The sequence below is a fragment of the Pteropus medius genome, unplaced genomic scaffold (genome assembly GCF_902729225.1).
Source record: "Pteropus medius unplaced genomic scaffold, Ma_sr-lr_union100, whole genome shotgun sequence".
In the NCBI taxonomy this organism is placed as follows: domain Eukaryota; kingdom Metazoa; phylum Chordata; class Mammalia; order Chiroptera; family Pteropodidae; genus Pteropus; species Pteropus medius.
In genome coordinates this window covers 7,564,846-7,709,024 of record NW_024352784.1, presented here as the reverse complement: position 1 = coordinate 7,709,024, position 144,179 = coordinate 7,564,846, and the positions used below count along the sequence as shown (strand labels likewise).

The following is a 144,179-nucleotide window of genomic DNA, read 5'->3' as shown; positions in this document are numbered from 1 at the left end:
ATACAGGCTAATTGCAGAGCTGGGATGTAGCAAGAGAGGCTTTCATAAAATTCCTTCTGTGAAGTTCTTCTAAAACAGCTTCCCCTCTGAAGGACCCCAACCAGGGTTTTAAAGAGAGATTATGAACAAAGAAAGAAAAGTAAAGAAGAGAAAGAAAGAAAGAAAGAAAGAAAGAAAGAAAGAAAGAAAGAAAGAAAGAAAGAAAGAAAGAAAGAAAGAAAGAAAGCCAGCTAATTTGATGTGGCCTGGTGGTATCATGCAACCTCACCAGGTTCGGGGGAGGTTCCTGAGCCTGGTGACATGGACCCTGGAGGCCAGGCTATGGTTGTCCCTGTGGAGACCTATGCCTGAGGTCACTGGGAAGAGGCTTAAGCCCTCTCAGGAGCAGGGCCAACCCACACCTGGAGGGCATGCCCAGGGAGAGGCAGCAGCCAACCAAGCCCGGGGAAGCATGGAAGGGAGGGGAGAGTGGCAGCAAGAGCCAGGAGTTCCTTGCTCCTGGTTCATCTTCCTAATTACCATCGTCATTACCACTCAGGAGGCTCTGGGAGACCAGGAGGGAGAGCCAAATGCTTCCTTTTGAGCTGGGCTTCATAGAAAATGGGACTTTTATGGGTTACATTTACATTAAGTGTGGAAAATGAATTCTAAGTCTGAGCTATTCCCCGTGGCAACCTTGTTGGACTGATAAGCTCATGGCACCTTTATAGCCTTACTCACAGAGTCTTCAGAATATTACACAACTTAATGAAACCAAGGTCTCTCACTGCATGAGAAGCAGAGCGGCGTGCAGCCTGGGTTCTGCCTGGCAGAGGGAGGCATCCACAGCTTCTCTGGAGAAGAGGTTTCGCCTTACGTCATCCCACTGGGATTAGAGGATGTGTTTCGCTAAGTGCTCTTCCTGTTTCCAAAAACGTCACACTGCTGCAACAGTGTGCCTTTAGCCTGTCTGTCCACCGGTTGCCCGGTGCCTCTGGGCCCAGAGTTTTGCTGAGTTCGATGCAGTGTTCCTTGGGTCTGTCACGTGTGGTGGGAGCTGGTGCTAGGCTCCCATCCAGCAGGATCTTTCTTAGAGGGTATGGAAAACAGTTTAGCTTGAAGATCACAATTTTTTATCCAAAATAGACTTATGCCTCTCAAAATGTACTCTTGACAAAAGGGACCCTTGGGCAAAGCTCCGCCCATTGACCAAGTTGACCAGTTCCATCCAGGCTGCCTGTCATCAGTCAAGACCTGCTGGGGACATCTCCCTGAAGGACAGAGACAGCATGAAGGCCAACAAGTCATCTCCCTGCACCTTTTCAATCCTCTGACCCTACACCACCACCCTACCAAACTAATAGTGTGGACTTTTGAAGATGAAAAACAAAGAGAATTATTGAGTGTTCCTTTTCTTTAAATGAATAATGTTATATTTTTCCTGGGCTGCATACTACCAATGAAGCCTACCTTCTGTGCAGGGAGAAGTTGAAGCATCCTCAAGCTTTAGAGAAAGGATCTCAGATGTGGGGTAGGCAGCATATGCGCCTCAGTTTTACATTGGTGCTGTTGCTATTGGAGATGGTGCTTCCGGCATTGCTTTGTTTAGCTGGTTTGGAGTTGGTTTCCATTTGGGCTGACAGGTGACTCATGCCTCCCCTCTCAGTCTGTCCTCCTGCTGAAACCAGCAGTCCTATCCTTGCAACAAGAATGAATCTGAAGGCATAAGCCAGAGTTTTCTGTGCCTATTTAGTGGCCTCCAGGTATCAAATCCCATCCCTGATGGCACCTGCCCTTTTGGCACTAACCAACCAAAATGTGTTGGAGCAACCAGCCCTCCCTCACTAACCCAGGTTCATGATGCTGCAGGATGTCAGATTCTGACACTAGAAAAAGGTTTATTTTGGAAGAGTTCTTGCCTTCTCCCCTAATCTCCACAGATGCCATCGGCCCCTCATCCTCAGTCCCTCTGCCGTCACCTTAAATAGGACTTCCATGATTCCTCAACTTTTTTATAGGATGAGATTTCCTTTTTACCCACTCTCCAGACAGACATCATTGGAGGGTTAGAGCTATGACAAAGGGAAGAAGAGGAAGAAACTCCATGGTAAATTACTCCTTTGTGGGCCTCTGATGCTTGTCTCAGAAATGTTGGCCGAGGATTAAGCCAAGGATCAGACCAGTGCCTGATTTCTACCTAGGGATGGAGGACTTGAAACAGCCTCTAAGAAACTGACCAGAGGTTGAGAATGGCCAGGAGATGTGTTTTTAAATAATCAGGAGGAGGCGGGGCAGGGAGCAGAAGGTTATGCTGAGGCACAGAAGGTAAGTAAACTGGGCAGTGTTTTTATAGACACGTAACGAGGAATCAGATTTGTTTAAAAAAAATAAAGGACCTTTTCAGCTGTGACTTTTAGAACCACCATTTATAGATGGCAGAGGTTTCCATTATGCAAAGACAAGGCTTTCAGTGCGAAACCTTATAACGCAGTCTCACATCTGCAGCTTTGTTTCTGCAGTTGCCACGTGGTGAGGGCAGTGATGCTGAGCTTGGTGCCCAGGAGGAAGGAGCTTGCCAGGCCTCATCATGGTCCCTGGCTTGGGGTTTGATCTCCCGGTGCTCAAAGTCAAATCTGTTCTCCGTTTCTCACAGCAGCCACCATGCCTAGGCCATAGCTTCTGGTCCTGAGCTGGGGCCCGCCCCCTGAGGGGTCCCAGAAAGAACCCATCTCTTCTTTCCCTTCGGATCCTCATTAAGACTAAAAGCCCTCCATCTAAGGCTCATAATTTCCAGCTAGGTTTATACACTTGTCTATATTTTATTGGAAGGGAGGGGATTAAAAGAAAGAACTCTGTAGTTCATTTTATCTTCAAAAAACAGCAAACTTATTTTAAAGACTCATTGCTCAGGTGATAGAAACTTTATCCTCTCCAACCTTTACATTCTCAAAAACCAGCCTCGCGTACTTGACCACCCCGGCAGTGGTGAGCTCTTAGGTTTCATTATGAATGCAGACGATCAGAGTGGGGGAGGCCTAGGTGGGGCCAATGTTGGGTTTCTTACCCCCTCTGGAATGCCAAAGGCATGATTCCGGGCCACCTCTGGGTCCCCAAGAAAATGTGATTGATTCTGAGGGCAAACTGCCAGTGGAGAACCAACGCTCAGGCAGCTCAGCTGTCCCGGCGGAAGTCGGGTCACAGATGTCTGGCACTACCCAGCAGCCCAGGATTCACCCAACACCAGAATCCCACTTTTCTAAACCCGCCTGTTGTTCTTGAAGACTTCTGAACCCGCAGCTTCGGCAAAAGGACTCTCCCAAGCTGCCGCTGGATGACCAACACTGGAGACTCTGGCCTTACCATGTGGAAATAGTTTTCCTGAAGTCTGGAACTAATTTTGAGAAGTTTTTTTTCTCAACACTTTTGTGTTTCTAACACTGTATCCTTGACTGTGTAAATACCGACAAGGCTGTAAATAAATGCAGATGTAGATCTTCTAAAGAAAGAAAAACAAAACCAGAAGTGATCCCGTGTAGCCTTCATTGACAAATAAAAGAATATTTTGTGTTTAAAGGTGTTTGGTGGCCTTTGTATAAGAGTAGTGGCTGCCTGAGCCAGTCCTCTGAGTTTACACTTCTACGTGCTGCTGTTCTCAGGATGCCCTGCAAGACTCTGGTCCTCAGCCCCAAAGTCCCTCTTAGTCCCTCCACGTGACGACTGACATGGAGAGTCATCTCCACAGGACACAAAGACCCTGAGGCTTAAACTCACAAATGTCAAAGCACCTCTGACATCAGCTATGCCCCACCGCTCCCCCAGGTCACATCCCAGCTGCACCCTTAACTGGCCTCAGGGACAGACTCCAAGGGATAGGACAGCACCACACCACCCTGAAGAGGGATTCTGTGCCCTGCCATTGGTCACAGAGTTGTTCACTCTGCCACGGCGATTCACACGGGGTGTCACCAGTTGCCCTTTTAAAAATAAATGAATGCCTATTCATCATGAGTTGTTATAACCACATAACAACTTGGAAAAAAAGAAGAAAATCCCTTTAGCATTGTTTTATTTTTTTCCTCCATGTATTCTTAATGTATCTTTTTTTCTAAAATAAAAATCTAAGATAGTTGTAGTCACTGTATACAGGTCATTTGTCACCCTGCTTTTCTCACTTAACCTCACATTTAACCTCTCAGTTCTAGAAGTCCCAGATGACAGCTGGTCACTTAGGAAAGTACATGTGCTAAGCCCAGCTCCCCGGTGTGAACGGCAAACCTTGTGAAAATTCACATAATTGAAGACAGAAATAAGAGCAGAAGTCCCATTGCTCTCCCATTTGCCTCAGGGCTGGCCCACCCCCAGGTCCTCTGGGAAGGAACTTCAAGCTACTGGTCCCTTCCTTCCCCGCAGGCAACTGTGGGCTCTCCAGGCACTGCTTCCAGACTGTCACTCTCCTGTGGTGCCAGAAGGCACCTGCAGTGGTACAAAAAACCCATTTTGAGAGTCAAGCCAACTTGGGTGCAGAACTTGGCTCTAGCACTGACTGCGTTATCTTAGGCAAGTCACTTAACCCCTCTGGGCTTCGATCTTCCATCTATAATGAGGATATGATGGGTACACATCCCTCCGGGTTACCGCTCAGATCACCTTAAAGGAGAGGGTAAGTAATGTCGCACATTGCTAAGAGTATAACAGGCCATCACTCATGTAAGTTTTCCACCTCACACCTCCCACCCCGGCCCAACCCACTCTCCTTCCTTCCAAAATCTGGTACTCCATCCACTGCACTCATTATTTTCAAACTCGGGCCTGCATCCAATTCACCTGAAGGGCTTACCAAAAAGATGCTGGCCCCCAGCCCCAGAGTTTCTGAATCAGTGGGTCTGGGATAGGGGCCCATAACTTGCATTTCTAACATGTTTCCAAGTGACTTTGATGCCCCTTCATGCTCAGAACCACTGCTAAGTACACTATCCTTTATTCTAGATACAGAATAATCTACTTGGCACAGCACTTCAGATGCCCTTAGTCAATGGAACCCACCTCTTCCAGTCGGTAGAGCAGGTGCATTGGGTCCTCCTCTGCCAGTCCCCTCCCCGTCTCGCCCACTACACTACAGTCAGCTGCACGGGAGTGTCCTACCCCCAGCGAACCCACGGACTTCCACACCTGTGCACCATTGCACACACCCACAGACTTTCACACCTATGCACATTGCACACACTGCATCTTCAAGCCCAGCTGAAGCCCTCTTGCTGCTCAGTTCTCTCAGAAGTTCTGGCACTGAGCACCTGCAATGCGCCAGACCCTTTTCAAGATGATTATTTTGAGTGTGAGCTCATCAAGCCTGGCAGAGGCTATGTCTGTCTAATCTGCGTGTCCTCGGTGCCCAAAGCAGGTGCTCAGCTGTGGGTCACCCTAAGTTCAGCTTTTCCTTTGCTTTAGGGGTCCACCCTCTCTGGTGCATTTGAGAAAGAGGGGGCTGTTTCCTGTCCCCTTCTAAATGGGGCCACCTCTCCTCTGAACTGGGTGTTGTTCCTCCCTCCCCTGTGTTCCTGGCAAACCTGGTGTAGCTGCCACTGGCCTCAAGAAAGGAAGAGAGGGTGGAGAACAGAGGAGTCTCCTCCCAAGCGTACTCGGCCCTTGCTGCCCTCTGTGACCTGCCCTCAAGTTTGCACAGCTGATTCGAGCTTTCCTGATCCTTTGGAGGCCATGGAGAAAACTACAACATATAAGGAAAACAACTTTCAAAGTGAGTAGTAATATGCCTTTTCCATATCCAGGAGAAGACTGTTTAAGAGCTAAACCTTACAGGGTTTTCCACTTGGATTCATCTCACCCTGACCTCTTCCTAATCCTCACGCTGGCATCTCTATGGGTGTCTCCCCTTCCATCCCTACACTGGCAATCTCTCTTCATACCCCGGGCGACTCCATCCCTGCCAGAGGGTGGACGCTGATGCGGGCAGGCAATCCAGCTTTTATTTCTCAAGTCTGAATTCATCAATCTGGAATAGCCCCTGGGTGTATGGGGTGGGGAGGTTGAGGGGGGGTTGTTCCAGCCACCACCTTCAGACCAGTCCCCTTTCAAGGACTCAGGGGCAGTAGGATTCACAAATACATTCTTTATCCTTTAAGAATCCAAAGCGTATTTGTAAAGATACACATTTTGCAAGGTAAATAACAATTCTTAGGAGCAGTAGAGTCTTCAGCCCACTGAGAAACACTTTCCTGCCTCTCCTGTAATCTGCAAGCCCACACCTGCCCACTGGGAGATCAGTACCTGACACTGTATGCAGAGCATGTGGACTTTTACTTTGTCATGCTCTCCCCAACCTTCAAAACATGCCCACTCCACTCTCCCAGGACTAAGTTCTTAGGGTAAAAATCTCTTCCCCAGACTGTGAGATGGGAATAGAGGACATGGAGTCATTATTTCAGATACAGATATTTATTAGATGTCTGAGTGAGTAGATGGATGAACGAAGAGAGAATGGATGGTTAAATGAATGAATGCCATCGCCAGGCCCTAGAGGAAACCCAGAAGAGGAATTACAGTTAATCAACAAACATTTAGTGAGCACTTCACATATGTAACCCAAGTAGCTTTAGAGGACCTAAAGATGTAAAACAGGATTCTTTGCTTATACACATCACTACCTAATCAGGGGATCTAGAATGATTCAGAAAACAGATTCTGTGATACCTAGGAGCATGTACTCTATGTCACTACCCAGAAGCCTTAGTGTATAAGCTTGCTAGAGCTCAGAAGTCTGGTGAAGGAGCAGAAACCTTCCAGGTTTTACCCTAGGACAGGTGACCAGAGGTCCAGTGTCTGGAATCAAAGAGCACCAGAAGTTTGAGCTCAAATCTAGGGGACAGGAAGTTACCGGTTTTCTAGCAGAAGGACAGCAAAGCAGCCAGGAGCTCCAGGCATTACAATACGTAGGGCTATTGGAAGCAGAACCCCATCAGTGTCCAAGGATCAGGTCCAGACGCTGAGGCAAGGTGTCTGGGTTCAGGCGGGTGAGCTGGGCAGATGCCCTGGTATCCATACCTTACTGACATAGGTTTGGTTGTAGGAAAAACCACGCCCAGGAGGACTGAAGCTCATCCTTTGCCCACAGCCACGATTATGACAACAGACCAGCACCAGCTCCTACCTCCTGTCATGGCTAGGTCTCCTTGCTTTATCAGCCTATGATTTCAGATAGAAATTCAGAGACTCCTGGTTGCTTGAGGAGAGGGAAGGAGTGGGCCATGAGCTAGATAACTGGTCCAACAAAAACCACTTTCCACAGTGCCAAAGAAAGGGAGCTCAGGGTTGCTGGGTGAGGAGAGGAAGGAATGTGAGAAAATTTCCTGGAGGAGGTAGATATGTCAAGAAAGGATTAGATGAGAGTGAAAGACATTCCTGGTGGGAGGAAGGTGTGCTGTTTACATGTGTCTCGGGGAGCCTGGGCCCCCAAACCCTACTCCTGTGAACCCAGTCTATATAGGCATAAAGCCAAAAAGTCCCAGGGATCCGATTTAGCATGTCTCAACATTTTTAACACAGCAAAACACACAATGGTTGATGTTTACATGCAGGAGCCACTCCCATGGGTACATCTAGGTTTGGTATAATAAAGAGGTAGGTTGTGTGCAAACCCCTGCTACTGGGAATGCCCCCTCTTTTTCCCTACTCAAAAAGCGTATCAGCATGCAAGTGTGGGAGAGTGAACGTATGACAGGGATAATTTTGAATGCACTCTAATGTACGACAAAAGGAATTATTTTGCAAAGCTGTACTTTATTATTCATAATGGCTTACTTCTGACACATTGCACCACTGTTTACAGTAACATGAATCCTGGGAACAATCGCCACCTTCTTTCTTCCTTTTCTATCTTGAGTGGGGGAGTTCTCCATAAGTAGATCTTGAACAAGGATTTGTCTGAAAGTAAGTTATCAGAAAGTGGTCCTGGGAATATCAGGCAGACATAGGAAGGTGAGGGACAAAAAAGGAAAGAGGGTCATCAAGGCCTCATGCCAATAGGGGAGCTGTGGAAACAATCTAAGTCACTCGAGAGTGGTCCCCAGTGGGGCTGGAGTATTTAGTATTTACACCTTTGCACCTGTCAACCATCGGTTAAGGGCTGCCCCTGGGGATGTCGTTTCCCAGTCACTTCTGGCTCTCTGCACTCAGCAAAAGGAGCTCCAACAGCCTGAGGACAGCGCACCTACAAAGAGTCATAGGTGTTGGCTGCTGGGACCAAAAGTACACAGCTTTCATTTATTTCTATCCAAGGAGGGTGGTGGAGTCTCACAGCACCTATTGTGGTCTCATTTCCTGCCTCGTGGTGGGCACTTAGTAAACGCTGGCTGACTGTTGGCTAGGGACAGATGCAGCCAAGAGAACAGGACACAATAATCGCGTGCATTAAGTGAATAGAAGGCAGGACCCCACCTGTTTTGCTTACCACTGTATCCCTAGCATTGACACAGGAAGCATTCATACACATTTGTTGGCTAAAGAATGAATCTTAAAATTCTGCATAATTTAGAATAAATCTTAAAATTCTGCATAATTTTTGAACAAAGTCTTCTCATGGTGACTCTGTGATCTAAGAATTTCTCCAGGGCCTCCCTAGTTCTCTCTCTCATTACTTGCCTGACTCAGGTGCTGCTGTCAGAGACCATGGAGCACTCAAGAGGAGGTCCCTGGGGCCTTGCCACACTGTGACCCTCCTCACTTAGCAAGCACTGCCCAACCATCAGGCCCAACGTCTGCCTGTTCTCTCCTGATCAGATGTTCCTGAGGATAAGCAGTATTGCTCAGTGGGGAGAGCTCAGTGGGACACGGTAGGCATGGGCTCTAGACCCAGTGCTTTCTACATTAAATTTCATTGGAACCTACAGCAATATTCATGGTAGGTGTTATTACCTCCTATTTTACAGACGAGGGCTGGAGACATTCATCATTGATGCTGTTAAGTAATGGAATCAGAATTCAAATCTAGGTTTGTCTCACTCCAAATTCTAGGCTTTTTATCCTGTGTCTTAAAACTGGGGAGTAAGGAAATTTCTGATGTGAAAGGCTTCATGTGCTGAAAAGTTTGACGATGGCCAGTCACCTTGCAAGCAGCCAGTGGTTCACCTGATGACTGTTAAACAGACACAAGGCTCACCCGAGACTTTGCTAAACTCCAAACTCAGGGCTACCTTTGTGGGTATACAGCCTGTCCTGTCACACAGGACCCTGGAGTCAGGAGGGCCCCACTCTTGGTTTAATGTTCTGCTGAATCTTAAAATTCTGCATAGTTTTTGAGCAAAATGTCCTGTATTTTCATTTTGCACTGAACCATGCAAGTTATACAGCCAGTACTCCCCATACTGCTTACCCAATATGGACAAACTTTCAGCATTCTAGTTCATTCTTGGGACTCTGAGGCAGAGGGTGAGCCCTGGAACCCCAAAGGGGTGCTATGGGTACATATCTTTGGGGGCCAGTGGTAGTAAATAGAACCAGCCTGACATCTTCCCACACCAAGTCAGAGAATCCCCACTCAGTGGTAAACATCTATGTCCACTAAAGTGGCAACAACTTGGGAAAGAAGGAGGTGTAGGCACAAAGACGCTAGTAGACATTTCCATCTGGATGAGGAGAGGCTTCCAGGGTAAGGGTGACATCTTGACTTAAGAGAAGGGAATGAAGTAGGGTATAGCAGGCAGACAGTATGGTGAGGTAAAGACACTGAGGCCTCCTGTGGGTAACTTGGCAGGTCTCCTGGGCGAGCAGGTGTGGGGAGAGGGGTGGACTGAACCTGTGGGCAGGGGCCAGACAACCAGGTAAGCTTGACTTTTCCTCCTTACCCCCAAGTTTTCGTGCTCCTGCACCATGTACATTCTCCTGGGTCAGTCTCCATTTCCACCCCAAATCTTACCAGATAGCTGGAATTTATTGAGATGATGAGTTTGATTTTCTCCAGATTGATGTTTATCTACTGGCTCTTCCAATCTATTGTACAGGGCAGGTGAAGAGCTTGCACTCAAATGATTTTCTCCACATTGATAGCGCCACCTAATGGTCATCTGTCATACTTTTCCATCACCTAGTGGTCATCTGTCATACTTTCCCATCTCTCCAGATTTACATGCAGTAAAACATAGTGAGGTCACGTATGACTGGTAATAATCCCCAGCCCCTGTACCCACACTTTGTGTGGTTCAGATGACCTTCATACAGAAATTCTTTTGACCTGTAAAGCAGCCCCAAATTTAAGCCATGACTCTTAGAAGATGTTCCCAAAAGCACCACACACACACACGCACACACACACACACACACACACACACACACACACATGCACGCACGCACGAGAAAGGGGACAGAGGATGAAAATCAGCTCTGGAGGCCTCTTCCTTCCCTGCCTCAGTGCCATCTGAGCCTTGAGCCATTGTGAGGAAGATCCATCAATCTCAAATGCATGTCCCCAGCACTATGTGGATGACTATAGAAGCCACCGTTGAGCTTAGGGTTGGAAGAGGGTGGACAAAACAGTGCTCAGGACTCATAGGCTCAGAGACTTACCTTAGGCCTCTTCAAAAATGATAACCTCAATAACAAGAAGAAGGAGGAGAAGGAGAAGGATCTGGAAGGGAAGTTACTATTTCTTGAGCCAACCCCTGTGCCAGACAGCCAAACTAGGTGCTCTATGTATCTTCTCTGAATGCATTTTTACAAGTGCATTAAATCTGCCTCAGAGCAAGGCAAAGTTCTGATGACAATTAATAGGCATTGGATGCCTACTATGCACTTTTCTAAGCACTTTAAATACTTTTGTTCATTTAGTCCTCACCATAGTTGAACAAGAGAGGTACCATCATTATCCCCATAAAGCGGGTGGAGAAACCGAGGCACTTGTCCAAAGGCATTCAGCTAGTAAGTAGAGAAACCGAGATTTGAACCTAAGCAATCCAGGTCCAGAGTATGAACCATTAATCATCACCCAGGCTACCTTTTTGAAAGACAAAAAGTAAATGCACATACCTGGTCCTAGAATCTGGTGGGGAAGAAGGATATGCGATTGAATATCCAGAATGCATTTGTTTATTTACTCATTCAACAAACTTTTCCTGAAGAGTGGGTGGGTGCATAGGTGTAAATGACCCCAGCTGATGGAGAAGAAAAGCTGAACCAGGCTATACACAGGTGATTCGGGCTGGAGCAGGAGGCTCTGGGACAAGAAGCAAGGTCTAGGCACAACTAGCCGTTGTGCTCAAACCCTGGTCTAACCGTGTCTAAGAAGTACCCAGCAATCAATGAATCCTCAGCAAACTGCTACTAGAACTCTGATTATATCTAAGAAGCGCCATTGATTCTCTCCCTTCAGCTTTATGCCTCCTCCCTAGGAAGAAGAGGGCAACACTGGTGATGAGGAAGGACCAAGCTTTAAACAGCAAAAGCTTAGCTTCCTCTTAGTTCCAGAGTTCCAGATAGACTGGCCTAAGCTGCCATCTACTGGCCAACTGTTCACACTGCATGGGATAGTGCCAGGGCCCTGCCTTTCTGCACAGGTGCAGGGAGAAAGGGGCCTAACATAGATGAATCCTTTGATCCTTGAGCAGTCTTGAGAGGCTGTCATCTCTTGTGTTTTACAAATGAAGAGGAGACTGAGACAAAGAGGTACGTTAATAGCTTCCATTTACCATTTACCATTTGCCAGGCTCTGTGCATTCATTATCTCCTTGAAGCTTTTCAAGAATCCCATGATAGTTATCCTCCTTTTACTTGTTATGTCTCTGATGTCCCTTAATCTGTAATAGTTTCCCCTTCTTCTTAATGCCATTTATTTGTTGGTGATGACAAGTCATTTGTACTACAGAAGGTCTCACAACCTGGATTGGGGCGATGGCTCTGCAGTGTGTCATTCCACAGTTAGGCCTCCATATGTCCTATAAGCTGGTATGTAGCTCTAAAGGCTTAGCAAAATTTGGTTCAATTGTTTCAAACAAGACTAATTCATGTGTACTTTCCATTGCATCTTCTCAGGAGGTATATAATGTGTAGTAGTCCTACTGCTGATGATGTTAAGATTTAGCGATGTTAAAACAGTGCAAAACTTCTGACTCTCAAAGTCTATTATGCCTTTATTCAGTGGAATTCTTCTTTAAAGAACAACTTTCAGGTTCTGGCTCCAGATAAGATGGAGCAGCTACTGAACCTGCGCAGAGTAGCTACAGGAAGACTCTGAACAGTAAACAGCAGCAGGCAAGCTGGGGGGTAAGACCAGAATTTTGAGTGCCTCTGAATTGGCGATGAGTTTACCTTTTTTATTCTCCTCTGGATTCCTCCAGCCAAAAACCCATAAGTGGACATCGGCACAGACAGAACTCTAGGAGAAACCCTCTCTTTCAGGCTTGAGGAGTGAAACAGGGGTCTCCAGGGAGTGGCAGCAGAGGCCCCAGACACTCAAAACTCTAAGGGAGGGGCGACATACTCTCTGATCAGAGAATTAATGGTCTGAAGAGTGTGGGTGAATGAATTCCCTGCTACTTTTTTCTCTGTCCTCCTACCAGATAGTTCCAGATACAGGTGCAGTTGTTGTATGAAGTGCATGTCAGAGGAGGGTAAATAAGGCCCCAGATTTCTAGCTGGAAAACCAAAAGGGGAAACAGAAAACATCAGGAAGACTATGGAGCAGGAGACACTCAGGACAATAGAACCGTAAGTTGTCTATAAACCCCTGGACCACCTCCCAGCTGCAAACACACAGATCTGGCCCTGAGCAGTCTACCAAAAACTTCGAGAACAAAACTCAGAAGCAGACCATGCCTAGGCCCTAGACTGGCCGTTGGGTGACCACATGCAAACCTTTAAGATAGATTGATTAAAAGTATGCAATTGGAACAATGTGGGGAAAAAATCGAGGAAAAAAAAAATGAATAGAGACTCAGGAATCTATGATGCCACAAGAAAAGGTCTAACATTTGTGTCACTGGAGTCAGAGGAAACAATGTAGTGCAAAAAAACATACTTAAAGAAATAAAAGCCGAAAACACCCAATTTGGAGAAAAACATAAGCGTACATATTCATAAGGCTCTGCAAATCCCCCCAAAAATAAATGTCTGCCTACCAAGGTCTCTTGGCATTGGAGGGACTGCTCGTGAATCTGTGGGGGCCATAGCTGATAAGTCATTACCAGCACTGAGGTATTTCTAAGCAAGAAAAGGTAGGAACACAAGCCAAATGGGAGTGAAGAACTGCAAACTCTTGTAAATTCAGGTTCCAGCTATTACTGATGATAAGTGACTGAATTATGCAGTTGTCAGTCTAAGCTGATCGTTTTCACAAGACGATGCTCTAATAATTAAGAAATTGTTTGGACATTTCCTTGAACTATCTGGGTAACATTTTTGTTGTTCACAGCTTCAAACCATTCTATCAATGAAGAATTTTAGTAAATGGAAGTTCATTATATTGTTAAATGAATAAACTAACGAGAGGGCCTGGAAAGCATCATCGTAAAACAGATGGATAATGTAAGCAGAGAAATGGGAACTTAATGAGTCAAAAAGAAGTCAAAAACAATAGAACAGAAACGAAGACGTCTTTGAAGGGCTCACCAGCAGACTGGACATAGCTGAGGAAAGAAATCAAGTTCAAAGATGTGTCAGCAGAAACTTCCTAAACTGAAATGTGAAGAGAAAAAAATATGGGGAAAGTGGGATAAAATATCCAAAAACTGTGGGACAATTACAACAGCCATAACATGTGTGTGATGGAATATCAGGAGAAGACAGAAAGAAAGCAACAGAAGAAATAATTGAAGTATCTAATGGCTGACAATTGTCCAGAAGTAATGACAGACAACATATCACAGATTGAGGAAGCTCAGAGAACATCAAACATGATAAATTCCAAAAATTTAACACAAGCATATTATGTTGAAACTACGGAAAATCAAAGACAAAGAAAATCTTGAAATAAGCCAGAAAAGGGGGCCGTACTTACCTATAGAGGAATAAGGATAAGAATTATATCAGACTTCTTTTCAAAAATCATGCAAGCAAAAAGAGAGTAAAGTTTTAACATATTGAAAGAAAAAAAATTGAGAATTCTATATCCAGTAAACACTTATCCTTCAAAAGAAGAGAAATAAATGCGTCCTCAGACAAATGAAAATTGAGGGAATTTGTCAATGCTAGATCCTCCTTGCAAGAAATGTTAAAAATTCTTCAGAGAGAAGGAAATGGTATAGGTTAAAAACCCAGATCTATATAAAGAAAGGAAGAACATTATAGAAGGAATAAATGAAGGTAAAATAACATTTTTTTTTATTTTTTACGCTTAATTGGTCTAACATAATTTGTTCTAAATAATAGCGATAATGTATTCAGAGAGTATAGCTTAATTGAAATGATAGCAATGTCGTAAGAGTGAAAGATAAAGAACAGGGAAACGTAGAAGATAATTATAAATATGATAGATATTAAACCGACTATATCAATAATCACTTTAAATCGGAATGTCCAAATGCATCAAATAAAAGACGGACTGTCAGAATGTATAAAAAGCAAGACCCAAGTATGTGTTGTCTGCAAGAAACTCACAGAGTAAAAATAAAGGGATGGGTAAAGACATACCATGCTTACATTCATCAAAAGAAAGCTGAAGTAGCTATGTTACTTTCAGACAAAACAAAGTTCAAAGCAAGGACAATTATCAGGGATAAAGCAGGGTGTTACATAATGACAAAGAGATCAATTCTCAGACAATCTTAGCTTTTCGAATCAGTAGCTATCTGGTTTTGAACAGGACAATGGTGGTGGTGATGAAAAAGGATACAAAAGAGAAACTGATTATAAAAAGTCACAAGGAAACGTTCAGGGATGATGAACATGTTCACTATCTTGACTGTGGTGGTAAATGTTTAACGGGTGTATAGATATGTCAAAACTTGTCAAATTATACACTTTAAATATATGCAGTACGTCAATAAAGCTGTTTAAATTGGTTTGAAAATGTATGCTGTCATTATCCTACTCTGACTGAAAGCCATTATTCCTTCTTCACAGTTAAAAGAATTTGAAGCACAGAGAGGTTACGTTACTTGCCCAAGATCACACACCTAGTAAGTAGCAGTGTCAGGATTTGAAATTAATTCGACTCCAAAATCCACGCTCTCAAACACTTTGCCTGAGTGAATTAACCACAGCCTGTCTCCATTGCAGTTTTAGAGCTGGCCCAGAGTGGGTGCTCAGTGAAGTTTGCTGTTGTTGAAGTAACACTGGAGAGTAGATAACACCCTCAAACAATTCAGATAGAGAAATTCTAGAAAAGCCCTGCCTTATCTCAGTGTCACAGAATCCAGCTTACAGCTCTGCAGGTGTAATGGGCATGTGATGGGGAACAGCGTGTGTGTATCACATGAGAGTCTTGGGGATCTGAAATGGAACTCTTCCCTTAAAACCTCCCTGCTTCCTAGGCCACGCCCACCCATACCACCCAACACATGGCATCCCCTTCAGAGCTCCTATTCACACGCTCTTAATATTATAATCAGAAAGTACATTGGGGGGATGAGTTGAGTACATCTGCCACAGACAAGGTGGAAACATGCATTCTGGAGTCAAATACCCTGGGATTGAATGCCGATTCCACAACCTACCAGATATGTGACCTTGGGCAAGCCACCTACCTTCCTGATCCTCAGTTTTTCCAAATATAAACTGGGAACAATGTACTTACCTCATGGAAATTTTGTGAGATTTGGTGGGGAGAACATTGTATTTAAAATTTTTTTTTACTCTCAACCCCTCACTTCCCTTTGTTCTGTATATGCATGGGTCTATTTCTGTTTTGTTTATTCATTACCCTCTAGGCGAGTCCATGTTGTCACAAGTGGCAAAATGTCATTTTTTTTTACTGCTGAATAATATTCCATTGTATACATATACCACATCTTCCATTCATCTACTGATGGACATCTCAGTTGCTTCCATATCTTAGCTATTACTAGTAATGCTGCAGTGAACATAAGGTCACATATAACTTTTCAAATTAGCGTTTTAGATTTCTTCCAATAAGTACCCAGAAGGGAAATTACCGGATCATGTGGCAGCACTATTTTTTAATTTTTTGAGGAACCTCCATACTGTTTTCCATAGTTGCTACACTAATTTTCAATCCCACCAACAGTGCACAAGGGTTCCCTTTTCTCCACATCCTTGCCACCACTTTATTGATTTATTGATGATAGCCATTCTGACAGGTGTGAGGTGATATCTCATTGTAGTTTTAATTTGTGTTTCCCTGATGATCAGTGATGTTGAGCATCTTTTCATATGTCAGTTGGCCATCTGTATATCTTCTTAGGAGAAATGTCTGTTTAGGTCCTCTTTAATTGGATGGATTGTTTGTTTTCTCGGTGTTGAGATATATGATTCTTTATATTTTAGATATTAACTCTTTATAGAATGTATCATTTGCAAATATCTTCTCCCATTCAGTAGGTTGTCTTTTCCTTTTGTTGATGGTTTCCTTTGCAATGTAAAATTTTTTAGTCTGATATAGTCTCATTTGTTTACCTTTTCTTTTGCTCCCCTTGCTTGAGGAGATCTATTCCAAAAAAAATATTCTTAAGACTTTACTGCCTGTGTTTTCTTCTAGGAGCTTTATGGTTTAAGGTCTAGATTAATTGTCATAGATCAATCATTTAAGTGAGGATTTATTTCTGGACTCCATTTTATTCCATTGATTTATATATCTGTTTTTATGCTAGTCCCATACTGTTATTGTAGCTTAGTAATATAGTTTGATATCAGGGAACATGACACCTCCCGCTTTGTTCTTCCTCAAGATTTCTTTGGTTATATGGGGACTTTTGTCGTTCTATATACATTTTAGAATTAGTTCTAATTCTGAGAAGAATGCCAGGGGTATTTTAATAGGGCTTGTATTGAACCTACGGATTAGGTAGTAAGTATGTTTTAATTATTAATCCTTCTAATCCATGAGCAAGATATCTCTTTCCATTTATTTGTATCTTGTTCAATTTCTTTTTTCAATGTCTTATAGTTTTCAGAGTACAGGTTTTTCACCTCTTTGGTTAAATTTATTCCTGGGTATTTTATACTTTTTGATGCAATTGTAAATGAGATTGCTTTCTTAATTTTCTGATCATTCATTATCGGTATATAGAAGGGCAAAGATTTCTATACATTGATTCTGTATCCTGCAACTTTACTGAAGTAATTTATTAGTTCTAACAGTTTTTTGGTGGAGTCTAATATTTTCTGTATATAGAATCATGTCACCTGCAAATAATGAGAATTTTACTTCTTCCTTTCCAATTTGGATACCTTTTATTTATTTGTCTTGTCTGATTGCTGTGGCTAGGACTCCCAATATTATGCTGAATAGAAGCTGTGATAGTGAGCATCCTTGCCTTGTTCTAGAGTGAGTGTTAAATGAGATAAACTATGTGGACTGCTGTGTACAGGAATTGGCACATACCACTTGCACAATATATAGTGGTTGCAGTTGTAATTGCATTAACATCATTATTCTGTGGAAGGAATTTCACACAGCTCATTGTCAGAAACCAGACTAGATCATCTCACAGCAAATCCATTGTTACTTTAGGAGAGTTTTTAAAAAGAGGATATGCCCCATCATTTGGATTAAATTTGGAGTGGTCCTGCCACAATCAGAGAGATGGAGAAAATGATCTCAGTGGTTCATTCTGATGCTGATATTCTGTGGTTTCAGATTTTGAAACATCTTTGATGAACTGAGAGAATAGGGAATGGCAAAATAGATAACCAGCAGTCATAATTGTGGACTCCCTTGTCAATAAACTCCCTTAAGGTAGAGGCAAAGTCACCCTTGTTTGAGTCCTTGGTACCTAAAACAAGGTCTGGTCTACAACATCTGTTCAGCAGACATTTATTCAATCACTCAACCCTTGTACCAGGACTTTAGATTGCTGATGGCAGGTCACCAGTCATCCTAATTTAGGATAGCTTAGGCTGAAAGAAGTGAGAATGCATCCCTTGAACATCCAATAACAAATCTTTCTGTGTAGTCTTATTATCCAGTTTCAGCTTTTCAATTGAACACTGCTTGAGCACTGACGTGCAAGTTTCTTATGTACAACTGAACATGAGAATTAAGTATTAAAAGAAAACCTATCTACTAAATACAAATTAAATACTCTGATCAATAATAGATATTATCAATGCATGCTTATCTAGTTCTTCCTCTCCTTTACTGACTACCTAGGTCCTTCTGGGGATTCCCAGCAAATGCTCAGTCTCCTGACAGACCACAAGGGTTCATTGATTTGCTAACACCTTCCTGTTACTCAGCATGTCATCCGAACTCCTGACCTTTGCATATTTTCTCTTCGTCACCAAGTTCTAAACTGAAGCCACAAAGTGGGAGACGCTATTTGCTCTGACTTTGTAGCTCTGGTTTCCCTCCTGCCGGATGCTTACTTTTCATTTGACTTTTTACAAAAAAAAAAAAAGGGAAAGGGCTCTAGATTTTCTTGAAGAGATCAGACCCTTCTACCTTTGGAACTCTTTTTATAATGTCAATATTTAAAAACTATCCAACTAAACAAGGCAAATTTTAAACAAGCTTACAGATTAGGATCTTTGCAATATGTTACAGCTAAATGTCAGAGCTGGATAATGTCAACATTAATCAAAATAGCCAGCTAAGAATTGAAGTGATATAGGACCTACTTCAGTCTGTAACATTCAAGAGGTAAGATTGCACTAACAGATGTCAAGGTTAACAATGTTAGCCAACTAAACATAGAACTTCCCGAGCATATGTTGGAGGTGAGCTGATCAGCATTGATATTAATCATGTTTTGGACTCTAGACAGACAATCTATAAACACCCAGATGGCATCAAGGAAGAAAACTGATTTTATTCTATTGCTCCTGAAGCTTTGACCATATTTCTTGTCATACTCGAAGTAAGTTCATTGACCGTGTCCATCTACGCCTTGCATATACTTCTGTGGTGGGATTTACTGCCATCTATTGTAGTTATCTCTCTCTCACACTAGCCTGTCAGGTTCTCGAATTTAGAGATTGTGGTTTACTAATATCTGCTGGGCCTGCAATGGAATAAGCAGGGGCTTTGGAGTAAAAAAATAAATATTTGGATTTAAATCCTGGCCCTAGAACTTGCTGTATCATCATGGGCAAGTTTCTTAACTTCTCTGAACCTCATAATACTCATCTGTAAAACAGGAATTTTAATACCTAGAAAAGTTGATTAGAATAAAATGATGTAACTTACTATATCATAAAGTTTCTTTGGTTATAAACAACAGAAAGACACTGTATCATTAAGATTCTTTGGTTATAAGCAACAGAGATAAACCCTGGCTAACTCGAGAAAAAAGAACATGACAACTAAATGCAATGTGTAATCTGGGATTGGATTGAGGGTCAGAGGGGAAAATTTATGTAAATGACATTATTGGGAAAATTCATATAATCTGAAAAATGGACTGTATATTGTAAATAGTATTAGTTAATCTAAAATTTTCTGAATTTGATCATTATATTGTGGTTTATAAGAGAATATCCTGTTCTTAGGAGATATATAATGTAGGATTTACAGGTAAAGGAGTATGATGTCTAAAATTCTGAAATGGTTCAGGAAATATTATACATATATAATTGTGTATGTATGTGTAATGTATAAAATATGTATAACACACAGAGAGAGCAACAAATTAAATATGGCAAAATATTAACAGTTAATGGGAATTTTCTGGAGTATTGTTACTCTATACTACTTTGAAATAATTTCAAAATAAAAATTTTAAAGGAAAAAAGGGAATTTCCTGCATCGATTTTTCCTCTCTTCTAGAACTTTCTCTTTTTTTTGATCCAGCATGTGAGGAGCTTGGAAGTCATCATTTCTGTCCTCACATCAAGAAAAAAGCTGAATAAACTGAAAATCAAGTCTTCTTAGATCCTTCAGAGAATTGAAGTCACAAGTGTGAGTCCCAGGTCTGGCTGTGATCCAGGCTTACAGCTAGGGATAGGACTCTAGATTTAGAATGTTGCATTAATGTAGTAGGGTGCCTGAGCCTAACTTATGTAAATATGATTCAGCTTATTGTATCACACATGTGTGGCAGAATGCCACTATTGTTCTCTGACATATATAAAGTCCATGCATTCTCCTAGCACAGAAGCGCGCTCCCCGCAATAAAGTTGGTGCCTCCTGGTTCATTCTCGTATTGGCTCCTCATGCATTCTTTCAACTGGGCATCTCACCACCAACACCTTCCCTTCTTGATCAGCTCGGAGCTGACAACAAAGCAAACTGCTGCCCCCAAAATTAGAGACAGATAAATTTCTTTAAAAATACGGCTTATAAAAACTGACACAAAAAGAAATATATAATCTGCACATATCATATTTATTAAGCATACAAATTTATAATTTAAAAAACCTCATGAAGAAAGCTCCAGGTCCACGTGGCTACACTAGTAAATTCTATGAAATATATAAGGAAGAAAACCAATCTTATACAAACTCTTTCAAAATATAATACCCTGTGCCTGTTGAAAGTTCTCTCTTTNTCTCTTTCTTTCCCCTCCCTCCCTCTCTCCCTCCCTCTCTCTCCAATTGACATTTTTTAAAATCAGAATCCAAACAAGGATTTACACATCACATTTGGGTGATGTGTCTCTTAATTTTCCTTTCGTCTATAATGTATTCTCTCCTTTTTTAATACCTTTAATTATTGAAGAAATTCATTTCTAAATTTTCTAAATTCTGGATTAGGCTTATTTCTTCCTCATGGTATTATTTAGTTTGTTCCTCTAACCCCATATTTCCTGTAACCAAACTGGCATTTGGTTTTTTTATTTGTTTTTAAGACCTTTTATTTAAATTTATTAGGGTGACATTGGTTAATAAAATTATATAGGTTTCAAATGTACAATTCAATAGTACATCATCTATATATTGCATTGTGTGTTCACCAAAGTTAAATTTCCTTCCGTCACCATATATTTGACCCCCTTTACCCTGATCCACCTCTCCCCTTCCCACTTTCCCTCTGGTAACCATTAAGCTATTGTCTGTGTCTATGAGTCTCTGTTTGTTTGTCTTGTTTGTCTGTTGCTTTCAGTTTTATATCCCACATATGAGTGACAGCATATGGTCCTCAATTTTTTCTGTCTGACCTTTTTTGCTTAGCGTGATAATCTCGAGATCCATCCACATTGTCGCGAATGGTAGTATTCTTCTTTATCCAATCATCTGTAGAAGGGCATTTTGGTTATTTCCATGTCTTCATCACTATGAATAATGCTGCAATGAACATCAGGGTGCATATACTTTACCAATAAATGTTTTCAAATTTTAGGGGTAGATACCCAGAAGAGGGATTGCTGGGTCATATGGAAATTCTATTCCTAATTTTTTAAAGAATGTCCTTACTGTTTTCTATAGTGGTGTACCAATTTACATTTCTACCAGCAGTACATGAGGATTCCTTTTTCCCCACAACCTCTCCGACACTTATTACTTGTCCTGTCGATGATAGCCATTCTTACAGGTATGAGGTGATATCTCATTACAGTTTTGATTGCATTTCCCTAATAGCTAGTGAAAATGAGCATCTTTTCATATGTCTGTTGGCCATTTGTATGTCTTCTTAGGAGAAGTGTCTGTTCAGGTCCTCTGCTCATTTTTTAATTGAATTGTTTGGTTTTTATTTATTGTTAAGTTGTATGAGTTCTTTGTATATTTTGTATATTAGCCCCTTATCAGAGGCATTGTTTGCAAATATCTTCTGCCATTCAGCTGGTTACCTCTTTGTTTTGTTGATGGTTTCTTTTGCTGTGCAGGAGCTTTTTACTTTAATATAGTCCCATTCATTTATATTTGCTTTTACTTCCCTTGTCATTAAGGTCAAATTCATAAAATCCTTTCTAAATCATAAACTGGCATTTGATCTAGTGCTAGGGTTGGCAAACTATGGCTAGCAGGCTAAATCTAGCTCATGGCCTGTTTCTATGATTCCTAAAACTGAGAATGGTCATTTATATTTTTAAAAGTTTGTAAAAACAAATGAGAAAAAAGAGAATATATGATAGAGATTATATGTGGCCCACAACCCTAAAATATTTCTCTCTGGCTTTTTACAGAAACCCCTGATCTAGAGACATTCAAATTTAAGTTTTATTTGTTTGTTTGTTTATATTTGCAATAATGCTTTACATACTATTCTCAGTATGCTCAGTATTTCCTACTGCATCACATTAGGAGGTATATAATGTCTCATTGTCACACTTTTAATGATATTAGGATTAATCAGTAATTTCAGAGGTGTCAGCCTGATCCATCCCTTGTAAAGTTTCCTATGAATATCCTCCTAATTGTTTTAGTGTCCGTTGATGATTGTTGCCTATATATGCCAATAGAGATTATAAAATGATGATTTTTCTAATTCCATAAGTCCCTTTGAATTGCTTAGTTGGAATTATTCAATACAAAATAACTTTTCTCTTATTAATGGCTTGGTTACTCTGACACAGTTCAGGAAAGCCAAGACAAGTGTTTGTTTCTTTCTTATTATTCACCAATTTTCAGAATAATGAGTTGGTGTTCTAATAACCTCCAGTAGTGGCCAGTGGAGTTTCTTGTTTTTGTTGTTATTGTTGTTGCTGTTTTAATTTGTTTTTTTAGTATACAGTATTTATGGTTTCTGGGAGGTTTATAAATTTGATGTGTTTCCCAAAATTGCAGATGTTATTTTCAATGCACAGTGTGTCCCAACTTAAATTTGTTTTCTGTGCTCTTTGGTATTTGATAGCTTCCTCACTTTTTGGCACAATCAGCTGTCCTATTTTGTACATTTCCTTCCTCAGACCTGGAAGTAACCATTTCTCCAAGGAGCCCTAGTTCCATTGGTCACTCCAATCCAGCTTTGCTACTTCCACTCCACTAAAATAGCCTGTCAATGTCACCAAAGACTTCATATTTCTAAATCCAGTGGTCATTTACCACTTGTCATCTGGCTTGACCTATCTGTGGCTTTCAATGTGGCTAATCACTCTCTCCTTCTGCAAATGCCTTCTTTATTAGACTTCCAAGAGCACTACACTCTCCTGACTTTTCTCCTCCTTCATGGGTCTCTCCTCAGTCTCCTTTGCTCGTTCTTCCTCTCAATATTGGCTGCTCCATTGCTCAGTCTTTGAACCTTTCTTCTTTTGTCTTGTTTTTAGCAACACTGATTTTCTTTGAAATCTCATCAGTTTTATGACTTTATATATCACTTATACGCCAAATACTCCTAAATACACCAATGATTCCTAAAGTTATCTCCAACCTGAAGTGATTCCTAGAATTCCCAGACTTATATATCCAATTGCCTACTAAACTTCTCCACTTGAATAACTTAAGATATCTCAGACTTAATACGTCTAAAAGAAAGCTCCTAACCTTGCCAACCGCACCCCCAACAAAAAACTACTTCTCTCATAGTCTTCATCTTGGTAACTGACAACTTTATCATTCCTTGGCTCAGTTCAAAATCATGGTGTCATCCTTAACATCTTTCTCATACCCTACATCCAAATACTTCAGGAAATCCTTCCGGCTTTACTTCAAAACACACCTAGAATCTGAGGACTTTTCAAGAATTCCTATGCTACAATCCTGTGCAAACCACTGTCATTTCTCTTCTGAGTTATTGCAGTAACCTCCTAACTGCTCTCTCTTCCTCTGTCCTTGCTCCCTCCCCCTTAATCTAGTCTCAATAGAGTAGCCATGATGTTTTTATTGAAATATAAGTCAAATCCTGTTATTCTTCCTGCTGAAACTCTTCAAGTAGCTTCCCACCTTACTTAAAAGCCAGTCCATCCTCCAACTTACAAGTCCCTATGTTTTAGGGCTCCTGATTACCCTTCTGACCTCCTCTCTCTCTCTCACCCGCTTCACTACAGCCATAGACCTCTTTGTTGTAATTCAACATCTATACTGCCGTGGCATATGTCAATATAAGGATATTAATAGACTATTTCAGAAAACATTGGTTTTTCTATAGAAGGCTATCCGGAAAATAATTTTTAAAAACTCTTTAACTGTCATTACAAAGTCTTTTTTTCCCTAAATTCTCAATAAATAAAAAAATTGAGAATAAGACTTTTCTCAGACTCGGATTATATTGCTATCAGCTTCCACCCTCTGAGGGGGTCAAAAGTTCATTTACTGCAATTCTTTTTCTACTACAGAGGGGAGGAATACAGAAGAAGCAGTCCTTTCAGGTTCTGCTGGTTTCCCAAGGAAGAAAAGACTGTTTTTACTTGGATTTATTTTTTGCTTTGTTTTGTTTTTAAGAATATTCTTTATTAGCAGTGTGTGATATTTTGGCTACATTATGGGTTAAATTGTTTTTTATTGAGATATAATTGGCATATAATATTGTATTAGTTTTAGGTATACAACATAATGATTTGATATATGTAGATATTGTGAAATTATTAGCATAGTAAGTTTAGTTAACATCCGTCACCACTCATAGTTACAATTTTCTTGTGATGAGAACTTCAAAGAACTTTGTATCTACTCTTAGTGACTTTCAAATACACAATACAAAATTGTTAACTATAGTCCTCGTGTCGTACATTACATCTCCAGGACTTATTTATCGTCTAACAGAATGGATTAGCGTTTGAATTGGTGGACTGAGAAAAGCAGATGGCCATCATCAATGTGGGTGGACATCATTCAATCCATTCAAGGCCTGAATAGAACAAAAAAGCTGAGGAAGGTTGAATTCTCTCTTGGTCCAACTGCATAGGCTCAGACATCAGACTTCTCTTGCCTGCTGTGCTCCTGGTTCTCAGGCCTTCAGACTTGGACTGGAATCAACAACATGGGCTCTCTGGCTCTTAGGGTTTCAAACTATACCACTGATTTTCCTGAGTCTCCAGCTCGCAGAGGACAGATCATGGGACTTCTCAGCCTCCATAATCATGTGAACTAATACCTTTAAATACATACATGAATAAATAAATAATAAATAACTCACTAACTTGCTCAGAGGTCTCCAGAGAAATAGAACAAATTGAATACACATATCCTATACAAGATTCAGTGGTGCTAACTACTAATACATTGGTGCTGACTAATGATAGGATGCCTAAGTTTTTTGCCATGTGGGCCTTTTCATAGAGCTAGTTGAGGATCATTTTGAAATGGTACTGGGTGGGCAGCCTCCAGAGAAATTGATCCAAGAAAGGAAGTAGAAGAAGCGATGTCTTTACTGACTTATCTTCAGAAGTCACACACCAACACATCTGCTATATTCTTTTAGTTTTATGAATTAATCATGTATGATGAATGTGGAAGGACTATACAAAGCTGTGGATATGAGGAAGTAAGGATCACTGGGCCATCTTGGAGGCTGGCCACCACGACCAGTCACTAGGAGGTGTAAACCAAACTATACAATTTTGCTGGGCTCTATCCAAAATGATAAATATGAAAATATTTTTAAAAGAGAAATTCAGACAACTTTTTAGTATAATTTATGGTTAGTGTATATATACACAATGCACACATATTTATGTGAAAATATACACACACACACACATATATATATACATATCACATTGTTTTATGATATATATCATGTTCTAGTTAGGAAGGTTAAATTGTTTAATCCAACTTACTGAAAATTATAATTTTATATTTTTATATCTGTCTATGTACATTATTCTGAAAATGAAGCCTAAAAAGAGGAAGATAAATAAGTTTTCAGGGAAAGTTAGATTATCAGTCAGTCTTCTTTACTGCTGTTTATAGAAACTGGTGGAACTCAAAGAATCTATGCTAGAAATTTACTAAAGGAAATATCCAGCTTCCTGAATTGTTGGGCATTACTCTTCTTGTGGTAGAATTTATTTGTCATTTTTCTTCTAATATACCTTTCACAAGCTTCTTCTATAGGAAGTTCAAAAATCTTTACAGAATCATCAATAGTTTTTTTCCTGTTTGAAAAAATGAGGACATAAGCTCATCTCCTTTTTGTGTCTTTCAGTGCTTCCATAACTGTCTATTAGTTTTAGAACAATGGTGAGCGTCAATGGTCATATAGATTCCAGGAAAACCTCTCTTCCAGATTCTTTGTCATAAAGACAAAGTTTCCTTCAGTTAGAATTTGTATATTTTTAATCAGAGGCTATTCTTTTCCAAAAATATCTTATTAATTATGACATTATGTACTCATGTCTGACCATATACTTGAGGGAGTAGTAATCCTTTGGAGTAGCAGGGAACTTCCTTAAGTGAATAGTATTTGCCACAAGTCTACAGAAAATATCATGCTTAAAAGAAGTGGCATACCAAGGACACGGCAGTGGGAGTGGTCTGCCCAAGCTGCAGGCAACAAGGGGTGCACAACTGTAGAAAATATAAAAACAGTCATAAAACTGACCAAAAGACAATCTGCTTTTTATTTGCTGTTGTAAATGAAAACTCTGACCATGATAAAGTACTCCACCCTAAAAAATATATCCGAACATTTATGGAGTTGTACTATTTTGAAAATGTTTCTTCTTTATGCACAACATTTTTGGAAACTTTGAGGGGGAAAAAAAATTGTCCATTCTTTTCAGTCTCACTTCATCAATGGAAAATGCTGCAAAATGTTTGTATAGGCTGTAAAAAGACTTTCCAAGATGAGATGGGGTGCTCATTATGAAGCTGTGTATATTAAAGAAATTTTGAAAAGGTAATCTCAGTCTTTGAAGTTCTATGTGATCCAAAAGAAAATATGACTAAAAGAGGATCAGCTCAGATTTTATTGCCTGCTATACATGATTTTTCTTTTCGAAGTTATCTTGTTTTCTGGAGTGAAATTTTAGAAGTTAATTATTCATAAAAATGTTTGTAATAAGTCAGAATCAGCCTCAAACAATGTGCGATGAAACTCCAAGCTCTAAGGTTGTTCCCTGAAGATCGGCACATAGAAATTGTACAAAAGGCCGTTAACCGTGCAACTCAAAAAAGCACAAAAATAAACATTTAACTAGAAAAAAAAGAATCTATTTTTAAAAAAGAATAATAGGGAAAATGACAAAAAATGCTAGTCTTAGATCACCAAATAAAAAAAGGGGAGGGGTAATTTTGAGTGTCTTAATTTTCTTCAAGAATTGAACACTATATCTAAAGCAAAGGATCAAATAATGTCATGGTTTGCTATCATTCAGCTACCCTCTCACCGTACACTATTGTGAAGGCGACCCACAGAGTGGGTGAAGATGTTTTCAATGCATATAACTGAGAAGAGCTCATATCTAAAATATGTACACATGAACTTGTATAGAGCAATAAGAAAATCAATTAGAAAAAAACACTACTCAGTAGAAAAACAAGCCAAAGACTTAATTAGTTCACCTAAAATGAAAACAAACATTGAAAGATTCTCAAGAATAATAATCAGGGAAATGTGAATTAAAGTTGCAATGAGATACAACAACACCTCCACCAATATGGCTAAATTTAACTCTGATGAGACTGTTGACGAGAATGTGAAACAGGAACTTTTATACATGGCTGGTGACACTTGGGGAAAAGTTTGTCCTATTTACTAAAGGTGCCATTTGTATATCCTATGATACAGCAATTTTATTCCTAGCTATTATTCCCAGCTTAAATACATACACATACAATAAATTATGTACAAAAATATTCATAGCAGTGTTACTCATAACCCCAAACTAGAAACAACCAAAAACTCCAACAGAGTGTATAAATAAATTGGATTGTAGTCATAAAATGGGGTATCATAGGGCAAAAAAATGAGCAAACTGTAGCTACAGGCAATGACATAGTTGATTCTCACAAAAATAATATTGGACAAAAGAAATCATACATAACATACTGTATGATTCTATTTGCATAAAGTTCAAAAGCAGGTGAAACTAAATTATAGTGTCTGGACTACATACTAAGTTGGTAAATCAATAAAGAAGAACAAGGAAAGGTTTACCAAGAAGGTTGGGAGAATAGGGAAGTTATGATGGTGAAGAGGAGGGGGCCAGGGCTAAGGGAGTACTGTTCTTTTTCTTGATCTGAATGGTGGTTACACAAGTATCCATTTTATAAATATTCGTTAACTACACATTTATATTTTATGCATTTTTCTTTTTTTATCATAGCAAAAGCATTTTTTTCATCTCCCTTATATCCGTAGCAGTGAAAACCCAGGCAATTACTTATGTCAAATTACCCCAAATAATACGGCATAAAAATGGGTATGCCTTACACATTAACTTATTTGCAGTAGATATTACACTTTATTTTCAACCCCATTTTAGGAAATGCAAACATTTACCAATGAGCCAGCCAATTAACAAGTGTCAAACTCCAGAAGTTATTGTATGAAATCAAAATTTGTAACAATGCCACTAGTGGCACTTCGTGTCCAATCTCTGCTAAATTTAAATTTTAAAGGGTGATTTAAAAGAAAAACCCTTAGGCACTACTGGGAGTAAGTATGTTTTCTTTAACCTACAATGTGGTCACAGAACATTATAGAAATATATTTTCTAAATTTCCAGGTCTTTGCCAAACATAGAAATTACCTTGGTTAGTAAAACTACAGTGGGCGGCAGGATCAATATCTTAACATGTAGGTGAGGAGAGTGACTGGACACACAAAACGACATTAAAGATGGTTTAAAATTTTGGGGGGTCTTATTTCTAGAAATGGATCCTGCAGATATACAACTTCTGTGTGTACAGTGCATGAACAACATATTCAATGCAGACTACACTGATGCCCCCGCAGAGCCAGCTGAGGAAGGGGCTCCTGCTACCCTCTGAGGTCATACTCCACCCACCGCCCACAGATGCCTCCCTCACTCTAAACCAAGAAGGTGGCTTGGACAGTAGGTTGTTTTGTTACAGTTTCTTTGAAAATACATTGGAAACATATATATTGGAAATTTAATAATAATAATAATAATAATACAATATAAAAAAAGATGTTCAAGTCTCAAAGTAAGGACCTCCTGAAATCAAAAGGAAGAAACTAAGGAAAGGATGAGATCCAATTACAGAGCAAGGAGCGTTTCTCAAAGCAAGTTAGAATATTAGGAGACTCAGGAATTTGCAATTTTTAATGAGCTCTGCTGGTGGTTCTTCGGCACACTGAAGAGATGTACACAAAATAGATGGTTAATTTTAAGCCTTCTGCTTTGCGATTTATAGTGCTTTGGGTGAAATTTAGGAGACTCTAACTCTAAAACAAAACTCATAAATGGTGAAGAGCATTCAGTCAGACATAATACACATTTCTCTTGCAAAACTCACAAAATGCTTCAGCTAATAATAATGTCAACAGCTCTGTGATGGAAGTCTAGAGTTTAAGTGACTTCTCAAAGATTGCACAGCTAATGAGTCATACAGATGAGATTTGAACCAGGACTTCTGATATCCAGGCTAGTGTTCTTTTTCACTATGCTATCGAAAATGACGGGAGTTATAGGCGAAATGGAATATTGAGGAAAAATGAGAATCAAAAACACAGAATCTCTAAAAACACTGAGATACTCTTGCTTAACTAACTGGTAAAAATTAGAAAGTCTGACTCTATCAGTTGTCACTAAAGGTGTGGAGCTCTGGGAACTCTTATAAGCCTGCTGGAGGATGTATAAATCGGAACCACCAATTTGGAGAGCAATTCGGCAGTACCTAGTAAAGCCGGAGATGCATATGCCCTCCACTTATGATCCAGACACACTCTTTCACATGTGTCTAGCATATTTATTGCAGCATTCTTGTAATGAAAGGTACATCCAGTTCTGTGAGTCTTGAAGCTTTACATAATTTGGGAGGGTCTCTTTAAGGAAAATAATATAAAATTACAAATATTAAGTATTTAGAGTGAGGAAAGTAGTTACAAGAAAATTCTAGAGCCTTGGAAATCCATTTCTCTTTCTTCTGAGTTCTTTATAAATGCTTTCTGATTGCTTCTCCCCTCACTCTACAACTCCCTGCACTGTGCGGGAGAGGAATGTTAAAGAAAGGTGAGGAAAGACATACATGCAAATAAGGGGCTCTGAGCTTAAATTTCAGTAGCTTCATGGCAAATCCACCTCTGCTTGTAATAGAAAAACATTGAAAACAGCCCAAATAACTGTCAGAATGAGAATAAGTTGTGGTACATTCTGTTATAATACAGAATATTAAAAAAGAATAAACTAGAGTTACACAGATAGATCTAAAAAACTAAATTTATTTAAAGTTTTAAAATATGCAAAACAATAAGAGACTGTTTACAGATATATATTGTATATATACATATATGTACACATATTTGTGTACATATATGTATGTGTGTGTATTTATATAATTATGAGAACGTGGAAGGAAATAATAAACTAAATTCTAGATAGTGGTTACCTCTATCCAGGAGGAATGGAGAGAGGTACAAGGGATTTATTGTGTCTGGTTTTTATTTTTCCTTGAAATAAAAGAAAATGGGAAGGAGGTGTGAACAACAAAATATCAAAATATGATGTGACAAACCTAGGTGGTAGTTATCAGGTTTTATTGCATTATCCTCTAAATTCTTCTAAATGCAGGAAAGAGTTTACAAGTTTTAAAAGAAAGAGCATCATTTGCACTAACCAGGGAAAGAGGATGCTTCAATTTTAGCAACAAACCTGATTCCTCTATTTTTAACATTTAATTTATATTTTTATTGAGGTATATGTAAGTAAAATGCACAGCTCAAGGAATGTTTGCATATGTGATCCCGGTAAACTCACCCAGATCACAAAATAGAATGTTTGTAACTCCCTTCACCACACACAATTCCCCTTTTGCTGCCTAATGTTCACTCCCTAGTCTCAGCTTAGATGTCATTTCCTCTAGGAAAACTGCCATTCTCCTCCAAGATTTAGTTACTACTGCTCTTCTGTGCTTATTCCTTTAATTGACTACTTGTCAACTTCTCTTTCTAGGTTATGAGCTGCTTTTCTGAAAGTTCTAAACTACATATGTGACTTCTTTTTCTGCTCTTTGCATATACTTTTCCATTTTTCAAGTTAAATTACATTCACCATTGTTAGCTGCTTCAGAGAAACCCAATATCCTTTCCAATATTCATTCATTCCTTTTCCACATCTAGTGTTTCCATAATTTCCTCATCCAGTACTATGTTCCTCTATACTCTGAGGTCATGACCTTGAAATCAAGTTTTGGGTGTTGACCATTTCATGCATAGATTCAAGCATAATGAAAACCCTGAACATTGAGTTGTACTCCATGACCACATAAGGTATCAGAGTAATGCCTGCCTTTTAGAAGCCCTGAGCTTTACAATTTAAGCTGAAACCTACATTGCTGAACCTACTTAAAACCTGCCCCAAAGCTGACTAGTAATGCCAGCAGTGTTCATTGCACAGACTTGCCATATCAAAAGTTAACTCTAAGGAGATTTCACCCAAGACACCTAATGGAACTTCCTGGATCATAGAGAGCCTATGTGTGCTAAAGAAGGGAAATCCTCTTTGTGTTGTAGGGAGAGCAACTGGAGCGTTGTTTAATCACTGGAGTAACAAGTGGGTAGGAAAAATGACTCTGGTGTCAGACTGCCAGTGTAACAGTACAAGCTTCAAATCTCTCTGAGCTTCAGTTTTTCTTTTGGAAACGGGATGATGACACTAACCCTACTTCAGAGGGCTATTGTGAGGATTAAATGAGTGAATATGTGAAGGTGTACTGCCACATACACATTCTATTGCACCAGCCACTATTACTGACATGGCAATATATTAATTTTGAAAAGATCACTCTGGCTACTGTCTGAAAGGTGATGAATCTAAAAGAGGAAGTGCGATACCCATTTTGAAAACAAAAATAAGATGATGATATTCTTTGATATAGACAAAATGCCGTGGGTAGAAAATGAACCAACTGGTCACTACTTTTGGTCACTTGGACATGGTAGGCGTATTTAAAGAGATTTGAACTAGGAAATGAGTCATTGCTGTTTACTCCAGGTTGTCTCATTCCCCAAATTTTGTAACCAATACACCGAAGGCATACTTATTTCTTTTAATGGCCCAAAGCTACAAAATTCTGAAGGCATTTGGCTGGAAGTTTCCATATTTCTTTTCTGAAGGTTCAAGAAGTACCCAAGAACTATGATATTTCCACAAGAAATATTTTCTCATCTGTATTGAGAACAATTTTACAATTCTTCCAGGCTGTTCACTCTTCTGCAACTTTTCCTGTACACCACATGGCAGAAAATGCTCTTTTTTACATCCCAAATTGGCAAAATTGTAATCTTTCTCAAAAACTCAGTTTATTTCCTTCTCTAGAGTATTACTTCACTTGTGTCCAATTATGTGTATTTATCAATTTATGTTGCAATGATCTGTTTCCTTGCCAGTTTCTATCTTTAGACCATGAGCTCCTTGATGGAAGGGACCATGTTTTTATTTCCCACCTTGAGACACAGTATATTATTATAGTTCAGCGCATGAAGCCAGGATTCGGGGATTTAAATCTCACATATATAGAATGTATATCCTTGAGCAAGCCATTTAACTTTCCTGTGCCTATTTAACTTTCCTGTGCCTAAGATCCCTTATCTGTAAAGTGGTCATAATAATTTAAATAACTAGCCCTTCTTCTCGCTCTTAATTAGAAACCTTTTCATGATTGTCACTGATTTACAGGGAAAAAAATGTATTGTTGGATAAATATAAAAGGTAGCCTAAAAAATAAAGTCAATGTTTCTGGTCTCCCCCTCCAAAAAATGCAGATAACTGTGTTGGGAAAAAAGAGAGACTTTAAGATTCTGACAAGCAATAACCGACATTCCTCGGTCTCTCTCCAACATCTTCACACTGTGGAGTCTTCTCTGACTTCCACATTCAGGATCTCTTCAGTTCTTCTTACTTGTGAGAGGGCTCCATTCTCCAGCCATCTCTGGCAGCCCACGTTTAGGCTCTGCCAGGGAACTGATCACTCTTTTATGCTATTGTCTGTTTAGAGTCTGATGCCACACAACTGTCAATTGAGCAAAGGGCATGTCTTGCCTTTCTCTGTACTAAGAACTCAGGAACGACTGATACCTTCAGGCTAACCCTCTCAACAACTGGGTCTCCTTCTCGACGCCTTCCTTCTTCAACAGTCACTCCTTGCCTGTCAGTGTTCCTCAGCATCAGCTGGATGCTTTAGCAATTAGGACTCTACGGAGCCCGCTCCAAGCGGGCTCCTCCAGTTATAACCTCTACAACCTTAACGCCTTAGCTCTGCCCAGTCTTAGCTCCTGACCCCGCCCCCTTCCCCCGCTTCACCTCCTCTTTAAACTGGAGTCACAAGTACGCATGCTCTTCCTTAGCCAACTGGTAGCGTGATGACGTTAGCGTTGGCGTGATGACGTAGTGGCGTCGATACCTGCCTCTCTGCTGGGGGTTAGGGCGTACATTTAGAAACCACGCGGGAGTGTGTGGCGTCCCGGCTGCTAGTGGCTCGTGCTTTCCTCTCGGGCTGCGTCGCTGAATGTGTTGTCTCCGTTCCGCCCCTTCCGGGAGAGGGAAGAGGAGCAATTCTCAGGGGATAGAGTTGGAGCCCCTGAAGGAGAGGGAGCAACCGAGGGGCTTTAGAGCGCTTGAGGACAGGGTTGTGACCCGGAATTGGGGGAGTGGCTGAGAGAGGAGGGTCCCTGCAGGCAGGGTCGGAATCCGCTGGGATCAGGGCTGGTTCCGAGAAGGGCCTGGGGTAGCCGCGCGATGTTCCGGGCCCAGTGCCTCCTCAGATCCCTGCGCTTCTGTTCCTCCGCTCCCTGCCCGAGACACAAGCCTTCGGCCAAACTGAGCGTGCGGGACGCTCTCGGGTCCCGGAACACGAATGGGGAGCGCATTAAGGTTCAGGTTGGTGTATGGGAAGGAAACGGGTTTTTTCTTTTTAGTGACTTATATGGCATCCACATCTAGGCTCGCTTTGTACTGTCGAGTCAGGACGACTGGCAGGGAAAAGTTAGAAGATGTTGGCAATCGTGTGCGTTTACACTTTTCTCCTTTTATTGGCTATCATTACTTTTGGCAAAACCGTTTTTGATGCCTATAAAACGCTTTCATGGTACCTTGTTAACCATACAGCAAAATTAAAGAACGATCCCTTTTTCCTTTAGCCTCATAATGAATATCCGCAGTTATATGGTGGTTGTCTTGAGCAGGCTCCTTGAGAGCAGAAACTATGTCTTACTTGCCTTGGTATTCACACATGGCTAACAGTAAATATTTGTTTAACTAAACCGTTCATTCAACTTGTAGCTACTTCAATGCCTAAAATCAGGCTTTGCATATAATTTACGTTTAATGCATTAGAAAGAGTGGAGTTTGGTAACTTGAAAGAGCTTTGTAGTTAAGCTGCCTAGGAGTAAATCTGCATCTTAGTAGCTTGTTAATTCTGAGCATGTCACTTATGTGCTCTAAACCTCAGTTTCCTCTTATAAAATGACGGTAATAATAGTCCTTTGAAGATTAAATGAGGTAATAGGTATAAGGCATTCAGAACAGTGGTACACAGTCTAAATGTTAGCTGCTGTTATTTCTCTGGCTAATATTTATTTGCAGCAGCTCCACGTAGAAGATTTTCTCTAAAAGAAGGCTAATCAAAGTGGTTTGACTTTCTTAGTAGGTTGCTGAAACATACTGATGCAGTTATTTTTGTTATCCTCAAATATTACTGATTTTTAGCAATACGACCAATCTACCTCTCTGTATGTTTTTAGGTTTCATATTCTTTCCATGATCTAAATCAAAATTTTTCTTGATTTCATCTATTAATTTGGCATTCACTAATGATACCTTCTAGTCTAGAGAGAGTTCAAAGATGAAAAGAACAGACCCTAGGGCCTAGGTTAGAGGCTTTTATTTTAGTGCTGTGCAGTCTAATACAGGAGCTACCTGCTACTTGTGGCACTGAGCACTTGAAATGTGGCTAGTTCAATTTGAGAGGTGCTCTAAATAAAATACACATTGATTTTGAAAAACAAAAAAGTATAAAATATCTCATTTTTATATTACATGTTGAAAATATGGGCATAATGGGTTAAATTAAAAAACTAATTTCACCTGTTTCTTTCTACTTTAATTTGACCACTAAAAAATAAAATATTACGTGGCTCACATGTTTTTGTTGGACAGCCCTGGTTTAATGGCTAACATAAGAAATTACAACAATATGTTAGTATTAGTGATATCATTAAAGAACTTAGAGAAAACAAAGAGGGAAGTCTTTAACTGTGTGAGGAGGTCAAGGAAGACTTCTTGTATATAGGGTATGGTGGAGACATGAGGAAAGTAAGGGTCAGTATAGTCAATATAGTCATAACGACATTTGGATCAATGACAGACTGCATAAAAAATGTGGTCCCATAACATTATGATGGAGCTGAAAAATTCCTATTGGCTAGTGACATTGGAGCTATCGTAAGGTCATAGTGCAACACATTACGTGTTTGGTGATGTTACTGTAAACAAACCTATGCTGCCAGTTATTTAAAAGTAAGCATTTATAATTATGTACAGTACATAATACTTGATAAGGATGATAAATGACTATGTTACAGGTTTATGTATTTGCTATACTATTATTATGTTAAGTCTACTCTTTTTACTTATTAAAAAGAAAAGTTTGTTGTAGAACTATATGCCATGTTACACCAGCAGCAGCCTCATACATCTTGTTTACATGTCTCTTGATGGCATCCTTTCTCTTGCTTGATTTAATCTCATATTGTTTTATGCAGTAACATGCTGTACAGCTGTGTAACCTAAGAGCAGTAGGCTATACCACATAGCCTAGATGTGTAGTAGGCTATGCCATCAAGTTTGTGTAAGTGCACTCTATGATGTTCAAACAACGACATCACCTAATGACGCATTTCTCAGAATATATTCCTATCATTAAGTGGCACATGACTGTATAGTTTTTCTAAGTAGGATCATCTTTACCCAGGTTTGGTGGTTAATCAAACACCATCAGTTTTTTCACAATTGTTCAGTGTCTGCTAGAGGAATTTTCTCTTTGAATTTCTGTGCTAATTAAATTTAAGTTAGATGTAAGTTTAATGTCACTGGTCTACTTGAAGACATCTCATTTTTACTCACACCTCCCTGTCATTTAAATTCAGAGTATCTGAAAGTTTATGTACTATTTAATATGCAGTCATGATGAGAAGTTTCTTGAGCACTCTTTATTTATGATACTTCGTAAAATGAAAAAAAATCCCATATTTCTAGTCAATACATAATCTCTGAAATTTGACATAAAAGGAGAAAGAGCCTCAAGTATGTGCCCTGTTATTTGTAATGGTTGAGGTTAGAGGAGGTGCAGGGGCAGGAGAAGATACCTGGAATGGCCCATATTGGAGGGTTTGGTTATATGAAGTAGGTTCATCAACCTAATGGAATGTCAGGCATCTATTCAGGATGATGAGCTTTATTAACAAACAAAACAAAAGGTGGAATGCCAAAGCTGTATCTCACTGTGATAAGATCCATATAAAATTATATATGCACATGGGTGAACTAAAAGCAATTGATTTGTTAAGGCAGGGTTACGAAGACATTTCTCTGGTTTCATTCATCATCCATGTGTATGTGTAATGAAAATGTAAAATGTTTGTGTTTTAAACTCATATTTAGAAATATTTCTGTTCATTAGGGATGGATTCGTTCAATTCGATCCCAGAAGGAAGTCTTGTTCCTGCATGTAAATGACGGGTCATCTTTGGAAAGCCTTCAGGTTGTAGCAGATTCAAGCTTCGACAGTAGGTGAATTAAAAAAGAGAGAGTCCTTTCATTTTTTTTCCATCTCCACTGCTCCCCATTTTCCTAATCCACTGTTCACTTTGCCCCCTGAGCGATTTTTCTAAATAAATCTGCTTTTCATAGTTTGAGGCTTAAGTCCAAATATTAGTAATCAAGATCCTGGAGCCTTTCTTCCTCTAACATCTTCCTGAAACAGTATCCCCACCTGTCCTTTGCTTCAGTCTCTTCTTAACTACCTGCAACTTTTAACCCAATAAAGCGTAAAAATTTTTATCATTAAATATTGTAATGTTCTAATAGCAAAGTTCATATTTAAATGAGGGTTACATATAATGATATCTTGTTTATGCTGTTTTTTTGTTACTATAGAGAACTGGCTTTTGGGAGTTCTGTGGAAATTCAAGGGCAGCTAGTAAAAAGTCCATCCAAAAGGCAAAATGTGGAACTGAAGGCCGAGAAAATTGAAGTCGTTGGACATTGTGATGCCAAGGTATGTTTTCTGACATTCTTATGGAGGTTGTTTAGACTTAATTAAAAACATTAGCAATCAGTTTTAAGTGCGATTATTGGGAAGATGGCATTTAGAACATGTTTTGCTTATGATTTCCCAGAACATTGAAATGGACTATAGAGTCTGAGGAATGTAGAGAGAGTAGCAAAAAGTATTTATGTAGGTGGCTGAGAGTTATGAGTGAGAGTTAAATATTAGTGTGTGCATCTCTATGGTGCCTGTCACAGTTGAAACTTAACCACTTTTACAAGCATGCCCAGTCGGCCTCAGTGACAGAGACATACCAAGGCAGACTACATTCTTAGGAAAGGTCTGTCTAGCAGTGACTTTTCATGATCTAGAACTGTATTGTTCAATACAGTAGCCACTAGCCACCTGTGGTTGTTTAATATTAAATCAATTAAAATTAAATAAAAAATTCCATTCCTCATGAGCATTAGTTACATTTCACTTGCTCAGTGGTCACACGTAACTAGTGGCTACCATACTAAATAGCACAGATACAGAACATTTCTGGTTATAGAAAATTCAATTAGACAGTGCTAGAGTGTTATAATGCTTAGCCTGAACAAAGAAATTCTGCATTAAGACATGTTTATACCTTTTTTTTGTAAGACTCTTCTGTATAGCTTTTATTTTTAGCCTGATAAAGAGGCTGGAGGGAGTAAAATCATAGATAATTTAATTTCTTAAATTGAAGAGAATGAGGGCCAGCCATGTGAAATGACTTACCCAAGGATATAGTGCTGACTAATGTCACAGCCGAAATTGATATACTAGCCATTTGACTCCCCTGTTGTTTTTCAATACTTGTCTTCAAATATTTAATGAACAAAAAATGGAGAAATATAGAGAAATTACATCATTTTAATTAATTTTTAGTTCTTTTGGATAACTGGAATAAATTAAATATAAGAAATAAGAAAGAAAATAGGAAATATTTTAGAAGTGTCATTATGAATAGTTTTGTAAGAAATTCTAATTGACATGTAAAATCAAGAGTCAGGCTCCAAAAATAGACTGAATATAATTTGGAACCCAGAGAGGAATGGAGATGATAACTATTTTTGTTTTTGCTCTTTTAGAGGATATATGATTATTAAAAATTTGCCATGTGTTTTACTCTTCTTAAATTGTCCTCTCTTGGCTTCTGTTGATGCCTCCACCATCTCTTTCCCTTCATTTCAGTGTCATTTTGACATTAGGGAATTCTGAACTCCTAGGAGTCCCCAGATTCCTCTTAATGTTATATTTTCACTTTAGTAAGTGTAGTGTTTATTTTGATACAATTTAAATTACAAGACCTAAAAGAAATTGACAAGATTAAAAGAAACAGGCTACCAGGGTAATTCTTTTACTTAGCTTCTTTGTTATCTTTTTTATTTAAACATTGGTTTTTGTCTGAAAGTTTGTTTCTGTCCTCGTAATCTTAGGAGTGTGGGTAAGATGGAAATACTTCTAGATAGAGTCATAATTTCCTTCAGAATTTTCATAAATGTACACTACTCTGCCAGATGACAGAAAGCTGTTGACCCTCCCTCATGTTCTTAGATAGCAGTGCATGTTGATAAACAGTGTCAATTGATAATGAATAATTATGGACTTTCAAGACATTTGAATGATTTTAAAATTAAACACTAGCTCTGTGTATATAGCTGTAGAAAACAACCTTTAATATCTATAATATTCTGAACTCCTATGTGCCAAACCATGAACTATTTTGTATTATTATATCCTAATCTCTCTATTTGTAAGTAGTGATTGATAGCTAACAGATAGAAATATGATAAATAACAGGTTAGCCTTGGTGATATTGTGTATTTGCCCATGGTTCCACAGCTAATGAGTAGTAGAGCAGAATTCAAATCCAGATCTCTATGCTTCCATCCCACCACCATTCTGCTAACTTGTTGGAATCAATGTGGACTATATTTAGTTATATTAAGAAATAAAGAAGGAAAGCATCTCAGTTTCGTCCTAAAGCACTACTATTTTTTGAATGCCCTGGAAACTATTTTTTTAGCTTCTAATTTTTTTTTTCCATTTATTGGCAGGCTTTCCCTTTTAAATATAAAGAGAGGCATCCTCTGGAGTATCTGAGACAATATCCTCACCTTAGGTGTAGGACCAATGTTCTGAGTTCTATACTGAGGGTTCGCAGTGAAGCCACAGCTGCTATTCATTCTTTCTTTAAGGTAAGGTGCTTTGCTTCTTGTTCTGTCTTCTGAAAAAGTTGAATAATTGTAACACTGGAGTATTATCCTGAAAGTCTGGTCATTTCTTTACTCTAAGCACCCTTTACTTGAGTGGTACTTTTTTCTTTGGTTGATTTAAACTTTTCTCTTTATCACTGGTTTCGAGCTATTAGATTATGGTGTGCCTTGACACAGTTTTCTTTATGTTTCTCGTGTTTGGAGTCTATTGAGTTTCTTGGATCTTTTCTTTTTAACTTTCATGAACTTTTTCAGTCATTATTTCTTCAACTACTCTTATATTAGACCATCTGATGATATCTCCATAGCTGACTGATGTTATTTTTTTATTTTTATTTTTTTTGGTTTTTTTTCTCTGTGTGTTTCTTTTGGATAGTTTCTATTGCTGTGTCTTCAAGCTTATCTTTTCTTTTACAACGTCTAATTTGTTATTTCTATCCAGTGCATTTTTCATCTCACACATTGTAGGTTCACATCTAGATGTTTTATTTTGCCCCCCTTTAAAAAATATCTTCCATTTTTCTACTTTATGAACACATACAATGCAGTAAAAATACTGTTTTTTATGTACTTTTTTTCCTAATTCTTAACATATTTATCAGTTATGAGTCAGTTTTTATTGATTAATTAATCTCATTATGGGTTATGTTTTCCTGCCACTTTGCATACCTGCTAATCTTTGATGAGATACCAGATATTGTGAATTTTACCTTATCTGGGGCTGGATAGTTATAAAGTTTCTTAAGCTTTGTGCTGTTATGCAGTTAAGTTGCTTGAAAATTGTTTAATCCTTTGGGTCCTGCTTTTAAGTAGGTCTGGAGAAGTGCTCAGTCTAGGACTAATTTTTTCCCACTGTTGAGGCAAAGCCTTCCTGAGTACTCTACCTAGTGCCTTATGAATGATGATTTTTCCAAACTAGCTTGTGAGAACAAGCACTGTTTCCAGCCACATGTGAACACCAGGCACTGTTTCCTCAAATCTTTTTGCGTGGTTCTTTCATTGGCCTTGAATGGTTTCCTCACACACATGTGCTGATCACTCCTCTACCTAATATTCCAGGTGATCCTCTACACATCTCTGGAATTCTCTGCACAGCTCTCTCCTCTCTGGTACTCTGTCTAATGAACTCTAGCCACTTTGGTCTCCTCACACTCTCACCTCTGTCTCCTCAACTCAGGGATTCTGCTGGACTCTATATCTCCCTCTCCCTGCTATGGCCTGGAAAACCTCAAGGTAGTAAGCTAGGCTGCTGGTAGGGTTCACAGTGTTTGTTTCCCATCTCTCAGGGATCGCTGTCCTTTGTCGTCTGATATTCAGCATCTTGAAAACCATTATTTCATGTGGCTTGTTTGTGGGGTTTTTTGCCCTTTTTTTTTTTTTTATTGTTTCATGTAGGGTTAATCTGGTCTCTATTTCTCCATCTTGGTCATAGACATTTTATGTATAAAGAGTTACTGGTGTTGATCAAATAGATTGAACTGAGACTAAAGGCATTTTGTCTTATTTAGTTTTGCTTTTCAGTCATTTGTCCCCTCCTGGGAAAGCCACAGTGGAATGTAGTTGGTAAGTTGATGAGGGGAAGGGACTCTCCCCTCATGTGGATAGTAGGGTTCCAAAGGCAAGGAGTGACCCAGCAGATAAAGTTCAGTGTTACCCCATGTGGTTTTGGAACTCTTCCTATGCCGCTTCCCCAGATCCAGCTAATTTGTGGAGATTGTTCAACAGCGTACCCTCCCCTGTAAAAAATGCATGCAGGCCCAGGCCTGTTGCAGCTTACCAAGAAAGTTCTTGCTCTTTGAGATGCACCTTCAGAGTTGATTTCTAGTGAAACAGCTAAAGAACATCATGGCTTTAAAGCACATACTGTACTTTTGAACAAACAAAGGAAAATAAATCACACTATACAATGTCATTCCATTATAGTTTGAAAGGGTGCATTTACATATGTGCTCATAAACTTTCTTATGCAACGTCCATATGATTTTTCAGTTGTGCTTGAATCACACAAACAAAAAATTTGCTCAGCCCTGAAGATGTTTTCCCCCCCATATAGCTTTAACAGCTGACAAAGTGGACCTGCTTTAATCCTGAAAGTTTTGTAGATATATGGCCACTAGATGGTGGTATTGGCAATCCACTGACCAGTGGACTTTACCTATTTTCTGCATTTCTTTATTACTTGATGCTTTGGCAAATATGCAAAAATTAAAAAATAAGAGAATAATCTAGAAAATTTTGAAATAAAAAATAAGCAAAATTAAGTAAGATTAAAAACATTTTAAGCGGTTGAAAATAACAAATTTTAGCACTATTGGTGATAGTTATAAAGTAGGTAATTTTGAGTACTATAAATTCACTTTTTAATTGTAAAGCCCTGGAAAATATATTCCTGATACCAAGTTCTATAATTAATGTTACCCTCTCATAGGTGTGACAATTAAGATTACGTTATTTAAAGAAATCACAGGAGTGCTATAGGACATTAAATAATCATTATATATTATCTAATATTTGATACTGTTTTTTTGAGTTGTTACTTTAGGCTCCCTAAAAGATGTTAACAATTAAAATGTAAAATTTTCATAAATTTCAATCTAGAAATGCAGGAAACAAATTTGGGCAATATCTTTTAGTTAGGATACTTTAAACATCTAGTTTTTTTGTTTGTTTTTGGTTTGAGTTTTAAAGTGTTTTGCGTGTAACTTGGTTTGCTCATAATATTGATTCATTTGCTGTGTCCTAAAAATTGGCTCTCTAGAATCCTCAAGGAATGAGTTGTTTAGAAGAACTGAGTTTCTTAAATAACAGGATTATCTCTCCAGGTACCAATTTTTCTAATTTCCAGTGGAAGCTATCCCCAAATGTGTTACACACATCCTGGCTTTCTAAATTGAGCCAATAAAAGAGTTTGCCTTTTCTTGATGAGTCAGGGTTCTTCTTTTGAATATCAGATTTTTCCCTCTTCTGTGTGGCAGTTCCTTCAGAGTCTGTCACAGTGTGGAGCATTCTTTGTTCCTGTGTTAAATGACCCTAGAGTGCTGTGTATTTGAGTTTCAGTGACTGCTTTCTGTGGGTTTTGTCTCCTCTTGCTGTCACTTTTTGTTGCCAGTAGTGTGCCTGTAACTAGCAAGTGCTGTCATGTTTCTTTTTCATTAATTTTGATTAAATAATGATACTTATTTTGAGTGTGCATGAAAGAAAAATATAGTCCATGAATCGTTGAGTGATGTGTATGGGCCGTAGTATGTGATTTTTGTAATTTTCAGATACTCGGTACCTTGTGAAATATCTAGTTCTTGAATGTGTAGCTATCAAAATATTTAGATTTTTAGAGATAGTGGATGGAATCTGAAAAATTGGATGAAAGTGTTTACTTTTATTTTTTGGTCACTTTTCTGGCCTTCATATCTCTAATTAGGAACCTCTTTGCTGTGGGCTGGAATAATATTTAGATTTTTAGAGATAGTGGATGGAATCTGAAAAATTGGATGAAAGTGTTTACTTTTATTTTTTGGTCGCTTTTCTGGCCTTCATATCTCTAATTAGAAACCTCTTTGCTGTGGGACTGGTGTCCCACTGGAGGCAGCTACTAACAGTGTGCCTTGCTGTTTATTTCCCTTTTTATCTTTCTACTTCCCTCTCTACTTTCTCTTTTTTGAACTTTGTTCTCTATGCTTTATTATTCTTCCTTTGTATTCTCCTCTATAGCTTTCGGTGGTAATATTATATAGACTTTGATATGATAAGCCTTACTAGCAGCATTAAGGCTTAAACAGTGACACCTTTTGAAAGGTTTAGCATTAGTTGAGTATTAAGAATAATTCCCACCACTTGAGTAATTTTTTTTAAAAAACCTCATGCAGTTATTTTCATATGATTTACAGTGTTGTTTCTTGTGGCAGTTGACCAGTTGTAACTTTGGCAATTATATTTAGCCGTTAAATTTTCTCCTCCCTCTCCCCCTCCCTCTAGCCACCCTCATTTCCTTTGGATTTTTCACTTCCTTTCTTTGTTTACTGCACTCATGATCACAGTTGCCTGCATTCACATGGAATAAATGATTCACGTTCATAATTCTTGGCTCCTAAGAGATAAAAATTTTATGCAGTAATGTTATTATTGATTATATTTCATTCGTTCTCTATAATGTCCTCTGTGTAGCACCTCTAAGCATGTTGCTCCCAGATTAAGTACATATTTGAATACTTTCTGAGACTCCTAATTTAGACCTTGAATATTTAATCAGTCTACACCATAAGCAGGTTGTTAACTGGATATTTTGTATCTTAGCCAGAATATTTGAATTCAACCTTTTTAGGAAGAAGCAAATTTCCGAGGGCCCTGGTAACACATTGAGACGTTTTATATTCCACCAGTGACAGAATTTAACAGAAATTAGATGTGTATATATAAATTTATTATATTGATTTCAAGACCAAAATTCTTGTATTAAACACATACTATTCTGCTTTTGCAGCATAAGTCCCCTTTAGCTACCTCCACCTCCAGCCTGCATCTTTATGCTGAATGTAACCTTTTGCCTACATACATAGTCAAAATGAAAGAAGCATAACCTTGAAGTTGCTGGGTTATTTCAATCCTACTAGCAACAGCTTTTGTGGTTCACTAATGGAAATAGTCTCAGACTTTGGAGCGGAAGAATTGCAGTTGGACGCCTCAGTAATGGATGAATTTGCTGCTCAGAATCTTCCCTGAGGGAAAGGAAGTGCGCTGCCTGTGCCATGTGCAGTGCACTGTGCAATCCATTTAATGACAGACTTCCTAAAATTCATTTCTACTTTTTTTGCTGTTTATTTCTCCAGTCCCTATTTATCAACCTTAATTTTTCTCCTTTTTTGGTGGTTTGTTACAATCGTGGGTCTCATTCCAAAATAATTGAACTTTACATTGATCACTTTGTATTCCCTGAGCAATGTGGGCAACATCATTATACATTATCCTTGAGCAAGTATGTGTGTGTGTGTGTGTGAAGTTATTACCAGTATTTTAGAAAAGTGGGAAGAAGAAATAGCACCAGAGAAAGAAAAGATCCTGAAAAACCTAGGTTCCAGTCCTGGTTCTGACACTGACAAGTTGTGTGACTTTGGGCAATTCATTAAATCTGTCTAGGCCTTAATCTCCATTATCTTTGAAGTGAGGAGATTGGACTAGATAATGTCTAACTCAGTTCCTGATTTAAAATTCTTTGTACTTCTGTGAATAGTAAAATACTCAGCTTGGTATTTCAATAATTTTCTTTTGAGGAGTTAGGGAGGGATTCGATATGGCATTCTCAGTGCCATTTTAATAGTATAATAAGGTGTATGTTCTTGGAATTGTTTCATCTACAAGTATACTGGAAAAAGTGGCTTTCCTTTTTTCTTCTAGGACAGTGGCTTTGTGCATATTCACACTCCAATAATCACATCCAATGACTGTGAGGGGGCTGGAGAACTTTTTCAAGTTGAGGTAAGTTGTGCTTCCTATTTGGGGGGATATAGTGCTCTGATATTTTTCCTGTGAGGATTTGCTTTAATAAGAATTATGTGGAAACACCATTACCGGAACCTGAAATTTTGTTAATAGTAATCGTTAAAAAAAATACGTAGAAAATTCAAACTTCTCTGATTTCCTGTCCTACCAGCTATAGTATACATTGTGACTAAAAGGAGTAGATTTTTTTTTTGTACTTTGTAATCTCTTCCTCTTTTTCACCTATCTCCTCCACCCTCTCCCATTCAGCAACCATCAAAATGTTCTCTGTATCTATGAGTTTATTTTGTTTTTTTAGATCCCATGTATAAGTGAAATCATACAGTATTTATCTTTCTCTGTCTGACTTATTTCACTTAGCGTAATACTCTCAACGCCATCCATATTGTTACTGATGGCAAAATTTCATTCATTTTCATGGCTGAGTGATATTCCATTGTGTATATATACCACTTCTTTATCCATTCATCTATTGATAGACACTTAGGTTACTTCCATATCTTAGCTATTGTAAATAATGCTGCAGTGAATATATGGGTGCATATGTCTTTTTGAATTAGTGTTTTGGTTTCTTTGGATAAATACCTGGAAGTGGAATTACTGGGTCCTTCTTTGTCTCTTAGAGCCTTTGTTTTAAAGTCTATTTTGTCTGGTATAAGTATTGATATCTCAGCTTTCTTTTTTTTTTAATTTCCATTTTCACGAAATATCTTTTTCCATTCCTTTACTTTCACTCTATGTGTGTCTTTTGATCTGAAGTGAGTCTCTTTCAGGTGCATGTGGAAAGGACTTCTTATCCATGCAGCCACCCTGTATCTTTTGATTAGAACATTTAATTCATTTACATTACATTGAAAGTAATCGTTGATGGATATGTAGTTTTTACCATTTCATTCATATTTTTTATCTTATTTTTTTCTTCTTAAAGAAGCCCCTCCAGCATTTTCTGTAATACTGGTTTGGTGGTGATGAACTCCCTTAGCTTTTTCTTGTTTGGGAAGATCTTTATCTGTCCGATTTTAAATGATAGCTTTGTTGAGTAAAATAATCTTGGTTGTAGGTGTTTGCTTTTTATCACTTTGAATATTTCATGCCATTCTGTTCTGGACTGCAAAGTTTCATTGAGAAATCAGCTGACAGTCTTATGAAAACTCTCTCTGTAGATAACTAGATGCTTTTCTCTTGCTGCTTTTAAGATTCTCTCTTTGTCTTTAACCTTTGGCATTTTAATTACGCGTGTCTTGGTGTGGGCCTCTTTGGGTTCACGTTGTTTAGGACTCTTTGTGCTTCCTGGGCTTGTATGTCTATTTCTTTCACCAGGTTAGGGAAGTTTTCAGTTGTTATTTTTTCAAATAGGTTCTCAGTTCTTTGCTCTCTCTCTTCTCTTTCTAGTACCCCTATGATGCAATTGTTGTTATGCTTGATGTTTTCTCAGAGGCCCCTTAAACTATCTTCATATTAAAAAAATGTTTTTTCCTTTTCACTGTTCCGGTTGGTTGTTTTCCATTACCTTATCTTCCAAATCCTTTGATCCTTTGCTTCATGTCATCTGCTCTTTATTCCCTCGAATATATTCTTCATTGCAGTCACCGTATTCTTCATTTCTGAATGGTTCTTGTTTATGGTTTCTGTTTCTTTGTTGAAGTTCTCACTGAGTTTATTTATTCCTCCCCTAAGTTCCTTGAGCATCCTATAACCAATGTTTTGAATTCTGTATCTGATAGATTGCTCGTCTCCATTTCACTTAATTCTTTTTCTGGTGTTTTACCCCATATTTTCATTTGGGACATATTTCTTTGTCTCATTTTTGCTGACTCCCTATGTTGGTTTCTATATATTAGGTAGATATACTATGTCTCCCAGTCTTAACAGAGTGGCCTTATGTATAGGTGTCCTTTTAGGACCAGTAGCACAATCTCTATGTTCACCTGAACTGGGTGCTCCGAAGGTGTTCCCTGTGTGGGTCTGTGTGCCTTCCTATCGTAGTTGGGCCTCAATTGCTAGTGAGTAGGATTGATCCTCAGGCTGACTGGCTCTGCAGGCTAGCCATGACTGTAGAAGACAAGCTGCTGTGTAGGGGCTAACCCCACATAATGGGAGTCGCTTTCCTGGGCTCTGGTGCCATCCAGGTCTGCCTTTGGGGTGTGTTGTTTATGGAGCTGATTGGATGGTTCGCTGGTGTGGCTGAACTCGGGCACTGGGTGTATTGGTTCCAAAGCCTCTTGGGAGAAGCTTCTGGGCTTGAAGGCACTTGGGAGAGGCTGTGCTGTGAACCAAGTCTAGCTGTTACTATCACCAGCCTTGGGACCTTTTCCTGGACACCATGATGTGACTGAGTACAGCTGGCACATGTGCCATTCTTATGACTGCTTAGTTGAAGCTATGTTCCAAGCCCACACGGACCACAGCTTATGCCAGGCTTGGAGTCAGCTAATGGGATTTACAATGCAAGTTAAGAGCAGTCACCCCTTGTGCTGTGCTTGGGGCCACTTAGCAAGAGGTACAGGACATGCTGAGGCCAGCCACTGCTTGTTTGGGGTTGTGAACCTATGAGAGATTCTAGAAAATTCTGCAGCATGAACCAAAGCAGGCCGCTTCTGTTGAAAAGCCACTAGAAATTGCTCAGTCAGGGCACACGAGTTGGGTGGAGTAGGGTCTTGGAATCACCAGGGCAGAAGAATGGTGTTAGCTAGGTTAATGAAGAGCTTAGATTTGGCATCCGCTTATGCCTTACAGCTGGGTGAGGGGAGAATGCAACAAAAGAGCAATGGCATCTCCCCAGAGAGAGCTGCCCTGACCCCTGCCCTTCCAGCCCTCACTCTGAAAATAATAAATTCACTTCCTTCCCATATGTCCCTGGTGCTTTTTGAGCTGCCGCCCCTGCATCGGAGCCCAGAGTGAGTGAGTTTGTGAGTCAGCAAGTTCAAGTGAGGCTCCTCAAGAGTTATGCCTGGGACTCTAGTAGCCCTCTGTCTCACTTGGATACAATCTCCACTGAGGATTTTTTATAATTTAGTTGTAATTTTGATGTAGTCATGGGAGGAAGCAGGCACAGCATTTACATACTCCACCATCTTGACCAGAAGTCCCCTTCACATTTTGATTCTTGATGATGTTTTCTCTTTATGTTATTGAACAAAGTATTCATTGGAAGAAATTGTCCTCACATGTTGAAGTCATTGTTAAAAACAATCAAATGCTGTCTTTCTTCATACATAGTTTGAAGAAATCTTGATGATAGCCTTCTGCAAAAAGTGAAATAAAAATGCTTTGTTAAACATTTAAAATGGAGTGTTAGCATATGCATATATGAGTTCAAAGAAGGCAGCAAATGATAAAATTACAATACAGTCATCCCTTTGTATCTGCGGATTCTACATCCACAGATTCAACCAACTACAGATCAAAAATATTCAGAAAAAAAGTTACAATGTGGCTGATGTGTACTGTGTAGTTAGGTCTACGATGATTGCATCTGAACTGAATATGTACAGACTTATCTCTCATCATTATTCCCTAAAAGATGTAGTATGACAACTATTTACATAGTATTTACATTGTATTAGGTACTATATGTAATCTAGAGATGATTTAAAGTATGAGAGAATGCATATAGAGTATATGCAAATACTACACCATTTTATACAAGGGACTTAAACATCTGCAGATTTTAATAACTGGGGGTCCTGGAACCTGTGGATACTGAGAGACAACTGTGTATAAATTGTAAAACTACATTCTTTTCTAGGCAATTATGTTGTTTACTTTCTATTTGCACCTAAGAACCTTCTGAATATTGAAGTGAAGAAGAATCACCTACCTTACATACATTTTATAATCACTATACTAAACCACTGAATATTAAAAAGTAAATGACAGGGAAGAGAAGACATAAATTAAAGACATTTTTACAAATAAGGGAATTATTAAAGAGACCCAAATTAAACAAATAAAAAACAGTAACAAACTTAAAAAATAATAAATTAAGAGATAACTGCTTTGCTACCAAGAAAGTCCCATAAATAAGACTGAATGATTACAGTATGTGCACTGTGGCCTCTAAACAACACAGGGCAAGTTACCAGATAAATATAAATATTTAGGACGGGAAAAAATATATTTCTGAAGCTAAACAAATGAGAACTATTCTATGTTCACAGTATTTCAAGGCCAGGTTGAGGAATTTTATAGTGAATTAGAGGTGCCTATAAAGAGTACCAGAAAGAGATGCTCTCAAATTCATTGATCCTAAGCTCCTGCAGCCATGGTCTATATCAGGTTTCAGCAGAGTGTGGCTTTTGCGCTATGACCCACTGTCTTTGTTGCTTTCAGAGATTCAGCTCCTAAGACTTGCCTTTTGCACCTGCCAACCCTCTATTTTTTAAAAGCAGTGCTCCTGCTTATTTCCACCTCACACACCTCTGTACTTCCAAGCTTCATTGTGTTAATTTCCTCCTGACTACATGAAGCGGCATAGGGGTTTGAATTTCAGCACCCCATTGTTAGGGGGAAGTAGAATTTCATATTTAAATTCTTGTTTCTCTTAATAGTGCTCTTTTTTGCTCTTACAACAATGAAGTTTCAGTAACTATTTAAAGATAAAGATGCTTAGTATACACTCCAGTTTGAGGACAGCAGTTAAGAGGCCACCTTGAAATTCACAGTAAGAACATGCACTTCTAAAACACTGTTGAGAAGTGAATGCATGTCCCCATTATTTTAGGTTTTTCCCCTCATTTCCATTTCCTATTTTAAGACTGGATATTTATTTGTTCTGGTATAATGACTACTGAATATATATGTAGAAAATTGCATTTAAGACATTCATTCGCTATTCAGCAGACATTTGGTATCCTCTGTATTCAAGATGCTATGCTAAATGTTATGAGAGAGATGAAGATATAGCTGAGGTTCTGGCCCGTAAAGCTGGTGAGCTGGCAGGGGTTGATAGGAGCATGCTTTTTATTCACTCTTGATGTTACTTATCCTGCAATATTCCTTGATTTTACGTACACAGTTTCTGTTTTAAGGCCCTAGCTGAGTCCCCACAATTGTTTGGTTTTTACGATTCTGGAGTAACTAGTTTGTCTCTCAGGAAATAAAAAGGATTGAAGGAAGAATTAGAGATTGTGGTAAAATCCAGACAATGATGGGAAATAAAGTGAAACTGCTTTATGTATATATTTGAGGTTATAGTGTTACCAATTGTAAGTGGTATGGAATCTAGAAGAAAATTAGTGAGGTCAGTGAGGATTGACTTTGTTAGAAAACTCTTCAAAATGAATGTGACTTGACTGTACCCTAGTGAGAGTATTCTAGGTAGGAAACAATGTGAATATAGTCAAGCAATTAAAATGAGGGATTTTCACTGGATTTTGGATGGAGAGATTAGAAGGCTCATATAAAGTGAATCATAGAAGATAAAATTGGACAGCTATAGAAATGAGGAGATAGAGCAGGTTTTTAAAAATCTTTATGAAGATATATTTGACATACCATAAAATTCACTCAAGTGTATATTCCCATGGTTTTTAGTATATTCATAGGGTTGTGCGGCCATCACCACAGTCTAATTTTAGAGCATTTTCATCCCCCTAAATGAAACCTGGTCCCCATTAGCAGTCCCTTCCCATTCCCTCCCCTAGCTGTAGGTAACCTAAAACTACTTTCTATAGATTTACCTCTTATGGAGCATTTTATATAAATGGAATCATACAACATATGGTCTTTTGTGTCTGGTTTCTGTCACTTAGCACTAAATTTTTGAGGTTCATCCATGTTGTAACATATATCAGTACTTCATTACTTTTTATATCCAACTAGTATTCTATTGTATAGATATACAACATTTGTTTATCCATTTAGCAGTTGATAGATATTTGGATTATTTCCACCTTTTGACTTTTATGAATAATGCTACTATGAACATTTGTGAAAACATTTGGATGAGCATATGATTTCATTTCTCTTGAGTGGAATTGCTGGATCATATGGTAACTCTGTTTTGAGAAACTGCCAAACCATTTTCCAAAGTGGCTGCACTGTTTTACATTCTCATCAGCCATGTATGAAGCTTTTAATTTCTCCACGTCACTGCCAACACTTATCATTGCCTTTTTTTATTATAGCCATACCAGAATGTGTGAAGTGGTATCTAATTGTGGGTTTTCTTTTTGACTTTTGCTTTCAAATATTTATAATTTATATGTAAATGTATAATTCACAATTAAGATTTTAATTATAATTTTGCCATGCCAAAGTGTGATAAATGGTTATACATTATGAAATTAGATTAAGAAAATCTAAGAGTTATACTTCATGTAATAGGAGCACTAGAATCTATTCTAGTACTAGAATTCATTCACTTAAAGTGAAGAAAGAACTGAAAGTGTAAGCCTATTAAATGGAACTCAGAAAGACATGTATATTTTATATCTGAATCTCATACTGTGGAGAATATCATTCTAAGATTTTCTTACTGAATCTCATCCTACGTTCTGAAGTTTGGCATTAGATTGGTTTGCTTTTTTCATTATTTTGATTTTATATATATATATAACTTACTATTTTAAGCATTTTTAAATGTACAGTTGAATACTATTACTTATATTCACAATGTTCTGTAAGCATTATCACTATTTCTATAACTTTTTCATCACTCCAGCAGAAACTCTATCGCAGCAACTCTCCATTCCCCTTACCCCACAGCCCATAGTAACCTTAAATCTACTCTTTGTTTCTATGGGTTTTTCTATATAGATATTTCATATAAATGCATTTCTACAGTATGTGGCTTTTCATGTCTGGCTTCTGTTGTAGCCTGTAGCAGAATCACATTTCTTTTTATTACTGAATAATAGTTCATTGTATGGATATACCACATTTTGTCTAACCATTCTTTTATTGATGGACATTGGACTATTTCCACCTTTGGCTCTTGTGAATAATGTTATGAACATTTGTGTACAAGTTTTTGTTTGAACACCTGTTTTCAGTTCTTTCGAGTATATATTTCGAAGTGGAATTGCTGGGCCATGTGGTCATTCTATGTTTAATTTATTGAGGAACTGCCAAATTATTTTCCACAGTGATTGAACCAATATTACATTCCCACCAGCAATGTGTGAAGGTTCTACTTGTACCACGTCCTCTCCCCTGCATGTTTTGTTCAGTTTCTTTGATTATAGCCTTCCTAATGGAGGTGAAGTGGTATCTCATTGTAGTTTTGATTTGCACTTCCCCAATGACAAAGGATGTTGAGCATCTTTCTGTATGCCTGTTGCCATGTCTATTTAAGTCCTTTGCCCATTTTTAATTGAGTTATTTGTCTTTTTATTGTTGAGTTATAGGAGTTCTTTATTCTAGATAGGAGCCTATCCTTCTTCCTCCCTCCCAGCAGTGTGAAGCCTCTGATGTTGCCCCTCAGGGAGCACAGCCTTGGGTATGCCCACAATCACCCAGAGATGGCATTGTTTCTGGCACAGCTCTCCTTCCTTGGCTGTCTCTTTCCCAGACCACACTCATCTCTTAAACTTCACTGATTGCAGGCTAATTGCTCTATTGTTTTCAACAGTGTTTAGGGGCATAAATTGCTTCACAGATTGATCTGATCAAATTCAGTCTCCTTTAAAGGTATACTTCCCAAGGTCAGTGTTTAAAATTTATTCTGTTCCAGAAAATCTCTTCCCAGCTGTCTTTTCCATTTTTTCTCCCGCAAACCAGCAGGTCTGTAGTTTAGCCCTTATCTCCAATGAATTTGCCAGTCTCCTCCAAATTGCCTTACATCACGAACAGTTTAGGAGAGCACCCTTACTTTTGAACAACTCCACTCTGTTGCAAATGATTTCAGTTCCTTTGGGGAGAGATTGGAAAGTCTGTTTTATGGCCTGTTTCTTCCCTGAGGTAGAATCTCTGAAAGAAGGCTCTAGTGCTGAAGGCAGGGACAATGAATGCTTCTCTTTAAGTGACATCCTGATTTAGGAGCTGAGTGCTCTCTCAATTGAGCAAGTGCTGCAGCCTCAGGTCACCTGGCTTGCCTCTCCCACCATGGAACCCCATCCCATGAACCAGGGCACTAGGGTCAGGGCCTGTTATTTTCAGCAATGCTTCACCCAAGGCAGAGCCTCCATTCCTCTAGCAGGGACTGGGCGGAAGAAGGGAGCCCCTATCTTAGCTGCACATGCCCAGAACTTAGCTGCAGCAACAAGTACCTGTGGGTAACATGAAAAATGCTGGCATTCTGCACCTCCTGCTAAGATAGTTTCGGGGGTGGGGGGCAGGTGGGAAGGGTGGTCAAGAGAGCCCTGTGTCCTTGGCTATATCAGTCTGGAGTGGAGTTTCTGTTATGCTGAGGTGTTAAGGGGTGAGGGAGGGAATGGGTTGTCATTCAGATACCACCACCGTTCCTTGTCCTTACCAATTTTAGTATATTTTCTTAAATAGATGTTTCTTCATCTATTTAAGACCATTTCCAGAGACTTTATATGGCTGGAGTGGGGGTAGGGGTTGGTTGGTTGGTTTTTTATTTTATTACTTTCGCCAGTTTCTCTGAGGAGCGTGTCTGCAAAACTCCCAAAATTGTCATGCCAAAAGTGAGGGTAAAAAAAAAAGGCTAGTTACTTTGGACTACTTTTTACCACCATGATCCTCAATTTCCTCACTTGCAAGATGTGAATAAACACTATACTTATAGGTTGTAAGGATTTAAGTGAAATAACATATGTGAAAACCTAAAATTACTATTCAAAAATAAGGAAAACTTAATATGCACGAGGAGGCTGATGTAAACACCAAAAGTCTTTTCCAAACTGTTATGCATTCTAGAAATGGTAACAAGAAGTTATTGGACCTCTGGAATTTTGATGCTTGTAAATTTTTATGGTTAAGTTATTTATGGCATACATAATTTTGGTTCTGCTTAATGTTTTCACTTTTTAATACTCTCACCTGTTTTGTTTTTTTTTTTTAAGTTTTTTAGATGGTTTGAGGGCTATTCCAAGTTAGATCTCTTCTCCAAACAACTCTTTTTCAGCTGACGTTAACCTTTTCTTTCTTCCAGCTCCTGTTATACTTGTGTTCCATTTCTGTACCCTGTTTTAACATTTGGTTATTCTTTAATGGTTTTTTAACATCAATTTTGTTTCCTCTTCTAGATTGTAAGCTACTCACAGGGAAGAACTGTAAGCTCCTAGATTGTAAACTCCTCCACACTCTCTGACAGAGGTGGAATGTTTGGATACCTGTTGATTATTATTTTCCGGGGGCACTTTTAGTTTTGCAGAACTTACAGCCTTAAGACTAGTCATTTTCTTTTCTGTGAGGATTTCTATTAAGGAGGTCTAGTTTCTGCATGTCAAAAATGCCTAGGACATATCTCGGAAAATAGATAAGAGATTCACAATAATGTTTGCCCCTGAGCATGGGGCTTGCTGTTCTATATTCTTTTAATTTTTGATCATATGCATGTATTACAGAAAAAATAAAAAAGGTAATATATATATAAATGGTACGTAATTCAAAAGTTACAAAAGAGCGTAAAGTAAAAAGTCAGTTTCCACTTTCCACTCCTTACTCCTCGCTACCCCGTTCTCCTTCTCAGTCATTGTTACCTATTTCTCTCTAGAGTTTATACCAACATCAGTTTTTGTCAGCAATACCTGCGGGTGTTATTAATTAGCTGTCAGAGTGTTACCAAATTTTTAAACTTTTTAAACATTTTTAATTCAATGAATTTTTTCAATTAAAAAAGAAAATACCACACTAGATTAAGATAAACAAACTGTTTTCAAAGACACTGAGAAGAGAACTGACCTGGGAAGCTCGTGTACTTCCACCCATATTGTGATTTCGCCACTTCCCCTGAGAAGTGAGGGTCTTTTGAATTAACATCATGGTAAAAAAAATTCTCTCAGACTGTGAACTGATACAGCCTGCTGCTGCTTCCCATTCAGAAGACTGAGCTATTTCTTCCCTCATCTGGTATCCACCAAGTAGAGAGCATTCTTAAAATGATCTAATCCCATCAGCCACATACTGGACTAAAAGTGCACTATTTGATTCATCCTGTAAATATTTAAGCCTCCTTTTTTGTGAAAAATATGTGCTAGCGCTATTTGACTTAGAAAGTTATTTCCGTTTTGCCTCTCAGCAACATGAATTTGCAAGATATTTTTAAATGGGAAAGACAAAATCCTACAATAATAAATGCCATTAAAATAATGTGAATTTGGAAGCTAGCCATATTAAAAGCAAATTGCAAATACATTTTAAGCCAAACCATTTAGAATATGAATCCAATTATGTTTGGATTCATAATTTTAAAATGGTTTTGATTCGGATGCTAGCATTTTAACCTGAGGATAGATCAGACTAATAACAACATATAACATTTGCAAAGTATGGTTAAATCCACTAATATTTATATAGTACTTTACTGTCATTTTATTTCACTGATTTTTTTTTATGTGTTAGATCACTAGGCAGGTTTTTCTAAAAGGAATAGCCTATCTTATTAACTTTGAGTTATCCAAGCAGAAAAGAAAGAGAATAGCATTTGTTGAATATCAAGTACATTTCTAGCACCATGTCAAGTTCATTTATACATTATATAAAATTTTCAGCAACACTTTGAAGTACGAACTAGTTTGCCTTCAAGAGAGCAGAAGCCATATGTTTCTTGTACATTGTTGTATTAAACCTGGCACATTCCCTGACACATGGGTAGGAGCCATAATATTGAATAAAATATCGTCTTTTTTACTCGAGGAAACCAGGCTCAGATAGAAAAACTTACTAAGAGCTACACAGAAAGAGACAGAGTTGTTGTTTAAATGAGGTCCGTTTGGCTGTAAAGTAAATGCTGTTTGTACACACCACAGACTCCTGAAGTTGGCTTTTGAGAAAAGATACCAAAACTTAGAAGTTCTCAGGTTAAAGAAGACTCTTTTTATTACATCACAGACAGCTGTTAAGAATGAACACACTAAAGTAAAGCATCCATGTTCTTTTTAGCCACTCTTCCAAGACAATCTTTTTTTCTTGGGGTAAGGGGAATAAGAACATTTACTGATAGCCTGCTGTTGGCAAAAACTATGAGTACTTTCTTTTTCGTATAAATAACCTAATAGTTAGTGACACTTAACTTTTATTAAATATGTATATATCAAATAAGCTCTGTAGACAATGTAAGGCATACACCTGTACCTACCACTAAACTTAAGAAAATGAACATTGTTAGTACCTTCAACTCCCCATTTTGTGCCTTCCCCCATTCCATCTCCCACCCTTCTCCCACATGCTGATTTTGCATTTACTATTCTCATGTTTAAAAAAAATACTTTTACCACATAAATGTACCCTTAGGCAAAATAATGTTTTGTTTGTATGGTTTTCAACTTATACAGATGGAATTATACTTCCGTGATGAGTTTGTTTGTTTTGCTCAGTATTCCAATTAAATCAATTAAATCAGAATCTCTGGGAAGTAGAGCTCAAGCATTAGTATTTTTTAAGGCTTTCCAGGTGATTCAAATATGCCTTTGGGTATATACATTATAGTGAAAGTGTATGTTCATAGCTTCAGCTTTGCTAGATAAATCCAAATTTTTACTGGAAGGGAAGAATAAATTTAAACTCCCACCAACAGGATTTGCTGTTCCACATCCTTGCCAACACCTGATATTTTCAGTCTTGAATTTTTGGCAGTCTCGTGGATATAAAATGGGATCTTGATATGATGATTTTAATTTGCTTTTCTCTGATAACTACTGAGAATCAGTATTTGCTTGTTTTTTTTTTACTGGTATTCATCCTTTTGCTTTCAACCTTTCTTTGTCTTATGTTTTAAGTGTGTTCATTGGAAATAGCAGCGCTCCGATTTTATAAAAATTTAATCACTTAGTCTTTGCTCTTTTTTTAGTTCACTAATGTTTATTGTGATTGCTTATGCAGTTTTATTTTTAACCATTTTATGTGTCTTTTGTCCTTTTTTTGAAAAAATCCTTCCCTTTTTTGCCTTCTTTTGAATAAATTAATTATTTTTTTCTCATTTCATCTTCCCCCGCCCCACCACCACACACACACACTATTTAGAAAAGACTGATGGGGTAAAGGAGAAGGGAGAGTTTAAGGCAGTGATTCTCCGTCTCAACTGCATATTGAATTCACCCAGGAATGTTAAAAAGTATTAATGTCTGGGCTCTGCCCCCCAAAATTCAGATTAATTGATCTGGGATGCAGTATGGCATGGGGAATTTTTTAAGCTTACCAGATCCTTCTAATATACAGTCAATATTGAAAGCTACCACCCCTGGTGAAACTTGTAAAGGTATGACATCAAATGTAGACACAGGCTTTAAAAGCTAGGTGATTGTGACTAACACACTTTTCTCCCCATACTCACAGCTGCTTTGCCTCTACCAATTAGGAGAATTCATTAGCTAGTTCATTTTTCTGTTATGTACTAGTATGCACAGATTTATATATGTTGAGAATTTTGAAAATTGTTTTTAAATTTAAATAAGCTGGTTTTCAAGAAATCTTTTCTTATCCAGAAGATAAAGCTGACATGAAATTGTAGACACCATAACTGAATATTTAATTGGATTTCATAAGGGTAATCATACAGAATAATTTATATAGAATTATTAAATGTCAGATGTGGTTCATATTTTATGCGTGCTAGAAAAGTTTTCTGACAAGGAGAAATTAGGTGCTAGAGTATTCAGAGATGTCTGCAGGGCAAAGTAGGCAGTCTGGGAGCCTTTTTGATATTTTCATCTTTGATATTTGCCCCCCAACTTTGTCTTTTACTTTCTGCTTCCAGAATAATCCAGATGCATCCTAGGTCTCTTTCCAGAAAGTTAAATTGGTAGGAGTTTGGGTAAGGGAGAGTCCCATGGTGAGAAGCAAGCATATAGGGTGAATTATTGATGTACATCACTTACCTAATGCAATAATTAATTCTTTTTTTCCAATTAATATTGAGTACTGCTGGGAACACAGTAATGAAAAAATACACAGAAGTCTTTTTTCCTCAAGAATGTATATCCTTGTAGAAAGAGAGGCACAATAAGTAAAATATAAAAGTAAAATCTATAGTATGTTAGGTATTGTGGTAACAGCCTCTGAAGATAGCTCCCTAGTGTATTCTGCTTCCCAGTATTCATACCGTTCTGTTTTCCCCTCCCACACTTCATTTGGACTGGTTTTGCATAACCAGTAGAGCAAGGTAAAAATGAAACTTCCTTAGCCAGGTCATAAACCTTATAGTTTCTGACTTTGGGCTTTCGAAATGTGAGTTCTAGGGGAAGGCGGCATCTATATAAGAAGTCTGACTACCATGAGAACACCATGCTTTCAGCTAGCCCAAACTAGTCATGTGGGGAGGCTAAGTGGCAAAACAAAGATTCCTGGCCAGAACCCAGCTGTTTGAGCCATCCCACCTAAGGCACCAGATTTATGGTTAAAGAAGTCATCTTGGACATCTAGCTCAGTTGAGCCTTCAGATGACTTCAGTCTCAACAGCCATTTGGTTATAATCACATGAGATACCTCAAGCAAGAACTACCTAGCTGAACCCAGGCAGCCACAGAATCATGAAGGATAGCAATAGATCGTTTTAAGCCACTAAGTTCTAGAGTGATATGTTACTCAGCAACAGGTAATTAGAACAGATGGTGATTAGTTCTATGGAGAAAAGTAAAGTGGGAAGAAGAGGTTAGAGAGTACCAAAGAAAGATTGACGTTTAAACTGGTTGGTCAGAGAAAGCCTCACTGAGAAGATATTCAAACAAAAACACGATGGATGTGAGGGTGTGAGTAATGTTGATACCTGGGGGAAGAATATTCCACTCAGAAGGAAGAGCAAATACAAAGGCCCTGTGGCTAGAGCTGCCTAAAGTTTTCAAGAAATAACCATGAAGGTCAGTGCAGATGGAGCATAGTGAATGAGGGGAAGGATAGTGGGAGTTGAGGGGAGACAGATATAAGGGACTGGGAGTAGATGTAGATTATATGGGGCCGTGATTTTCAACTTTTTAAGGCACAACACTTTTTTATAACAAATATATTGTAATAATGTCTTTTCTCTCCTAAAATGTAGATAATATAAGATTTTATGCACTTAATTTTAAAAAGAAAATGAAACAATGTTCCTAATTTAATATAAAGAAGACAAAATGAAAGTAATATAATGAGTGTATTTCATTATGTAAATGCTGTGATATGACAAGTTTAGAATACAAGTAGCCTTTATATGAGTTGCTGACTTTGAGAGCTATAAATTAAGACTTATACAGGTCTCTTATATTAGTAATTCAAATACCATGAACAGTGTTGCTAATGGTGATGATATTTTGTGAAATGGTGAATAATTCTTGATAGAGTTCTACACCAAACGAAGTGTGGCCTTCCCTTAATTTACATGAAAGATGCTTCTGGAAAATTCAGAGTACATTGAAAGGACAAAAGTCACATAATTACTAATATGAATGTTCCATGGGATATTTGAAACTCTGGTACTACCCACTAAACTCCAGTACCTCTCTAATCATTGTGATATCAGAAACATTCCCACTAAGAACCTCAGATATGTGACACTGCAAGCCATTGTAAGAACTTTGAGTGAGATGAGAAGTCAGAACGTTCTAACAAAGGAGTAACAAAATCACTTCCCTCTTCAAAAGATCATTCTGGCTGCTGTATGGAGAAATAAATGATAGGTGGGTAAGTGCAGAAGAAAGATCAGTTAAGAGTCCAATACTGTAATCCAAAAGGGCACATGATAGTGATTTATACCAGAGTTGAAATGGTAGATCCTGAAAAGTGGTTGTATTCTGGATATGTTTCGAAAGTAGTTTATGCATATTAATACTGGGGCACATTTTTAAAAATTGTCTCCACTCCTGGCCTATATTTTCCCAGAAGTAGTAATGTTGGCTACTTCACCTCTGACACAGAGCTTTGAACTTTTAATATGGTGGGGATTTTTTTTTTTTTTAACATATGGCTGTTTCCATTGCTAATTAAAACAGAAAGTAGATTTTCCTTTTTTAATTTTACATAAACTTTCATGTTATTAATTCAGACATTAGAATTCAGTTAAGTACTCATAAATGAAAAAAAAAATGTCAGCTTCATGAACACTAGAGAGTCAGTCTTTTGAGCTTATACTCTTTAGAGCCAATGCCATTTATATGGGGGAATGGTTTTGGAAATTTGACATTTATTTTATGAGTACCATCCTTGAAGGAAGCTTTGCATGGCATTGTTGACTTTAGGAGACACTTCAATCCCCCAAATGATATGACTCTTTCTTAGATAATTTTTGAATAGCATCAAAATGATTAAATGTATATAATATGCCTTATAATAGCTTATCCTTAAGTACCACAGCCAGAGGTGAAGGACAACCAAGCCCTTCTGTTCCAAGTATCAGTAACTTGCTTTGCTCTACATTGCAACTGCTAGAAAATATCTTGTCTTAGTAATTGTTGGTTGGATTCAATTTTTGTATTGGAAGGAGGTATGGGAGATAAGGGACTAGCTTTCACAGAAGGACATTTAATAAGAATTTAAGATGCTTAGTGCAAATTTGTTTTATAAATATTTATTGAGTGCTTACTGTGTTTAGTGGTAGCCAAGTCCTTTAGAAGGGATGAAAGAAATATAAAATAGTTCCTCTCAAGAAAAAAATTATATTGCAATTGAGCAAGAAAAAATTATATTCCTGTTGAGGAGGTGGGTGCATACAAAGTTAAATAATGTTATAAAGCAGTATATGTGCTTTAAGTGGTAAAAGATCAGTAAAATATTTTCTTCTCGGGGAGGGGGGCAGGTGTATTCCACAAGGAGAGATATAGCATAAGCAAACAGGGTAAAAATGATTAAGGCATAGGAGGAAAACAAGATCAGTTGAGTTTGAAGAGTATTGTCAATATGTGTTTTCATTTTTGAGTGTTTTAAGGGAAAGAAGCCCTGAAAGGTAAAGTAGGTTAGGACAGAGTAGAGGACACACTGCAGAACTAATGAGAATTTGTAAGCATAGGAAAGACTTGGTGAAAGCAGCAAAAATAGGTTAGAAGAGGAAGAAATAGGAGAGGTGAGGTAGTAGGCCACTGGCATAAAATCTAGATGTGAGTGATATGCACCAGGTCTTAGTAGCAGTGGTAAAAATAGAAAGGAGCAAACAAAATAAAAAAATTTTTAGGTGTTAAAGTTGAAAAGGTTTGGAATCAATGCTTCATGATCAGAAAGGGCTAAAGGGGGAATTTTTCAGATAACCAATATTCTAAATTTGCCTTAACTACTTAAATATTTCCCTGTCACCTCCTCCTCCCAAGTTTTTCACTTTTTCCCTTATCTCACCAAGTGGGAGAAAATATTCATTTAGTTGATATGAACAAGTAATGTAGGGACTGTCAAAATTAAACAGCAAAGGTTATTGAGCAGCAAATAAGTTTATTTGGGAACAGGAGAAGCATTGCAATTTGAGACATGCAAATTATGGCAAACCATAGGCAAGTCCAAAGAGACAAGAGAAGTCAGCTTTTATTGAGTTCCAGGAGGAAATTGGGGAGAGTTGTTTTCAACAGGAGTTCATTGGTGGGGAAGGAAAGTTCAAGGCTGTGGCAGTTTCTTTTTGGCTGTGAGCTGAGGGTAGTTGCTATTGCTGAGGCGAGCAGGGAAGAAATCTTCCTTCTTCCTGCTGGTTATGCAAGCTGCAACAAATGGCAGTGCATGAGAAACTCCCTTCATGGCTTCCCAATTTCATTTTAAATGGGGTTTCCTTTATTCATTTTGTAAGACTTAAATTAACTCGACAGATTTCCCTTCTCACGGAAGGGGCTAGAAAATGGGGTGAGAGGACAGTTAATGGTCTGGGACCATATCATATCCACCTTTATAACCCCAGTCTGACAGCTAATGAGCCAAAATAAATATTTTGTGAATAATACTGAAGAAAATGTTCAATAGCTTTTCCCCAACCTCTTCACATTTGGCAGCAAATCTGACTTTGGGCATTTTTCATTGTTTCTCTCCTGAAAAAAAGTAATAATAAGGCAGCATTGTTTATTCACCTTTTGTTTTGCCCCAGCCTCACTCCGTGATCTTACAGACTCCAAATCTCTCTTCTTGATTCTTCCCTTGTTCATTCTTTCTCAGACTGCTCAGCAGAAAAGCAGACTGTTTACAAACAGTCTGAGCTAACAGCTTCCTTTCTTGCTGATCAAATAGTTGCCCAAATGAAACCCTTCTCAGGGCTGAGAGTGGATGTTCTAGTTAGTGGGTGTTCTGGAATGTAAATGGATTCTTATTTTAAGAAAGATTATTTTTATACTAGAAGTTCAATGTACATACACCAAGATACACATACATTTGTAGCAATTGGAAAGCATGGAAAAATAAACTGGACTTAATTAGAAATTATTAGATCAGTTAAAGGCCTACTTATTTGGCTTTTTAATAATAGGAGAATCTCAAAACTAACATAACCAGCAAAGTAGACTGCAGATTATTGAGCCTGTTTCTCTTGGCTTTAGTTTTATGTATGAGATACAGTCTGATGGCATGCCAGGGCAATTTCTATGGCATGATAGCAGCCACCTCTGAGACACAGCTTGATGGGGAACATAGATCTACCAAACCACAAATCTTTGGGGACTGTGTGACAGATTTAGTTCCTATGTTTTGCTTTATATGATCAGAATTCCATACTTAGGAGAGACTAAAATATTTTCTAAAAAAAAACAAAACAAAAGCATTGAATCCTATAGCATTATTTCTACTGCAAAGGGAAAAAACAAAAAACAAAAAAAAAACAGGAGAGCAACCTGGTATATCAGGAAGATGATTGTTCTAGAAGCTGAAAAATCTGAATTCTATAATTCATCTCGCCAAAGACTGGTTTTATATGACATTTGGCTTAATGTTTAACATAACATGTTTAAGCTTTAGGGTTTTTGTTTTTTTTTTAAGGGAAGTTGTATTAAGGTTCCATCTAACCCAAAAGTCCTTTAATTCTTTATCATCTGTATCACCAATGGCATTGCTTCTCTATAAACTCTTAATTGAAGTAAAGAAAATAGTATATCCATTGGTTATGTGGAGCTTACAGATGATGAATACGCTGTCTTTCCTTCCTGCTCTTTAAAGAAAATTACAGATTAGGGTAAATAGGGCAATGGTATGCTGTTTTGATCTTAGACCTTTTAGGTTTCTTCGTCTTTATTCATTCTGTTCTCAACTTTTCCTCTAGAAGTATGAGTAAATAGAATAGGGAAAAATGTGGGGGTGGAAGGACATAGTAGAAGATGGAAAAAGGGTAAAAGGAGATGAAATAGGATGTGGGTGCTTCAGTAACTATGGAAGTCAATGAATTTTTCATTGTTGATTATATTCCTTTCTACTCTTCAATTAACTGCTATTTTCTGTCTTCCTCAATATATGTTTTACATGGAGGCAGAGTCAGACTTAATGTGAGTTTTTCTGTCTCATTCCCTTGAGATTTGAAACTACTCAGCTATATTTGTTCTGCTATGACAACAGATAACTGGAGGACACTTCAAAATATTTATTTAATATTTCCTTGGAAATCCTCAAAGAAACAGGGGGGATTTTTGACCTCCACAGTAATGAAACTATCTGAGATTCAAACATTTAAAACTTTTTGTCACCATGACTTACTGTTGAATTGTAAAAAAAAAAGAAAAAAGATTTTGTTATATATGTTTTTACCACAATTAAAAAATTTTAAAATAAAAATAAATTTTTGGTAGTTCTTGGTTTCCCTTTTCTTGGCTCTACAGTTTCTCTTTTCCAATGGCAAAATAACCTAGCAAAATATATATATATATATACACACACATACAGGATGGAGAAAGACTGGGTTAAACTGTGTTGCACTAATAAACTTTATGTGATCTGGGAATGGTTAGTCGAATCAGAATATTAGAGTGGGGGGAATTTTAAAATTATCCATTGTGATTTTCAAAGATTTTATGCTCAGAAGTCTTTTTCAGACAAAATCTTATACCAAGATCCAGTATATAATATAAACTAGATAAAAGTAATGACTGTGTTTATCAGGAAGCACAAATCTGCATTGTTTGGTTGAAAATTTTATACCAATCACCTATGTGAATATCTGGCAAAACATTAGAAAATTGGAAGATTGCAAGAAAAGTCTTAGTTATGTAGAACTTTGTACATATTACAAGACAACTTTGACTCTGGCCCACTAAATACCCTTACAAATTTCCACTATATTTTCCTAGCAAACATCATCACCATCGAGAAGCACTAATCTATAATCTTTTCCCCAATAATTTTACCCAATCCCAAGGCATCGTGTACCATCTACATACTGATAACTATAAACTTTTATCTCTAGCTTCAGCTTCTCTTTCTGAGCAACAGAGTTGTAGAAGCAACTGTCTATTTGACATTTTTCCTGTGATGTCCAGTATACATTGAAACATAATATGTCTTAAATATAACTCTTGATTTCTTTTCTCAAAGCCTCTTCCTCTTTCTTCTAGTCTTTCCCATCTCAGTAAAAGTTACTGCTATCCACTCAGTTGCTTAAGTAAAAAACCTACAAGCGAAACTTAGTTCATGCTTCCCTGCCTGTCTTCCCTAACCCTACATCTAATTTATCAGTAAATTCCATTGATTTACCTCAACATAAATCCTAGTCTCCATTTTTAGTTCCACTGTTACCTGTTTTAATTCAAACCACTATCTTTTCTTCTATTATCTGTTCTCCACTCAGACACTAGTGTAATCTTAATGCATATCATGCCACGACCTCGCTTAAAACATTTCAGTAGTTACTCTGTGTTCTTAAAATCCAAACTCCTTATGATTTATAAAAGCACTGCAATGATCTCACTCCTGCCTAGCAATTCTTTTGACGCTCACTCTAATGCTTGATATTCTCAAGTTACAGTAACGTACCTTCTACTCCTTAACTATATGAAGCCTCCTTCCCACCTCCTGATCTCTTCACTGCCTCCTCTTTGTACCTAGAATATTCTTCCCAGTACAGAGTATAGCATATGCATTCTCATCCTTCAGTTCTCTGCTTGCATGCTGCTGCTCCAGAGCACTGCCCCTCCCCAATCCCCCTATCCCTGACTCATTTACCCCAACTTGTAATTCTCTTGTTTCTTTATTAGTTTACATGTTCATTTTCTTTGTTCTCCATTAGACAATGTAAGCCCTCAAAGAGTGCTATCTTATTCATTGTTCTGTCTCCATAGTCTAGCGCAGAGCCTGGATAAATGAATGGCATGTATATACAGGTTATTATGGAAGTATATAGCAGGTCATCTTTCGTAGCCTAGGTGCAGAGTGGATGGACTTCTGCATAGAGGGAACAATATACTGTGTATGAAGAACCAGAGCTCAGTGAGAACATACTATGGTTAAACATGACTAGAGTGTACAACGTGAGTATGAATTAGAGTGAGAAAACTTTAGAAAGGTAAATGCCAGAAAATGAAGTGTCTTTGATGCTAGTTCAAGGGATGTTATAAGGAACCATTAAAGAATTTTTGTACTGTTTTGAGAGTAATTAAAATTTTATTTTTATAACAATTACTCTGGCAGGAGGTTTGAGGTTTGATTGGAGGTTTTCACTCTTGGAGACCATGAGATTTCTGCCTATAATTTCTTCCATTTGGACACATTCTATTTATTAAGGCTTTGTGTTAAGAAACTCATTTTGCTTTCTGTTGGGGGAGAAAGATTGTTTTGGTACAACTGTTCCCTAGACCTGTTCACACTAAAATGTTTTGGAGGACCCTAAAGAGCTTTCGTTTATGTTATGTGCACTATATTCTCTTATTTGCCATTATTAGAAATCAAAGCTGAGAAAAAAAAATTAAATATTTATTACCTCATTTAAAAATAACTGTAATAAACTCATTCTAGCATAAACTATTTCTATGAAAGAAATATTTTTTTACAACAATTAGAAGAGTGGTATTGTTTTATATATTTGCACGTCTCACTAATATCTGACTAATATAATACATCTGGATTCTCTTCTGTCTGCACTCAATCCATTGCAATCTGTTGTTTTGGTTGAAGTATATTAAGAAAATCTAACCTCATATAGTTATGTAGTTGGAAAAAGGAGTATTCTAATAACCTTCTCAGATTATTGCGGCTATTCTTTGATACTACACCACAACTCAACAAATGGTAGTTTCTTAAAGATCAGTTATAATATAGAATCTATACTTGTATAATAATGTACTTATCTCTCCATTGGCTATTGCTTGTGCCTGGAACTAGTTCATACTATAACTAGTTCATATATAACATACTACATGTGAAAATATAATACTATATTTTCATCCTTTCATACTGTGTTACATTGAAATTCTAGCTTACAATTTGAGTAGATTTTATCTATGCGTAATTTTGTAGCATCATACATTTATTTGGATAATGTTGATAAATCTGAGTTATGCAAACCTTTTAAATGTTGACACTTCATTATACAATATCAAAAAAATCACATTCATTAATACTACTCTCATTTTTTAAAAAAAGTCTTTAAATATTGGGAAGCTGTGGAGTTCACAGTGGTAGATTCACATTTTCCAAAATCCCAATTTTTGCTGGAAAGCTCAAATTTTATTATTGGTTAAAAATGCTATCAATTGTTTTCCTTGCAGCAATAGACTCCCTTCATTCAATTTTGAGAAAACGTCAGCCAAATATTTAAGACTGAATAATCACATTGGTCACTCTTTCCAGTAAAATTTGTATTCCATAAAATAAAGCAGCTTGTTTAACTCTCAACTCAATCACACAAGCACGTTTGCTTGAGACAACAGTTGTATTTCAGTATGCAGCTCAAGTGCTTTATGTGTACTTTCTGTTTTGTCACACCAAATATTACAAAGACAGTGTTTTATTTCTCTTTGAAAGTTTGTTGTTGGTATATAAAAGCACAACAGATTTTTATGTATTGATTTTGTATCCTGCAACTTTACTGAATTTGTTTGTTCTAACAGTTTTTTTGATGTAGTCTTCAGGGTTTTCTAAATATAATATACTGTCATCTGCAAATAGTAACAGTTTTACTTCTTCCTTTCTGACTTAAATGCCTTTCGTTTCCTTTTCTTGCCTAATTGTTCAGGCTAGAACTTCTAGTACTATGTTAAATAAAAGTAGTGAGAGTGGGCACCCTTTGTCTTATTCCTGATTGTTCATTTCACCTTTGAGTATGATGTTAGCAATGGGCTTATCATATATGGCCTTTATTATGTTGAGTTACATTCCCTTTATACTCAATCTATTGAGAGTTTTTATCATGAAAGGATGTTGAATTTCATCAAACGTTTTTCCTGTACCTATTGAGATGATCATATTATTTTCATCCTTCATTCTGTTAATGCGGTGTATCATATTGATTGATTTGCAGATATTGAACCATCTTTGCATCCCTGGAATAAATTTGTACTTGATCATGGTGTATGATCCTTTTAATGTATTATTTAATTTGGTTTGCTGATATTTGTTGAGGATCATTATATTGATGTTCGTCAGGGATATTAGTCTGTAATTTTTGTCTTATAGTGCCCTTGTCTGGCTTCAGTATTATCAGAGTAATGCTGCCCTCTGAAAAAAAATTTTTTTAAGGGTTTGAGAAGGATTGATATTAGCTCCTCTTTAAATGTTTGGTAGAATTCACCAGTGAAGCCATCTTATCCTGGACTTTTCTTTCTTGGAAGGTTTTTGATTACTGATTCAATCTCGTTATGAGTAATTAATTGGTTTGTTCAGGTTTTTTATTCCTTCTTGATTCATTTTTGGTAAGTTGTATGTTTCTAGGAATTAATCCATTTCTTCTAGGTTGTACAATTTTTCGGCATATAATTGTTAATACTAGTCTCCTATGATCCTTTGTATTTATGTAGTATCGGTTGTAATGTCTCCTCTTTCATTTATAATCTTATTTTTTGGATCCTCTCTTTTTATCTTGGTGAGTATACATAATAGTTTGTCTATTTTGTTTATCTTTTTTTAAAAACCAGCTCTTGGTTTCACTGATCTTTTCTATTGTCTTTTTAGTTTTTATTTCATTTATTTCTACTCTGATATTTATTATTTCCTTGCTTCTGCTAACTTTGGGCTTAGTTTGTTCTTAGTAAAGTAATACAATGTTTTGAGGGTCAGATAAACAGTTACCTTTGGGAAGGAAAGAGGAATTATTGAGGGACAGACACTAGAGTCTGCTAAAATGTTACTGTTCTATCTTGTGATCTGGGTGATAGTCACATAGGCATTTATTTCATGATATATCTTAAAGTTGTACATTTTCTGTACTTTTCTTCATGTGTGTTGTATGTTACAATAGAAAAGTTAGAGAAAAAAGGTAACAGCAGGTTTTGAGTCGTTTTTTAGCAAATACTTTTAGTAAAAATGCATGAATGTGTTTCATAAGTAAGTTATCAGTTTTTAAAATGCCTTAACCCTTGCAAATCCCTGCATGAAAACTGCCTTTTCTTTAGTTTTAACATGTTTATAAATTGAATTTTTTATTACTAGCCAGTGAGATTATACTCCTTATTGCTAGGATAGTATGCTTCAAAGATTAGCAGTGTTTTAGATAATGTTGTGGTAATTAAGCCTCGTTCTTCAGTATTTATTTAATTATTGGTTTTATCATCTAATTCTGAAACTTCTGGGCACATTTACAAAGTATAAAAAAAATAAGTAAAAAACAAAACAAAACAAAAAACCCTACATTCCTATTTCCGAGTCTCATCTTTGCTGTAAGAGACCAGAGTAAAGATCAAGTTGTACCCTATATGAATGTAAACAACCTCCTCAGCTTCCTGGTGCTACCTGTGTTGTGAATTCTTTATCTCTCTCTTGTTTACATTTGCTGAGGCTGATAGAAATGAGTCCATTTCTCTTGGCAAATGAAGGATATAGCATATTGATCAAAGAGATCCATGTGTTGACTGGCTTTTAAAAACAAAGTTTACTTTTTTGAGCAGTTTTAGGTTGGCAGCAAAATTGAGCAAAGATATAAATATTTCCCGTATACCCCCAGCTCTCACACATGCACAGCCTCCCCTTTATCAACATCCCCCTGAAAGTGGTACATTTGTTACAATTGATGAACCTACAGTGGCACAGCATTATGACCCAAAGTCCATAGTTTATATTAGGGTTCACTCTTTGTGTTGAACATTCTGTGTGTTTGGACAAATGTATAATGACATATATCCACTATTATAGTATCATACAGAATACTTTCACCACTCTAAAAATCATTCATGCCCTACCTATTTACCCTCTCTCCTCCCAGCCCCTGGCAACCATTGATCTATTTACTGTCTCCACAATTTTGCCTTTTCCAGAATGTCATATGCAGTTGACCCTTGGACAGCAATGGATAGGATTGTTGGTGTACAGAAACACAACACACAATTCAAACTCATATTGTTCAAGGATCAGTTGTAGTTGGAATCATACCGTATATAGCCTTTTTCTTCCATGTCTTTTTATGGCTTTATAGTTCATTTCTTTTTAGTATTGAAAAATATTCTTTATCTGCATGTACCACAATTTATTTATTCGTTCACCTAACAAAGGACATCTTGGTTACTTCTGAGTTTGGCATTTATGAATAAAGCTAACATAAATATCTGTATGTTGGTTTCTCCTTTGGGTCAATAGCAAGAAGTGCGATTGGATCCAGCAAGCTGGATCTTATGGCAATATTATGTTTATTTAGAAGAAACTGCCAAACTGTCTTCTAAAATGACTGTATCATTTCGCATTCCCACCAGATATCAATAAGAGTTTTTGTTGCCCCACATCCTCAGTAGCATTCCGTGTTGTCAGTGTTGTGGATTTTGAGCATTATAATAGGTGTGTAGTGACACTGACTTTTCAGTGTGCCTGGCCAGGGTACTGCTTGTGAGTCATTTTCTGTGGATCACATAGTTCGCATACCCCAACCCTCAGCCCTTAAAATGAGCAGCAGTTAGTACTTTCAGCACCCTATGAACCAGTTATTCTCGGACTATTGGTACACCTAAAGGAGTAAGAAACTTGGGGAAAGTTCTGTAAGTTCCTTCAAGCTGTTAATAGACAAATTGATTAATGAGTGAATAAATTAGGACTTTGTCAATGTAACCTCCTCCAGACATATTCACAGGTTTCAAAAACCCTTAAGATGAAAGCTTCATATTAAATACTTTTTGCTTCACAGTGTTAACCCATGAAATTAAAAAGTATTAGACTTCCTCGGGGACCTTGTCTCTTTTTCATTACTGTATCCCTACATTTGGTTTGGTACCTGGCACACAATAGTCACTGTAAATATTTGTTCAGTTGAAAAATGAATTGAAGTAGGGCCTGGAAATATGGGAGATATCTGTATTTGAGCTGAGACACAAATTCAGAGACCTTGGAAAAGTCTTCATTCATGTTTATTAATGCGAAGGAATACAGTGATAAAAAATAGTTGGATAATCAGAAATTAAAATATACTATAAAGCCTCTAAATTAAAAGAGTGGTATTTATGCACAAATAAATCATGGGCTAAAACTGAAGCTCAGAAATAGATCTGAGTTTGTATGAAAGTATATAAAGATAATATCTCAAATCACTGAGGTAAGTGATGTGAGGTCAGCTTGGTGGCCATATAATTATATCAACCAGGAATAAGTTACAGAATTCTTATTTACACTGTGGCAGAAAGTGATGTGAATTTGTTTTTTTCTAAGGAACTTTGGGATAATAATGCTGTGGTAATTTCTTGTATTTCTAGTACATCAGTAGTAATTTCTGTGACTCTTAGAATTATGTTACATAATTCATCTGCTCTTATCCCATCTTCAACATATATCTTTCAACTCCCGAGTATTTTCTCTTATTTGGAAGAAATAGTAGAATATAAAAGAATATAACGACATTTCTTAAAGTGCTGTACATCGAAATAAATTTTTGGAATCAGAACTTTTGTTCATTGTGAAAAATATTTCTGAACATAAACCAGCAAGAATGCTTAGTATTGTATTACTTGCCTCATTCTTGATTTTTACGATTATGGTGTTTCAATAGTGCATAAAATACTTCATTTTTATTTTATTTTATTATGTTTTAGTTATCTTCTTTTTTTAAGATACAGCAGAAATATTTTCATTTGGAAAGTTTGGAGATTTGGAAAGTTTACTTTTAAGTGGGTTTTTTTGGATCATAGAACTCATTTTCCCTTACAAAAACATATAATAATTATATTCACAGGGCTGCCATAAGCCTATTTAATGCATCATATAGAGAAAATACTATAATTACTAATCCAAATTTACAGATCATTAGTAATTAAAACAAAATTACTAATGGAATAGGAAACTGAATAGGAAACAATTTATTTTATGCTTGAAGAAAGTAGGAGAATGAAAAGTATTGACACTTGCAGAGATCATACAACACTATGTTGTATATTTATAAGAGCTGTATATATTGATTTGTGTTTTTTGTAATTTTAAACATACAGAAAAACAGGATAATATAATAAACAACCACATGCCATCACCCAGATCAATGTTTTGCTTCAGAAACTTTTTTAAATAAATAAAACATGGTATTTTTAGTATCACGTTTGATTTTTACTTTAAAACGTATAGTAGTGTTTTATGTTAGTTCAGGTCATTCTCAGACTTGCAAGAATAAAGAGAGAAGGAAATAAAGAAGCTGTCCCAGAGGTAACTGGGGGTGATTTGCCAGAGAGCAGAAAGGTATATAAAAGAGTATATGGATATATGCCTCCTTTGGAACTGAGTGAGCCACATCTTTGAAAAGGCAGAAAAAGATGAAATTGAAGAGATTATTTTTTTTTTTATTTTAGTGATCAGAGGATTATATTGATGATACTATCTTATCTTTTTGAAATCTTTCTGATTGATGGATGTCAGAATTAGGGAGATGGTGTTGGGAAGGTGGGCAGAGGAAAGAAGATAGCTTCTATATTTAGCCAAAAATGGTATTTAATTATATAGGATGTTGACAAATTATTTTGTTTATGGTTGGAATGGGTAGGGAGAAGATAGAATTATAGTAGTCTCACAATTTATTTCTCTGAAGAAAATAAAAATTTTCCTCAAGCTACTTTAAACTTACAACCCATATATTCAAAATACAGTCTTTTTATATTTTTAAAAATTTTTGTAGGTGTCAAATTGATGGTGATATTAATGAAAAACTACAATCAATACCTATTTACAGCTCTACTAGGAAAGTAATAGAGAATTATAAGCAGTATAATAAAAGTTAATATAAAAAATAATTTCTTTCTGTTACACTACCTGCTTATCAGTACCTATGTTTGAAAACAAACACTAATGGTACACTAAAGGTATCTTTTAGACCAGCGAAGCCATAACACTTTGCTAGAAGCTTTTATATCTAAATGTGTTACATATGCTTTTTGTTCTCTTTTTGCTTGTTCAGCAGACTTTATTCCCTCTAATCTCTGATTGCTAATTCTCTCTGCTTACACTTAACATCACTCTTTTGGTCAACAAGAATTTATGAACAGTTACTTGTCCCTGGCACTGGGTGAGGTGCTTAGCATACCAAGATGTGTAAACTTGATCCTTACTCAAAGAACTCAATATCGTTTGGCCTTCTCTTCTTTTGGCCTGCCTCAACTATTTTCATTGTAACCAGTGCAGTGTTAGACTTTTCTAACCACCTGTGTTCTTCCTGGTATTTGACTTTGTTCGATACTTTGTTCTTGGCTTTTTTGTTTTCTTGTTGGTACTCATCAAAGGAATTGCCACCACTATAGGACAAAAGATAAAATTGTTAGTGTTCATGTAATAAAAGAATACACAGGGAATAAAACCAGTATACTGTTTATTTTGAGTAATTGCTGATAATACCTCAGAATCCAACTTTTTAAAAAATATGTTATTTTAAACTGATTTTTTAAATGGGTAATGTAATTCATACTTCAAAAGGTACTAATTTAACAGTACAGAAGCATTCCATCCCATCTTTGTTCCCCAGTGATCTAATTTCCTTGCCCAGAATCAATTATTGTTAACTATTTCTTGTGAATCTTGAAAATATTGTGTGGCAGTGTCACATTGTGGCTAAGGATAGAGATTCTGGAGCCCGACCACCTTACTCATGTTCTGTGTCACATTAGGCAAGTTAATTATTAACCTCCATGTCTCAGCTTCCTTCTCTATAAATGGAGTCCTAGCACTTGCCACATTGGATTGCATGTAAACTCCTTAGCACAGTGCATGGCACATAGTAAGTGCTTAGTGCATATTGGCTATGGTTGGTTTTGAAGAAGTGTGTATATTTGAATGCATATTTTTTTTAACCTCAGGAATGTAGGCATAATCTTCATTCATGGCACATTTTGTTATTGGTCTTTGCAAGGCTCTTGTATCATATCATTGTGTAACAAAAGCATTTATTCTTTCCTATGAGTTTACAGTTTACAGCTGATCTGGGTTGGGTTTGGTCAGCTGATGGGTTAGTTGAGAGCTGGCTAGTCTAGGGTGGCCTCAAGTGAGATGACCCATCTTTTCTCCACATGTCTCTCAAATTCCTCCATCATGCTAATCAAGGCACAATCTCTTTGGTGGCTTAAGTCCAAGAAGGAATGTAGAAATGCATAAGCACTTTTCAAGCCACTATTTTTGTCTATTTTGTTACCATACTGTTGGCCAAAACAAGTCACATGGTCAAGCTCAGAGTAAGGGTGCTGGTATAGAGATGTGTGGAAAATTGGAGCCATCAATGCAATTACTCTAACACAGTCCGCTCTCCAGTAACTGTGGTCCAGCACTTGGTGGTTGCCGTAGAACTACTGTTTGTCAGTAACAGGGAAGACAGCCAGAAACTACAGATCACCAAGTACTGTAGTATGTGTGTGTGTCACTATAATGGACTACTACAATCTTCTGAGAGTAATGACTTCAACTTCATTTTCTCCTCTCAAATCTTGTTCATGTTCCTTTCCAACAATAGATGGCCAATTGTAACTTGGAACTGTGCAGGAAAAGGGATTTTAGCAAACATAGTCCTCAATTTAGACGGGATTAATACTGCCAAGCTGACAACACAATTCAATACAGCCCCATTCTTGTTTTATTTTTCCTCATCATCCCAATCACCACTCCTGTTCCTTACTCTTCTCTCTCTTGGATGTACTCATTATAATATCTTTGATATATCTTTTATTATGTATGTAGCCTCATAAAACATGAGTGGTCTGTATGTGCATGTGTTTTTAATTTACATTAATGGTAATGTATTATGTATCTTGTTCTGTTTCCTACTTTTTTTCCATTTAACTATATGTTTTGAAATTCCATCCATGTTGCTGAAAGTTCATCTATTTGTTGCTTCTGATTGCTACCAAATATTCAGTGGTATTTGTCTGCTACATTTTACCTACTCATTCTTCTAGTAATGCACCCTTGGGTTATTTCCAATTCTGTTACACCCAGAAAAAAATACTGTAATAAATAGTCTTATACATATTCCCTAATGGACTTGTGTGAACATTTCTCTAGAACATATGTCCAGTGGTAGAACTCCTAGGTCATAGTGAATATACATTCTTAAGTTCACTGAGTTCTCCGGAATAGCGGTACCTATTTACACTATAGTGGCATTGCCTGAGAGTTCCTGATTCCCGCAAATTCATTTTCTGTTGCTTAGTAACAAATTACCACAAACCTAGTGACTTAAAACAACACCCCTTTATTAGTTCACAGTTCTATAGTGTATGGCTGGGTTCTACTCAGGGTTTCACAAGGCTGAAAAATACATGTCAGCATTCTCATGTGGAGCTTGAGGTTCTCTTACAAACTCATTCCTGCTATCAGCAGAATTCAATTCTTTGTTGTGTAGGACTGAAGTTCCCATTTTGTTGCTGGCTGCTGGCCGGGTTGCCCTCAGTTCCTCTCGACTACTCTAAGCACCTTTCATTGTGTCTTCCATCTTCAAGCCAGCCACACCATGTCAAATCCTTCTCATGTTTCAATTCTCTGACTTCTCCAAACAGCAGTAGAAAACTTTATTTTTTAAAGGTCTCATATAATTAGGTCAGAAATACCCAGAAACTCTCCGAAACTTGAGGACATTTGTTTTGGAACTTTTTACTTTCTTTTATTTATTGGTTTATTTTAATTAGCTTCCAGTATACAGTACATTGGTTAGATACCTATATAGTCCTATATAGTTCATAAAACAATTCCCCCCAATTGCTCCCTTCCTCCCGTGACCCTCCACCTAGCCAACGTATTAATGCTAACTGCATTCCCTATGCCATGCCCCCATCCCTGTGACCATCTATCAGGTACTAATTTGTACTTCTTTTACCTTTCACCCCATTCTCCCAGTCCCCAAAATTCCCTTCCCTTCTGTCCATCACCAAATTGTCCACTATATTTGTGAGTCTGATTTTGATTAGTTTGTTCTTTTTATTCCTTAGATTCCGCATATAAGTGAAATCATATAGTGTTTATCTTTCTCTGTCTGACTTCAATACCTTCTAGGTCCATCAAAGCAATATCTTTGTCCATCCCCTTCCTTTGAATATGTAGGGGTCTTGTTTTCTTATCCTTTCAGCCACTCTGTCTTTTGGTTGGAGCACTTAATTCTTTTCCATTTAAGGTACTTATTGATAGGAATGTAGTTGTTACCATTCTGTATTCCTGTTTTTTGATACGTTTTTTCTACTTAAAGAAGTTCCTCCAACATTTGCTGTAATACTGGCTTGGTGGTAATAAATTCCTTTACCTTATTTTTGTCTGGGAAGCTCTTTATCTGTTCTTCAACTCTAAATAATAGCTTTGCTGGATAAATTATTCTTGGTTGTAGATCCTGGGTCTTCATCCTGTCAAATATTTTGTTCCAAGTCCCTCTGTCCTGCATAGTTTTTTTTTAAGAAATCAGCTGCCAGTCTCTTGGATGTTCCCTTTTCAGTAACTATCTGTTTTTCTCTTGCTGCTTTTAATATTCTTTCTTTGTATTTAAAATTTGGCATTTTAATTATGATGTGTCTTGGTGTGGGCCTCTTTGGATCCCTGATTTTTGGAATTCTCTGAGCTTCCTGGGGTTTTATGTCCATTTCCTTCACCAGGTTAGAGAAGTTTTCTATTATTATTTCTTCAAACAGCTGTTCCACACCTTGATTTTCTTCAGTTATGCCAATCAGACGGATATTTGGAGCCTTAATAGTGTTCCATATGCTCCTTAAATTATTTTTATAGTCTTGGCATCTTATCTCTTGCCATTTTGATTGAATGTCGTTGGCTTTACCATCCTGTAGATAAGGCATTTGATCCTTTTCTTTATTCACTTTGTTTATTCCTTTGTTTATTCCATTTAATATACTTCTCATCTCAGATAATGTGTTTTTCATTTCAGACTGGTTCCCTTTTATAATATCCATTTCCATTTTTATGTTTTTTTTTATCTCTGTCGAAATTCTCACTGAATTTATTTACACTTCTCAAAAGTTCATTGAGCATCTTTAAAATCAGTGTTTTGAACTCTGCATCTGTTGGATTACTTGACTCACATTATATCTGGATCTATGTTCTGTTCTCTCATATGGTTTCTGCTTCTTTGTCTTCCCATTTTGGCCGCCTTCCCGTGTCTCTTTCTATGTACAAAGCAAAGCTCCTAAGTCTTCTGGTCTTATTAGTGTGGATTTGTGAAGTAGGTGTCCAGTGGCATGGTCCTGAGGGGGGTTCAGCTGCAGGCCAAATTTAGCCTAAGGCTCTACCCCTGTGGGGCCACCTGTTAAGATTCAGCAAGCAATCCACAGGTTCTGTGCTTATAGTTGCCTCAAAAGGCTACACCAGAAACTGAGGCCAGGTGCCTCCAGTGTGAGTCTAGGCACTGCTCAGCATCCTTGCTCACCTGACTGGCTGAGGATATACCTGGATATGGCTTGGGTAGGGCCGCAAGTTGGGGGAGGCGTGGTTTCAGTAATCCCTCTGGGCTGAGCCACCTCTGTTATCCAGTTTGATGTTGTCACAGCTATGGCAGAGCTGAGTCCGTTCACTTGGAGAGGGGAGGGCTCAACAGGGAACAATGGACACCACTGGCACTTCTGTACAGGATGAGTGAGTCTTGCCTCGGCCCTCACTCGGACCTCACTTGGACAATGAATGTCTCCCTGTAAGTCCCTGGCGCCTCCTGCACACAGCCTAATTGGCACTGGTGCTCAGAGCGAGCAGGTCCATCACTGCAGAAGTCCACGCATGGTCATGGCCCCTTTAAAAGGCGTCTGCTGCAGCCTCTGTCTCAGGCACTCAGGACCGGGCAGCCCTGCGTCCTTACCCCATCCTACCTTCTGCTATTGCAGAGTGCTTTCTTGGACTTATCCCTAGTTGTATGGCTTGTTCATCCCAGGCGATTTTTCCTTGCTATCGCTCCTTGTTTCCATCACAACTTTGATTTGGTCTCCAGAAGGATGAACAGAACCTCTGTCATCTATGCCATTTTTTTTCTCTTCTAATGTCTTTCTTTTACTTAACATAATGCTTTCAAACTTTTTACGTGTTTTAGCATATATTTGTGTACTTCATTCTGTCTTATGGCTGAATATTGTTTTACTGTTTGGAATATTACATTTTGTTTATCCATTTTTCACTGATGGACATGTGAGTTGTTTCCACCATTGGCTATTGTGAATAGTGATGTTATGAATATTAGTGTACAAGTATATGTTTGAGTACTAGGGTTTAATTCTTTTAGGTATATACCTAGGAGTAGAATTGGTAGGTTGTATAGTTATTCTTTATCTTTTAAACAACCACCAAAATTAAGTTATCCTAAGTAACTGCATCATTTTACATTTCTAGTTTTATTCCATTATGGTCAAAGGGGATAATTTGTATGATTTCAGTCCTTTTAAATTTGTTAAGAATTGTTTTATGTCCTAGCATATGGTCAATCTTGGACAGTGTTCTATGTATACTTGAGAAGACAATGCAGTCTGCTGCTGTTGGGTGAAATCTACCATTTTAAAATTTCCTCTTAATTCAGCATTTGTTTGGTTGCTATAAACTTTTGACTATTTTCCAGAGTTTCCACAATTGATTCTGACAGTTTTTACTCATTATTTTTAGTTTTTCTGTGGAGGAGCAGGCTTTCAGAACTACCTATCCCACCATTTTTGCTGGCATAACTCTCAGCAACTACTTTTTAAAACAAATATTTTATAATGTTCCTTTAATATTCTGAAAAAAAATTTATAGGTAATATAACTTTAATACACACAGAAGTTTTAAAAATTAATATAAAGGAAGTAATTCATAAAAAATAGTATGAATTTCAGTGTGTAAATGCTTATATTTGACATAATGAAGTAATGGTATGTTTGTACTTATTTAAGTAAGTTGAATTTAAGAAATGTAAGAACATCAGATTCCATTTTGTGCAGATGCTAATAAATTGAAGGCTAAAATCTAGTTATAAAGACTAGACTTTTTTATATGTACAGGGAATTAGAGAAATCACTTTAAGAGAAGTCAGGATAAAACACTGATACAAATTATAGACTAAAGAGGTGAAAGAAAGGAGAAAATATAATCTTACAAATGAGTGGGGCCTTATTTGAAAAATAATTATTTAGTAAATATTGAAGAAATATCAGAGCACATATCTTTTATTTTGAAATCATAACTCATGTCAGGTCAAATATTTTAGTCTTGAGAATTTAAGTCTTTGGAAATAATATCCTTTAAATGATAATGGGATTCTAAGATGGATTTTTTAAAAGCTGTGATAGGATATTTAGAACCAATATCAAAGTAAGCTTGAAAAAAATAGACAATTACAAAATAAGTGAAGGATTTAAATTCTTAATTTTTACACTAGATTTCTTATTCATATACAGAAATACCTATACATGATATGCAGTATTTTTAGAACAGCCAATGAAATTAAATAAGATACCTTCATTTCACGTGTTTCTAATTCAGTATTTGGTACCAAATGTCTTAAAAGGAGTCTTACATCCTATATTGCATATATAAAATTGGATGTGTTCCTTTACAGTAACCTTACGATTACACTAAAATATTTTCAAATACATGCATAATTTGAAATACAAGAGTAGGTAAATCAGCTTCCTTCCAAAAAAAAATGGATATGATAGTAATAATTTGATCCAGAAGCTTTCTTATTATACTATTTAAATCATATTTGACCTCCAAATTATTTTTTAGCTTAACTGTTATAAATGATGACTAGCTTATTTTCTACCCATTTCAAATAGAATAATGCCCTATCTATATTGCAAGGTTATAAAAATTTAAATCTAATTGCTTATTATATCTTTTAAAAATAGGGTCCTGTTCTTTTACCTCTGAGCAGTGGTAAAAATAATGAAATAAATAATTTTTATAATATGTTTATAAAAATCTATTTTAAAAACGTTATTAATAATGTAATAATAACAGGACACCTGTTGTAGAGGCTATTCCCTTGAGAAAATTAAATCTTAATCATGGGTCAAAATTTTGAGAGATTCTGTAATTATTCACATTTAAAATTTTTAATTCATAGTCTCTGGCCTTGGTTTGCCCCTCAATGAAAATCACTTTTTAGGGAGAAGTATACTTTGTGACAAAAGTACTTTGTTCTTTGGTTGTTGTATGTTTTGAAAATATGAAATAAACTTCCTTGACCTAAGCACTTTCCAAGCACACATTTTCTTTTTTAGGTATATATTACTTTTAGAGAACAGTCTTTATTTTCATGAGAATGACCTATCGTCACATACATTTAATTACATTATGATTTTTAGTTGTTGCATATGTGAGAATGTGAAAAGCAGAGCAAAGTATGTATGTAATAGCTTTTTGTGGCTTGTGTTTTTTATCTGCAGCCTTCAAAAAAAATTAAGGTACCTGAGGAGAATTTCTTCAATGTTCCTGCTTTCTTAACTGTTTCGGGACAACTTCACCTAGAAGTGATGTCAGGGTACAGAATTTTCTTTACTCTTTTGCTTTAATGGACTACTGATTATGGGGTGGGTGAGAGTGCAGTAATGCTTCCTTTCCCAATGGTGAAACCTGAAAATTGAAACTAGTATTTATAGTTAGTCCACTTGAATTCACCAAAAGTACATTTAAATTGACAATTTGGCAATATTCAAGTTTCTTACTGAAAAAGAAAAAAATCAGTTTGGTCTGTATTTTTGTTTTTAATGAAAAATGTAACACTGGAAATTTGAAATTCTAATTTTTTGCATTTTACTAATCTTTTCTTGCTTAAATCTCAAAATATGTCATCACATTTAAATATAATTAATCATAATTATGAAAATAAAGTTAGTTCACACCTGAATCAGGTTTAGCCCATTTCACTGAAAAAAAAAAAAAGAAAAATACCTGAAACAGATGTAAGAAAAATATTTTTAAATAATTGGTTTGCATAAATAAAATTAACCCACAGAGCCATCATGAGAGACATATGACTAAGAAAGTCTTAGAAGTCAGACCGCATTAGTTTTAGACATTCTCAACCCTCTGGAAAATCATTATACTCCTTTCAGCCTAACTTTCCTTTTCTTTAAAATGAGATCGGACAGGAAAGTCTTTAAAGTCTTATCTAAATCTTACATTCTGTGATTCTGTGGGTGACTTCTTAATGCCGACTCAATAAGTACTTTCTCCTTTACATACCTTCGTTTTCTCACATAGAGATTGAGACTTAAAAATCTCTTTAAGAAATGACTCCAATGAAAAAAAGGGAATCTTTATGTGTTTCCAATTGTTTTTAAAATTCACAGGTTGGAAAACTCAGGAGAAAGAGAATAGTGTTCATGTTTATTTTTTTATGTACTTTACTGGCAGGATGGAAAGTCAGCGGTAGAATAAAGATGATCTTAAAAATAACATACTTAGATTCTTTTCTAATTTATCTTTGAGACAGGTATTATTAGATAATTCCAATAACCAATAATTGACAACATTATCAAAATACTGTGCAGAAAAACTATGATCATAATAGCCCTGTGAGACTGTAGGATTTGCAGAGCTGTATGTGGGAAAGGCCATGTCAGGCATGTTGTGGGAAGCTCCTAATGCCTGCCTGTCGGTGTAATTTTATTATTTTTTTATTTTAACATTTTAATTTTATTCCTATCCCTCCCTCCCTCTCTGCTTTGGCAACCATCAGCTTGTCCCTTATTATCTATTGGTCTGTTTGTGTTTTGTTTATACATTTGTTTTGATTTTTTAGAGTTTACATAAAAGTGAAATCACATGATATTTGTCTTTGACTTATTTTACTTAGTATAATACCATCTAGATCCATCAATGTTGCATATGGCAAGATTTCATTCTATTTAATTGCTGAATAACATTCCAGTGCGTGTGTATGTGTATGTGTATGCGTGTGTGTGTACTAACTCTTCTTTATACATTCATCTGTCAATGGACACTTCAATGAGGTTGCTTCCTCATCTTGGCTATTACTACAGTAATGCTACAGTAAACATAGGGGTACAAATATCTTTTCAAATTAGTGTTTTTGTTTTCTTTGGATAAATACCCGTAAGTGGAATTGCTGTATTGTATGGCATCTCTGTTTTTAATTTTTGAGGAATCTTCATACATTTTCCATGGTGGCTGCACTAATTTACAATCCCACCAGCAGTGTACAAGAGTTCCCTTTTCTCTACATCCTTGCCATACTTGTTATTTGTTCATTTATTGATGATAGCCATTCTGACAGGTGTGAGATGATAGCTTGTGGTTTTAATTTGCATTTCCCTAATGATTAGTGATGTTTAGCATTTTTTCATATGTCTGTTGGCATCTATATGTCTTCTTTGGAGAAATGTCTATTCAGGTTCTCTGCCCATTTTTTAATTGGATTGTTTGGGTTTTCTTAGTGTTAAGTTGTTTGAGTTCTTATATATTTTAGATATTAGCCCCTTGCCAGATATATTATTTGCAAATATCTTCTCCCATTTAATAGGTTGTCTTTTTGTTTTGTTGATGGTTTCCTTTGCTGTGCAAAAACTTTTTGGTTTGATGTAGTCCCATTTTTTTAATTCTTCTGTTGCCCTTGCCCAGGGAGACATATATAAAAAGATATTTCTAACAACAATAACAAAAGATTTACTGCCTATGTTTTCTTTTATGAGTTTTATGGTTTCAGGTCTTAAATTTAATTCTTTAATCCATCTTGAGTTTATTTTTGTATATGGTGTTAAGAAAATGTTTCAATTTCATTTTTTTTATATATCTGTCCGCTTTGTCCAACACCACTTATTGAAGAGACTGTCTTTACTCCATTGAATATCCTTGCCTCCTTTGTCATAGATTGACCATTAATTGACCAGTTCTTATGCCTTTCAAAGTGTAATTTTACAAAAGAAAACATGATTTATACAAATATAAAGTGAAGTTGTATCAAATATTTTATTCAATCCATTAATTATTTAGGGAACAAGTAAAATAGTAAGGCTAGTTCAAAGAACATTTGAGGAGCTGTGTATTCATAGGCAATTTAATAAAGGAATTTTAGAATAGGATTGCTAGGTTAAGTTACAAACTGGTTAATGTCCTAATGACCAATAAACCTTAACCTTTGCAATTTTGTCTTTACCTGACAAAAATGATTTACAACTCTACTGGACAAAATCTACAAGTTAACATGTAACTTTACTTAATATGGGATATTTAATTTAACAGTAAATAGAATAATGAAGCCAAGTACATTCCCCTAAGTAATTAAATAATCTCTGAGTCGGTCTATGTCCCCATATTACATTGAAAGGACAAACTGTCTACCTTTTGGCCTTATATCCAAGTTTTGGATAACCTTTCTTTAACAGCCGTTCAATATTTATTTTTTTCATCTGTAAAGTTAGAGGTAAGGTATCTTCCCCTCAGAAGCATCATAATATGTGAAAGGTGTAAATTTACCAAATGTTTCCCTATTAACCAGTAGTTGATTAAATATGTTCCCTCTTTCCTAGTAAAATGCAGTGAACCACAGAACACGGTGTACAGTGAAAATTGACAGAAGATTAAATTGGCAGAATATGAGGCTTTGTATTTTTAATGTGTTATGAAGTATTTTTAATAATGGTAGTCAGTGTTCCTAATTTAATATGCATAGTTCTAGGACAATTAATATTCAGTACATCATGTTTCAGATTAATGCATGATTTAATTTCCAATAAGAAATCGGTAGTCTCTTTTTCCTCAGTTTTGTTTTTCTATAACGTTATTTAACAGACTTTTAAAATGGATTAAATGGTAGTTAAATTTAGAAGGTTAACATTTTCCAAAAAAAAAAAAACTATATTGGTTTGGTGGGTTGATGGCTTCATTTATTTTGTTGTTGTTTTTAATTGAATTTTCCATTTTAAAATAATTTTTAAATATAGAAAAATTACGAAGATAGTGCAGACTTTTTTTATGCATTTGACCCAGTTTCCTCCATCGATGACATCTTAAATTACCATGGTACATTTGTTAAAACTAAGACCCCAATGTCAGTAAATTATTATTAACTAATTTACAGACTTTATTTGGATTTTCTCAGTTTCTTTTTTTCTTTTTCCAGGATCCTATTCAGGGTACCACATTACATTTAGTTGTCATGTTTCCCTAGTATCATCTAGTCTATAACAGGTTCTCAGTCTTTATTTTTTTCATGATTTGTAAAACATATCCTACTTTGGATTTGTCTGATATTTTTCTCATGTTTAGACTGGAGTTATATGGATTTTTAGAAAGAATACCACAGAGGTGAAATGCTCCTCTTATCACATCATATCAAGGGGTATATGATATCCACATGGTAATATTAACCTTCATTACATGGATAAGGTAGTGTTTGCCAAGTTTCTCCACTGAAAAATGTACTGTTTTTTTCCTTTCTCTACTCTATTTTTTGAAAGTGAGTCATTGAATCTAGCCCACCTTCCCTAGAGGTGAGAGTGAGGGGCTGGGAAGTGGGAGATGGAATTTAACACCACCTCCTAGAAGTGGGAGTATTCAGAATTCTGTAAGACAAATTTGTTATCTCTTTACCCTTGTATACTTATTTATGTAATCATTTATGTCAGGGTAAATTCATACATATTTTATAGTTTGTGCTATACGTCAATTCTGTTATTTATTTTGTTGCTCAAACTGTTTTAGTTTTAGCTATTGGGAGCTCGACTCTTGGTATTGTATATTCTATAGGTTTGGACAAATGTATAACAACACATATCCACCATTATAGTATCATACAGATTAGTTTCACTGCTCTAAAAATCCTCTGTGCTCCTCCTATTCATCCCTCCGTTCTCCCAAACTCCTCACATTCAGTGATCTTTCTACTGTCTCTAAAGTTTTGCCTTTTCTAGAATGTCATGTAGTTGGAATAATATAATATGTAGCCTTTTCAGATTGGCTTCTTTCACTTAGTAGTATGCATTTAAGTTTTCTCCATGTCTTTTTATGGCTTGATAGCTCATTTCTTTTTAGCACTGAGTAATATTCCATTATCTGGATATACAACAGTTTATTTATCCAGTCACCTACTGAAGGACATCTTGGTAGCCTCTAAATTTTGGCAATATCTCAGGCATGTTTTTAAATTTTTCCTAGCCTAGCCATAAAAGCCATTTCTCCAAAAAGGCTTGGTTCTTTTTATGAGAAAATGGTATTTAGAAACCATGATTTAGTCACTGGGTATCTTCCTGCTACTGGGGGATTATTGCTCCCAAGCCCTATCAGCAGACATAGCTATAATACGTTTTTTAAATAAGAGAAACCTAAGTGTTTTCATTACATTCTGCCTATAAATATAATTTATAAGTGGGATGTTCTTTCTGAGAGAAGTAGAAATGTTCTAAATTATAAAACCTACAATTAAGAAATGTTGTATAATGAAATTTTCCATTTCTTGTCAGTTAAAGCCAGAATTGAAGGAAGCCTTAGCCTAATGTATTTGAAATAGTTTTTATTATTGTTTTAATTTATTATTGGTTTTGTTTTGTTTCTTTTGATGTTTTACTACAGGTGATTTTTCCTTATAATGGATTTTTTTTTTTACTAAGCCCTAAAGTCAAGCATATGTCAGGATAAAATTGATGATTTCCTCTTGAACTTTGATACTGGAAATATAAATTCATACGCCTTTTTAGAGGAATACCTTTTTACCAAGAATTTCATTTCTAGGAATTTTTCTTAAGGAAATGATCAACTCTGTAAAGATGTAAACAAAAACTTTGAAAACAATTTTATTTATACTACTGAAAAATTATTAGCAACCTAAAAGTCTATTTAAGAAGATTGATTAACCCTCAGTATACCTAGAAAATGGTCATCGTTGTTTACCATCTTCAATAATGGACTTTATTTTTAATAAATATTAAGCCATATTATAAATAATTTGCAGAATTAAAAATGAAGGGATAAAGAAAATGAACTTAATAAAAATTTAAATGTGGCAAACCAAAATTTTAAAAAATGCTTTATTGAGAAATAATTTATTTACCATAAAATTCACCAAAGTAGACAATTCAATGGGTTTTAATGTATTTTCATAGTTTACAAATATCACCATAATCTAATTTAAGACTATATCACCCAAAAAGAAACTTTTTAGTAATCAGTTTCCATCATCCTTGCCATTCTAGGCAACAACCGATCAATCTACTTTCTGTCTTCATGGATTTACTCATTCTAGATATTTTATATAAAGGAAATCACACAATATGTCATATTTATGGCTGGTTTATTTCACTTTGCATAATATTTTTAGTGTCTGTCCATGTCGAAGCATGATTCAATACTTCATTCTTTTTTATTGCCAAATAGCATTCCATTATATAAGTATACCACATTTGTTTATTCATTCAGCCGGTAGTGGACATTTGGGTTGTTTCTGTTAATTGGCTATTGTAAGTAATGTAACTGTGAACATTTAAGTACAAGTATTTGTGTGAACATTTTTTCATTTCTCTTGCTTAGGTACTTAGGAGTGAAACTGGTGGTTTACATGGTAACTTTAACCGTGAGGAACTGCTAGGCTGTTTTCCGCAGTGGCTGCACTATTTTACAATCCTACCAACAATGTATAAAGGTTCCAATTTCTCCACACCCTTGCCAACAGTTACTGCTTTGTATCTTTTTTATTGTGCCATTTTAATGCGTATAAAGTGGCACTTCATTATGGTTTTGATTAACATTTCCCTAATTACTAATGACATTGAGCATCTTTTCATGTGCCTCCATTCATGAGCATCATTCTTTGGCCACTTGAATATATTCTTTGAAGAAATATCTATTTATATTCTTGGTTCATTTTTTTAGTTGGGTTATTTGTCTTTTTATTATTTTATTGTAAGAGTTCTTTACATATTCTGGATACAAGTCCTTTATCAGATATATGATTTGCAAATATTTTTTTCCCATTAAGTGGATTCTTTTCATTTTCTTGATGATGGTGGCAACCCCAGATTTTTATTCTCTCAAATAGACACAGCCTTTTGAATGTACCTAACTGTTTATTAGCTGCCATGCATGAACTTGGAATATATCTATACTTTAAATATAGATTCTGAGTTTTAAATACATCTTTAATAGGTTCTAGCTTATTATTTCTAGTTCTTTATTATTACATAATGAAGTCTTTACTGTGAAATGACTAATTGAATGAAAATACCATATTTCCTTTTTGCTCTTAGAAACATATTATTTTACTTATCAGTTGAGTTTGAGAAAATTCATTTAGGATATTGTTATCTGAGGCTCATAGTCTGAGATTTCACTTATATAACCAATTTTACCTTCATCATTAGAGATTAGATTGTTACTGCCTCTTTGCATTCATTACCTCATTTGTCTAATATTTATGAATCATCTTTATTTTTTTTATCATTATAAGTAAAAAATAAAAGTTCTTAATTCTCAACTGTGTTCTGTGAAAACTACAAAAAGACTACAATAATGATGTCTCAGGCTTTTCTCATACTTTCTTGAAAGATGACACAATAGTTTGTGTACTGCAGTAAGAAAGCTGAAGATGACACAATGGTGATGATTTATCTCACTATACATCTTCCTCTTATCCACTGTTTATCTTAGGCATCTATCATTCTTCTGTTTTCATAATATTTTACTCTTTTATAACCTAATTAAGAGTAATGAGTAATGATAAAAAATTTTTCTAGGATGATGAAATAGCAAAATGTTTCAGTATACAGGAAAAAATAAAATCACTTAAATCCAATATGTAGCTTAGATTCATGAAAGAATTCAATGGGTTTTATTCTGTTAGGAAAAATAGAGTTTTTTGTCTTTTGGATGACCTCTATAGTCTTTTGAATTTGTTCTCTAAAAAGATAAGTCCTGTGAATGCAACCTTATTTGAAGAAAATGTTTTTGCAGATGGAATCAATTTAAAATATTGGATTGGGGTGGGCCAACGACTAGTATCTTTATAAGAGAAAGGAGAGGGAGATTTGGACACAACAGAGGAGATACACACAGAGGAAGAAGGCCATATGAAGACTGAGGTAGAGACTGAAGTAATGCCAAGCAATGCTAAGGAATGCTGTGAACTACCAGAAACTAGGAAAAGACAAGGAAGGATTCTTCCCTGGAACCTACAGAGGGAACGTGCCTCTGCCAACAGCTCGATTTCAGACTTCTAGTCTCCACATTTGTAAGAGAATAAATTTCTCTTGTTTTTAAGCTACCCAGTTTGTGCTAATTTGTTATGGCCACCTGAGGGAACTAATACAATCCCAAAGAAAGTATAAAAGTCATGAAATACTAATATTTAGAAACTATTTAAACTGCTCAGCAAAGGAACTCAAACATTAAAACTGGGCATAATGGACCTTGGCAATAAACTGAGGGTTAATCGTAATTCGACCAAACCATGGTACAGCCATTAAAACTGACAATAAAGCTTTACAACATGTTTAAAGAAAAAAAGTCATTATGAAACAAGAAGTAGGGCGTAATTTCAGTTTGTTACAGTGTGTGTGCGTGTGTGTGTAGGAAAAAGCCTGGAAAAATATACACCAGTATTCAACTTGTAAGCAATGGCTGGTTATCTCTACTAATTTTTATTTTCTTTCTTAAACTTGTCTTTTTTCAGATTTGTAAAACTAATGTTGATTATTTTTATAATGAGAAAAATTAGCTGTTTCCATTTTGAGGGGAAAATCATTTTGGGCTTTGAGTTGATTTCATTCCAATTTGTTTAATTGGTGCTTTGTGATTGGTGTGAGCAATCCTAAACTCATTCCGTTGGGTTATCTCATCAGTTCAGATGCCGTGCTCAGAAGCCGTGGAAGTTCATATGCAGGATGCCTTCATCCTGTTAAACGACTGTGGTAAGAATGTCAGCAAGTGACCCTGAGTTAGACTGAAGTACCCTTTGTAACTGAGTGTGAAAGTGTCTTCCCATTCCGTATGACTTTCTCATTCTTCTTCCACTTGATACTTAGATACTTATCTGAACTTTATTAATTTATACTCATTTAATTTTCAAGGTCGTTTTGATTGTGGCTATTTTATTCATGCTGTGCATTTTCATGCACTTCTGTGTTTTTAATGCTCCTCCCTGTAGCATTAGACTCCTTTTTTCATAGCTTATTCCTCAAGGCTCAGCTAAAATAGTACTTCTTTCTTGACTTCCCTGTTTTTCTGTCAATAGAAATTATATTTATCTTCCTATTCTCTTATAGTGCTCACCTATTTCATATCATAAAGGAAAAAAGTTCCTTTTGAATTTAATGGTTAAGCAGTTTGTAGTTCTTTTCATGTATGTCTGTCTCATCAGTTACAAATATTCTAAATACTGTATCAACTAAAAATCATAGATATTCAATATATATCTTTAAATTGTATTTGTAAAGCACAGATTTTCATTCTTTTAAAAATTTGCTCTACCATTTCTACTATAAAGTTGAGCCCACAAACAGGAGTTAAGTATATGTTAACCACTCCTTTTACTTTATTTCATGGAAATGCTATCACCATGTAACTTTAATTACCTCATTGATCTTTAATTACCTCATTGTTTCCTGAATAATGATGTGTGAATAATGATGGTTCTTTAGGCTGTTCTCTTAAAGGTGGGACCTTAAAACAGATGTTTTTTTCTATTAGTTTATTATTTATGTTAAACTTTAACTCTATTTAGATAGAAATGTAAATTAACACACTGCTGGTGTAAGTGACTCAGGAATTTCATTATCATTTGACCAATTTCATTATTTATGTGACATAGCCAGAAAATGAGCATTTCAAGCAAACTGAACAAGTGCAGAGGTTTTTAGTAGGAATATTTAGCTTGCTTGCTTGGGTACAGTACAGAGAATATGAATATTTGGGTTAACCAAATGTTGGGTATTGCCAAGTTAATTTGATGGAAGTAGTTATACCGAAAGTTATAATGATAGATCAAGGAATCTGTTCTTCGGTAAGGAGAAAAGTGAAGAAATAGGAGTAGAGGGTAATGATGAAAAAAGTAGTGGTGTTAAAGAATTGGAGGTCTTAATGAAGACTTGTTGATGTGAAAGTACTAGAGTACAAACCTGGCCAAATATGAGGTGATGGTCAAGCTGCTGTGAAATTCATATCTCTTAACAGCTCCCACCTGTAAACTAAAGTGCCTATTGTCTTCTCCAGTTGGCTGTTGTATAACCATCTCAACATGTTCAAAACTAATTCATCATCTTATTCCCAAAATCTGTTTGTTTTTCCTTCTGAATTTTCTACCTCAGGAATTCACTATCATCCTTTTGTCAAAGCAGCTATATGGTTATCATTCCAAAATTTTTTTCCACGTCTTTTGCATTCTGTCAGTCATTTGTTTCTACTTCCCTTTGCTTCAGCTAAACTCAGCTTAAAAATGATCTCACCCAGAATCCCCACCACATCTTTCTTGTTAAATGCCCTTTTTCTGTATGTCCAGGTTGCTTTATTCTTATCTATTTTGCACCTCTGGAATAATTGATTTTTTTCCTTATAGATTAAACTCTGAGCATTTGAATTTAGAGATTGTGTTTTATTTAATTTTGTTAACTCTTAATTTAAAACAGAATACTTAAGTACCTGTTGGAAAAGGGTTTCTATCAATCCTATTTATTAAAAAAATTAAAATTATCTGTTTATTTGCTTATCTTCCCATTAGCCTGTAAATTCCTCAAACCGTATCTTGTTCCTTTTTATCTTCTTAGTTTCAATTACTACCACTTACCTGATCCAGGACTCAAAAATCAATCTCAATTTGATTGAATATTTGTTGAGAGCCGACTGTATACCAATCGCTAGCTTAGGCGCTGGGATACAGAGATGAACAAGACAGATAAGATCCCAACCTCCATGATTCTGTACAGTCTAATGAGCAAGATAGGCATTAAATAAGAAATTAGAAACATGGAGCTTTCTAAAAAAGGCTGTCCCAAGGGCAAGAAGAGCATATGGCAGGGGAATTTCACTTTGTCTAGGTTGAATTGAATTTAGAGGTAACCTTATCAGTAGAATGATTACATGTGAGTGCATTTTAAAATATCATTTATATTTAATGACCAGTAGCTGTTGCATTTGGTTTGGATTCTATTACTTTTCTATTCTTGGCACAACAGAAACCCAGTTAATACTTTTTCTCCCCATTATTATAGAGCATTTTATGATGTATAATCTTTTAGTTACCCCCAGTACATGTTAGCTATATTTGGCCATGAAAAGTCTTTTGGTGCTTTTATTTCACGTTTGGTACATTATCCTTGAATGAATTATATTTAGCCAAATCATCAAAAGCTAGAAAACTACCTAGTTTCTCTGTCCTTTCCTTTATCCACTTCCAAATACTTGGAATCTTTTATTTTACTTTGTATGAAATGCATGTTTGTTTGTATCCTGTCTGACTTTAGGACAGTAGCCAGGATAAGAGGGACCTGGACATCATGGCCTAAAGAACTGGGTGAAGAAACTGAATATGTTTAGTATAGGGAAGACAAAGGGGAGACGTGATTTGATAGTTGTTCATATCTATTTAGTAGGCTTCTGTAAGAGCCCTGTGTACAGATGAGTAAATGAGTTTTTAAGAATGACTTTATTGAGATATAACTCATATACTGTAAAATTCATCTTTTAAAAATGTATAATACAGTAGTTTTTACTATTTTCACAAAGTTGTGCAACCATCACCACTATCTAACTTCTTCAAAAAGAAATCTCTTCCCATTAGCAGTCACTTCCCATTCCCCTTTCCCCTTACTTCCTTAGCCCCTGGCAAACTACTGAAATCAGAAACAATGGGAGTGGGGCCTAGCAATCTGTGTCACTTACCAGGTGATGATGATGCTGAGGACCACTGCTTTAAAGACTCTCTCTATTCACTGGTTGATGGGAACATCTGGCTTCCAGGCATTCTGGCAGGACCCAGGAGGGGATTGACAGTTTCCTATGAAAATTCAATGTATCTCTATTCCCCCTGTCCCCAGTCTTACCACAGTTCTATGTGCAGGTCACCTCCTTTCTGCAGTATTCCAAATAATGGCTTCCATGCTTTGACACACTGGTCATCATTCACCATTTGTTTTCTGTCCTCTAAAGATTTGTTGAGATCTCTTGTCCACTGAAGGCCTTTTTTCTGTTTCTTCCTTTTATTATTTTATTATTATTTTAAGATTGTCTCAGGAAAGAGACAATATAAATATTTATGTTTAATTCACTATTTGAACTTCATTTTTACTAGCTTGAGTGATATTTGCTTCTTTTTAAATTGCTAGTTAGATTATACATTATTTGCAGGATGATTTAGTGTCTCTGATGTAATGAGTAATGTCTCTGATTAACTGCAGTATCTGCATACCACCTTGGAAGTCTAAACATTGGGTTCTCTACCCATTTCTAGTGTCGCATTCCTTTGTTAGGGAGATTACTATCCTGCTTTTTGTCCACTTCAAGTGTATGGGAGAATATCACACGCTTCTGTTATCTTGCTCTCTGAGGTCTGGCTAAGCAGACAAAATATCTGAAGGATTGAATGTCTTTGAAATAAGTAAGTTTGATGTAAGCTAAAAAAAATTCCTAGTCAAGTCTTTGAGTAATGATACAAATAGAACTCATGAAATGCAGTGCCTGGTGGCATTGTCTAAAAGCAAATGCAGGTTACTATAGTGAGACATCCAATTAATCTTTAGTAATTTGACCAATATGGATGGTAATTAGAGCTATGAAAAGCAAAACTTGTTGATTGTTGTTACTTTTAATTACTATATAACCTTGTCCAAATTCTGTTTTGCTCTCGTGGCTTTAATTACATTTTTAGGAGAAGGGGGAAAAATGTTTGCAGAATTTTTGTTGGGTTGGGGACAAAGAATTTATGTCATTTTGAGTGTTGTTTTCCCCCTAGCTTGTTTTCTTCTCCCTAAAAATAACTACGAGTACTCATTTATTTAGCAGTAATTTTAGTATTCAACCAAATGGTCTGTAACTATGTTAGACATCAAGGAGGATGTTAAAAATATGGAAGCCTCATTGATTGACCTAAAGAGGGTCACGAGTGCTGTTACAGAGTTAAGCAGCTACTAAGATAATGTTTCCCCTCCCAAAAAGTACTAAACTTGTCCAAGTGAATGGTTATGTTAATTGAAGGAAGGAAATATAGTCAGAGAGACTTAAGTTGGAATTCTGTCTTCTCTCTATATTGATTTCATAAGTTTAATATCTGAGCCTCCACTTCCTAACTGTAAAAGTAAATTACAATGGCCACCCTGCAGAGCTGTTGTGAGATACTTTGCAAAAGGCCAGTGTTTATCACAGATTGACACCAAGTGCTATGATGATAGTAATGATGACAACAGGAATCTGAAGAACTCAAGGTGATTATAAAGAAGTAGCTAAAGAAAGAAGCCATGGTGGTGTGCACAGGAAAGGATGATTAGCTGACAGCTAGTAACAAAGTTGTGTTACAGCAGCAATAGAACTGCACTTTACACAAAGCACAGGATTAGGAGTCTGCCAGGATTCAGGACTCACAAGACAGATGAGAAGAAGAAGGTTAAACTAGACCAGAGCCTAGAACAGAGGAAGGGATTGGGACACGGAAATAAGAACTTGAAAACTAAATCAGAAACAAATTGTAAAAGCGGATTAGCGCATAATCTGCCTACGACTGGTAGTTAATTATGTTGACACAGGCGTTACTGTGTTCTTGATTCTTTTGTTCTTCTGTGGTTCCAAGAGCCTGACATTTCACCCTTTATACTTTGGTTGGGGCAAGATTATAATTTACGTAATTAAGTAACAGGATAAACCAACATATGAATAAGCTCTTTTTGTTACTATTGTTGCTTCTCAATCAACTTTATTGAGTATACTTTACATACAATAAAAATGCATCCATTTTAAATGTACAGTTCAGTAAATTTTGACAATTTTATAAACCTTTGTAACCTCAACTGTGATTAAAAAAAAAAAAAGTAGACTATTTGATTTACCCCTCAAAATCCCCTCATTTCCCTTTGCAATCAGTCTCCCTCCCCAGCTTCAGGACCTAGGCCTTGCTTTCTGTCATTATATATTAGATTTTTTTTTTTCTAGAATTCCATATAAGCGATATCTATATACTATTTAATTTATATTTAAATACCATTTATATAAATGGTATCATGCAATATTTACTCTTCTGTGTCTTTATTCACTCAATATAATGTTTTTGAGATTTACCCAGTAGTTGGTTCCTTTTTATTGCTAAATATTATTCCATTGCATGGATATACAATTTGTTAATTCACTCATCTTTTGATAGACATTTTGGTTGTTTCCAGTTTGGGGCTATTATGAATGAAGCTTAATGAAAATTCATGCAAAAGTCTTTGTGTGCACGTATGTTTTCATTTTCCTTGAGTAAATGCCTAAGAATTGCTGGATTGTATGGTAAATGTATGATTAACTTTCTAGGAAACTGCCAGTTTTCTGAAGTACTTATCCTATTTTCTATGCCTACCAGCAGTGGATGAGAGTTTTATTTGTTCCACACCTTTCACAAAAATTGGTGTTGTCAAGTATTTTTTTTTTAGTTATTGTAATAAGTATATGATCACTCATTATAGTTTTAATTGCATTTCTGTGATGACTGATTTGTTGAACTTCTTTTTTCATGTGCTTATTGGCCATTCATATGCTTTTATTAAGTTTTGGGTTGTTTGTCTTCTTATTATTGAGTTATAAAAGTTCTTTATATGTTCTGGATACTAGCCCTTTATCAGATATATATACTATAGATATTTTCTCCCAGTCTGCCTTTCTTTTCCATCTTTTTAATGGTACTTTTTGAAGACTAGAGTGTTTTGTTATTGTATAGTTTATCTGTTTTTTCTTATGTGATTCATAATTTTTAAAACCTATTCAAAAGGTTACAAAAATTTACTCCTAATTTTTTCTTTAGGAACTTTATAATCATGGCTTGTACATTTAGGTCTATTAGCTCCTCTACTAGTCTGTAAGCTCCTTAAAGGTAAAAGCCATGCCTGATTTACATCTGTATTTTCCATAGTGGTTAGTAGTCTAATATTTATTGAATGAAGAAATAAATGAATATGACTTCATGGTAGATAATAATGATTGCAAGATAAGGACAGATAGTTAGGCTGTAGGCTGCAGTCTTTCTTCTTGGCTGCAATGAACTATGGACTTGAATTATTTCTGTGCTTTTGACTTATTTCATCAATCTATTGGGGGGGAATCTCCATCAGAAAATGCATTCACAAACTTAGAATAATATTATATTGGATATGTTGAGATACTTTAAGTACCCTTATTATAGGAAAATAAAATTTTATTTAACATTCTATGTTGTTGGTATGAATTCCTCTTTGTAGGAATTCAGAAAATTTAGTGTCTTTTTTTAAAAAAATCAAAAATTTAAAAATGTATCTATAAACTATGTGCATGAATTATAGAAACCACTGAAACACTGCTATGTATTTTACTTTACTAAATTAGATTTGTTTTCTACAAAATAAAAGGAACTTCCATCTTTGCTCCTCTAGAAGAAATTGCTAATAAAGAAACTCAGCTATGGTTTTTGTTTCCTTCTTACCAGTAGAAATTGGTAACAATTAAGCTTAGTCACATATATTGGTTGATAGTCACATTATTTTTATTTCTCTTAATATCAACGCCTACTCTGTCTCCCATCATATACCCCTATACTGAAAAAATAAAACCCATGTTTTCCCACTGAAAACAGGTGCATAGGACAGAGAAATAGACATGTGCAACATAAATCTCTACAATTTGAAGAATATGCAAAACTTGAACCAGCCTTATTTCACGTTTAAGAGGCAGATTTAGTGTGTAAATTATGGTAGAGTTTGGGAGATAAAGATAAAAACCTAAAGGATTTTGTTTCTGCAACATCATTTAGTGACATTTAATCAGTTTCTTCAACTGGGTAGTTATTCTGTGCTTTCCTCCTGATTCTACTTTAAGACAGTATAGTGCGAGGTTCAATGAGAACACTTGAACTTTAGGCAGACAGTACTTTAGAGACTATTGTACAAAAAATTATCTCAGACTTTTTCATGTATGCTTCATATAGTCAAAATATGTATTTGAGTTGTTAATACTAGTATTTCATACATGGCTATTGAGGGTTCATTGTGACTTGGGAATTTGAGGATAACTGCTCAGTTGGTTCAATCTAAAGTGTCTCTACCTTTTGTATAGGTCATACTATGATCCATATCATTAAGAATGTTTGTAGTATCTATAAAGCACTCACTATTTCCTTTCATAAGTGAAGGCAAATCAGAAGATGGAAGTACTATCCATTTTCATTGTGTATCTGCTTTAAATATTCCTTCTCAGGAAGCCAGGATCATTTGAAAATAGTTGGTTCATCCTCATCTTTAGAACATGATGAATAAGATGACTACTAGTTTGCCCAGGGATGAGTTAAGAGCTTAGAAAAGCCTGATTCTGAGAGTTATGCATGCATGTTATTGGGACATTAACAAAAGCTGAAAACATAGTTTACTGAAAAATTCTTAGGTTGTGCGTCATTGCCTTTCAGAAAGAACTATTTTATTATAAGAGAGGAGCTATGCCTGCAAACATGAAAAAGTAGGGCATCAGTTTTATAAAGCAAGAAATATGAGAGAGGAAAGGAGAGCCAGAGAGGTCTGGAATGGTGGAGAAATAGCTGTGAGAAAAATAGAATTTGTATGACTAGACACTGAAACAAATTCAGAAACTATTCTCAAGAAATGTGTCCTCCATTGATATCTTTTCCTCATGTCTCATTGTCTGAACACACATTTTTTTAAGTTGATTATCTTCTGCATTTATTGAGATTTCACCAATCTACTTTGGTGCTGTACATTAGAACTTACTTCAGTGATGGCAGTGTTCTGTATCCATGCTGTCCAATATGGTAGCCACTAGCTACAAGTGGCTGTTGAGCACTTGGAATGTGGCTAGTGTGATGAGGAACTGAATTTTTATTAATTTTATTTAGTTTTAATTAGTATACATTTAAATAGCCACATGTGGTTAGTGGCCACCATTCTGAACAGTGCAGATTTTGTTGGCCTATGCCCAGATTGTAAAGCACTGAAGTCACCAATGTAAATTCTATTCAGATGTTTCTGTTGCCCTTAGTGTAGTAATAGTGCTGGGCAAAGGCAAATGCTCAGTATGCATTAATATTGGTTGAATTAAATTGGATGGATAGTAAGAGAAAGGGGAAAGATAAGAAGCTTGAAAAAGTGAGTGGTGTCCTGCTAGGTTTTGTGCAGTACCCGCCCTTTAGTTTTAGTATAACTTCATCATTTTGCTTTTTTATTGTGTTCTATTAGCTTGCCCATTCTGACTCTTTTTTGGCACCTAAATATTGCATAGACACAAAATTAAACATTTTAAATAAATGTATAGGTGAAGTATAAAGAATAACACCTGGGTCCTCCAAAAGTATTTTATTTCTTTCATCTCCTTTTCTAATTACATCCCCTTCTCTACCCATGAGAACTAGCCACTAACCTCAACTTTGTGTTTATCATCCCTTTTCTTCAGAGTTCATCACATATGTGCATATTTATAAACAATACATTGTTTCATTTGACAAGTTTTTAAATTTTATATAAATAGAATCATCTGTATGTATTCTTCTGTGACTTTATTCACTTAATATTAAATTTCTAAATTATATCCATATTGTATAATCTTTTCACTATTGTAGGATATTCCTTTGTGTGAATATGTCACAAATTATCTCTTTTATTACTGATAGATATTTTTCCCTAATATTTTGCTAGTGTATACAGTGCAGCTGTCAAATCCCTATATATATCACTTGGTACACATGTGACTTAATACTGGGTTCAAACAGACATTTTTGTATTCTATGTGTGCATATGTGCCTGTCTGTCTGTCTGTCTCATTGTCCCCTTCTACTCCTCCGTCTTTCCCCTCTCCCCCTCCTCCCCTTCTTCCCTTCCTCTTCCTCCTCTTCTAGAATTCAGGGAAAGTAAATGAAGAGAAATAGAGATTTTTCTACATTATTTCTATAGGCTAAATACTCCTTTAAAAGTATTTGCCTCTGTTTGTTTCTAGTCTGCCATAGTCCCTGTGTGCTTTGGTGTTCATAGACCAAGCTATGATTTGGAGTCTGTCAAGAGTATTAGGAATGTTTTATTTCATTTATAGTCTGTACCTCTTTATTTCATTTATAGTCTGTACCTCTTTTTAATGAATTAACGCCATTTATATCAATTATTTGTACCTCTTTCTTTCAATCATAATTGTAATTGTGACAATCTAGATCAGTGGTTCTCAACTCTGGCTATAAATGTCTGAATAGCTTTTTAAAAAATAAAGATGTATCATATTTTAGTTCAAACCCCCAGAAAAACAGATTTAATTGGTCTAGGGATGGGACTGCACATCAAGATTGTTTTTTGAAGTACTGCAGGTTATTCTCCAATGCAGCCAAGATGGAGACCACCCTAAGTCAGTTGTTCTCAAAGTGTTGTCCTTACACCACCGGCAGCAGCATCACTGGGGAACTTATAGAAATATGAACTCCCAAACCTACCCTAAGATTTACTGAAGCAGAAACTCTGAGAGTGAGGTCCAGAAAGCTGGGTTTTAACAAACTTAGATGATTCTAATATATGCCAGTTTTAGAACCATTGCTCTAGATCATCTAAGTATTTATAATAAAGCCTCCTTTTTCTCAAATTCAACCTTTCAGGATCCACAATGTTCCACAATGGCTTTGAACCTGAAAGTAGGTAAAAGAACATGGGTAGGGGTGGAGGGTGGAGAAGCATGCAACAAAAGAAGTCTTTGTTGATAAATCCCTGAGCCTGAGCAAGCAAAAGTGGCTATAGCAAAAAGAGCTATAAAGTACATTGGATGTGTTATCATTTTTTATAACCTAAAGTAAAATGAAAATGTTTCCCAATGGACCATCGATACTTGAAAATGACTGTCCCCTTTCTACTAAGAGGGGATGTAGATAGAGAAAAGCATAAGACAGAAAGGAGTAGATGTAAGTGATAGAAAGTGGGAATTGCTGAGATAGCAAGTGAAGGAAGAAAGGTGAATCAGGAACAGCCTCCAAGAATGGAATGACGATATTGAATAGAGGGGCATTAAGGGTATAAAACTTCTCTTTGGAACATGTGATAGTGTTTTGTGGGGTTATGGGACCATTGATCATCTGTGATGTACTTCGTTAGTTTTGAAGCGTGCCCACATGCAGCATACAGAAAGTGGGCCATGGAGTCAAAGTGTTTTGGTTAAAGCCAGCTTTGCTATGCTACTTTGGAATAGTTGCTTAACTTGTCTAAGCCTCAGTTTCTTCAGTTGTAAAGTGAGGTGGAATCACCTGCCTCATAAGGTAGCAAGGATGAAATAAATCACGTGTAAAGTGCCTGGTGGACAATTAGTTTCAATAAATTTGTAAAACTTATTGTGATAAAATACATATACCATGAAATTTACTATTAGTGACATTATGCAACAAATACCACTCTCTAGTTCCAGAACATTTTTATGACCCCCAGAAGGAAACCCCGTACACATGAAGCAGTCATTCTCCATTCCTCCTTTTCCATAGCCTGTGGCAATCACTCTTCTGCTTTTTGTCTCTACAGAATTACCTGCTCTGGATATTTCGTAGAAATGAAATCATACAATATGTGGCCTTTTGTGTCTGCCTTCCTTCATTTAGCATAATGTTTTCAAGGTTCATCTATACTGTAGAATATATTAGTACTTCATTCTTCTTTATGGCTGAGTAATATTCCATTGAATAGATATACCACATTTTGTTTACCTCTTAATCTATTGATGAATATTTGGGTTGTTTCTACTTTTTAACTATTATGAATAATGCTGCTATGAACATCTATATACGAGTTTTATTTGAACACCTGTTTTTATTCTTTGGGGTATATACTCAGGAGCAGAATTGCTGGGTCATGTAATAACTCTATATTTAACTTTTTGAGGCATCACCAAACTTTTCCACAGCAGTTGCACAATTTTACAGTCCCACCAGTAGCATATGAGGAGTCTCTTCACCAATACACGTTCTTGTCCATTTTTTAGTTATAGCTATCAAGAAACTTTTTAAAAAGTATATTGATTAGGGATCTAAACTTAAACGGTTTTTTTTTTTTTTTTTTTTTTTCATTTTTCTATATTTTAACCCCGTGGTAACTTTTCTGACACCTCTTGCTTAAAACCCAAAGGGTCAGAAAGATCGTGAGGCCCTGCTTTCACAGTCTGTATTCTTACTGAAAATCAAGATCAAGCAAGCTTTTGCCCTCTGCTCCACTGGAAGATTCTCTCCTCCCTGAGCTCTCCTTAGAAAAGGTAGTGGTTCTTTTCTTTTTTTTTTAATTTATTATTATTTATGCCTGCAGCACCTGGTCTTCCTAGATGGTCTCCCATCCAAGGACTAACCAGGCCCGACCCTGCTTAGCTTCCGAGGTCAGACATCGGGCTTGTTCAGGGTGGCATGGCCATAGACCATGGGCTGTGGCTCCACTGGGGCACAAACCCAGCACCTTCTGCGTGTAAAGCAGACGTGCTAACCGCCACACTATGGAACCACGTCCAAGATAGTGATTCTTAATCACATGATAGTTACTTGTGAAACTTTTAAATATACTCATGGCCAGGACCCTCCCTAGGTTTTCTCAATATAAGTCTTTAAATGTAAAGCTAAGAATTAATATTCCTCATTAAGAACCATTACCTAAGTTAATGTTTCTCAAAGTTTGGTCTGGGGATCCCTGGGGCCCTCCAGGACCCTTTCAAGGGGAGTCCCTCGAAATTAAAACTATTTTTGTAATAATACTAAGACAGTATTTGCATTGTTCATTTTCATTCTCTCATGAATGTACAGTAAAGTTTTCCAAAGTCTTCATGACATGTGATAGCACAACAGATTCAATGCATAAGCAGAGATGAGAATCCAGCTGTCTTCTATTAAGCCAGATATGAAAGAGATTTACAAAAATGTAAAACAGTGCCGTTCCTCTTATGAGTTTTTATTTTTAAGTGTTCTCTATGACATGTGATGGGTTTATCATTGTTTTTAAATGAATTAATAAGCATTTTTTAAATTTCTGTTTTAATGGTAAATGTTAGTAGAAATAATCTATGTAAACAGATTCTTTGAGATCTGCAGTTGAAAGTATAAAAAGATCTTAAGACCAACCAAATGAGAACTGTACACTTTGGAAAGGAAGGAAACAAAAATAACTATTACCTATTTGTTGAATATTCACCATATAATTAATATTAGGTTAAGCTTTTTACATATTTTGTTTCACTTCATCTTTCCAATAACCTCAGAACATATGTGTACTTAACCTCATTTTTACAGGGGGAAATTTAGTCTCAAAGAAGTTAACTTGGCTAGTTCATAGGTTGAGGAGCCAGGATTTAAACTTAAGTCTTTAGAATACATGCTCTAAATCACTACCATAACCTTAAAAATGTAATGCCATAATGACTCATCTACCTCTATATTATCAGGCCTCAGAAGAGGTAACCTTTGAAATCTTTGTAGACTTAAGTGACATGTAAATACCATGTGGTGCACTTTCCTAAATTAAAGTATTCCCATATTCTCTTTAGTGGTCCTCAGTACAAGGACTACTAAATATGAGAAATAATCTAGGCATGAATAGTTGACACAACGTATACCTTTTTTGGAAAGGTGATTTTCATGTCTTACTGAAACACGAGGATAAATATTCAGTTAGGAAAAACAATCAGCAAATTGTGACCCTCTAGAAAAATGTTATTTTCCTAATCTCATATCTAGTCAGTCCTCTGAAGAGCCTGTCACTGCAGGAATGACGAAGTGGCAATTACTGTTTTAACTTGTTGGTATCCACCATGGAAAAGCCAATGAATCAGCTGCTGCTCTGTTTATATAGAATAAAACTTAGGGTAATTTTTTTCATGTGGCAATATTTTAGTTTCTAAAAAATAAAATTTTTGCTAATTAGGTTTGCCTGATGTAGTCCTTTTCAAGATTTAATTGTTGCCTACAGATTAAAAATTAATGTGTGGGCAGTCACTTTTCAAGAAACTGATTCTCTTCTAGTATCTTCTGTGAACAATTTTTTCAGAGAATAGCAGAATTTTTTGCTTAATAATTGATATTTCATTTACCATCTTCCTCATTTTACTCCTCTGTCCCCGCCCCCATCCCAATGCTGTTTTAAAGATTCAATTTGGGGATCAGCATATTTTATAGAAAATGAGTTAATTTACTTATTTGACAAACATTAATAGTCTAGTGTGTGTCAGGCACTGGGTTAGGACTGAGGATACTATAATGAATCAAAAAATAGATAAGGTTGCTCCTGAAATTTATAGTCTAATGAAAGATATGGACATTAAACAATCACATCCATAGAAGTCTGCGCAGGAGATACAAATATGTGAATTGTGTGCCAATAGCTAGTTAATCGATATCGTCGGCTGAGGTGAGATGATTTGGGCAGAGTGTATTCAGTGAGAAAAGAAGAGGATCTAGGACTACGTTTTGAGAAATGCTAGTGGTTAATGAACAGCTAGCGTAGAATAAGAAGGAGGCAGAGATAGAGGTCTGATAAAAAGGAGGAAAACTAATGGAATACAGTGTTAAACATTTCAAGGGGAGAGAATGTTTTAAGAAGTATCAAAGTCCAGACTCTTCTTATCATGGCTTGTAAAGGAGGCTCTATGTGTTCTGATCCCTTCCTACCTCTGTGACCTGATCAGTTACCGTCTTGCTGCTGGCCCACTTATTATTCTTTAAACATGTCCGCTCTTTCCTACCTTAGGACCTGTGTGTTTGTGTTCCCTTTGCTTCCCCCAGTTCAGATGTCCTCTCAGAGAAGAGTGCAGACCCTCCATGCCCTTTAGCGGGATTGTTGTCAGAGTCTATCAAACTTTGAATTTCATTATACAATTAAGATTAAATTATGCTTGGGCCTCAGATTCAGTTCTGAATCAAATATTTAGGACATGTTAAAGAAAGTTAATTTTGCAGAAGTCTTTAGCAATAGTGGTAAAGAAGAATTTTTAGATTTTAGAGTGCATCCTCCCTAAGGATTCTTAAAATGTATTGATGAAATGGTGAGAGCTACATCTCTTTTATATCCTTCCACCGAGTGTATTGCACAATAGAGGAATAGGGGAAAGCTGAAAAGGAGGTGTCAGGTCTTTTCTGTTAGCATCTGCAAATAATGAACAGCAAATAAGTCACAGTATTGATAATCCAATGCATACAAAGCAGTAGTAAAGTAGATTATTATTTTCTGAAAGATGAGAATACTGCTTGACAAAGACTGTTTTAAAAGCCAGTTTAAAGATGTGAGTTCATTTCAGTTCAGTAAACATTTATTGACAGATAGGAGGTTGAGAATTGGGGGGACTTTGGGGAAGTTGCTAAATAAGTTCTTCCCCAGCTAAAGAAAAGTGATTCCTCTATTCTTTCAAAATATAAAGATCAGCTCTTAAATTTCAAGACCAGAAAGAATAAATGGCCAGGCAATCAGTGACCATTTTATACTATTGCACTTGCCAATTGAAGGCTTCTTAAAACTCCTCTCAAGGGAGAAAATGACCTTTGAAGAACCTTTTTTTGGTAACTTTACTTTTTGTTTTTAAAAAGCCATTTTTGTAGCTATCTTGGCTGATGTGTATTGAATGTACTTTTGTTATCTTAAACATCAACTCCAAGCTCATGGACTTTCCTTATATAGCTTTCCTCTCTCGATAATTTGGCACAAGAATACTTTTTAATGCTATGTGTTTTCTTTTTCTGCTGGTCTCTTCTCACAGCAGTAACTGGCCTTTCACCGGTTTTGTATTTTATTTTAGAAATGGCCTTGTTCTCAGATCTTATTTTAAATGTTAGTTGGCCCAAGCCTTACTGCAAATGGCTTTCATGTATGTAGAAGACAGGGAAAAATAAAAAAATCAGCATGAATTAAGATAAGAGTGATTTCACATATACTTAGAAACAAAATCATTGCAAAGATACTAGAAATTAATGCCAAGCTGCCCCAATCTTTTACTCATGGAAGAATTTGAAGACCAGAAAAGCTAAATGACTTGCTAAAATTTACAAAATATTGCTGAAAATTTATCATTCTCATAATTTACATGAAGGCAACATATCCCAGAGAGCTATAATGTTAATACATAAAACAAATAAGCTATTCATAAGGAATGGAAATATACCAAACTACTTACCCTAGTTATCTTTGAGAAGGAGGAGGCGGGGCTGAATTACAAATTTTTCTTTCTAATTTTCTAAGTTTGCCAATGTTCAGTTATGAGCATCATTATTTTAATATAATTAGGGCTATGAACATTACAATTAGATTTGGATTTGAATCTGGCCTCTACTATTTATTAGGCTATGCTTCTGTGACTTTTGGGAAAGCTTCTAAACCTCTCTGAACTTGAGTTTCTTAATCTGAAAAATAGAAGTAACAATACTTTATTGAGTTAACTATAAAAGAGTTAACTATAAGGTTCTTACATCTGATGCCTGGTCCACAAGTAGCACTTACTAATGACAGACACTATCAATGCTACTGCTACTACTATCACTAATTTTATAATAGAACACAGGGCACTGACATAGGTGATCATTATTGAATGATTTAAACATTCATCTGCTTAAAGACTAGATGTTAAGTTAGGCAATTTTTCAATATACCATCCAGTTCATTTTATCTTTCTGTTAATTCAGAGGAAGCACCATGGCCATCAGTTTTTACTTACACTAGTAGAATAATACTTAACTCTTTGGTACCTCAGTCAGAGCCTGATCCTTACCATAATTAAAATAAAAATCCCTGATCCTCTTTATGTTTTATAATGGAGAGCTTACCCTGCATTGCTAGGGAAAATTATTAACCCTCGTTAAAATACCCTTATTGCTACTCATCTTGGAGCAGCCTGCATGGAATTGCCATATGAGAAGCAGATGCCCTTGTGACTTGAATTTGTAGATCCTTTTAGAAACCACTGCTGTCCCTGTACCTGGTACCTTAATACAAATATTTTGTCCCTTTTGAGCAGCAATCCCATTGGCCTTCCTTGTATTTCAAGAGGGTAACTGATCATTTCTTGTAAGTCTCCCTCACAACCTCAAAAGTCAGTTTCACCTAGGCCACCTTGTTTCTATTTATGCCCTGGAAAATCTCAAGAAAATATCTTTTATTGTTAGTGAACATCTGTATATATAATTTCTTGTGATACAGTACCAGAAAGAAATGTCATTTTATTTATTTAGATATACTATTGACAACCTACCTAGAAGTTGCACAGCCACAGATTGGAAACTCACGGCCTTGTAATTTTTGAATTTATTGTTTGGGAAAGACCTAGATTGTTTGACCCATTTTAAGTACTAAATAACAGCCACAGTAAAATATGTTTGAGTATTTTTCTGTACATTATTTTTAATGTCACTGTTTTTGAGGATATTGTGCTTTTCCAGTTTACAACTGAGGAAGCCTGTTATCATCATTAGTACTCATTCATTCAACATGAGCACCTGTTTTATCTTAGGCACTAGAGATGCAAAGATGAATAAAACATGATTTCTGCTCTGGAAAATTTCATAGTTTATTGGAGGAGAAAGATACTGAAATACACAATTACATTTCAAAGTGATATGTTCTATATAATATACGAACAAAGGGTTATAGTCACATAAAAGAGGGAACAATAAATTGAAGGGTGTATGCCAAGGTTACAAAGGGAAAGTGACATTTCAGCCAAGTCTGGAAGGATAGATGTACATTTGCCATTTAGAGAGAAAAGAGCAAGGGACGAGCATTACAAATACAAAGACTGTGTAAGGAAAATGTCTTCACTGTAGCTGGAGAAAAGGCTTTGTGAAGGAAAGTCAAGTCAAAGTTAGGAGTTTTAATTTTATCCTTGGAGCAGTGAGGAATCATTAAAGATTTTTAAATTAGGGCTGATATCAAATTTAAGTTGGAAAATGCGTAGTAGCTTAGGGCTGGAGGAAGAAAGACAGGTGGCGGACATCAATTAAAAATCTGTTGTAGTGCAGCATGGATGGACCTGGAAGGTATTATGTTAAGTGAAATAAGTCAGGCAAAGACAAATACCATATGATATTACTTATAAGTGGAATCTAAAGAACAAAATAAACAAAACAGAAACAGATTCATAGATGCAGGAAACAAGCTGATGGTTGCCAGGTGAGAGGGGTGTTGGGGAACTGGGTGAAAAATGTGAAGGGATTAAGAAGTACAAATTGGTAGTTATAAAATAGTCATAGGGATGTAAAATATAGCATAGAGAATATAGTCAGTAATATGGTAATAAATATGTGTGGCGCCAGGTGGGTGCTAGATTTGTTAAGGGGACCACTTTGTAAATTATATAAATGTCTAACCTATGCTGTGCACCTGAAACTGATATAAAATAATATTGAATGTCAGCCGTAATTGAAAAATCAAAAAAACGGGGAGGGGAGAAGGGGTGGAAGGGAATAAAAGGTTCAAGTTTCCAGATATAAAGCAAATAAGTTGGGATGAGGTGTACAGCATAGAGAATATAGTCAGTAATATTGTAATAGTGTTGTACAGTGTCAGGTGGTTGCTGGACTTCTTTAGGTATATAAGTGTTAACTAAATATGGTGTACACTTGAAACTAACACAATATTGTATGTTAGTTGTAGTTTAATAAAAATACTAATTTTTTTAAAAAGCTGTTGTAGTTTTTCAAGCAAGACACAAGAGTTTGTACTAAGACAGGCCTGTGGAAATAAAGTATCTAGATTTTAGAGAGATTTCCTAGGTATAAACAATATAATTTTGTGCTTAATATGATACAGGAAATGGGGTGGAGGAATCTGTTTTAGGTGACTGGGTTGATTAACCAAGATTAACAGCTGGGAGAAATATAGAAAGAAAAGCAGGATTGTTCATTATTTTTGTTTGTTTGGGGGAGTAGGGCAAGAGTTTTCCTTCTGTACAAGGTAGTCACTGTTTTCAGAAACAGTCTAGTAAGCAAGTCTGCATATCTGAATCTTGGGAGAGAGGTTACCATAGTAATAGTTTGAGTTCTTAACTGTTTATTTTTCCATTAGAAACTAAGGTTCTCAGAGGTTAAGTGTTCATGGTTTCAGGAAGGTGGCTTTAGAACCGAAATGCAAATTCCTAAGCTTCTTACCAACTAGGCCTTAATTAATTGGCCTTTTGAAAGAAAAAAATAAATCTTTTGATTCCCATTATAATTATTTTACTGTTTCATTTCCTAGAGTATCTTTACTTAAAAAAAAAAAAAAGACTGGTACGTATATACACAATCTTATTTTCTGCACTATGTTTTCTGATGTTCATGTTATTTGATTGATGACAGACAAATGAAAAGTACTAAGGATAATAGCTAAGGAACTCCAAACCTTTTCTATTGTTCTAGTAAAACGTTAAAATTCAAAGATTAGATAGTCCTTAAGAAATATCTTTGATCTAATAATCTCAGCTCTTGCCCTTTTTCCATATGAGAGGACTGTAAGAATGAAGATGTAGTGTCCACATCTGCAGGAATTAAAAAATAAATTATTTTCTCTTTTGGATTGTTGAGCTATTGTCCTTTCTGAAACACAGAGAATAAAGTAGACAGTTCTTCAAAATCTGCCCTCACCCTGAAATTTCAGGGGTCATTCAGCATTAATTGAAACATGGGTGGTTGTAAAGGACTTGAGTGGGCTTTGAACAAGGCAAATCACCATTCTTATCTGATATTATTTTTTCACATATTTAAAATATAATTAGCACACCTTATCCACTTGAAATTCTAGTTTTAACAGTTACTATCTAGATTCTCTGTGTGGCTTTTTGGGCTGTGGTATTTTTCCTTTACTTTGTTCTTGATTGCTGTGAAATGTAGTTGCCTGCTGTTTAAGGCAGCTGCAGTAGAGTGCACCCAGAAGTGGTTATAATTCTATATTTAGTAAGCCATAGGGTTTGTAAAACATTTGCAGATTCCTTCAGGATAAAATAGTTTCTATAAGTGTAACATTTTTAATGAAACTATTATTATTACCCATTAGAAAAATATAGCAGCTAACATGTGTGGATTTGTAGACAAGACAGACACATAAAACTTTTTTCCTTAAGAGCTCACTGAGTATTTAAATACTTAAAAATAATCATGCGAATCCTATTTTTATATTCTTAATCTTGAATTGCAGAGCATTTACTCAAGTGTTTACCTTTGGTCCAACATTTCGAGCAGAGAATTCTCAGAGCCGGAGACACCTGGCAGAGTTTTATATGGTAGAAGCAGAGATTTCTTTCATTGAGAGCCTTCAAGATCTCATGAAGGTAGGTACTCAAGTTTTAAAATAGTCTCTAAATGTCAGGCATCTGTGACATAAAAATGCTTCTGTATACATTTTTACTTCGAACATCTGTGCATTACAGGCATTCATAGAATGAAGAAGATGGAGAACTACTTAATTTAATAAACATCTGCTGAATGCTTTTAGTATCATAGTTTACTTAGAGTAAGTAAACTTAATTTAAATTCATATCTCATGTCTGCCATTAACTTTGTTATGATGTTACCGAACATTGCTGATCTTTAGCTTCAATTGTAAAATGGGAGTAATAGTACCTATTTCATAAGGTTATTGTGAGGAGTAAATAAAATAATGTAAATAATATAAAGCACCTAGTATGGGTCTATACATAGCAGGCTCTGTAAATAGTAGCTCTTGGTATTTGCTAGGCAAATCAATAAAATATCTCTATGGTTAGAGAAACATCTAAATAGCTATATTATAAACTATCCACAGGAGCTGTCAGAGCTCTGTTTTGGGCAAGGGATAAGGCTGGAGAGGCAGTCAAGAGTCACATCATGAAAGAAAAACTTTGTGTTTAAAGGCCATGCTAAGGAGCCTGAATTTCATTCAAAAGGTAAAGAAGAAAGAATTTTCAGTGGGAAAAAGCTATGGTCAGATTTATATTTTAGAAAAATCTCTCTTGCAGCAATATGAAGAATGATTTAGAGGGAGATACAAATAGCCGCAGGAACCCTTTGGGAGGCAATTTTCATCAGTTCTCACTTCTATTCATTTACATATCTTTCTATTCTTATTTACCCAGCAAATGACTCAATTCTACTTAAAACATAGATACCACATATACCACCTAATAAAATGGGCTCACTATTTTATTATCCTGTCTTAGGTTGGATTTCCTAGGAAATAAACTCTAAAGCAGAGATCTATGTGCAGGGGATGCTTGTAAGGAAACACATGTAAGGAAAGAAAGCAGACAGCACTGAGCAGAGGGAAAAGTCAGCTGTGATATATTTACAAACAGAGGCCTGAGTCAGTGCTCTGAGAAACTTTGGAATTAGATGATCCTTTATGGTTCCTTCACTTGAAGACAAGGGAGTAGGCCTTTGTGCCTCTGCCCATCAACCAGTCATTAGACATGGGCTAGCCTTAGGAAGAGGTGTAACCTTGGGTAAGGCAGCACTCTTGACCTGGACAGTTCCTGGAGAGGGATTCAACTGTGAATCATCAGCAGTTACTATTCCCAGTGGATAAAACTCTGGTCTCAAAGAGGTGTTCTGGCCACATACCACAGTATTCACTTCTGTACCCCTTTAACATCTCCCACTGATTGTTCTAGATCAGTGTCCCTCAGGGGCCATTTTTTAGTTGTCCTTTATAGGGGGTGAGCAGAGAAGTAGGGGAGAGTGGTTGCTATGTCATCTGGTGGGTAAAGGCTAGGGATGCTTTTCATCATTGTATAATGCACAGCCTAATCCACACACTGCCCCCTCACCCCCCGTCCCCAACAAAGAATTATCTGGCCAAAAATGTCAATAGTAACACTGTTGAGTAACCTTTTTGTAGAGTGTAGGGATTCAGGATCTGAGCCTCACAAGGAGTCAGTAAAATTCCTTAAGCAGATTTTACTTTGAGTCTACCACTCAATTCTGTATTATTCTTTCTCTCAGGCAATGAGAGTATTGTAAGAAACAGAACCACACTTTTTACCTCCCTATTTCTGCTTTGACGTCCATTGACCCAACATAGATACCAGAGGGAAAGGTTATGAAGCATACATAAAATTATGTTAGAATTTATTAAAATTATAATCTTTGCTCTATAATTATGTTCTATAATTAAATAATTCTTACGTAGTTGATACTCTACTGAGTCGTACCCAAGGCATACACTGTTGAATGATTTAATTAATTGAAATATAAACTTTTTTCCTAAAGATAGAAGAAAAAAGTATGCTCCCTAAAAAGTAATCTCCTGCTTAAATTTTCTCCCTTTGATAAATTACATTCTGTGGAAATTTTTATCTTGATGAAGCGTGGTCTCTTAAATATTTAATCAGAATATGGTAACAAAGGTTTTTTTTCCCCTCATGAGGTATAATAATTAAATATTACTATTTTAGTGCCATTGACTAATATATTTTTTAAACATCTGAGGGTTGTGCTAACCTTTTAGTTAAGTTTCTTTTTTCATTAAATAGATTTATAGAGCATAGTCTGAAAGTCAAGGTTAGAGAAGCCAATGATTTACTTCTTCAAATGGAAATTTACTGCTCATGAAAGACACCGATTTAACAGCTACAGTGGTCAAAGTCTTCCTCTTACACATAAGTATATTGTGTTTCTCAGCAGTATAGGCATACCATCTAACCTACGCATTCTTTTTTCCTCCCAGTATGCACTGGCTTTTTTTTAGTATTGAGGATATGACCCTTCATAAATCATTCAGTTACTTAGTGATTTCCTTATCACACTACTAGATAGAAGGTGATATAGCCTCAAGGTAAAAGATCTTCAGCCTCTTTTTGCTCTTCTTTCATCAAGTTAGTCCTCATTCCTGTACTATATATAATATATATAAATATATCTGGTTGTCACTTGGTAATTAGTTACTTTCTTATATCCGATCACATTAAATTACTTCAGTAGATGCTTATGCCCCAACTGTGTTTGCAGCCCTGATAGGTACACCAGTAATGCAAGACAGGAAAGGAAGATGCCTGCCTCTGAGGCAGCCCATACTTAATAAGCGTATGTATCTTTATGAGTACATTTGGAGGGCCTAATATGGTCCATTGACTTCAAACCAAAAATTTTAGTTTTGATTAAAAATATTTGAGGAAACATTTTCCATTCCAATCACTTTTTTTCTTCTACAAATTATTTTTTCCCATGAGACTTCTATGGACACCCCTGGTAGAATGAATTTTAACATACTGATTTGTGTGATATAATTTGTGTTATTTTTACTTTATGCTTTAGCAAAGCAAAAATGTATATATTTAGATGTAAATATATCTCATCGCTTCTCTAACTTTAAAGTTTACTTTCATTTACCAATGACTAAATGAAGCACTTTTCAAAGTTTCTCACTCTTCACAACTAATATTTGTTGTGTGCTTCTGTGATCCAGATGCTAAACTAAATCTTTTACATGGATTATCTCAATTCTCATAACAATCCTAGGTACTGTTATTGTTGTGATTCTGTAAGTGAGTATATTGAAATTTAAAGAGGCATCCATCAGTTTTAGCTATTTATTTGACATCTCGCTTCAATACCAGTATGAAACTGTTAACAAAAAATTCAAACATTTTCTCTTTTTTACCCCCTCTGAGACGTTGGGATGCCTCCTCTAATCAATCTGGAAAACTGAACTAACTTGCTATAGCACATTAAAGGATTAAGAAGTCTGATGGATTTATGGTTGCTAAAACCTGGAGAGCAGTTCTTACAAGACCCTAAACAAATTTTTTATATAAAATAGCTAACTTTTCAGGCAATTCTGTGTTGTTTTTCATAGGTTATGGAGGGGCTCTTCAAGTCTGCAACATTGACGGTTCTCTCCAATTGTCCTGAAGATGTTGAACTCTGTCATAAATTCATAGCTCCTGGCCTAAAGGTAATTAGTTTGTGGATAAAGCCTAGTACATCTGCTCTTGAAATATGTTAATTACATATATTGAAATAATTACATTTAATAATACATTCTCTTTTTTTTCTTTTCTTACCAAGGACAGATTAGAACACATGCTAAAAAACAATTTTTTAATGTAAGTAGATATTATACTTTCTCTGAACTTTATTCATACTTTATCATCATACTTATCACACTGTATTAAATTTTTTTATTTATATATCTGCTCTCATACTCCCTAGACCCAAGGAAGACCCATGTTTTAATTATTTTCATAACTCCTATATCTGGTTCATGGTTGATAATCAATGTTTCATGAATAAATTATAGCAAGATAAATGAACATGGTAATTATTAACTATTAATGCAATTCAAACTAATACTGATTTTAGTAATCAAAATTTAGCTTAATTAAAAAAACAAACTTAAAATTCATACATATAATGTCTGCCTCTCAGTTTTTCTGTTTCAGTCTTCTTTTTCTTCTTTACCTTCACTTACTAAAAATCTGATAGTACATTCTGAACTGGCTTTTTTGGTGCTTTTTTTAACCCTAAAGATCTGTGTTTTAAGGTAACACAGATATTATTGCTTCATTTCCGCTATAATTCTGTTATAGTACTTGATATTGGACTCGTTTATTCCACCAATCACCTTAACCAAATAGACATATAAGACTTAGTATTCAGTGTATTTACAGTGTGTTTAGAAAGTAAGTCTGATTCTCAGAAGAGTAGAAAATTGTTTTTGAAAATAAGTTGATATCATTCTTCACTCACAATCTTTAAATTTAGGAAGGTTTTGTTCTAATAAAAAAATCTAACCTATCCCTGAGGAGGGGAATAAGAAAAACTTGGTAGATTGATTGAGCTGAGAATTTTGGACGTCATCCCAGACCTCAGGCTACAAGTTAAAAGTGTTGTATCATTGAACCTGAGTGAATAACAGGGCAGCAGAGGTGGGGGAATAGGATCACTCTTGCCTCTTATTGAGAAAAAGCTGTAGCAGGAAAAGAGTGAGAGCAGAAAACCCACTAGGAGATTATTACAGCCATCTAGGTGAGAGGAAATGATGGTTTGGCTCATGTATTAATCAGGGTTCTCCAGAAAAACAAGACCAACATGGTATATATAGAGAGAGAAAGATTTATTTTAAAGAATTAGCTCACCCAATTGTGGAGGCTTGGCAAGTTCCAAATCTGATGGGGTAGTCCTGCAGGGAGGAGTTAAAATTCAAGTCTAGAAGCAGTCTGCTGGCAGAATTCCTTCTTGGGGGAGGCCAGTATTTGTTCTGTTAAGGTCTCCAGCTAATTAGATGTGGCCCCTGCATTATGGAGGGTAATCTGCTTTACTCAGAGTCCATTGATTTAAATGTTAATTTCATCCAAAAAAAAGAAAAATCTTAACAGGAACATCCCAAACAATGTTTTATTAAATACCTGAGTACCCTAGCCAAGCCAAGTTAACACATAAAATTAACCATTACAGACTAGGGTAGTGACAATGGAGGTAGAAAGAAGTTGTTCTATTCTGGATATATTTTAAAGATAGAACAAACAGGATTTGTGGAGAATTAGAAAGAGAGAGAAGAGTCAAGGGTGACTTCAGTGCTTTTGCTTTACATGGTTGTAAAAAGGGAGTTGCCATTAACTGAGATTGGGAAAGCCATAAGAGTAGCTGGGAGTTTGGGGGAAGAGAGGGAATGGTATCAGGATCATCATCATCAGGTTAAGATCAAGAAGCATTTAGACATCCAGTTTTAGATATTGGGTAGGCAATTTGAGTGTACAGATCTGAAGTTCACAGGAGAGTTCTGAGCATAAGTATGTTGATAAAAGTAATTAAGTAGATAAGGAAAGAAGTAATTTGGGCATCCCAAAGAATCTGTGCTCATGACAAAACCAGGGAGAAGATCTTAAGAGAAGTGATGTAGCTTCTATCTAATGAATTAGATCTTAGAGGGGGAAAAATATATCTACCATTTATTGAATATTTACTGTGTACCAGACAGTGATAAATTTTACATACATTAGTGGTTCATTTATCTTCTCAACTCTATAAGTAGTTATTATTGCCATCTTATAGATGAAGAATCAACTCAAAGAGATTGAGTAAAGATAAAATGGAGATTCAAACTCTTATTTATCTAATTTCAAAGCTCATGCTTTCAGCCACTATCCTTTATGTATTTGGAAGAGCACTGAAATTAACACTAGAGTAGTTGTAGCTCCCCCACTGTCCTTAAGACCTTTGTATATCACTAAACTGTTGTGCTTTGAAGTCCATGTCTGTAAAATTCTAAGGCTGGGAAATGGCTTCAGGAGATGTGCCATATCAGTCATTGCTATCACTATCACCCATGCCACACAGCACACATCATGGTTGAGGTTTTTATATGTGTGATTATTTGTTCAGTGTCTATCACCTCTGCGTGGTCAAGGACTTATTTATTTTGCTAACTATTCTACTCCCATTGCTTAGCACAGTGCCTCTAACGGGAACTCAGTAAATATTTACTGAATAACTGAGTGAATGAATAAATGACATTTGAGTAACCATGGGAGTGAGGGTCTTCCTTAGACTAGGTCCTCCCCCTGAAGTTTCCTATTAACTCATATCTCTTTTTACTTTAGATAGTAGGTGTAGACAACTATGATTCAGAGGACCTGGATTCTTATCTTGGCTCTGCCACTTATTAGCTATTAATGAATTAATTAATATTTTTCAACAAATACTTATTGACTACTATGAGTTAGGCACTGTGCCAGTCATTGAGGATTCAGTAGTGAAAATAGGCATGAATTGCTCTTGTTATGAAATTTAAAATCTAGAGAAAAAGATGAATAGTTCAATATTTGCATGAACATTTCATTACAACTATGAACTTAATTAACTGTAAATCTTTAACCTTCCTGAACTTGTTTTCTTATCCATAAAGTGATAATTTGGCTGTCTTATTGTTGAAAGGATTAAATGACCATACTGTTTAAGCAGTATGTCAGACTAGAAACTTGGAAACACGCTTGCTATAAAGATATAAAAGTATTAGTTAAAATATTATAAAATCTTTTTAAATGCATTGTTGAGTTCATTAGAAAGTAGGAGTTCCAGGAGCTAGAAATTAAAAGAAAACTGAACACCAGAGGAGTATACATAAATGACATGATTCTAAGGATTCTCAAGGTGGAGGGTACAGGATATTGGGCGGGGCGGGGGGTTGGGGAGAGGAGTTGCCAGTCTTTGAGACCAGAGATGTTTAACAGCCATGAGAGGACATGAGAGAAGACCTAAGCATGATAAATTAGAATTGAGACACTCCCCAAAGTACACACCCAGACGCACACACACACGATACCGTATGACTTGTACTATTTTAAATAAATAGTACACCTGACTACTTGTTTTGATTGTTTTATGTAATAATATTTCAAGAATCTGTGTAGTAATTGAATTTAGCCTTTATCAAGCAGAAATAGAATTTAATTATATTTCCTTTATAGTTTTAGGGTTTTTAATCTATAGAGTATTTACTTTTTTATTTTCATTTATCTGTGTGAATTTGAGGCAAAAAATGCTAATAATGATCTCTTTAACAGAGCAGTTTTACTCTAACAGCTTCAGGATAATTTTCTTCATTCAACAATAAAAAATTTGAAATATAAAGGTAATTCGATACTGTTTCATGCAATTTTATAATGTCTTCTCCTTTCCTCAAAGCATTTTGGAAATAGTTTCTGGGAAGGAGAAGAAATATTCTGTATACATATCAAGAAAAATTAGTAGAGAAAGTTGAAGGCCATTAAGGATATGCAGTATCAGAACTGTAATTTGAACGTGAAAGCCTGCCTCAACTTAAGGTGTAGGGGGAGTATGGAAGAAGATCGAGAATTACAAGAGATATTTAGACACGAGAGTCATTTTTTCTTAATGTAACAGTAACATATCAATGACACAAAATCCTTGTGGTTTTCATTTTGACTACTTTTATATTTCTCAATATAATGAGATCATATCAACTAGTGATGGACTAGAACAATACAATGTCTAAGCAGAAAAGAACTTTAAATAATGTAGTCCAATCTCCTTAATTTACAAATGCAAACACTTAATTTTTTAATGTTTATATAGCACATTACAAAATTTATAAAATGCTTCTGTTATGGTGAAGTGATCTACATAGCTAGTGGTGGTAATAGAATCAGAGGGAGAACCCGGAGACCGTTATCTTTTGTTTGGATTGAACACACTTGGATTGAACTCCAAGTGGTTTAGGCATTATCTTAGCAGTTAAAAGCTTGGACTCTGAAATTGGCACATCAGGGTTTACTACTTTCATGAATGATTTTGCCAAGTTACTGATCCTCTTTAAACTTCAGTTTCCCTTCTGTAAGATGCTCCTTTAAAAATTATTACTATTATCAACACTGCCACCATTCTTACCTTAGAAATTACCTGTTATTTAATACTACATTTTAATTTGAATATAATATTCATCTTAGAAAAAACTTATCACTCAAAACATAGCTTTGGGGGCTTTATTTGTACTATAAGACACAACTCCTTCCAGTTAGTTTACAGGTATAAACTTCATTTTTGCTTCAGAGAATACATTTGTGTTGGATAAGTTATTTTTTGAGCTTAAAGTCCTTCAGTAAGTTTGTAGATTTTTGTTTTTAATCATCCAAAATACTGTTGCAGAAGACCTAGTGAAACTGACATTTTCATGTAATATTGGTGGACATAGTATAACCCTATAAAAGGGGAGCAGTATCTAGCAATGTCTTTCAAAGTATATAAAAACTGCAAATGCAATACCCTTTATCCAACAGTTCCATTTTTTTCATGTGCAAAATTAATATATAAGGATAATTTGTAATAACATCAAATAGGTTTATGTAGTCATGATATATAATAGCAAAAGATTGGAAACAGCTAACATGTCTATTCATCAATAGATGACTGGTTAAACTAATTAGGATACATCTAGAAAAAGGGATATTATGTAATAGTTCAAAAAAATGAAGCTTTTCGTATACTGATAAGGAAAGATTTGCAAGGTATATTATTGAATAAACAATTATGGAAAAGAGTGTTTATGGTATGTATGTTATGGCTGCCGTCCATAAAAAGGGAGGGATTGTATATTAATATTTGCTTATGGTTGTATCATACCCTCTGGCAGGATATACAAGAAACCACTAACAGTGATTGTATGTGAAAAGAGAAACTTTTCAGGTAGCTATAGGACAGGGAGGAAAGGGAGATGTATGCTCTTTTATACATCTTGGTTTTTTTAAAACTATGTGCATATATTACCTACTCAAACAGTTAAAGTAAATCCTTAGATTGGCTTGATTTAGGCATGAGGGTTTTTACTGAGGTAACCAATGATTTTTTTCCTAAACAGTCTTAAGCAATGCTTAGAATGTATTAAAAAGCCCTTACTGTGGCCTGAAAGAGTTCATAGGCTCTGTCCTGTAACTACCTTTCCTATCTAATTTCCTGGCATTCTTCCCCTTGTTCAATATACTATGGGCACATTGAAATTTTAGTTCCCTGAATTAGCCAAGCTCAGGCCTCACTTTAGGCCTTTGTATTCGCTGTTCCTTTTGCCTGGAATACTTCCTCCCAGATATTTATATGGCTTATTTCCTTACTTCATGCAGATTTCTGTTCATATGTCACCAACTCAGGGAGGCACCTTCAAACACTCTCTGTCTTCTTACCTTGTTTTGTTTTTCTTTACAGCACCATTAGCTCTTTGGCATTATATTATTTCTGTTTATTTGCTTATCTTTCTCCCCCAACTCCCCCCCGCCCCCGCCACGCGCGCACGCATTCATTGCGCGCACACGTTCATGCGCGCACACATACACACAAATATTGACTCCATAAAAACAGGGCCTTTGTTTTTATTTACTGTATCTCTAGTTCTTAGAATAATGCCTAGCACATAGTACGTTCTCGATATATGTTTCTGAATGAATGAAAGATGACTTAAGGAAAGTCTTTGCTCTTCCAGCCTTAGTATTTCATACTTTTTATTATGGAATTGGCATAGCATAAACTCAGAAAATCTTCACTTGCTTAAGTGACTAGCTCTTCTGTGTATATTGCAAGTAGATCAGGAGTGGGGTTATTGAATGACCACTTATCTTCATGCTGGTAGGACTCTCATAGAACTACATCAGCCTTAATTCCTGATTTCTCAATAATCATTTAATACTTATTTATGATCTCAAAAACTATATATGAATAGGCGTTTTCTAGTTTTCAGTGGACTCGTTAACAACAGCCCATTGTATTGACCTTTCTCTGCTTTTATTCTGTTTCTCTCCAGCATTTCTTACACTGAAGCAGTAGAGATTTTAAAGCAAGCATCCCAGAACTTCACCTTCACCCCAGAGGTAGAGAAAGAGAGGGAGGGAGGAAGGGACAGAGGGAGGGAGGAAGGAAGGGAAGAAGGAAAGGAGGGAAGGAGGGAGGGAGGGGGAGAGAGAAAGAAAGAGTATAAAAATGTTTCCCTCTTGTTTTTATTTAAAATTTTCTTATTTCTCTTATTAGCAGTATATAGGATTTGCTTATCTATACATTGGCTTTTTTTGATGTTGTTCAACCCTGTTGAAATATTTAGAATGAAAAATAATTTTGAAATATAATCATATTATTTGGAATAGCAGTGAATAAAGGATTATAAAGAAGTTTCCCAAGTTTAGGAAGATGAAAATTCTTAAAAAGAATGGTAATCATAGACTATTAGTGTAGAGATCAACTAGTTCAGTGTTTCCCAAAGTATATTCTGAATGATATTAACAGGTGACAGACAAAAGAAGTTATGTGATCAAGTTTAGGCAACACATTAAACAGGTTTCTTTTTCTGTTGAACATTATAGAGCCTTCTAATTTGTGATACACATTGAAAAACACAGTTATTTTGTTTGTTTTTGTTTTGTTTTTAAGAACTTCTTTATTTTATTGGCAAGGATTTAGTCCTGAGAGGCCACATGATTCAAGGCCACGCACATAATGTTAGAGGCAAGTTTCCTAATTCCTATGCCAGTGCTTTTTTTCCTCTAATTAAGATATTGCCATACAAGTAGGAGGGAGTGATAAGATAATGTTAAGAATGTAATACCTTTATTCTCAAACTGTTCCTTATACCAGTCTCATCCCCAGTTAAATCAGATCCTCGTATAGGTCATAATAGTTCTCTGTGCTTGTTATATTTATAATCAATTAATTTCTTTGTATAATTTTGTATTTAATGTTTGTCTCCTACTCTAGAAACTTAATGAAGTCATGGATTCTATTTTTCTTACCACTTTATCCAATACCTATCATGGTACCTGAGATTTAATAGGCACATTAGTATTTGCTGAATAAATAGATGAACTATGTTATTAAATATTCATCAAAGAGCATCTGATATATCAGTTGATTCTTTTATTAAAAAAACGTTCACAGAGAGAAGCCATCTAGCCAGACTCAATATTAGAAATATTATCTTTCATCATTTAATTTCCTGAGACTTAGGAACAGTAACTGTAGAAGAAGCTCTAGGCAATATTAATAAAAACAATGATTCGAAGTCAGTTTTTATACACTATGGAAAGTGCACTTTGTTTTCCTGCAGATGCTATTCATCTGCTAAACGCCGCTCCCTGAGATGGGGGACAGAAAGCATAGTATTTATCTACTAGTTTCAGCTTCATGTTTCCAGGCCTTTGGATATTCTCTAATTATCTGTGTAACCTCAACAGACTTCTCCACACATCACTGATCTTTAGGGAGAGGAAGCCCTTGGAAATGATACAGGTTATTTTCAGGTCCTGCATTGTTTATTTCAGCTCTGTCTTCTCCTTTGGTAATTTTTTTTTTCTGTTACAGTGGGGTATTGATCTACATACTGAACATGAAAAGTACCTGGTGAAGCACTGTGGCAACATACCAGTCTTTGTCATTAATTACCCATTAGCACTCAAGCCTTTCTACATGAGGGATAATGAAGATGGCCCTCAACACACAGTAAGAAAAGACACTAAATAAATTGGGGTTGGTCATCTCAGAGTCTGGCTTTTTTTCCTTGTTTTAATTTCATTTATTCTTTGGCATATTTTCTTAAATCCATAACTCTACATCTCTTAAAATGATAAAGTTTATCAAAGGCACTTCTAAAAAAGTGTTCTCAAAGAGGATCCCAATGTTCTATAAACATATTCCCTCATATCTATGGCAAAGATGTCCTTCTTAGTTTAGCAGATGCAATTGTAAGTATGTTTTGTTTTATTTTCTAAATAACTTAGAGAAAGTAGCCAAGAGCATTGTATGGTAATGCCAGGTCTGCTCTCAAGCTGAATACTGGTTAGGAGACTACAGAAGTTGGGGAGTATGCTGGGCAAGAGACGATAGCAGTGGCATGATCAGGCAAAGGAAGAGCAAGCTTGGCAGAGCAGGCTTAGAGTACATGGTTTGGCTTTCAAATAGAAATAGTGAGGGAAGAGCTCTGGAGGGATCATAGCGGTTTGGGCTTCTTCTGTCATTCTGTTCTGTCTGTCTCTTCTCTCTGTCTGCTCTCTTTAGCCTTTCTTATCCTCTATTCTTTTATCACTCTTTAGTTGCTTTTTTATTCTTCAGTGTACTTTTTCCTTCTTTTTATTTATTTATTTTTGTCTCTTCTCTCATATAAAATTATCAGTTGTATGAAAAAAGAATGTATTTGACTATTGAATAGTTATATACTTAATATCATTAATTACAAAAGTCTATGATACAAACATGTTTATCTCAAAAAAGGTCCAAAAACTAAACTTTCCTATTTGGTTCTTTTCACTTGTCTTTAGATAAATACTAGTAGAAAAATGTAGATCAAGGCTCTCCAGTAAATATAATGTCCCCATCTTAGATATACAAGGTTAACTCTTTGAATGCACTTCCTGTTTTCTCTTATAGTACTACTGAAACAGTAGTAGCCACCAATTAGTAGATGCCAATGAGGCAAGCATTACCATCTCATCTCTAAGTCCTGAAGCAACCTTGCCAAGAAACTTATTGCTTCTCCCATTTTACAGATGAAAAACTGAAGTGCAAAGAGACAAATTGCATTTCCCAAAGCTACATAGGTAGTAAGTGACCGAGTATTCAAACCTGATTATATCTGTCTCTGAAGTCTGTGTTCTTTTCTACTCTATCCCACTGTCTCAAAATCACAGATATAAAGTTACATTTTAGCCATTGATTTTACTCATACCCACCTTTCACATCTAATGAACAACATAATTGATCTTTGATTCTTATTTTTCTTTTCCCTACCAATCCTTTATATAATTGATTTCGAGAAATGAATTGGCCAACAGGTTGGCAGCAAAAAATATGAGAGACTAGGGCATACATTATTCAATCCTAAATAATTCAATATTTGACCTACATCACAAAACATAGGACTATGTCTATATCTCTTTTTTTTTAATCACTCTACCCCATCCCACTTCTATCTCCTCCCACCCCCACACACCATATTCTTTTCATGTAATTTCCCCAATTGAGCACTTTTCATCCATCCAGTTTTGCACTTCTTAAATACTCTGCTAAAGGCTTTCCTTTTCTGTAAAGAATTTCCTGAGTTACTGAGTCACCTTGAGCCTTCCTTTTCTGGATTTCTACAGTGTTTAAAGAATGAATAAGACTGGTAACATTATGTCTGTTTTTTGTAGTCTCTGTATAAGTTTTGCTTTCTGAAACAAAACTCTTCTTCAGGATGGCACATGAGTTTTTCATAACTACCATGGCATCTACTGCTCATTCTTCATTCTCTCTGATGCAACTTCCACCCCTATTATACCACTGAAGTAGCTCTCTCTAGTATCAGTAATAATTGTCATGTTATTGAATCCGACAGATTTTTACATCTTCTTTTTACTTTACCTCTCAGCATTAGTCAGCACTGTTAATACTTTATCTTTAAAATTTTCTCCTCACTTGGCTTCTGTGACATCTCCCAGTTTTCCTCCTTACTCAGTGAGTTATTCTTTCTCAATCTCCTATACAGGTTCTTCCTCTTCTACTAATCCATTAGATGTTGGAATTTCTCAAGGCTCCATTTTAGGTCTTCTTTTCTCTTCCTGGGCGACTTCATCTGTACCTGCAGTTCACTATTTATTTTCAGACAACTCAGAAATTTATATCTCTAATCTATACTTCTACTCTGAGCTCTGGATTCATCTTAAGTCATTTACATATTTCAAAGGCATCTCAAGCTTAATATAGCCAAACTGACCCCAAGATTTCTCCTCTTCTTTCCTCCTCCTACCAAATTTGATCTTCTTTAAATATTCTCTGTTCATCTAATCATACAAACCAGGTAACTGAGTCATTTTTGAAATCTCTTTCACTTCCCACATTCAAGTTATTACTGAGTTCTGTCATTTTTATACCCTTAAATATATCTCACATCCACCCACTTCTCTTGATTTCTACTTTACCTTTTTAGATTAAGATATCATCATCTCTTGCCAAGACTAATTCTGTAGCCTCAGAACTGTCTTCCTGTATCTACTCTTTCTTCTTCTGGGTGAGTTCTCCCATTTTAGCATGAGCTTTTAGAAAATGTAAATCTGTTCATGTTATCTCCCATCTTAAGACCATTCAGTGGCCTCTCACTGCTATTAGGATAAAAGTTAAAATCCTTTACATGGTCTACAAGCCCTAGTGCAACCTAGCTGCTCTCTTGCCTGGTGTACTGTGGTGCTTCCCTTTGCTCTCTCTGCTACATCCACACCGCCCTTCTTCCATGTCTTCAAAAATACAGTGCTTTCTTTCACCACAGGATCATTGCACATATTGTTCCCTCAATCTAGAAAAATCTTCTTCACCTAAGTAATTTTAATTATTCTCCAGATCTCTACTCAGTCATCGTTTCCCCAGAGAAACCTTCCTTGACCCTCCAGACTGAATCAGACCTTGTTAGACACTACAGTGGTATCATATTAAATTTCAGACCCAGAGCTACTAACTCTTAAGTTATCATAATACTTAACACAGTTGTAATTTTACATTTATTTGTATGACTATTTAATTAATGACTCGTTCCTCTATGCCAAAGGACTTGATGACCTCTTTTTCACTCATCGATGTATTCCCAATGCCTAAGTATAATGCATGGACATAGCAGGCACTTCATATCTATTTGGTGATGGATAAGTGATTAGATGGATGAGTGACTTGAGCCCAACATACTTTTAGACACTTAATGGTAGGACAAGGAGTGAGTGAGTGACTTGATTTGCTAAGGAAATTTCTAGAAATTTCAGCTTTTACTCTAAATTTGAGTAATAGCAACAGGTCATTAAGAATAGTCCAGTGTCTTTAGAATCAAACACCCTTGGGTTCAATTCCCAGGTTTCTGTATTATGAACTATGTGATCTTAGACAAAGCATCTAATTTCTTTGAGTCTTTGTTTCCCAATCTATAAAAATAAGATAATAATATTTTCCAGAGTTGTGAGGATTAAATTAGATAATATGTGCAAAATACATAGGACAGTGTTTGGGATGGTAGGTAGTCAATAGTGTGACGCGCTCTCTCATTTTAAATTTTGATAAAATTTTTACTGTGCTAAAACACAATAACATTAAAATATTTGTGTGTATGTGTGTTTCCACATCATAACAGGCTGTTATATAGGATTCCTTAAAAGGTATTTCTCTCATAGACCACAGTCACAAACATTCCTTATTTTTAAAAAAACCAGGAACCCTTCATTATGACAAGTCTCTAGTGATGTCTCACAGGTTGAAACCTGAAGGCATTATAATGGGACTTTAGCATACTTCTGTAATGCATGCAGTCCTATAGCATATAGCTTCTCAGAGCTAAATTATTAAAATATAATCTAAACTATATATATTATACATGGATTATAACATGGATTCATCTGCAACCTAGATTTCTTTTCAACCCATTTGTATAAAGTGTCTGCTTCCACCCCTACTTTATTTTTTTTATTGGTAAGTAAACAGGCTTTTGGCCAGATAATTAAATTCTGTATTTCTTTTAGTAATAACAGGTTGTAGGTAGGGTTGCAAGATTTTTTAGTAATAACAGTGGGCGTGATGCAATCTATAAATGTTTGGCCAGAGATAATAATAGTAAAATGGTATCTTTTTACAATTATAGTTTCTTTTTCTTTCTTTTTCCTCCTACCTCCTTCAAAACGCATACATACACACCAAAAAAAAAAAAAAAAAGAAAAAGAAAGCCTGCACTATGTTATAATGAAAACTGCACTGGACTAAGAAGTTAGTAGTGCTGGGTTTGAAATTCACCTTTCTTACTAGTTAGCTATATGACCTAAGGCAGGTTATTACAATCTTTGAGCCTCAGTCTTTCCCTCCATAACATCAGAGAATTGGATTAAGTAACCTCCTAAGGTACTAACCAACTCTAAGGTTCTTTGAATTCAGGTAGCCTAAGTTTTTCCTCATTTGAATATATAACAAAAACTTGTAAATTACCAAATGTATTTGATAATTCGAAGGGAATAGATCATGGACCTAAAAAAATGAATCCAAGCAAAAATGCAAAATGCTGTATGCCCCTGTGTCTGGGTCCCTGAGTAATTTCCCCAAAAGCAAATATTTAGCTAGAGAAATGACTTTACAGAGAAGAATATCCATTCATTCCAACCATGTGCGATTAGGAAAAAGTGACTGCTCAGCAGTTTTTGTTGAGATACCAAGATCCCCAGATAATGTTCTCATTTTAAAAATTGTATCAGTATTACTTAGCAAATCATAAAAATTAAGCATTATTGGGCGTTCAATAAAATACATAATGTGAAGTCAACTTGGAAGGAAGAATACTCAACCAGGGGATATCTAATGAATTTCCCTGGGCTCTGGCTAATTAACTGACCTGCATCAAAAAAGCTTGAACTTAAAACCAACAGTAATAGTGATTAAAAGAATTGCCAATTTTCCCCATATCTAGGACTAGTGACTATCCTGGAATATTTACGTCAAAGTTGAAAGTATGCATTTCAGTCCATCTAGAATGCTCCAGGCTAGCCATTTTACTAAACGAATTCCATTTTCGGTCATTGCTACCTGCAGCCCATCTGTATCTTTACGCTATCACATCTGGATGACTCTATTTCTTAGCTTTGCCTTGTTTTTAGGGGCACAAAACTGTGTCAGCAGTTAGAGCAAAAGCTTACAGAAACTGAAACCACAAACATGTTTCCTATGGTTTATGGAACATTCTTCTCCTTTTGATAATAGTATGTAATGTTGCTCCATTGTTGGTGGCAGCCTGTTAGAAGCTTGTGAGAATAGGGAGGTGTTTAATTTGTGTTTTTAGTCAATATTTAAAAATACTGAGATAAGTAGGAAAAGGGGTATCAGAGGAAAGGACATTAAACTTTTTTTTCCCCTTCTCTTTGAACTTAGCATGGAAAAGGTAATGTATTAAAGGCCTTTTTCCTATCTAACCTGTTTGTTTTTTAATTCAAGGTTTGTTTTTTAATTCAAGGTCTGAGTTTTATTCTCAGTACATTGATTGGAATCAAAAGAGTAAGAGTTAAAAAGGAATGTCATAAATAGAGACCAGACCTTGTTCAGCTTGAATACCAATACGAACTATTTCTAGACAGTGTGCAAATGCAGCTGTGTGACTTAAGCAAAGTCAAAGCTCATACATAGTGGAGGAAAGTATGGCAGGCAGTGTTCTGGCCTAGAAGATGTGCCCAAAGTGGAGTAAGTTTTGTTTAAGACTTAGAGAAGTCAGTAAAGAGTACAGTAAAATGATTTGTAGCCTTCATTGTTATCTGTGTGGGAGTGAACAAACAGCAGAACTAAAATCCTTCCTCTTATTTCAAGCCTCCCAAAGCTGCATAGGGACACAATGGTGATTTTAGCTACAGAAGTACTCAAATTGAGTCAATTTTAAGAGGACATTTCACTGTACAACCAGTGAATTCTCACTTTCCCTAATCAAGGACAGGATTGCTCAACCCCTAGCTCTTTAAGCCAGCCTCAGACGCCCGTAGACCACAGACCTTCCAACACCTAAAGGCAAATTGTAATCACCAGCTAATGTTCTAGGCAACTTGCTTGTTTCCAACCTGTTTGCACTCTAATCCCCTCACCATCCGTCACTTGGCAAACACTCAACCAAGTTTTTCTTATTACTTAAGAAAGTTGTGTGATTTCCTCCACATTTTGCAGTTTGTGTACCCTTATGTCATAGTTTATATTATCTAGATGTGCATTTTTCCTCCATTAGAGCCCTAGAGAATCAGATAGTTTCTCTAGTAATTAGTCCAGTAGCTACCAGGGAGAGACACAAGAGAGGTGAATCCTACCTAGAATCTCTACTTTAACTAAAAAGACTGGAAATTGAGGGGATTGTTCTAGTGATTGTTAGAGAATTTAGTATTTTTAAAATCATATCAGAAGAAAGTAAAGCTCTGTGTATACCAAATGTAAATGTCTTTATTTATATTTGAGGGATACTTTATTATAGCTTCTCAGAAAGTATGTAGAATCTCTAGGTAGATTAGTGGGTATCATTATAAAAGAAAAGCAAGAAGTATAAGAATCTGACATGGTTGAAGGGAAACAAACTAAAGTAAAAGAGAAGATTATGTAGAGGAAGAGAACAGAATGAGGCTTCGTGGGCCTTTCTTCACAAAGAGATAAGTCTTTCCTTGATCAAAAAGAAATAGTACCCTTTGGTCATGGAACATTTATGAGGCATTGTAAAGGAATACCTTATTCAAAAGAAACAGATCTCTTAAGAGGGGAAGCACCTTTATTTACTCTGTACGTCAAGAAAATGTGCAGGAGATTCACCCACCTGAGAGTGTGAGTTTTCAGACTATTTGGTCAAAGAAAGGACATAGATGATGTACGTGTTATTTCTTCATATTACAAAATTAGCAGTGATATGGGATTTACCCAGATGTCTTCTAAACTTTTTGCTCAACTAAAATAGATTGTTTTGGTAAGTTCTTTTAAGTTCCTCTGTACTGTTAAGTTCCCAAAGTACAGAGGAAGAAAATAGGGGGACTACTGTTCTAACCTTAATTCTAATTAACAATGAGGAATTGGTGGGAGAGTAGAAGTAGAAGAGGCCAAGTAGATGCGGGGAAGTAACATAGTAAACTGTTTAATGACACATAAACAGTTGCAGCTCCTCCCTTGAAGGTGGGAGGGACTTAGACTGTCCTGCCCTATTGACAAGAGCTTAGCAACTTGTATGTGACTTACATTGGCCAAAGAATTGTGAGCAAACGTGACCTACATATCTTACTTTTGGACAAATGCTTTTAGTACATAGTCATCCATGCTCTTTTTTTCTCATCTGCCACAGGTCAGCGGTACCTCAGAAAGAGGTTTTTTTATCAGCTTCAAGCCAGGATGGACATGTAACATAAATTTTTAAAAGCCAATTCATTGATGTAAAACAGTGTTTCTCATTCAGGAGTTATTTTTCCCTCCTGCCCGCACCCAGGAGACAGTTTTGGTTGTCACAGCTAGGGGAGTACAACTGGCATCTGTAGGTAAAGGCCAGGTATGCTGCTACATATGCCACAATGCACAGGATAGGCTCTCACAACAAAGAATTATCTGGCAAAAAAAAAAAAAATGGCACTAATGCTAAGATTGAGAGATCCTGTTGTAAGCTTCTGGGGTTATTTATTAATACAGAATAAACTATCCTGACTAATATAGCAACTATCACACTAGTTTCATAATAGCCAATGTGGGCTGTATACCTCATCCAATGGTTGGGCTTAACCAGTTCTGGGACATTGATTATTAGGAAGACAGATTGGAAAGAAATTCAGGAAAAAAAATGTAGGTATGATACTACGGCATAAGATTTTGAAGGTAACTCAAAAAGTTCAGAAGCTTCCAGTTCCACAACTATTACTGTGAGTTGCAAATATTCCAGATAAAAACCAGACAGAAAAGTATAAAACCAATATGGTTGCATATTGAATTCTCCAGTGAACTCAAAATGTTAAAGGAGGTTTGTAATCAAAGATAAATATGAGTCTTTTACACTCTAAAAAATAGCATTAAAAAAACTAAGGTCCAAAATTGGCATGATTTAGATCTGCAAAAAGTGCTAAGATTCCCCAAAGCATTTTTTCTTGTTTTATTTTTTGTTTGTTTTGCTTCTTTTAGTTGTATTAGCAGCAAGATCAAGCAAGAAATGGATCTCTTGTTTGATGCGTATAGACTAATAGAAAAAGCAGAACAACTCATCAAGGGTGGCTTCATTCCTTCATCACCAGCTACCAGCCTCAGTTGGACTACCTACTTCCTATTCTTCTATGGTAGCTGATTCTCCACCATCTTTTTCTGAGGCAGTGGGCCTTTTTAGCTCTGCCTCTTAAAGCTTTGCATGTACTTGCAATATCAGAAGCAATTACTGCCCTCCTTTGTGGCTTGGAATTGCCCCAACTTCAAAACCTTGGAAATAAATGATAGATTTTAGATATACCTATCCCTTTTTAATAGAGCACGTAAGGATGGAATACTGTATTTAGGGCGTAGTGGTTCCCAGTCTTTACATATTTTCAAGTGAAGGCCAGAGGGCCGCTTTGTTGTCTATTTTATTCCAGCTCTAATTCTAAACTAAAAACTGTGGCTTGAAATTAAGAACATATTTTTCATCATGCATTTCAACTCCTAGCATATTTTAGCCATGTCTAGAAGCAAGATACTAGGAAATAAAGAAGCCAGCCCTTCGTAGCCATAAAAACTTCCTTGAATCTTCTTCTCCTTTCTCTGAAAATAGAAAAGGTAACTGAAGGTTATTGATTGGAGTCCAACTCTATTAACCGTGTAGCCCATGAGAATTTCATCACATTAGTAAACTTCTCTTGTTCACCTATCTAAAGCTGTTTGTTTCATTACCTCATTACCTACTATCACATCTGAATCATCAAATCCACATTCTAAAATACCTGCTTGTTCATCCCTCAAGTTCATAGAAGAATTACTAAGATGTGGTCAACAAGCACATGACAAAGACCTGTTGGTACACTCACTCTTCACCAGCTTATTGAGTGGTAGGAGATGGAGTAAAAGTAGAAACCACTAGTGAATTTCTGTTTTCTCTCACTAATTCAGCTGAATGATGAAAATCATGCCTTTTTCTCTTTTAATGATAATAATGAATATGAGGTATGCAGCATTTGGGACATATTCTTTACTAATTTCAATTATTTATAAAGTATACCTCAGTTAAAAGTTCTGAAATTAAAACAAGGGGACGACTTAATAGTAAAGTAAGGCAGAGTTTAAGAAAAGGGCTTATAATGTAATGTGACATTTAAAAATTAAATGTGTTTTATGGATTCCTGATTCTTGATATGTTGCATTAAATCTTTCTTAATTTTATGCCTTTATATTCTTGGTCTTAAAAATAATTACCTGCCACCTGCAAAAAAAAATTGTCAATTCACAAGATAATGCAGATAGCAAATAAACATTCTCAAAAGTGAAATATTACTAGTAATCGAAGAAATACAAATTAAAATATCAAGTTACCATTTTCTCTATTAAAAGTTTTTTGTTGTTTTCTTACTACAAAAGTATAACACCATTATTATAGAAAATACAAAAATACAAATAAGAGAAGTCACAGTGGCAGCACAATTAACATCTCATTATATAGATGTCAGTGTTTTTTCTATTCATGTCTAAAATGTAATAATCTCTTATTGATGGACACTTGAATTTCTTGTCATTGTAAGTAATGCTACAATAAACATCCTGTACGTTAATCTTATTTTTGTATCTCTGATTGTTTTGTTAGGACTAGTTCTTAGAACTGCTATTGCTGAGTCAAAGCATGTTGCATTGTTAAGGCTTTTGATTATCTTTTGACTAGAAATGTTGTATCAGATCTATAAGAGTGTTGGTTTATGCATTCTCTAATCCATTTGTTGATGTTGCTTTCTTACCTTCACCATTTTGATAACTCCAAAATGATATCTCATTGTTTTAATTTGTACTTCTTTGATTAATAATTAGGACATATTTTACAAGTCTTATCAAAATACTACAAATTAAAGAAAAAACCCAATGTCGCATGATTTATAAGAGGAAACAATCACACATGTACCCCCTAAATGTTCAACAAATGGAAAGCAGTTAAGTAAAAACTATAATACTCTTAAACAATAAGCTGTGTGGCTATTAAAACATTAAGTATGCAAAGTACTTTAACTGACATAGAAAAAATATTTATTGTATAATATTATTAAGATATTAGAATGGTAAGTTTTTATATGTAATTTGACCTCTACTCTTTAAATGTATAAGAAAAATAACCTGAAAGAAAATATGCCAAAATGTAATTGCCACTGCATGATGATAGGTGATTTTTAATATTTTATAATTTTTAATATTTTCCACATTTTTATAATTAATATTTATATTACATTTGTGAAAACATATTTTTCTTAAGTACACAGCATAAATGGTGCAAGATGGGAGATGAAACCGTCCACCTGCAATTTGCATGGCATGTATTCTAACGGAAATCTTAACCATTTGTTGTTGAAACAGGGAACATGAACAGATAACAAATAAGATTTGGATAAGCAGTTAATCAGCCAGTTGTGAAAATGTTAAAAGTTCACTTGCTTGAGAAGCTGACAATTGTTGGAGTCCCCTGAAAATATAATGTTTATGTGGGGTTTTTTCCCCCTTTTTTAGGTTGCTGCTGTTGATCTTCTGGTTCCTGGAGTTGGAGAGCTCTTTGGAGGAAGCCTCAGGGAGGAACGGTACCGTTTCTTAGAGCAGCGACTGGCCAGGTATTGGTCAGACCTAAAAGAAACAACATTCAGAGAGCAGGGATGGGATACTCAGAGACAGTCATGGACCTTAGCACCTGACAGCCCTGAACCTCAGATTCTAAGTAACCTTGAACAAGTTGTTACTTGACCTTTCTGAGCTCTCCTTTGTTAAAGACTAGAACTGTTATGTGAAACAAGGCCACAATAAAATTTGCCCACTATATATATATGTATCTCTTCCTATGGAAATGGCTTTTAAAAAAGTTAATGATAGAGGGGCAGGAAGATTTCCCCCTTAAAGCTTGTCCTTCATTTTGATTTTTCTCTTCTCTGTATTCTTTTTTATTTACTCTAAATTATGATTGGCAGTCTCCTATAGGGACATAAAGAGAGACAGACTCTGAACCAGAGAGAAATAAAGATACTGTCTGCTAAGCTAGCATTCAGAATAAGCAGTTTTCTCTTTCTCAGGTTTTCTAAATTGCGTAAGGGTCTTGATTTAGCTATTTGAATAACTTATTTTAACTTGCTGTTTGAGACCTGGGAAATGAATCTGTAAACACACAGAAAATATTTTGGAGAAAAAAAGTAGGGAATCATGTTTCTAATTGAACTACCACTCATATATATTCATGGTCTGCCAACAAACCACAATGACTTTCTAAACTAACCAGGATTATAAATCTCTATTTTCCATGGTTTCCACTTTTGCTGTGCCAGATTTCAAACTTCAGAAAAAAAAAAAGGCTTTCCCATGTTGGAGACATAATCCCTCTCTCCAGATAATACTGGGTTTCATAGTAACCTGGAAAAGCCATGATTGTTTGAAAATATCCTATTAGCCATTTGTAAGGCCTTCTGTCCCGAATGGAAAAATGCTTTAAAAGTTGAGTCTTTTCCAAGGTCCCCATCTATAAATCTGTTGGGTAACTTGGTTTTGTAATCCTAATTATTCGAACTCTGCTCTATATGGTTCGGGTCCAGAAGAAAGGGGACGAATGTGTTCTGGGAGAACTCTTTTATCAGTGGGAGTACTAACTCCTAAGAAAATCATGAAATTGAAGTTAAGGTCAAACTCTTTAGATGGAAAGAATTTAAAGATTCTCTGGGGTTTTTTTTAAGCACAATAAAAATCACACATGGCAAAAACCTCATCTGTTGAAAGATTAATTGGTCTGTTTTCTCTACTGCTTCCTTCCTTCAGGAAACCTTTCCTCATAACAGTAAATGTTTACCTAATATCTGATAATACCTAAATTTATCTTTCCTAATGAAATGCATATATGTGTTTCCCTCTTTTAGGTATCGTGACTTCTGATTATGTGTTCAGTAATTTTGTATATTTGAATTTTTCATTCTCCTGATCACTTCAGATACACTGTGGTCCCAAACACTTTTTTTAAAAGGCTAAAGTTAATTTCAATGAGTACAAAGAGTTTAAAACTTTATTAACATTTCTTGAATTGGCAAAAACCAATTAGCAACCATATTTTGAAGGCAGCCTGAGAATCTGCACTGTTTTAATGTTATAGAATGAAAGGTGTGTTTGTGTGTCCCTTGTTTATGTGTGCCTTTCAGCAACTTTAAGTAGTTGTAATAGTGCTTTTCTTATATCACAGGACAATTAGCTTATTTCAAATGAACCCCCTCTTTCAAGCTCTAAACCATGCTTTCTTTCTATAGTATTGATTGTCTATATTTGATAATACCTGGAACTATTGTTTAACTCACCTTTCTCACCATATAACAAAGTTTCAACTACTCAACTATATTTTATGTTATTTGAGAGCACAAGTTTTGGGTTGTACTTCTTTGTAAAGAGTACACGATCCAGAAAAAATGTTTGGTTGTTAGTATATTTATCTTATTGTCATTCTCTGAAAGAATTTCGTTATTTTCCTTTTACAGATTAGGACTGATAGAAGCCTACCAATGGTAAGAATGTGGCCTGTAATGATTCTTATTCTAGCCATTATTCTGAGCATTACACTTTTTACTTATATTCCCAAGGCACTCTGGAAGAGTGCTAAGAACGATGAAAAGGTTCTCAGAAGATTACTTACTCCCTTTGAGTCCTTGAAAACTAGTAATAATAGCTGCCATGTATTTATTATTTATTGTGTGCCAGATAACTGTGTTAAAATTTTGATGTGTATTATCTCATTTAATCACAATAACACCATGTGAGTTAGGTACTATTCTTCTTTTTACTACTTCTCCAGACCTGAGGCCTAGAGATGTTGACTAACACAGAAACATAGAGCTGGGATTTTGTTCCTAACTGTTATGCTTCAGTTTCTCTATGTGTGAAATCAGGGGCTTGAACTAAGTGATCCTTAAGTAATTTCACCCACTGTAGAAACTGAAGCTGCTTAGGAGATCACCTGCCTGCATTTGTACATTTACTTCTCCAAAGCTGTTCTGGTTTTCTTTCTGCAGACCCTTTCTTGGAGTACTTTTTCGACATCCACAAATTTTTTATTTATGTTTTTATAATAGCACTCCTTCAGGATCTTGGTATAATAACATCAACAATATTAATTCTTTCCCTGTACTCAGAAGAAGGAAGGGTCAAATTACACACTCACCTTTTGGTGTTGAAGGAGTTAGATTTCAGAAATACAAAAAGCTTAAAATTTGGTTCTGGTAATGGCCCTTGAATGCCTTTATTATTTACCAGTAATGACCTTACGCATAGTTAATGTCTCTGAGTCTTGGTTTTCTTGGCTATAAAATGGAATAATAATATCTATCTCACAGGATTATTGTGAGAATGAAATGAAATAATATAGATTAAGAATCTACCTAGAGTAGGAAGGAGCTCAGTAAATGCTGATTTCTTCTCTCCTTTCCTTCTTCTGTTCTGAGTCTTGCTATTAGGTAGATGAACTTGATTGAGTAAACTTATGCATTTTACCTCAGTTTCTGTCTACAAGATAATATTCAAATTTTAATTATTGGTTAAGTTTAGGCCTTATCTGGTCTTTATTAATCATTTCAGTGCTATTCTTTTCCCAGTTAAAGTTTTCAAACTGTTAAGATTTCCAAATATAAATATTTATTATCTGAATATTTTTCTTTAAGTGGTTATCAAAATATTTTAAAGATAGAAGGAATTTTTAAAATCTTAAGTCTGTGATCTCTGCTAGTGTTCCACCACATTGTGAGGGGCCATCCCAGGTGTCGAAGAATTTACTCACTTCCTATTTCTACATGCCATATGCAAATAAAACCTGTGACTAGTTCCACAAATTTTGTACCCTCTCTTCTATAATCTGGCTACCCTAGAATCAATTTAACAACAACCCATCAAATACATATTCATTTGAAAACTTGCTTCTTAGAAGTGGATTTTTCCATCTATCAAAGAATAGACAAGAAAAATTCTACAGACCAAATCTCTCTGCTGAATTCAGTTTCCAGACGTTATGCCAGTGTTTTGATATCGATGTATGAGAAATTTAGAACCACTTAAAACTATTGCTAGACTTTTAAGAGCAGCAAGCTCAGATCCTGCAGGTGTTTGTGGCAGGTGGTTTGATATGCCTTTTATCTCATTTTCTCATTAAATCAAAGTATATCCTTCCCCCATGCCTTGTAAACTTGAAGTTAATTCAGCTATTAAACATTTCAATTATTTAAGAATGTGTTCCTTCCATTATTCCTAGCAGTTCTTACTAATCTGAAGTTTTATATTAGATACTCTTCCCTTGGTTCTAACTCACCTAATTGCGATTAATCTTTTATTTTAGAAAGATAAGTACTTAAACTTAACTGCCTAAAATACCAATACATGGAGCCATTATTATTAACAGTGGGGAGATTGGTCATCGTCTTTGGAGCCAAATGACTACCAACTATTGCACTTAAGTTTTATTCTGGAATGATTTTACAAATCATTCAAGAAGCTATAAACTTGTTTTAATATTATGTAACTCAAGAATTCTCCCGCCAAATGACATTAAAATATTTACAGAATCTTCCTGTTCCTCTTCTTTTCCTAAAATAACTTTCTCCCAGGCTGATGTATTGGAATCTGAGTTTGAATCATGGCTGTTCCATTTTCTAGCCATTTCTAGCCATCTTAAGTTGGAATAAAATGTGTATGAATGGGTTTCAGAGGCTGTCTAACATTCTAGAAAAATGACTCTGGACATCTTCCTCTAGGCTTAAAGCAGAAAACCAGAAGTTTCTCCTCACTCCAGTGCCCAAGAGTATATTTTTGTGCCTTCAAACAAATTAATTTTCATATAGTAAGCATCTACTCCGAAGCAGACACTGGATATAAAAGGTTGAATAAGACTCAGTTCCCGCCCTCGATTGCTTAGTTTATGGTCTAATCTAATACAGCATATCTTTTTATAATATATCAGGCAAAACCCTGCACTCTCCTCTGCGTCTTGAACAATATGATTTTGGTTTTAAAAAAGATCATTATCATTAGTGTACTAAGAAATAGAAAAGTAACATTTTGAAGAAAATTAGTAAACTTATTAGAAAATTTTCTGTAGCTTCATGAAGCAAGTTTTCTGTATATAATTTAGAAAGGATCAAGTAACCAAAGTCCATGAATGAATGAAAGGGTGTGCTGTTGTTGGTCTGGATAATCTTTGGCAGATTACTTAAACTTCTCTGTGTCCTTCATCTGTCTGTCTGTGGAGGCAAAAGACTGATCTGCCACAATGATGTGAATGATAACAGATGATTACAGAATACTTTGAAACAAAATTATTTTATAACGTCTGATCCCATACAGCATTTATAGGTGATTATTCTGTTTTTTAAAATCAGGTATCTGGACCTTCGTCAATTTGGATCTGTGCCACATGGAGGTTTTGGGATGGGATTTGAACGCTATCTGCAGTGCATCTTGGGAATTGACAATATCAAAGATGTTATCCCTTTTCCAAGATTTACTCATTCCTGTCTTTTATAGCTGGAAGACTGGTTAAGGAGAATCACCCCGAGACAGAGATACTGCACATGAATGTGCATACAGGAGAATATATGTTTGAATTTTAGAAATGCAGTTTTTAAAATGTAATTGCCATGCCATAACATATAATATATGAAAAATAGAAATGACCATGATTTTCTTAGAAAGTTGAGGGCATTTCATGGAAAGATGAACTCTCTCAAAAAGAGGTACTTATAGCAGGTAGAATCTCAAATCTATTGTATTAATTAAGAAGAAATAAAGAAATTTAACTATATGGTCTCAAAGGTCCTTTAAAACTCTAAAACAGAATGAGATATATGTTTTACTTTATCTTTAGCTCAAAGACAAATGATTAGATCACTACATTGTGTGACCTCTGAGAAACAACTAGTAGCTAAAAATAAAATGTTGTTGGATCTTTTCTCCCTTGCCATTGAACCTGTGATAAATGCCCAGCATATTCTTGGTGCTTTAATAAACTTTACATAAGAAAATATTCCTTTTTTGGATCTTGAGTTGATAAAATTGCTATTCTGAATTGAAATCTTTTTTCATCAGACTGGGTAAAAAAAATCACATTTAATAACTATTAACCCTCAATAAAATGGGTATAGAATGAAAGTATTTCAACATAAAAAAAGGCTGTCTATGACAAATCCTCAGCTAATATACTCAATGGTGAAAAACTGAAAGCCTTTCCTCTAGGATCAGGAACAAGACAAGGATGCCCGCTCTCACCACTGTTATTCAACATAATACTGGAAGTCATAGCTAGAGCAGCCAGGCAAGAGAAAGAAATAAAAGGCATCCAAACTGGGAATGAAAAAGTAAAACTGTCACTATTTGCAGATAACATGATTGTATATTTAGAAAACCCTAAGACTCCACCAAGAGACTATTAGAAACAATAAACAAATAGAGTGAAGTTGCAGGATACAAAATCAATGTGCAAAAATCCATTGTATTCCTATATACTAACAGTGAAGTATCAGAAGAAGAAATTAATTAATCCCATTTACAATTGCAACAAAAAGGATAAAATACCCAGGAATAAACTTAACAAAGTAAGTGAAGGACCTATACCTGAAAACTACAAGACATGATTAAAAGAAATTGAAGAAGATTCAAAGAAATGGAAACATATTTGATGTTCATGGACTGGAAGAATTAACATAGATAAAATAACCATATTACCTAAAGCAATATACAGATTTGATGCAATCCCCATCAAAATCCTTAAGGCATTTTTCAAAGAAATAGGACAAAAAATTCTCAAATTTTATGGAACCACAGAATACCCCAAATAGCCAAAGCAATCCTGAGATAAAAGAACAAAGCCAGAGGTATATTCCCTGATTTCAAATTATACTACAAAGCTACAATAATCAAAACAATATGGTATTAGCAGAAAAACAGATACAGAGATCAGTGGAACAGAATTAGCCCAGAAATAAACACACATACATATGGGCAAATATGTTCAACAAAGGAGCCAAAACATACAATGGAGTAAAAAAAGCCTCTTCAATAAATGATGTTGGGAAAATTGGAAAGCCACATGCAAAAGAATGAAACTAGACTGCTATCTGACACCATATACAAAAATTAACTCAAAATGGATTAAAGGCTTGAATATAAGACCTAAAACAATAAATACATAGAAGAAAACATAAGTACTAAACTTAAGGACCTCGGTCTCAGAGGGATTTTTGTGAACTTGACCCCAAAGGCAAGGGAAGTAAAAGCAAAAATAAATAAATGGGACTGTATCAAATTAAAAAGCTTCTACACAGCAAAAAAATCAACAAAACAAAAAGGCAACCAACCAAACAGGAGAAGATATTTGCAAGTGATATCTCTGATAAGGGGCTGATACACAATATATATAAAGAACTCATAAAAAAATCCAATTAAAAAATGGGCAAAGGACCTGAGCAGACACTTTTTCCAAGAAGACATACAGATGGCCAACAAATACATGAAAAGATGCTCAACTTTCAGTAGCTATAAGGGAAATGCAAATCAAAACCACAATGAGATACTACCTCATGCCTGTTAGAATGGCTATTATCAATAAGACAAGAAATAACAAATGTGGGAGAGGATGTAGAGAAAAAGGGAACCCTCATACACTGCTAGTGAAAATGTAAATTGGTACAGCCTCTATGGAAAACAGTATGATGTTTCCTCAAAGAATTAAAAATAGAGCTACCATATGACCCAACAATCCTCCTTCTGGGTAGCTACCCAAAAAATTTGAATACACTTATTTGTAAAGATATATGTACCCCTATGTTCATTGCAACATTATTCACAGTAGCCAAGACATGGAAACAACCTAAGTGTCCTTCAGCTGATAATTGGATAAAGAAAAAGTGATACATATATTAGAATGGAATATTACTCAGCCATAAAAAATGATGAGATACTGCCATTTGCGACGACATGGATGGATCTTGTGCATATCATGCTAAGTGAAATAAATCAGATAGAAAAGGACAAGAACTATATGATTTCACTCATATGTGGGATATAAAACAAAGCAACAAACAAACTCAAAGACACAAACAACAGTGGTTATCAGAGAGGAAGGGGGTTAGGGGAAGAACGAAGAGGGTAAAGGGGGTCAAATATATGGTGAAAGAAGGAGACTAGACTTTGGGTGGTGAGCACACAATGCAATATATAGATAATATATTACAGAATTGTACCTGAAACTTACATAATGTTATTAGCCAATGTTGTCCCAATAAACTTAATTTTAAAAAACTGATCTTTAAAATTTTTTTAAATCTGAAAAAAAATAAAAATAACTGATCTTTAATTATAAAAGTTAATGAGCTATGTTAATTAAATCACTTGTGTTATGATTAGTTTATATTAGATGTTTATAGCTTTTCTAATAATCAAAAACATATTTTTGATACCTATGGGAAAAAAAGTTATATTTTATAATTCCATTTGGCCTTTTACCAGGGAAATTTGGAAGAAAAGTATTTTTGGTCCTATATGAGGATGCAGATATAGTTAAACCAAAAGGATGGGTAATTCTGGAGTCGAAAGTAATGTCTATTGGAGTGAGAAGATCACTGATTTTGGAGTTTGAGACCTGACATTTCTACCATTTTGCATGTATGAATCTGGACAAGCCAGTTACTCTATGAGCTTGTACATCATTTTTCTCAGAGTTGATATAATAATTACATGAAAGGGGTGTGACAATATTGTGTGTGTGTGTGTGTGTGTGTGTGTGTATTGGTATTATGTGTGTTTAAAACTGAAATGCCACACGAATTTTTTTAACTCTTAGTCTTCATTGAGTTACATATATATGGACTTACAGCAAATTGTATATTCAGTAGAATCTGTCTTATCAAATAATTGTTAAAAGGTATGTATGCCAGAATAATCAACTTTCTAAGTCTCATTAGATTATTTATCTTTGACTATTTCCTAATGAGTTTGTATATGCGCTTTATTTTAACCTAACTCAAAATCAAACAACTGAAAAGAACTACAGAATCCTAGAGTTGGAACTCATGGAAGTCCTGAGAGGTTGTCAAGGTCAAACTTCTGCCTGATGCAGACAGGTCCTTTATACCTGGGTAGCCTCTTCTTGGCAAAGGCTCAGTATCGCACAAAATAGCTCATTTCATTTCTGAATATCTCTAATTGGTAGCTTCTGCTGAGCTAAAATCTACTTCCCTAGAACTTTAATCCCCTGAGCTTAGATGCCAAGTTTAGGATAGAATAAAAGAGATAATTAGGGCTTCTATTAGGCTTACCTCAACCATGGGTTTAAGAGAGAAATTCATTTGTTTATTCAACAAATATTATTTGAGCATACTCTGTGTGCCAAGAACTACGCTGGGTGCTAAGTGAACAATAGTGAACAAAACAGAAACGACTCCTTTCGTGGAATTTACAGTCTATTAGAAATTATACACAATAAGTAAATAAAATATATTATTTTAAAATAGGACATATGCTAAAATTTTGTACAAAGAACAGGGCAAGAATAAATAAGCTTGCTAGAGAAGGCATCTCTAGCAAAGGTGATGTTTAACCTTAGATCTGGAAGATAAAATGCAAAAACCATTTAAAATATTTGCAAAATCACCCAATATTGATTTGGCATTCAAGTCTTGATACCGTATTGATTTTGTGGAGCAGGAATCACAATCATTCACAGGCCCCAACCCTGGAGGCATTGATTTCCAAGACTATCAGAAATCATGCCTCCAGTGATTTTTGAAGAACCAGATAGAATGATAATGTTAGCATATTGGTAGGGCATCAAAAATAATACTAATAGAATACTGAATTAGAGAAACCCGAGGTTCTGGTCCTAGAGCCACCATTAATTTAGCTGTGGAGCGTTAGGCAAGTAAGGTCATCTTTGTGGCCTCCAGTTATTTCATCTGCAGAACTAAATGAACTCTAAGGATTCTCCTATCTCTTAATCTTCCATGAATCTGTGCTGGACATAGTCACTATAATAATTGATTTAGAGTTTAACCTTTAGACATTATGTTAGTACATACTAGGTCTCTGAAAATGTATAAGGAAATCAAAATCACTGAAATCGTAACAGTAGACTTAAGTGTATTGGATGTGTGTGTACATGAGGTGGGAGTAGGTCCTGCTCAAGGAGTCAAGTATACATTGTTCCTTACCTTTTTGATAGTCTTCGGCAGTATATTTCCAAACTTTAATACTTATTTGTTTATTCTTTCCCTTCACAATTGATCACACAATGAATATCTGGTTGAAGCCAAACATTTGCCACTTATAAAAAGCCTAATCATTTTCACCATTGGCTTAATACTTCTATTTTACCAATTATTGAACTAAAACAACATTGGTGTCAGACAAAGATGATGAAAATGCCAAAACTAATGTGTTGCTTGCAGGCAACATCAATAGGAAGAAACTTTAAAATATTAATTTGTCAGCTGATACATGAATATCCAAATTCTACGTATAAACACCATTGTATAATTCTGTGTATAATGAATAAAAGTGTGGACTTAATAATCGAGGACCATCTATATTATAATAATATTCTTATAGGGCTTACTATGTGAGTTAAAATGTGATTTGAGTGGTTTTTTTTCTACTTGGGTAATCAGTTTCCAGTGAGGGAAAAAAATCAGATTCTGTTTTCCCAAGATTCCCAAACATCACCTCAAAATAGTAGTCCCAGCAACCCAAGAAAGAGTGTATTCTAAAACTTAGAAATGATTTTTCTATCATTCTCAATTCAAATTTTGAAGTAGGTAGAGAAAAATAGTTACTTTCCATCTGGCTATCCTCTTGCCTAGGGAAGTTGCATTTTGGGTTTGTGGGTTTTGAGAGGGTTTTTCAGTTTGTTTAGTTTTTTTTTTTTTTTTTTTGTCTGACAAGAACTTAATTGTGTGAGTGATCCACTCCAGATCTAGACATAACTCTCCCACCCTCTGACCCAGCCCAGAGAATCTAACTGTCACAGAACAGCAGAGGAACTGTTTGACCTTTTGTCCCTCTCAGACAGGATCTGCCAGAAGCGTCCCTCCACAATGTTTCACATTCATATTCTCTATAAATTGAATCTAGATATTCAAGCATGACTGAACGGGCATTGAAGATGTAATTGATTAGATGGATTAACTCTACTTTAAATCTCTTGTTTCAGATAATTATAGATGAAAGATGCTTATTTGGATTGGATTGCTATTTATTCATATATTTATTTTAGTAAGTGGTGAGGCAAGAGCATAAAAATGCAGAGTTGAAAGACAGATTGGCCTGGATTGAATTGATAAGAAATGTGTGGGGCTTTTGGCTTCTGATCAATATTTGTATTCAGTATGCAATCTAAAGTATGCGTAATAAAAAGAAAACAGGTGGGAGTAATATCTGATTATAGTTTCTTCCCAGTTTATATTTCAAATTAAAAGATTTTAAAAAGCATTAAGAGCAGAAAGCAACCCTAATCACCCTACACAAAAATATTAATAAGACTTCCATAGGAGAGATCTTATTAGATCATAGTCAACACTTATCCAGAAACCTAGACATTCTACCATTGCCAGGAGCCCTGGAGTGTCCCTCTGATCAGTTATAGCTCCAACTAGCTCTTGTGTGATGAATTTAAAGCCATTATTAGCACATGTGTGGGAGTTTCTAGGGTACCTTTGTAAAGAAGTCAGGACTTTAGGTGGTTCGTAAAATGTCAGACAGCTACTGAATTAACATAGCTCATGACCCTTCCATAACTTTTTTCTATATCTTTACTGTTCATAATTACTATTAATAACATGACTATTATTTGGACATTGTTTACAAAATTTTTTAACATTCACAATATATTGTGGACCTCATTCCGTTGTAGCTTATTGTGCCTCAAATTCATCTGGTTTAATGAAAGAGTCTTTTATTTGTTACAAAGATTGGCTATTTGGAATTCCTAATATTGAGGGAGAGTAAGACTATGAATAAAGTTCACTGCTCTGAGCCTCCAGAGAAACTGAAAACACAGAACTTTTTATAGTAATTAAAGACTCTTGCATCTTAAGCCCCAGAGCTTACTGGACATGTTGCAAAACAAACACATTGACCTCTGATTGCATTGTTCTGCACAGAAAGAAGAAAATTAGCAATGTGAAGAAATATGATGATTGAGCTCAAATACATTTCAGTAAAGAGAAACATTGAAAATGGAATAAAGGGTCCTGGACCCAGCTATGTACTTAAGCTCACTATGCATCAATTTTTTAAATGAATTTATACTCATAATGCCCTACCTTTTAGGATTATCCATCAATATACATAGACAAACACATGAAAGAACTTTGGTGGGAATTATTAAAATCCTCCCACCAAATGATGGACATTTGATACTTCAAGATAATACTTGAAGATGATATTTCAAGAATAGAAACTTGGTGGGCCCATCTAGCAAAGATTTTTTTTTGTACTACAAATGTACATGTATACAGCTAGAACTGTATTTTGCAGAACCTGGGCCATTTACAACTTTGACTCTTTGACTCATAATCTCTGCACAGTGGCTCAAGAAACTGCTGCTTGGCTGTTTTTCTAGGAGCCTAGATTTGAAGAATCGAGATTATATTCCTTTCCCTGTCTGTGATGTGTAAATATTTTCCCCAGTTCCTAGTAATTTACGCGCCATCCCTTCAGTAAATAGGAGCTCTCTAACCTTAAGAGATAACTTAATTCTTGGAGAACTCTGATGTGGTAATAATAAAATCTGCCTCTCCATAGCATGCAAATGTAATAAATTAGAAACAGCGACACTTTCTCTTCTCCCCAGCCTTCTCCAGTTGGGCAATCTGTCCTTCCCTAAAGGGCTGCACTCCACTAGGTTATACATCAGGCCGTATATCCCTTAAATGGGCCTTTCTCTTAGCAGAAGAATGCTTCCCTCCACTATCTACTCAGCTGCTACCCAAGTATCCTGTGATACCAGTCTTGATATTAGAAAAGCTTTAAAGTTTCCAGAGCCTTCTTCCTATCTGTCTTACAGCCTGTAGTAGTTGTTCTTCTTCCTGCATATGTAATACTACTAAAAAATCATAGTTACAATTTTAAGATGTTCAGGGCAGTCTCAACGGCCTGCATTGGGGGATTGCGGGAATGGACTTGGGTTAAAGAACAGTAAGTTCTTTCACTGAAGATTTCCACTAATATGCAGATTTTATTTGCAGTGCCCCAAAAGGGAGAAACTGATTCCTATGCAGTTAGGATATGGCCAGCTGATGATGTCTCTAAATGTAATTTCCATCTCCACATTCTGCATTACAGATTTTTGCAATAGGAAATTGCTGCCAGAAAATGTGCTGGATTTTTGGTGTCTTGGAAAGGGTATTAGACAAAGAAGGAGAAGACTTTGGTTTAAGTCTGGCACTCTACTTGGAAGTTATGGAAATTTGAGCAAATTATTTTATCTCTGAGTTTGTATATCCATCTGCAAAATGAGGGTAATATTTATAAAGTGTGAGAAATAATGATTGCATGAAAGGGTCTCATAAACTGAAAAGCACTAGAACCTTTTGAAAGGTTTTCCTTAGAAACTCAAAAACAAACCTGTATGAACTAAGATAGTTATTGCATGTTGAATGAAATATTTTATAGCCATTATAAATTATAAGAGAAAATGTGTTGAAAAAGTTTTAATTGTAGTTTGCAATTACAACGGTATAAAAGCTACATACAGAGACTAGAAGCACATGGGGGGAGAATTAAATCAGCTGTTTTGGGGCAGTAGAGTTGAATCACTTTTTCTTTCAAAATCTCTTTGGTGTATTCAGTTCAGTTCAATAAAGTTATTGAGCACTCATTGTTCCCGGTCCAGTGCTAGACTCTATTGATACAGGGAGAAACAAGACATGCTCCCTTGACTCCCATTTCATAGTCTTTGCAAAGTTTATTGTGTATAGGAATCATCTGGTTCCAATAAGATGGTGGAGAAGATAAATGCCGTGTTTGCCTCCTCACAACCACATCAAAATTAGAACTACAGAACAGCCATCATTGGGAGTCACCTGAAGTCTAGATGAACAAATGTTCTACAACTGGGGACACACAGAAGAGGCCACCTGGAGACTGGTAGGAAGGGCGGAGACATGGAATGGGCTGGTCCCACACCCACATGTGCTGATTGATAATCAGGAAGGAGATCCTCACTGCGGAGATCCCCAGACCCACACCGGGGTCCCCAGCCCGGAGTTCCAGAGCCAGGAAGAGAAGTCCCCACAATATCTGGCTGTGAAAACCAGCAGAGAATGTGGCCGAGTGAGACAGAGGGCCACTGGAATCCCAGACATTCCTCTTAAGGAGCCTATGCATGGACTTAATCACTGATAGTCTCA

At 36.0% G+C, this 144,179-nt stretch overlaps 1 protein-coding gene and 1 pseudogene across 3 annotated transcripts; one reads left to right on the top strand and one right to left on the bottom strand.

Annotated features, from left to right (window-relative positions):
• The first annotated feature begins 33,420 nt into the window (after positions 1-33,420).
• NARS2 (asparaginyl-tRNA synthetase 2, mitochondrial) lies at positions 33,421-135,802 on the top strand. 3 transcript variants are annotated; one of them, XM_039848152.1, is made up of 14 exons: positions 33,421-33,914; positions 36,715-36,824; positions 37,191-37,311; positions 39,387-39,527; positions 44,934-45,014; positions 79,949-80,043; positions 107,810-107,942; positions 111,443-111,541; positions 111,655-111,692; positions 117,896-117,962; positions 119,443-119,580; positions 130,288-130,385; positions 132,276-132,302; positions 134,535-134,778. In XM_039848152.1, exons 1-14 carry the CDS (start codon positions 33,774-33,776, stop codon positions 134,608-134,610), a joined length of 1,365 nt encoding a protein of 454 aa, XP_039704086.1. In that variant the 5' UTR covers positions 33,421-33,773; the 3' UTR covers positions 134,611-134,778. The 3 variants fall into 3 exon arrangements, with proteins under 3 accessions (XP_039704086.1, XP_039704085.1, XP_039704087.1); XM_039848151.1 differs by lacking the exon at positions 134,535-134,778 and adding an exon at positions 135,159-135,802 and having other exon boundaries at positions 33,424-33,914; XM_039848153.1 differs by lacking the exons at positions 33,421-33,914; positions 36,715-36,824; positions 79,949-80,043; positions 134,535-134,778 and adding an exon at positions 135,159-135,802 and having other exon boundaries at positions 37,242-37,311.
• LOC120590638 (uncharacterized) lies at positions 99,974-100,089 on the bottom strand (annotated as a pseudogene).
• Positions 135,803-144,179: the final 8,377 nt, after the last annotated feature.

Bases quoted from the DNA above. Each gene is read 5' to 3' on its own strand.
- NARS2 (XM_039848151.1), top strand. From the start codon at position 33,774: ATGTTCCGGGCCCAGTGCCTCCTCAGATCCCTGCGCTTCTGTTCCTCC. The intron at 33,915-36,714 runs GTTGGTGTATGG...TCTGTTCATTAG, and splicing joins GGGAGCGCATTAAGGTTCAG to GGATGGATTCGTTCAATTCG. The intron at 130,386-132,275 runs GTATTGGTCAGA...TTCCTTTTACAG, and splicing joins TTAGAGCAGCGACTGGCCAG to ATTAGGACTGATAGAAGCCT.